We start from the raw sequence: 105,351 nt of genomic DNA, 5'->3' as shown, positions 1-105,351 counted from the left end.
TGATCTTGAATATGTGGCAAATAAATATGAAGTCACATGAGCAAATAAACAATATACAGAACGTGTAAAACTGAAGGAGATAAGATTTCCAAACATATGGGGCCAAATCTCTCATATGTATATGGCTCTTAGGCAAGAATGGATTAGAATTTTATTTTCTTCTCCATGTTCCCCACCTCCTCCCTGCTTGTCGCCCCACCACATACAGTGCTATCTACTGTCATACCCACTTCTCAAATTGTACAATTTTCATGGCCAGAAGCTTAAAAACTACAACAGAAAATGAGAACATGATTATGGGCGCCAGCCATATGTGACAGATATGGATTTAGTACTCTGTATTATGGTTCTAAAGAGACCTCTATTAATGATGCCACTGATCTTGTTTCACTACATGTAAATCCTGGGGTGGGACAGGACTCGAGGCAGCCCCCTGGCCCCATGCACACAATTTTGTCAATGGGTGAAGCAGATACGGACAATGTGAATGGTGTGTGGAGCCAATTTTTCAACGAGAAAAGCCTTTAAGTCTGGAAGTGAATGATGGAAGTAAAAGTAAAATGGAGGAAAGGGGAATGGCGGAATCTGGTGCAAAGGAAGTGTAATTATTTCAACGAAGAAAACCACAAGTTTGGAGCTCCGAGTCTTTCCCTATTCTCTTATTCTGAGGCCAAGTGGGAACCAGTATTGGATAAGATTGTTGATCAGGTGGGGACCGGTCTTCAAGATTGCATTGGCCGGATGTCCACCTGGGAAATCCGTGCCGGTGGATCAGTATTTTGTGCTCCCAAACAACATCTGTTTGGTCTTGGGCTGAACCCTGGCTCTTGATTTGGCTCCAAATTCACCTATCAATATCCACTTGGTCTGTTGGGCCCAAAACTAGAAACTGGGATTCAGGTCCTACAATCCACCTCCTGGACTCAAATTTTTTTTTGTTTTGAAGTTGTAAGGGTTTAGGATTTAGAATCATTCGACTAAACATTCAATTGCAATCAACCATGTACCGTACATAAAGAATCAAGAAAAACTTTGAGAAGTTGTTGTAAGTATTTCATTGATTTTGTGCAGAGATATTTATACAAAATAAAATACAAACCAGAAAAGGAGAGTAAGGAAAAAGAATGAAATGAATTGATTGGTACAATCAAGTAAGGTGATGATTCGCTGCTTGTGGAAGTCCTAATCCAACAAGCTTTAAGTAATATCACTCATTGCAGTGCAGCAAACCCTTTTTTATTGGTTTCTCCTTGATCAATCATGTCATATGATTTTTTTTTTCTTTTTTTATATACATAGTAGGAAATCTTTTTAGTTTTTCTTTTTTAAATCTTTTTATTTCTATTGATTTTAATTCTTTATGGACACATTAAACTTGAATTCTTTTAACCAAATCAATCCAACCACACATGGTGGATAATTGATTTGGAATTGGCTTTTTTTGCAAAGCAAATTGGATAATATTGAGTTGAATAATTAATTTTAGCTTCTAGGCATTTTTATTCTTTCAAATCTCAAGTTTTCTAAATTCTTTAAACTATTTCATGTTCTGGGTTTCAAAAAATTTAAAAATCATCTGATTCAAAAAAAAAAAAAAATTGTCTGTTGATAATTGATATTACTTTTTTTAGCCAAATAAATAGTCAAGTCCTAAAAAAATTTATAACCTTTTAATAAAATTTTGTTTTCTAAATTGTTAGATGTAAGAAAAAGACTTTTGATTATTACTCAAAGAATATATATTTTTAGTATTGATTGATGTATATTTCATATCTTTTGAATAATAATTATGTTTAAATTATTTCATTCACATATTGTCAATCTTGCAATGCTACTAGCAATTCTTTTCATTTGTGGAAGTAATTTTAAGGTATAATTGATGATAATTTGTACAACGAGGGAAATAAGCTTATGAAACAAATGAAAGTCAAGTTGGTGATGGATGAAGATAATGAAGGAAGACCATGAATGGGTTGTTAATGACAATATTTGATTCACCAATTTAAGGTGGATTATGTTGGTCATGATGTAAGAAGACGGCTAAGTGTGGAGTTTAAAAGGATGAGTTGAGAACTGTCTTTGAATGAAGAGGGTTTTTGCCAAGTTCGCATATCCATGCGAATTGGACTAGCAATGGTGCATTTCTGGAGAAGTTTTGGTAGTTCAATTCGTATGCTATATGAAGTTTCGCATAACCATGTCAACAACACAATGAAAGACATACTTAAAGTGAATTTAAAAGACATTTTTCACATGGAAAAGGTCAATTTTGATAGCCATGAAACTTGACCATATTGACATGTTTTACTTGTTTGTTTGCATTATAAAGTTGGCAGAGAGAGGTAAAGTTGGTATGCCCACACGAAAATGGACAACAAGGTGTAAAATGTTGTTGAAACTCCTTTTCAACTTTGCATGCTCATGCAAATTATGAGAAAGCCTATACAAGATTGATCACATTGGCTTTAAACTTTGAGAATTTGAATGTGAATCATAAATGTAGATATTGTTGTTTTGGGTTTAAATGGACTCTTATGACTTAAAAAGTCATCTACAAGGTTAAGAGGGACTCATACTTATATAGTGTTAGAAACTTTCTCTCATATCCGATGTGGGATATTATAAACACCTTTTTATTCCTCATTGTATCCCATGGAATTACAAGATCAAACAGATAAACACCTCCCATGGGGCCAAAGAAACTCTTACATTAGAACTGAAGATCGACTTTGATACTATTTATAACAACTCGTACCTAATTGTGTAGATATTATTCGCTTTAAGCCTAAATGAACTATCACGGTTTTAAAACACGTCTACAAGGTTAAGAGAGGCTTCATACTTATATGGTGTCAATAACTTTTTCCTCTATTTGATGCAAGATATCATAATAAAACTTTTGAATTACTAATTTAACAATTCAAAGGATTCTAAAATAACTCAAGATGATGCCAAATGTCCATTTATATAACTTTTTTATAAATAGGAGTTGGAGATTCTCACTTGGGACTTTTGAAAACTTTTGGAAATCTTTTATCTCTTCTTTTGTTTTTAACTATATTTTAGATCTTTTGTAAGAAATTTTTTGTAATAAAATTTTCTTACACTTTCATTTTCTTACCGGTCAAACATATTGTGTAGAGTAAATCTCACAAACATGAGTGGCTAGATTTCATTTTTTTTTTGGAGGAAGAAGGATCTCAAGTCAAGATCTATGATGGATTAGTTACTTGAAGTTAAGATTGAAAGATAATTTTGATTAAATTGATTAATTAATTGAAATTTAAGAATTTTACTCTTTAAATTGTCTTAAATGATTACTACAATACAAACTAAATAGATTCATTAAATTCTTAAAGTTAGATTTAATAAGATATTTAAGATCTTCAACCCAACTTGATGAAAAGTAGATCTTGATGACTTTTTTACCATAAAAATTGATTTTTAGTGAATTCAGAATCTAACATTTTTTTGGTTAATAGAATTTTCTCTAATTTTGACAAATTCTATATTTTTACTTTCAATCAAATTTTCTCAACTTTTCATCTATAATTTTCACCATCTCATTTTTTTCATTATCATTATCATTTCAATTCTCTTTATTTCTTTCTTAATTGTCAAACACATTTATCATTGCAGTGAACAACACCTGAAACCATTATATTACCATAATTTTTTTTAAAAAAAACCAAATTTGATAAGGCAAAAGTTCCTTAATATAGTTGAATTAGATTATAAATTTTGTTTTGATATAATAAATGACAAAAAATCATTGATCCACCATGAAACAAATAAGAGAGAGCAATATTCATACATGGTTTATTTTCTACTCCTATTATACATCATTACAAGAATGTACAAAATTTAACAAAGCTTAGTTTATTAATAGAATTATTTTATCATATTTCAAAACATTACAACAAGTGGATTTTGAGGGGGGGGGGGGGGGGGGGGGGGGGGAAAGTAACAATTTTAAAAATTATTCTTGAAATATGACAATCAAAAAAATATTTTCAAATTTATTATAATTAGAAAAATTAGTTTGAAAGATGTGTTTTTAAAAAATAACTTAAGTTGAAATTTGAAATTATCTTTTAAAAATACAACTTTAATACTTCAGAGAATAACTTCTAATTCATATTTACCATAGATGTGGAAACGGTGGAAAAGGTTTTCATCACATTTTAATAACTCTTCTTCAGCATAGATGTGGAAATAGTTTTCAAATTGTCACATTATTAAAACAATTCTTTTAAAGAAAACCTTATTTTGTCAAAAATCCCTTACGTAAATGTCCTCAATAATCATGGCGTGGAATTATGTTACAATAGAAGGGATTAATCCATTACACCTGTCAACATTCTCAAATATTAATTATCCGTTTAATAGTAATTATAGAAAATATTTTTAGTCTAAATATATATAATTTAAAAAAAAAAGTAATTGACAAAATATCCAAAATATTTTTAAAAAATTAAAAAAATTATTTATAGTGTTTTTTTTTATAAATACTTGATAAATGATTTCCTTAAAAATACTTTTGAAAAAATCCATTTTCATTAAAAACACGTAGAAAAAAACTGCCAAACGGAGTCTAATTATAAGATACCCATGCCTATGATTTAATTTAAGCCTCAATATTTCTAGATCATTAATTAGAAAGCCAAGTTCTGTTTATTTTTAATACTTGGTTTCCCAGCTCTAGCCGAGACCTCGTACATTAACTATCGAAAATCCTCAAACTCGGTTAAGAATTAAGATAGGCTTGTGCAATATTGCCAATTCCACCCTTCGGAAGGAAGCCTCCAGGCTGGCTCTCATTCCCAGTTCCATACACAATCCTCAGAATCTCCTGCGGTTGCCTCGCATACGACAGTGAATTGGCATCCGCCGACAATATGTTACTGTCGGTCTTGTTCTCCGCCCCAGACTGCGGGTCTACTACGATGACCCCTTCATCTTTCACTCCACTCATGCCCAGCTGGTTCCTTAGATTGGAGATTCCGCGTGTGAACTCCGCCACGGTTATGTTGTAGGGTTGCACAAATTCACTCTCTCTCTTGTACAGCAATGCCCGTATAACTGCATCCTGCCCTGATTCCACGCCTAGCAGCGATGCAACCAGCTGCATGCAATAATATAGTCTAGCTAAGTCACCATGACATATATTAATTATTGGCCTTGAAATAAAAAAAAATTATTTTTGAAACACTGTTCAAACAAAGCTTCCTTAATTTTTTGATATTTTATTTTAGAAAACAAAAAATTAATTTTAAAAACAATTATCAGTAATTCTTACACTGAGCGAAGAAGAGTTGGTGAGGGATGGAATGGTGCCAACATAACCAACGAGTCCAACATAAGGGATTACGTAGCTTGCTAGGAGATAGTTGACTGTGTTCGAGTAAGGGTCCATCGGGGGCTTCAAATCCTGTCCAATTGCCTGCTTAAAAATTTTTTTAAAATTTTGAGGACTAAGATCCAATGGAGGCCTTGGGAGTCCTTCCACTGCAGATGTGATGGCCCTGAAAAAACAATCCAATATGGTTTGCAAAGCATTAACTCTCAAATCTCAGTATGCATGTATATATATATATATATATGACCACTAACCTGAGATGGCCAACTTCCTGATAACCAAACTCCTCTATGATTCGACGCTCAAAGTCATCAAGATTGGCCTTTCTGGCACCAATTGGAGGTGGGCCGCCACGGGCCAACTGCGGAGCAACCTGGTCGAGCCCTTCACCTAGGGCGCCATGCAAGAAAAACTCAGCTTCCAAGAACTCCAAGTTGAGAGCAAATTGAATCCGGTCGACATCATCGGCCACTAGTGGTCCACAGCCGGGAGCACTGCTTGCTATATCCAGTCTCGAATAAAGAAGAAAGGGCAAGATGAAGAAGAAAGATTGAGAAATAGTAGCCATTCTTTTGGGCATACGATAAAAAACAACTACCAGAAGAAGAAGAGTTAGAGGTAGGCTACATGCACCATGGAGCTAATTAAGTAGCCTTTTTATAGGGAAAAGATTTTAAGATTGATGGTACCTCGGACAGAGAAATTGAGATTTGACCCAAAATACCATATTTAAAATAAAAATCCAGAATGTGGAATAATTCTCAGTTCAATGTGATTTCAAAACATAAGCATCTATGTTACGATTAAACAGCAGTGATTACGGTTTTTATTTTTTTTCTTTTTAATAATCAAAATCATAATCCCCAATTACTACTTTATTTTAAATTTAACTTCAAATTTATATATATATACATATGAAATTATGTTATTTTATTTAAAATATTTTTGTTTATTTTTTAAAATGAGTTTAATATAATAAATTCATAATATTAAATTTATTTTAAAATATTTTAAAATATATATATAAATTTTTAGTTCAAAAAACCATCATGTTAAAATCGTAATAAATGATTCTGATTTTGACTATTTTTTGTAAAAAATTCAAAATCATACACCAATTATCATTTTATTATATACCTACTCGGTGAAAACATACTGAATTAAGAATTTTTTACAATAAAGAAAAAGAGTGACAAAGTTAAAAAAAAAGTGTACAAAGTTAAAATTTTATAAAACAACAAATAAAATAATGGAACAAAAATGAAATAAGTAGCAAAGTAAAAAAAGAAATAATAATAATAAATAAAGAAAAGAAAGTGAAAAAAAATACATAAATAGAAAGAAAATAAGAAAAATAAGTAAGTGGCAAAGAGAAAAAAGGTTTATTTAAAAAATTAAGTAAAAATAAATATATACTTAAAAATAAATTTTATTAAAGTTTTTATTTTGATTTATATAAAAAGTTGTCATTATTATGCTTTAAAAATTATGACTTTAATTTTATTTTTTTGCCATCAAAAAATAGAAAATTATCCATAATGGTCCTTTAAAAGAAAAAAATTTATTTTGAATTATAAATGATTCAAAAGAAATAAATTTATCCTTATCTTGAAAAGTATTTAATTTAAATCAAAATAAAAGAGAAATAATAATTGAAAAAAATGTGTGTTTGATAGTGATTTTAAGAATTGTTTTTTTATTTTTAATATTTGATAGATAAAGATTTTAGGTATAAGAAAGTTTAAAAATATTTTTTAAAATTAGAGGAAGTGATTGATTTGATATTTAGAAAAATCAATAAATTCATAATTAAATAGCAATAAATTCATAATTAAATACACATCTGACAATTTATTAGATGTCAGTTTTTTAGAAAAAATAAGTGGAATAAATTCATAGTACAGCCTAGCATTTGCAGTCTTTTAGAATTTATTTTGTAGGTGTCTGTCCTTTCCCTGCTATGCAGGCATGCTCAACTGGCAGAACTAATAAATACTCCTATCTTAATCACGTAGATAATGACTCATAAAAATCATCATATTTTCAAATTCCTATAAAGACCTTTCAAAAATTGACAATTACATCATTCCAATTGTATCTTTTTTTGTTTTTTGCTTTTATTTTTATTTTAATTTGGGAGAATTACCCACAAACATGGATGAAAAAAAATAATGACCATGAAGACTTACTCCGACAATTTTACCCATTAATATGTTTTCTATGTTATTTATAAATAAATTGACATTGTCAATAATGTGGGGCCTATATATGATGATAAGTACATGTTGATAAATGATGTTAGGTCTATACATGATGATAACTACAGGTTGATAGGCAATCAACGGTACATTTCTTAACTTGAAAAAATGAATTTAAGACCAAAATAATCCATTTGTAAAAAAAAAATGGTAAGAATAGTACCCATTTCAAAATATTTGTCAAATTAATCTTTTGTATTCACGTAAGCATCCACGTGGATTTTTTTTTTAAGTGTAAAAAACCACCATTGGTAACTGTGGTTTTAAAAGTTTCAAAAATATGCTTAAAACCACAGTCACAAACTGTGATTTTACAATTTTCCTTAAAATCATAGTTATTAATTGTGGTTTCAAAATTATTTCTAATCCACCTTCATTTTAATGGTAAAATATTTTTTATTATGATAACCATTAAACCACAATTAGTAAGGAATAACCTAAAATCATAATCATTAACATTATTATTTTTATGAAAATATAAAATTTTAAATAATATAAACAATTTGTTTAATTATTTTAAAATTTAAAAATAATATGAAAAAATAATTTTCTTTTATTCATATGTGATAGAATTCATAAAATAAATAAATATTTTATTTACCATAAATATATAAATTTTATATGGGAATGCACATAAGTGAAATTATTTTCTCAAAATTTCAAGGAAAATATGAAAAAAAAAATAAAGATAAAAAAATATATATATAATTTTAAAACAGTCGTAAAGAAAAAATTTATTAAGGATAATTTGTAAAAAAAATAGTTTTAAACTGACAATAGAAAATTGTAAAAAAAATTTTCCACTCTAAAACGAACTTTAAGGAAATTTGGTACATCGTTAAGTACATCCATAATTTATACTAAAATTAAAAATAAAAAAACAAAATTCTAAAATCTCATATTTTTTTAGTTGATGTATGGTTATATGAGTTCCCCTTAAAGATAAGTGTGAAACCACAGTCTATAACTGTGGTTTTTAGGATATTTTTAAAACCAAAATAATTTTGAAACTACAGTTAGTAACTATGGTTTTAAGGAAAATTGTAACATGTAGAGACTATGGTTTTAAGGATATTTTTGAAACTTTTAAAACCACAATTATCAACGGTGATTTTTTACACTTAAAAAAAAAGATCCATGTAGATGCTTACGTGGATACAAAAGATTACTTTGACAAATATTTTGAGATGGGTACTATTCTTACCATTTTTTTTACATGGATTATTTTGATCTTAAACTCTAAAAAAATTGTTGTCACTTTTGAACAATTGACTATTTAAAAATTTACTATTTTTTTTCAAAAAATTTGAGATTTTTTAAAGAACATTGTAAAAAAAATAATTTTTAATATCTCATAAATAAAAACCATATCCTAAAGTTATTATATCATTTTATATATAAATCATACAATTAAAAACTTTGTTATCATAATATAATGAATAATTATTTTTTACGAGCATTCATCAATTGAATAATATATAAATTTTCAATTGACTAACACACACTTATTCAATGGAATAACTCACAATTATTCATTGGATAATATAGTACGTGAAAAAATTAAATAAAAATAAATTAAATTATGTTGTAATATATTGTAATGATAGCGTATTTATATTGTAAGTATAATGTATTTATGTCGTACTTATATTTCATTACAAAAGTAATAATTCTAAAAATATTTATTCATACCATATTAGTATTAACACATTGTATTAATATATTAACAACATTTATTTAGTGTTTTGAAATTATTTAATAATTTTTGTATATACATATATATAAACTACGTGAATTCAAATTAGTATTTCATTTGATTTCAGAAATTATTTATGATATAGGTATGTTGTGAAATATGGTATGATCATACAAAATTATCATTTTTATAAAAAATTTCATAAATTTCTTAATTAGGTTTTATTGTAATGTATTGTAATGTAAGTGTATTTATATTGTAATTATAACATATTTTTGTTGTACCTATATTTTATAACAAAAGTAATAATATTGAGGATCACCTTTTATACCTTATTAATATTCAACATATCAAATATATTAACATCATCCACTCGATGTATTGAGAAAAAAAAAACACTATGCAAAAGAAAAAAATCACATAAATTTTTTAAAATTATTTTATTATAAAAATAAAAAATGATTAAACATTCTCTATCCATTTTCTTATTCTTTTTAGAGAATTTGAATGAAAAATTAAACATTTTATCTTCCTTAAATTTAATACAAAAACATAATTTATCAATTTAAAATTATAATATATATATATATATATGAAAAAATCATCATTTTTATTATATAATTATAAAACTTATTTTTTTTTTCATAAAATTTAAAATTAGAATAAAAATAAAAAAGGTAAAAAAACAATAAATGATATTTTGAAAATATTTTTAAAATTTTTTTTTAAATAGTAAATTTAAATAACAAATTATATATAATTGTAAGGGATAAACCCAAAATTTTGATTTAAAATTTAAATATCAATAATTACAATAAATGTGGGACCCATGTACCATAAATGTATTGACAAATCAAGTGAAGTACTTTAAATGCTTTGAATTTTAAAAGTTTTAGTTAAATGGTAGTTTTGGTATATTAAGCCTATTAAAGTCCTCCCCAATAATTATTAAAAGATACCACCCTTTCTAGTAATTGTTATGCCCAACCTACCCTTTTGTACCATTCTCCCTTTTAATTTTACTGTATTTTTTACACATTATTATTATTAATTATTGTGAAACCAAGGTTTGGTTAATCTTGATTTTGATGATAACAAAACAAGGTTTACAACTAATGATCATATTTCAAGTGTGATTAGGTAAGATGATTTCCAAAGTGGCAATCACAAAGACAATTCAAGCCAAAGAGAAATCATGAAGAAGAAGACCACCTCAAAGAGAAGTGTTTTTCAAAGATCCAAGCTTCATAAGATCTCTTTGTAAGGTTGTTGGTGTACTAGGATTTCCATGCATTATTTTCCTTACTTATGCACCTAAATCATCCAAGGGTTATTTTGTTTTAAATATTTTTAAAATTGGATGATTTCATGTTTTCAACTAAAACCTTGTGTCAAATGTTGTTTCAAACTTGTTTAAAAGGTTTTAAGTTGAAAAAGTTGGTTTTTAAGCCAAAAACGGCTCAATCGGTTAAATCAGGTGAACCAGATGAACAGTAACCGGTCGACCCCTAGTTCAACCGGTTGAGGGTATGAACAGTAACCAGTTGAGGTATGAATAGTGTCGGTTGACCCATGAACAGTACCCAATCGACCGGTACAAAAATTTTCTCTCTCTTCCAGAATGCTTGTTCAACCGGTCAAGGTTGAACCTCAACCGGTTGAGGTCCGATTGAGGCCCAACGGTCACTTTTCCTAACGGTTAGTCAACCGGTTGACCCCTAGCTCGACCGGTCGAACCTCCAACGGTTAGTTTAGCTTTTTTCTTCTATAAAAAGGCTTCAATCTTCATTGTTTCATATGTTTAACCTTTCCAAACATCTCTTGAATATATTTGAGCCTTAGAAGAGTGTTTTTGAGTGCACCATTATTCTAAAACTTGCATATCTTTAGTGCACCATTCAATCCTAGTTTTTCTTGTATCATTTGAGTTTAAAAGTTTTGTGCTAGGATTTTGTGAGATCTTTATTTGTAAACCATTGAGAGAAAGTTTCTCAAGTGTGTGATATCACTTGAAGGGTTGTTCAAGAGTGAGATATCACTTGAGAAGTGTAAAGGGTGCTTGGAGCCAAAAGTCCAAGAGGGTGAATTGGAACCATAATCCAATTATATTGCTTGAAGGCTTGGTTTGGAAGCCTTGAATTAGTGGAACCTCAAGCTTGGGATTGAAGCTAGAGGAGAGTGGATGTAGGCTGGGTTGCACCGAACCACTATAAATCTTGTGTTTGCATTCTCTCTTCTCTACTCTTTTAAATTATATGCAATTGTCATTCTATTGTTTATTATATACTTGCATATAATTGTCTCTTATTTTTGCATAGTTTATATTTGTGAAAAAGAGACCATCACCCTATTCACCCCCCCCTTTAGGGTGATTACTATATGTTGGATTAGCCTAAAATTCCTAACAATTATTAATATTGTTATTTATGATATTAGTATTTTAAATTATTTATATTAATATTAATATCATTCTTATTGATATTATCTATTTTTGTGATTATTATTCATGTTTTTAACATTATATTAAAAATAATATTATTATATTTTTATTACTACTTAAAAAAAACCCTAGAAAATAATTTTTATTTATTTTTAATTCTTAAGGCTTGTAAGCTTCATTAGAAAATTATTATTATTATTATTATTTTGCCCTTTATGCTTTATATGCTACATTAAGACTAATTAAATTATTATTGTTATTATCATTAACATCCCATTAATATTATTATTTATGATACTAGTTTTATATCATTAATTTTATTACTAATATTATTAATAGAATTAATATTATATCCAAGTCATAAGTATGACAAAAATATATTGATTTTACAATATTAATATTTTAAATATATAATACATTAAGACATAACTTAATTTAATTTTTATTTTTTTTAAACAAACACTTGTCAATAGTTGCTTTATACTTCTTAAAATTATTTTTACTATAAATTAACCTTAAAAGACATTTTTTTTAAAAAGTTTATGATTTTCTTTATTAAAAATTATTTCTATTAATAATTATATTACAAAATTAAACATTTCAAGAAATCTATATAAAAAAAAAAATATAATAGCTTTATATTTTTAATTATCAAAATGAAATAATAATTTTTAAAATAATTATATTGTATATTGCTATTATTATTATTATTATTATTATTTTGGATAAGTTATTTTATAATATTTTTAAAATAATAATTACTTAAACAATAATTTATAATTCATTATTATATTATTTATATGTACTAGCATTAATATTATTCTTGTTTGATAGGTTAATAATAATAATAATAATTAGAATAAAAAAAAGGATATAAATCGTAGGTACAAGTCATATGAACACTCATGTATTGAATTTATAATATAAGTATATTAAAAGTACAATATATTAGGACATGCCTTAATTTCTCTTTTTAACAATTATAAAAAAATATTATAATATTTTTTTTAATAATTATATTGTAAAGTTAAACAATTCAAATTTTCTAAAATCTATTTAATAAAAATATAAAAATAACTTTTTTATTGTAATATTTTCTTATGAAATCCACATAATAAAAAGTATAATAAATTTATTATTTTAATTATCATAATAAAATAATAATTTTTAGGATTATATTATTATTGTTGTTGTTATTATTATTATTTTGAATAATTTATTTATAGTATCTTTAAAATAACAATAATTAGAAAAAAAAAAAAAAAAAGATAAGATAAAGAAAAGACAAAGTAGGGATATGTTTGACTTGAGAGCGGAAGATATAACAGTATATTTGAGTTTTTATATTTTAATGCTTTCTAAAATCTTATCAAAGTTGATGACCATTTTGGGTCTCACCCATAGCCTATCTTATATGGTATTTTTTATTTTTTATTTTTTTATAATAACTTAAATATAAAATAATTTGTCTTATGTATTCTTTATAAAAATACTAACATTTATACATAGAATATTTTAAAGTATTATTCATATTTTGTTTTATTTTTTAAATACTCTATAAAAAAAATACTTCAAAACACTTTAAATCTCCTATAAAAACATGTTTTGAGGACAATTTTTTAAGAAATTATTTTTAGTAAAAAATTGTTAAACCTAAGTTTTAACACTTATATAAATACTTTGTTTTATATTCTATAGAACAAAATATTATTTTTAAAAACAGTTTTCAAACCAGCACTAAAATAATTATTTTAGAAGGTGAGTTTTCTTTGAATTCATGGGAAATAAAATCTTTAGTAAGAAATAAAAAGGAAAAAATTATTTTGCATTCATTTAAAATTGCTTCGAAAATAATGGAAAGAATTTTTAATAATAATTTTGGAAAAATGGTTTTTGAGAATTGTTTTTTAAAACTGTTCCCAAATAATTTGTAGAAGGAAAGATCGTGGAACTCGAAATATTTTTAACATATTTTCTATATTTTTAAATATTTTTTTTAACATATTTTCTATATTTTAAAATACTTTTTAAACATAACTTTAATGAGTATTGCTTTATTTTTAATTACTTTTTGTACTAATATAATTATTTTTTAAAAGAGTCATCAAAACTTTTAAGTGCATTGCTTTATTTTAAATTATTTTTTAAAACAATTAAGAAAATAATCAAATATATTTCCAAAAAAACATGTTTTATATTTTTAAGAACAAAAAATTGTTTTCTAATTTTAATAATAAAAAAATACTTTTTATTTTTTAATTATCAAACATATTTTCTTGTTTATTCATTTATAAAAATAAAAAATTCAATTGTGAGAGGTCAGGTTGTTGAATTCCTTGACCACATGATTGATGAAAATGGCCATAGAAAGGTTGCTAGAGTTTTCCTTTTCTTTTTGTTATCATTCTGATAGATAGTGGCACTTACTTGAATCAAGTTGCTGTCATCAATTGAATTTTGTTGATCTAGCCAATTTTCTTGGGTATGGAACAGACTGTGAACTTGTTCAAGATTAATGTTAAGTCTTGTTGTCAAGGTTACGGCAAAAGGATTATATTCAGAACCTGATCCACCTAAAAGATATAAGATGTGATCAATGTTATTAATTTTCTTACCAATACTAGCAAGATATTTTTTTTTTTTTTATAACCATGGATGTCCGGGCCAGCTTCCGTGCATCTCAAATAATCCCACAGGGCCCTGAAGTTAACATTTGGCTAAGTCTCCAATAGCCCTGAGGAGACTCAAATTGGTGACCACTAGAGAGCAAACCACCAATAGTAGCAAGATTATTTGCTATGCCTTCGATTTTTAAGATGTGATCCATCATCTTCTTGCATCCTTTCTTGGTTTTTTGAAGCATGAATCGAAGCTCCATTGTCCCGAGCAGGATTAGTTGTAGTAAACATCCTTTCAAGAGTGTTCCAAAAACTAATTGTGTTGTGGTGATTCCAACAATCTGAGTCATGATGGATTCAGTCAATAAATAATAGAATTATAATCAAATGCTAGTCCGGGAGATTTTAGGATTCCTCTTACTTTCGAATCATGAAAGAGAGGGAGCATCCCTTAAAATGTTCTCATCCAGTAAGAATCCTTTAAATCAAATGAAACAACAAGATAGTTTATGTAAAAGCAAATATGCACATCCACATTATGTCTTAAAGAGCCCCTATTTATGATATATTCTCTAACATAAACTCGATGAAAACCATCCAAAGTATCCTTAGTCTAAACTGGAGGCTTATGGGCTAAGCTAGATGCTTGGATGCTCTTATGCCCAAAGGTCGATACTGTTTGGTCATCCAAAAGTAAAGCTCCGGGTTTTTGCTTGCTCTTATTCCATTCATACAGCTACTGATAGTAGGAGAAAAGCTTAGGGTGTTACTAACAAGCAAAGTAAAATTCAATGTTAAACTGCTTTATTATTATTAGATTATAGTTTCATGTGCTTCCAAATAGCATTACTAGAGGGAAAATTTTATCAATTGCACAGTGGACAAAATGTCCTAATAGGAACTGAACAGAGAAGGTGTTTACTGTTCAATCACGCGCTTTGCACCATCCAATGTATTCTTGAGCAGCATTGCCACGGTCATTGGACCCACACCTCCCGGAACAGGAGTCACCCATCCAGCTACCTTACATGCTTCCTGGAAATCAACATCTCCTACAAGCCTATAACCTGACTTTTTGCTTGGATCATTAACAGCATTTGTCCCCACATCAATAACAGCAGCACCAGGTTTGATCCAGCTGCCCTTAATCTGAAAATTATGTATGTTAAGTGCCCAAGTAAGTCACACTGCTAACCAGTTCAATCAGAGTGAATTCCAGTCAAGAAAGTGATTATAATTAAACAAAAATAGAAAGGAATTACAATAGAAACAGAATCATATTTGTTCAATAAGCAAGTGAGGATTAGACCATCAAATAAAAATTGCAGCTTATTAGAGTGGGTATGAACATGCACCATGTACTAGGAGTATGATCGACAATGTTATATATCATGTATACAGGAAGGTTGCACCACTTCATGTGGCCTAAGACAGCATAACCTGACCAATTATTTGACATCCAAAAACCTACACCAAGTAATGTTTAGATTTGTAAATGCTGTCGGTTGTGAATAATAGGTCGTTTGGCATTTTAGCCATTTGAACATGGTAAGTTGTGGATGCTCAAGAATATGCCAACCATAACATTGGAATTGTGCTATGTTATATTTATAGGATAATCCGTGCCCTGAAGCACATTCTAGATACAGGCAAACTAAAGACTTCAAAAGGAGACAAAAAACAACAACATCAAAGTGTAATATCCTGGAAGGAGATCAAATAAAATACTAGTACTTGAGAGACCAGGTAGCACATGAATTAGCTTTGGAATAAACAAAAGCAAATCAAATGTCTCTTGTTACCATCATTGCTTGTCCTGCTGCAGCAATAACAATGTCTGCATCTCGAATGATACTCTCTGGATCTTGAGTATGTGAATGAACAACAGTAACAGTGGCATCAGCTTTCAGAAGTAGTAGTGCAACCGGCAATCCAACTATATTACTTCGACCCACAACAACTGCCTTCTTACCCTTTACACTTATACCACTCCTGGATAGAAGTTCAAGACAACCCTACATAGAAAATACTGTCCCAGATCAACCAAAAAAAAATAAAATTGCTATCTGCAACATGTAGACCTAGCTAAGAACCATTTATAAGTACTTCAAAAACAATTGCTCGATCAACTTAATAAAAACTTAAAAAAGGTAACCCTTGAGATTAAACGTATGCACTGTCTTTCATGATTGCCACTGTACCTTAGGAGTGCAAGGAAGGAACAGAGGTTCTCTCCCTTTCATGGCAAGCTTGCCAATGTTCAGAGGATGAAAACCATCAACATCCTTCTCAAGGCTAATTTCACTTAATACTTTCTCTTCATTTATATGCTTAGGCAATGGAAGCTGAACCAGTATACCTGTCAATGTAGGAAATCATGCATTTAAACTGTCAATAGCAGATCCATTGCAGAGATATTAACTTATATCAAACATAGAAGGTGTATATATATCAATATACATATAAAGAGTTATCACCGTTGCTCAATAAGAAGCTGTCCGAATCATAACAGCGAGGATTATTAAAGGGCCAGGCCCTCATTCACTTTTAGCAATATTCCATTAAAATCACAATCAAACAATTCGAGAAAGAATGCCCCAAGAAATGGGATTACATTAAAGGCGTGCTTGGACATTTCATACTTCCACAGTCATCACACTATGTTGTACATAAAATTCCAAACGATTCCATTCCGTTTAAATGACATTTGCAGTCAGCATTTTCTTTTTCTGTTCCATATTCAAGTGAAGATCATCTTTCAGATCCCACCTAATGACACCATTCCAATCTGTCTCCGTAATCGAAATGCTGCATTTTATGCACAATATCTTACCAAAGCATGAATTTGAACACTGAAAAATGAGTTTGAAAATAACAACAGAATAATTGGACAACTATGCAAGAGCAAATTCAGTATGGAAAACAGGACAAACTCAGAAATATTCCAGAGGAAAAGGACAAATCATATCTCGGATCAACATGAAGTGTAATATTAAGATATGCAATGAGATTCATAACCGACCAACCGTGTACATCAGGAAGAGCATTTAACTCATGGACCTTGCCGATCAATTCAGACTCCAATACTTGCTCCGGCAGGTCAACATCAAAAGACTTAATACCAACTTCGGCACACGCCTTTCTCTTCATACTCACGTAGCTCTGCGAATCCTTCCTGTTGCCGACGATGACCACCGCCAGCCCCGGAACCTAGGGAAGATGGAGTGAGCAGAGTGTCATAATTTTAAGAAATGTAACAAGAGCTCCATTTAGAAGAAGCTCTGAACTTGATACAAACATCGTACAACTGATATCACTTCACGAAACCCTAGACCGGGAAAGAGAGATTGGACACCTTGCCGTACTTCTCGGAGAGATGACGGACTTCTTCGGCGATTTCCGACCGGATCGCCTGAGCGATGGCTTTGCCGTCGATGATTGAAGCCTTGTGACCGTCCGGCGACGCCATCGGACAGAACAGAGGGTAGATTGGAGATTGGGTGGAACTATGTGGTCTGACTGTAGATTGGGAATCGCAGACAGTCCACTACCACCCACCAGTAGGTAGGACACAACTCCGTGACCAATCAACGTGAGCTTTACACGTGGCTTTTTTAAAATTTTCCTCTAACAATTTTAATTTTCATATGATAAAATAAAAATACCCAATAATTCACAGAAAATTTTAAAATAATAATAATAAAATTAATGAGATCAAATTCTAATTCTGACAGAAAAAAATTAAAAATTTAAATTCTATTTTTAATTAAAAGCTTCCATATATAAGATTTTTATCCCCACTATTATAATAATTATAGACTTCAGAAAAAAAAAATTAAAAAAAATAATTGACATCAATCATAGAAATCTTTCATTTATTAATATATATATACCTTCAGATTCACAGGTACAATCATCTGAACATGAGGAGTAGTACAGAGGATTACAATTTTGATATGAATACTTTAGGATTGAAGATCCAGTGATTTATGATAATATCAAGGAAGTTATTGATCTAGGTATGGTTCCAAGACCCCAAGAACATCATGGTTCTAATGGGGTCGTCGGCAGCTGAGCAGTGTTTTCTTCTCTCAATTTCTTTAGGAATTGGAACACCACCACCCTTCACTGCCCAGTTCCGGGCGACGGCCATGACGGCCGCCTCATAGGCCAGCCGGAGCCTCTCTCCGACCGTTGTCTGAGGACCATCGCCGGGAAGGTGTGTAGGCTTCATCCTCGAGAAATGAAGTGGCGATGAGGATAGGATATTGGAAGGCTGGAGTTGGTGGGTGGGGGGATTTATAGAAGGAAAAGTATAGATTTTTCATTTTTGTGATATGAAGGGGGCAATAAAATAGTCCCACATGTCCTTTTGCGATGGGCTGGATTCGTAATGGTTGTGGATGACAGGTCAGCTCGGTACCTGATTTTGTTCTTCAACTACTGTAAATTATTCCTATTCTTTTCATCCTTTTTAGTAATTGGGGTTAGGCGTGGCAAAGTTTGATTGGTTTTGTCAACACAATAATCAATTCAACATGTTTTCTTATTGTGGGTTTGGATTGGGTATAAATTAAAACAATTTTGGATCAATTTTCATAGCATGAATTTTATTCAAGTTGAATTTTAAATTTATTTTTAAATAAATAGATTAATTGACTCGTAAATATATATATCGTCATTGTGTCTAATGGATTAAGGGATCAAATAAACAAATATCATTTTACGAGATTAAACAAACTCTCACATCGAGATTGAGTATCAATTTTAATATTATTTATAATGATTAATTTTTAATCCTATAAACATTATCTGCTTTGAGTTTAAGAGTTTTTACGATTTTAAAACACACCTATAAGATTAAGAGGATTTATACTTATATAATGTCAGAAACATTTTCTTTCGATGTGGGACATCAATGAAGATAAAACCAAACTCAACCTAATTATTAGGTAACATTTGAAATTGTGTTATTTACACAAGTATTATTCGTATTAGATTAAGTTTTGACATTGACATAATCAGGACCCACCAATACCTATTGTCACCCCAATCAAGTTAGTATGCCAAATTATTTGCATTTTTTCTTCTTCTTATTATTATTGTTATTTTTTTGTCTACTTTCGAGCTTTGATCATCTTCTTATTTTTAACGGTGATGCAACTTTGATCTAATTTCTCGTAGGGTTTTTTTTAATTTTTGTTCTTTGTCCCATGCATGATGATCCACAGAATATTTTTTTAGTGGTCCATGGCATCATACGTCATCCCATTACTTCTAAACAAATTAAAATAGAGATATGGTCTCTCTCGTCATGATATAACCTAAGAAAGCTTAGAATGGCACAAAACCATTATTTTCTTACTAAATATTTTCCTTTTCATTGTAGACAAAACTAAAATTACAAATTTTAAGAACAATATTAATATCATAAATTTTTTTTATTAAATATCAAATAATTCATATAAATAAAAATAAAGTTTTTATAAAAAGTTGACTTTTATAATAATTTTTTTAAAAAAATCATTGACTTTCGAAATATAATTAATCAAATAAGTATAAAGGCTTTTACAAAGTTTGAAAAAAAAAAGTTTTTAATTTTTGAAAGTTTTTTAAGAGAGAAAATTGAAAAAAAAATTAAATATTTTATTATAATGTCTCTTGTGTGATATCCCACATCGAATAAGGGAAAAGTTTCTAACGTTATATAAGTATGGACTCGTTGTATCCATTTAGAAGCGTTTTAAACCGTGAGGGCCCCTTTGGGTCAAAAGCGGACAATATTTACACGGTTAAAAACGGGTCGTTACAAATGATATCAAAACTGATCTCCAATTTTGGTGTGAGGATTTGTTTGGCCTTATAAGGGTGTTCGTTTCTTTGGGCTCATAATTTCGTGGGATACAAGGAAAACATTGTGTCTGCATATATGGTGTTTGTAACATCCTACATCGGATATAGGAGAAAGTTCCTGACGCTATATAAAAAGACGTTGTGTCTGCATGGAGGGTGTTTGTGACATCTCATATAAGATATAGATGAAAGTTTTTAATGCTATATAAGTATGGACTCCTCATAATCATATACACGCGTTTTAAAACCGTGAGTACGATTGGGAGCAAATCGTTACATCTTGAATCTCTAACTACTATAATTTCAAACTTTACAAAAAGAAAAGTAATAGAAATTGTCTTTTTTCCCTTCTAAGTTGAGACCGCCTCCAATGTATATGATACATGTGGGCAGGGAATGGATCGAAAATATCCATCAAGGAGTCCACCAATGGGGAGGGTGGTGGTTGAAGAAGAATGAATATGGGAGTTACTACTTGGGAGACTATGAGGTGTTATAGAGTGCGACTCTTCGGAATCATGAATGGTCATAAAATTCGGTGTCTACTTCAATCACTCTATTTTGTCTTGTCATGTTTACTTCCGTGTTATATCCTTAGCATTTTTTTATTCATATTTTACGTGATTCTTCTCCACTCTCCTGTCTTTTCTCTCACCCACACTTCACCGTCAAGAATAAAGTGCTCAAACATAATAAGACTGTTGAGTATTCTCCGGAATTTCTCAAATGGTTCGAGGGCACTTTGGGAACTTTCTTAAATTTACAAAATAAGAATGTGACGTTAGTGCTGTACTACTATTCGGCAACAACGAGGAAAATGGATAAAATCATAAAATAGATATAGAAAAGTTGCCTTTTACGTGGTACGTCTGTTGGGAGAACTCTTCAGGCAAACAGTGCTTAAGTCCATGCAGGCTTGAGCCCATCAAGTTGCATTGTGTCAGCCCAGGCCCAGCAGAGATCCATATAATTGTTACATTTCCGTTCCCTGAGCCCAGGTCTAATCAACGGCAGCTATTGTTTGAGCTGGACCTAAACCTTACTAACTGTAATACAAGGCCCAAGTTTGTAGCCCCTGTTCCAGTTCAAGTCAGGACTTGAAACTCTAGTTCGTTTACGCCCATTTAGAATAAGTACTTGTTTTTTGCTTGGGTTAAAGTGGGAGTGGAAATCAAATTTATTGAACCAAAGTTTTGTTTAATCTTAGTGTTGATGATAACAAAATTACGTTTGAATTTAATGGATATAGACATTTTAGAAAATATATCCAAAGGAAGGAAAAAAAAAGATATCGTTAAAATTAAGAAAGCAAGATTGGGTAAAGTTAAAGAAGATCAACTATGAATTTACATTGAATTTTGGATAGCTTCTTGTGGAAATTATGAGGCAAGCTATACATGATTTCAAAGTTTACAAAATCAGTAATCCAACACTTTAAACGATTCGCAAATCAGGGTTAAGATAAAGAAGATATAATGGATTGAAGTTGTGCAAATACTTCTCAAGTTAGGTCCTTATGTAGAGAAGTGATTCAACCAAACAGTTGATCGAGTGTTTAGTTTTGTTTTCCCAACAGTTACTTGCAATACATTAAATGCATAATGGCTAACTAAGTGATAGATCAGATAAATGACCAAAGCTTTTGGAAAATCTCCAAAATGGCTAGTTTGCCTCTAATACATATATATAAAATAAAATTCCTCTAACTCTCGTTGTTGTTTTTCCACTAACTTAATATTGATTATCATTTACCAAGAGAGTGTAACACCGTTATTCAAAATCTTACATTTTAATACATCTTAATCCTAATTTTATATGTATTCATTTAGTCAGATTGTAAGACTAAGAATTTGATTCTATAGATTGCTTGTGTTTTTGTGAGGTAAAATCTACGTGTAGGGTTAGGAATGACAATTTCACGGGTTTTTCAGGTCACCTGCTCCTATTAGAATGGGTATGGGAGTATAGAAATCGGGAATGAGACGGGTTCAGGTTTTTTTTATTAAACCCGAATCGGGTTTGGGGTGGGATCAAGTTTAGTAATAATATGTCCCGCCCCGACTTGAATATGAAATTACAAGTTTACCTCCCACCTATAAATATTTGCTTTCTTTGATCCTTTCTGGTCTTTCTTTCTCGTTTTAGGGTTCTCATTCCTCTCTATCGTTAGGGTTGTTGTTCCTCCCACTCAATGCAGAAATCCATCAGATAATCCATCCGAAAATCCATTTAATAATCTCATTTCCTCCATCTCCTCTTGATTCATCCTTGTTTATTTCATATTCACAATTACTAACAGTCTCATCAGCTTACGTTAATGTCATTTTCTTCATAAGAATTGTTTTAGGCATTTTTTTCGAATGTTGATTTGTTTGGTTTGGGGTGTTTCTTTGTCAGTTTCTAGGCAAAAGATGAGAGATTTGTTGGTGATATTTGGGATTGTCCTTCTTATTGGGATCACTGTACTTGTAGCTTAATCAGAAAATTTGGGGAATCTAAACGTATAGTAGATCTGTAATATGGTAGCAACAAGGTGTGGTTTTTTTGCTAATTTATTTTTCTCATTTTAGTATGTTGCTCATGTGGAACTTACTAGCTGTCAAGTCCCAAAAGCCCAATAGTCAAGAAATACATGCATACACAAGGTGCTTAGTTCGAGTGCATGTAAGGTTGTAACTCATTGTTTTCCCCTCTTTTTGGACAACACAAGGTGCATACACATATCCGGGTCGGGACGGGCCGGGGATGGGAGTGCATACCCTCCCCACCCCGGGTTTGGGATGGGATGAGAAATAACCATATATTTTGGGACGGGAATGGGATAGGGGTGACCCATCCCAAACCCACTCTGTTGTCATTCCTATGTAGGGTATAAATGTTGGGTATCGTTAGAATTTTTTTTTTAAGAGTGAGGTATTCTTTAAAAGAAATTACAGGGGTGTCTTTAAGCTATAATCCAAGTGCAAGAGTTTGAAAACTTTGGCTTAAAAAACCTTATCGATTAATGGAACCCTCATCTTGGTTGAAACTTAAAAAGAGCAGACGTAAGTTGGGTTGTACTAAACTACCATTTAAAAATCTTAAGTTCATGTTCTCTCTATCCCGTTCTCTATTTATTTCAAGCTATTATTCTTTTATTGTTTTATGTGATATCGTTATTTAGACTATCTATTGCATTCGTAATTATACAATTTGTAAAAAGAGACCAACACTTAATTTATTCATTCACTTAAATTATTATCTAGGGCTGATTAATTGATACCACAAACATTTAAAGTTATAATTTCAAAATAAGAAAATTGGTATTATAAAATTTTATTAACCATAAAATAAATTTACGTACAAATCAAAATAAGGACTTTACAAGAAACAATATTAGTAGGTCGTTTATATTCAGTTTTCTTTTTTTAGTCATAAGCCCTTTTAACAATATTAATCAAGTACAAAATCTTTTATTAAGTTTCAAAAGAACATATAACTTAATACTTAATATTTAATAATTTAAGACAACTTTAATTTAAATTATATTTTTACTTAATATTTATTATCTAATTCTTACTCTTAAGTATTAAGTATGTCCATCCAAATCAACTTAATTTTTTTTCTAAACTATTAAATTTACATCTTTACATTAATAAATATTAAATAATAAGATTATAATAAAGAAATAAGGATAAAAAGAGAGGTGGACTATTAAGATATATAATGTTTGTAATTCAAAATAATTAAATTATTTTAACTTATTTTGAACTTTTAAGTTATAATATTAAGTTATTTTATCAAATATAGTTACTATTTTTAATGATCTTAATTAAATAACTAAATCTTATTAAGTCATTAAGTTTGTTTTACCAAACATGAGGTAATTAAGTATATTAATTACATTTGATAAAATTATTTAACATTAAAACTTAAAGTTAAAATTATTTTAATAAATCAATTTAATGAGTTAATATAACTTAAATGATTTAAGTATATTTTAATTTAAAAATTATCTAAACAAATAAATATTAAGTTTTATCAAAAACTAAAAAAGCTTAATCAAATTAACATCTTTTTGAGGGGTCTAATGCAAATGATTTAATTGGCCAAGTGGAAGGGAACAATGCCTTGGTAAACTAAATGGTAAAGACCAAAAGTTCCCCCACTAGAGGGACAAGTCTCTTCAAGATGTAATCTTACCAAGAAAAAATTGAAGAATTAGGTGGGCTTTACATGAGCCATGAGCCATGAGCCATGACTTAATACACAAGCTTGGTGGTTAACCCACCAGTCACTATTGTTAGTGTAGTGTCATTATCATCTTTAGTCATCCCACTAAAACCACGGTAATTCTTGCTTTGAAAGACATTCCCCACCAAAACCATGGTAATTCTTGTACTAAAAGACATTCCCACCTAGTGATTTGGTCACCATATTCATCTCATCTTCCATCACAAAAACCAACTTTTGTGACCAAGGACCCACAAAACCCGCAAAAATCAGCCATCCAACAACCTTTGAAATAATAATTAATATATTTAGTAAAAATTAAAGATATTTATGTTGTGTATCATAAGGATTATGATAATGTCATCGACTTCTTTTTTGTCCCATCAATCTAAAAACCTTAAAAGCTAATTACATTCTTTCGTCCTTCCTTTCCCGTGTTTCTCTTGTTCCCCACTTTATTTCTCATTTTCGTTTCCATTTCAAATTCAACAAAACTTATGAAGGAAAATTATTGAGAAAAAACCTGACCACCAACCATAATAGCAACATCGAAACCCTAATTCATTACTCATGAAAGAAATTTCATCCTCCTACATGTGTAAATGAAAAATGGTGTGGGGAAGCCAAAAGTCACTTCATATTTTTCATGACACAAATTCAAATGTGTGTTGTAGTCTTGTAGATGAATGGAGTAAGGTAGGGAATGCATTTACTTTGGGACTTTATAAGATTCTCTTTTTCTAAGATCTTTTCCTTTACTATGAATGGTACAACAATGGCAGTCCCCATTCACTTCACTTTATATCAATGTACTACTGACCATTTTCTTTTGCCTTTTCAGCCCTTTTTTTTCCCCTTTTATACTAATAATTTTCTTGAATAAACTAAGCTTAAATTTCTCTGTTCGATATTTATTCCATTTTGAATGTACCCACTATTTCTTGTTGGATTCAGACCCTTTTCCTTTTGGTACACATTAGAGATCGTCCGTGACCACCTCTCGTCCCTTTTTTGCTGTTTCCCATTTTTAATTTGAAAGCCTTGAAAGGCATGTGTTGTGAAAATACCCCAAAGGTTCTTCAATCGTCGGTGATTTTTGAATTTATATTCTTGGATTTTTTTATGAAAGAGATTTGAATGAGCCGACTTTGGAGGAAGTATTCCTTATCATCTAGTATGGAGAGTCTAGCATCGAGATGTGAACATAAAAGATGATGATACGTAATCTCGTTGGGTCATGATGCATTCATTTTAGAACATTTGTTGTATACACTTCCCTAAACAGAGAGGATGAGGAAATATTCCAAATTCCAATCATTTTCTAGCCGCATGGAAATTTTTTTTGGTTCTTCCACAAGAAAGTGGGACAACAGGGTGATGATTAAAGATGGGCGGCAGAGAAAAGTGATGGGAGTCTTTTACTAGATTCTGTAAATCATTCAAAGAGGAGCCCAGCAGGAGAACACAGAGATAAATAATTCTTCCTCCATCTAGAGAGTTAGATTTTGAAGGGACATTCGGTGGCATTTAATATCCTCCACCAAGTTGAACCCCCTAAAACTTTTGTCAATGATTGTAATTAATTCATCACAATTAGATTATGGTTGAAAACACACTGTTTACATCATTGGATATTGATAATAAATTTAATCATTTACCATAGTCTTCTCTTTTTGGACCCAGATGTGGTCAACTTGAGGGAATCACAGCCCACAAGAGGCACAGAGCTTTCTAGACTTTGGAAACAAGGAAGTGTCTGGAAAAAAGAAAAGGAGGAATAATCCACTCTGAATATGCTTCTCTAGATAAAAGGCATGGTCAAGAGAAGAGGCAAAAAAATGGATTTTCTTTTCGATGTGCATATTCAATTCTCTTTTGAAAAATCTAACCATTTTACAACAACCACCACCACCACCACCACCATGGCTGGGAACTAAATTACTAAAAAAAAGTCCTATTATTATAAAAGATTTCTTACAACTGGGTCCCCAATTCAGTTCACGGGCTACACCCAAAAGAAGGAAAAGCTACAAAAAAACCACACAAGCATGCATTCAATGCTTGAAGGTGGGAGTCCAAAGGAAAATCTTTTAACCAAAGAAACAAATTTTGCTTTTCATAAAAGAAAACTTTAACCAATTCCCAAAACCCGTACCTCCTATGGTCATTTAATTTATCATATATATATATAAGAGTGAGAAATTTTCATAAACAAAAATCTGCTTTACACATCATGGTGCCAAGAAAAAAGAGATTTTCAGGCCCTACAAACAACTAAACATTACAAGGCAAGTGACCTGCTTAAGCAAAACCAAAGTTGTAAGCAAAGCTACATGAAGGGACAAAATACAATAACCACCCTCCAAACCCCAGAAACAAACCCTTTTATTTCACCCAATTTTCCTCGAATCTTCAGTTTCTCTATGCATGCATGCAAACCTTACGTACAAAATACACTAATTATACTAGCGTAGGCAACATATACCTAGTAGCCCACCATGCTCACATGATTGAGCACCCTTTGTTGTCTTCATCATTCAACTCTTCAATCGGATCAATCGGAGTTGCAGGGCGATAGTAGTAAGAGCTTGTGCTAGGAAACGATGCCGTATTGTAGTTAAGTCCATATACTGGAGGAGGGTAATACAGTGCTGGGTAAGGGTATATGGTAGGAAGTGGAGGGTTCGGAGGTGGTGCTGGGCTTGGACTGGAAACAGGGTATTCAGACTCAGCTGGCGGAGCGCCAGAGTTTGGGTTGGGGTTGGTGGGATTATTGTTTTGCCCCTTCTTCTTTTTCTTCTTTTTGCCACCTGTGCTGCTACTGGTTTTATCATCGACCTCCTCACTTTCACCACCTTCATCACCCTGCAGCTCATCAGCAGAGGGAGCAGTTTTAGCTCCAGCACCATCATCATCTTTCTTGGCATCTTTTGCAGAGTTTTCAGGCTTATCTGCTGAATTCTTCTGATCACCCTCACCGTTACCTTTATTGCTGTCTTTGGCATCATTTTGTTTCTTCTTATTCTTTGATTTTCCAGGGCTGTTCTCCTTATTGTCAGGCTTCTCTGGCCAAAGGTCAGCGTGTTTTCCAGTTTTCACCAGCTTCTTGATTAGGGTCTCTGCGTCCACATTTCCAGTGACTGTAACTTTATGTTGCTGAGAATCAATCACTGTTGTATAAACACCTGAACATGAAAGAACATGGTAAAATCGACCCCTCAAAAAAAGAGAAAAAAATGAAGAAAAATACAAGTGAATTGATCAAAAAGAAATGCAACAACTACACATAATAGAACAAATAAGGAAATTGAGAGAAGAAGAAAACACATGCAAGATGGTTGGAATTTGGCGATACCATCGATGCTATGGAGAACTTTCTTCACTTTCTTCTTGCAACCTTCACAGTGGATGGAAACCTTCAAGACCCATGTCTGTGAAACAAAGGAGAAGGATGCAGAAATTGAAGTCACACTTGGAATGAAGAAAAGAAGGGATGGGTGGCAATAGAAAGGTTGGATTTACCTGGTATTTGAGTGGTTGTGGAGGATCTTGAGCTGGTGATGTTGCCATCTTAGCCAAAATGACACTGAAACAGAGAAGCAGAGTCTTTAGAGTGGTATGCAGAAAAAAGGAGAGGGAAGGAGAACTCTGAAAGTGAGTGCAGTGGTTTAAGCTGAAGAAATGGAGTTAAAAAAGTTGAAGAAAAGGCACGAGATAGATAGAGCCAACACTCTGTGGAAACCACTTCAGCTAAACAATGAGAGAGCCAGTGTGTGGATGACACGTCTGACCTCAAACAGGAGTATCGCATGTGCAATGCAGGTGATTTTTCTTCATGGCAAACTCTTATTGGTAACTCAAAATTAGGTATTATGTAGGACCCTCTTCATGTTCATCCATTTTCCCCAGGCCCTTTGATCCAAGTGATCAGTGACCCACTATCAGACTGTTTAAGAATCTTAAAGGACTGATTTGGGAAAGACTGTATTGAATGATGGACCCTTGCCACACACTGATATACTCCTTAAAGCAAAATAAAGAAGTCAGGAAAAAATTGGAGGGGTTAGGTCAGTACAGAAGTATAACTGGGTAAGAAAAGGTAAATTTCTAACAACTTTTTTCTTGGCTTTGGAATTATTTTTGGTAATGTTACCAGGAAAGCATAATTACAAGGAATTTGTAACAGAGACCAAGAAAGTTAAAAAGAACCAACAGCTTTTGACAAGAAAAGACAAGACCCTAACACCAATTTCATTTCCTCTACAAAGCAAAGCTCTCTTTTCTAATGAAACACCATAACTAGCTTTTGTTGAGAGAGACGAAAAATCTGCCCTCCTTGTATAAATATTATAATAAAGGGTGGTGCTACATTTCCCACCTAAACCTATACACCCCATGATTGGTAGCCACACAAACTGTGGTATTAGCAGTTTCCTGGCACTTTGTTGCAGTATTTATCTAATATTCCTGCAAAAGTTTCTTGATAGTCTAAAAGCATAGTATACAACAAGGGAAAACAACCAATATTTATGGTAACATCTTATATCCATTGTAGGCCCTGCAAGCTCCAGTAAATCGATTGAGACATAATGGTAAAAGGTGAGTGACCAACCTGAATCAGGCCAGTTGAATAAAAACCTCTTTCATATTCTGTCAAGAGCTTGGTTTGAACTTTGATCAGCTATGACTCAACCTGTACCAATCCCTGAAGGAAGTGGACAATGGGCAATAAAAGTGGTATTACATGGGAAGATGCTACTTTCATCCTCACAAACCATGTACATGCACAAGAACATCATATTCAAAACAAACCTAAACATGGATCCAGCTGTCAATTGACATCAACTCAATCCCAAGCTGCTTTACTGATATAAGAAAAATTAATCTTGAATACAGTAAATTTGTATTTCAATTCATTTAAGCACTAAAGATGAAAATCAAGAATCATGTCATCTCTTTGAAGCTGTATACCAATGCCTAAATCTCCAGTTGTATAATGATGATATGAACCATATTTTATGTTATCCATGCTACTGGACCCTTTTCCCTTGTGGCATCATTTTCTCTGCATGGAAATTGAGTATTATTATACTTCATCTAATCCTAAAGGTTAACAAAAAGCCTCATCCAATTATTTATAATCAAGTTGAGACATCCCAATCTCCATGTAACCAATAAATGAAAAGAACAAGCACAAGTATAGAAAAATTAAATAGATTTTAAGTTGGTAGGCAGGTGATGCTATATCTTGGCAGCTCTATCTAAAACCAGGCGCATTTCCACTTATAGCCTTGGATTAATGCAAAGCCAGTAGAATAAAGGAACAAATTTTAAATTAAGTAGTATACATTTAGAGCTCTCCAACTACACATAACAAGAAGACATGAAAATCTAAGGACCATTAAGCCACTTAGTCAAAATTTAATTTAAGGCCTCAAATAAAATTCAGAGCAACTGGGCAACAAATTCAGTAATATTTTTGGAAAGCAACTCATTAGTTTCACAACTTTGCTATTACATAACCACAACTTGTAGTTCAAAATTGTGTGAAAGGTAACATCTCACAAGGTGGAAGCATCTGCTGTGCAAGCCAATTCCCTGAATGTTGGGCATGCTCAGCATATAGTATCATACAGAAGCTTATAAGATCAAATGATCAATTTAGACGGAAAAGCCAGATTTTTGGTAAACATTGGCTCATGACTGTATTTCTATCCAATAGGTTAGTCTTGTTAGGGAACCACTAGTAGAGGATCAAGTGTCAAGTAAACATATTGCAAGCTGCTTCTGCACCATGACATTTGATGCTATGCATGGCCATAAACAAGTCTAAAAATATAAGGAACCTAAAAAATAAAAAGAGGTGCTGCAATCTGTACTCTTGCACCTTGTTCAACACCCAAAAAATAAAATAAAATCACAAAAAAAAAAAGAAGGAAGAAGAGGAAGAAGAAGAAGAAGAAGGAACGAAGATATTCAGAACATATTTCTACAATTAAAAAATTTAACAGTCAGATATCAATTCCCATCTTAAGCCAAATGCTAGATAATAGGCAAAAACATAATATACAAAAGATAATAATTAACATTTTGAAGCAAAAGGCTAATATAGGATTATCACTCAATCGAAATTTTACCTCTTATTACTTATGCCATTATTTTAATATTGGAGATCAAAGTTGTGAAACAGGATAAACTACTTAGAATTTTAAAACATAATGCAGTCTTTAATGGATGTTGTCTCACGTATCTCTCCCCTTTAAAAAAGCCAATTATTTTGCTGAACTGTTAGGTCCACGATGACTAATGATTGCACTTAGCACTCAATAGTTCTTGCTTTATGTTCTTTATCAAACAGCCAATAAAAGAAGATGATCATTCTTAGTTACCAGACAAACACTGAACCTAAAAATACAAAATAATAGAACTTGATGCCTACACTGAATTTAATGGGGAGCATAACGTTATTGAAATGGACACAACTCATTTTGGGACTGAAACGCTAATAGATTTTCAGTGGTCAAGGATAAAGGTTTACCTTAGACAATTTGAAGCAAGTTTCATCCTTATTAGGTTCAACCAACTATAGCAGCAATCATTTATAACAGACAAAACCAAATCTCCAAGCATATGGAGACTAGAAGGATCGAGGTCAGTCGAAATTCATATCAAACGGTTTGAAGTAGATTTTGAGCCTGTTTGGTAGTGATTCTATAAAGCGTTTCTAACATATCTAACACTTCAATTTTTTTGTCATTTAAGTGTTATAAAAGTTTAAAACGTTTCCTGTAATCACTATCAAACACACTCTTTATCATTTGAGTGTGACCTTGGTGGGAGATAAGGCCGCAAAAGTTTCAACAATATGATGATTTGAAATTGACATGGACAGCTTTGTTCATGACTTAATAGCAAGTAAACTCAATTGCAGGGGCTGAATGATGTCAACAAGTGAGAAACCATACACATTTTCACAACAATGGCTAAAGATGAGCTCTATCCTACATGCACCATGTCACAATTAAATGGATAAGTGGTTACTAGAAACAGTAACAAGATTGCAAATTCATGATAAAAAGTTAATTAACTAATTAATTATTCAGCCTTACGTAGAACAATAAACGGGAAGCAATAATTACTAGTAGTTATCTTGAACATAAAGGAAATAACAAAAAAGAAGCTTCAATTAAAAAAAAAAAAGCTCATTCTAAATAAACCTTAGCAACAGGTTGGATGGTGCTTAACTCAAAACTCCTAAAACAAACATTTCAACAGATCAATCAAAAATTCAAGAGCATTTAACATGTTTAAAAAATAAATAAATGAATAAAGGGCATTAAAATGAAACAGACATCTTATCCTTCAATTTCTGATGATGTGCTCCACCGAGGTGTCTAGCATATACCCTTCTCAGTCACAACATGGAGGAAACATCAAATAGCATCCGTGGGATGCGATCCTTAATAGTTCACTGTTGGCGGAAGCCAATGTCCCAATAAAAAATTCAAGAGCATTTAATATGTTTAAAAAATAAATAAATGAATAAAGAGCATTAAAATGAAACAGTCATCTTATCCTTCAATTTCTGATGATGTGCTCCACCAAGGTGTCTAGCATATACCCTTCTCACTTACAACATGGAAGAAACATGAAATAGCATCCGTGGGATGCGATCCTTAATAGTTCACTGTTGGCGGAAGCCATTGTCCCAATAAAAAATTCAAGAGCATTTAATATGTTTAAAAAATAAATTAATTAATAAAGAGCATTAAAATGAAACAGTCATCTTATCCTTCAATTTCTGATGATGTGCTCCACCAAGGTGTCTAGCATATACCCTTCCCACTCACAACATGAAGGAAGCATCAAATAGCTCGTTTAGAGTGAAAGTGGAGTTCCTATCAATTACCTAGGTGTCAATTTACTAAACCAGAAACACGATTTAGAGACTTGCACAGGAAGTGTATTACAGAACTTTAATCTGTAAGTTCAAATAGAAGTTGGTCTTTAATGAATCTGTTAAAAAGTGTGTAGTAAAAAATCCACACATTTCAATCAAATTGACAACCTCTCAATCAAGAACTTTCATTTCCAAGAAAGATCAAAGATACAGCCCTTTGAAATGAAACACAAATAGAGTTACATGAAATACACCAGCAATCTCAGATATTAAAAGTCTCAGGTACATATAACAGTTATAAACCATTATTATAAAATTTTCTGCATATGAGAACACCTATAGTAACAGAAAGAAGAACTGAAAAAGCTCCCTGCCTTGAAAGCCCAAATTCAGTCCATGTCAAGGGCCTTTTGACCTGAAATAATACATTCTGGAACTGTTCATTCAGATCCTCCAGTGACCCAGTGTTATCGATCACTATGTCTGCCTTGCTCCTCTTCAAATCCAGTGACATCTGGGCATTTATCCTGTTTCTGGCATCCTCCTCGGATGCTCTATCCCTTGCCAACAGTCGCTGAAGTTGTGTTTCAGGATCAACCCATACAACAATAATGGGTTTTGTCCAGCCGTCCATCTTGGCCTCAAACAACAAAGGGACATCAAGAACAATAACCTTGAACCCCTTCATCCATAGTTTGAAAACTTCCCAAAAAATACCAGATGATATAAAAGGGGCCAGTAGCCTAAAAATGTATATAAAAACAAGAGTAAAAACTCATATAATTGCATCTTCATTACAAGTTAAGGCAATGAATTATAATCAACTGACACTCAAAAAAGATTTATAGTCCTGCAAATTGATCTATGAAAATTCTAAACTCTAAGAGAAAAAATACACTAATTCCACTAGGTTATCCGAGTTGAAGTGTTTCAATAGGTTATAAGACTAATACTTTCCTATCATGCAATTAAGAAAAGATTGGATACACATCTCTATTGCATAGAATTGTAAACATTTATCATTTTTATCTCCAAGCATTCAGAAGTAAACATCATTTCATAAAATTCAAAAGAACTAAGAATATGAATATACCGGTTGAGCAGTTGGCGTTTGCCCGGATCAGAAAATACAATCTGACCCAATTTTGCCCGGTCAACTTCACCATTATCAAGCAAAATTTCATTTCCAAATGCTGCAACAACCTTCCTCCAACCTCCACTGCCTTTCTTCAATACATCCTGCGAAAAATCACCCACTTAATTAGCTTAATTCAATTTTGCATTCGACTAAGAGAGCTGAAAAATTAAATCTCCCTCTAATTATAATCCACTTTTTCGGAAGCCAAACAGGGGATTTAGGGTTAGCGTTAGGTTACACTCACGCGAGCAACGAGATCCGCGTCAACGACGGGGATGCCATGGACCTTGAAGAGATTGGAAACCGTACTCTTCCCTGATGCGATTCCACCTGTCAATCCTACAATCCTCATTTCTTCACCTGGCTCACTGTAACCACCGTACCAAAAATTAAAGGAAAACCCTACCGTACCAAAGAGGAACCGGTTAAGGGAAGATCCAATCTCCCTAGGTTCATTTGATAAGAGCGGAGGAAGGTAAGTTACAGTCGTTTGGACAGTGGCTAAGAATATGGAGATTCAGAGATCGAAGTTTGAGGGTTTATGGTGGTGATTGTAGCCGTTGGGACGATAAAACACCTTCACTATTGTCTTTCATCTTCGGTATTAAGAGCCCATTTCTGCAGTGTTTTTATTAAAAACACTTTTATGAGAATTACAAAAAACGATTTTAATAGTGTTTTTGATAATATGCTTCAAAGTATAAAAACACTTTTTATATTAATAAATTATCAAAAAATATATATAATTTTAATTATAAAAAGAAAATAATATGATAAACAAAAAAAAATTTCATTACAACAAAATATTTAAACATCTATCTTAAAAGAATATATATATATATATATATATATATATATATATATATATATATATATATATTGTTAAAAAAACTAAAAATAATCTTTTTTTTTTATGATTTAAATAAAATTTTAAAAAATATTTTCAAAAAGAATTGGATTAATAAATAAATATCAATCATGATATAATAAATTATTTGATAAAATATATTAGTTTAAAATTAATAATTTTTTTATCACTATAATAAATTTTAAAAAATATTTACAAAAAACATTAATAAAAAAAACATTGAATAAAAGATAATTTTCAAATTAAAATAATATATGATTACCTATTAATTTCTCAAAAAAAAACTTTTTTAATTAAAAATAAATAAGAGGACAAATATTTTCAAAACAAAAATGGAAAGAAAATTATATTATTATATATTAGAGTCATAATCAAACATCAACGAGATATAAGAAGATTTGCATGTGTCATGGTTACTTGTCTTTTCCCACAGCTTCAACCCCATTTTTTTTTCTGACCTTCCTCTTGTTCTTGTACCAAAAATCATCATTTACAAATGTAGTCTTTAGGTTTTGCTGCCATGTGTCATTTCATCCTTTCTATTGTATGATTTTTTTCTGTTTGTGCTCAAAATAAGTGGACCGCTTATCCACAAAAAGGTCATCTTTGTTAGGAAAATTCATGTCTAGTGCCATTTAGAGTGTATATTCAATATTCTGTCAATATTAACAGATTTTCAAACCATCAATAGACTTTTGAGGTCATATGGTTCATAACTAGGAAACAAAGATATATTGTTATATTGATGGTATTATTATTATTTATCATTATTATTCTTATTATTATTATTATATGAAAAAAATTATTTTTGACAAGCCTAATTTCACGGATTGATTAACAAATTTCTCTAGCTTGAAGAAAACGTTGCTCCAATGGCTCAAGGACTAGCAACTTTTGTACTTGTTGAAATCCCTTTCTCACGACAAAAAAATCTACTCAACTTTATCTTGTTTATACCCTAGGTACCACCATGTTTACCCTAAATTTGCCTCCAAATGGAGGTTTCCACAGCAGCAACCCCTGAATATCATACAAACTTCAAATCTGAATCCATTTCTATAAGACTAGTTACCATTAAAAAAACAAGAAAACAAGAAACAAACAAACATGTTGATGTTCAGAAAGGTTTGAAGCATCATGCAAACACAATCACAGTCAAAAGCAAATCAATCATATGGTTTTACTAATTGAAAGCAGGCCCTCCACTAGAAACAGAACATTAAGTAAATGATTATTTGAACACAATCATTCACGTTTATTGCAAGCATGTAAAGGAGTTTCCTGTGCAATGATCAATAACAGCAGGGAATGGCAAGATAAAATGTTTGTACTACAACTAATTAAATAAATCCCAAATATAAACTACTCATTACATGGTGTGTCAGTCTCAAATAACACAAAGCCCCCTCTTTTGTACTCAATCTCAAATATCTAAATAATAGTTACACAATCATTTTTATGTCAAAAATACAAAGCAGGGCCTTTGTTTCCAGCCAGATTTACGATTCATCTAAAAATATCTGCAAGTGAGTAAGCCTTCTTTCTTCCATGTACAAATATCAATAGGACATTGAAAACCAACATTCCAAAAAATGTCACCATTCTAACAAAGAGCAACACAATGTACCCACTTTCAGCTGATAGCTACATTGCTTGCTTCAAAATCGCTAATAACTAAACCCAAAAAGACTAAATTGAAATAACTCTAAGCTTTTGACCTCCTGACCTCAAACCAAATCTCATAATGATTGAAGAGTAAACTATCATGTGTATGCTTTGCAACATACTCAAGTCTTAAACTTGTAAGCCTCTTTGTGCACTCCTCTCTTCCCAAACGCGACCAGAACTTTATATTATTTTTTACAATAGAATTGAGATCTTGTTTCTCTTGGAAATGAGTCTAAGACCTGAGCAGACCCCTGCCGGCAAATAGCAAACCGCTATAAAATAGGCATATAACTCATGGTTAGGCTCAGATAAGACTCTTCACGGTCTAGAACACCAAAGAAAGAGAGCAACTTCCTATAAGGCAATTTATTAAAGTCAAGACTCTTCAAATGCCATAGATATGATTAAAGGTTATACCAGAAAGGTCTGGGACTTCAATTACAACCTATTATCAAATAGCTTAAATTAGATTTGGCTCTCTAATTTGCACAACCCTTGATAAAGTGAAATTATTGAAGCCCTCTTAGGTAAGTTAGGCAAAGTGTACAAGAGAGGGTTCCCCATTTTTTACCATCATCAGGCATGATCAACCCACATGGTTTAGAGCTCAAATTCTCTAGTTCTAGGCTAATACGTTTTCTCAGGATCACACATGCACTATGTTCACTTGGGAACAAGATTGACTTGGCTAATTTCAGGACTCGTCATCTTTAAATTGAAAATTGACCAAGAAATTATTTCAGACCTTATTTTAGCTCAGTGAACTAGTGGCTAGTTTAAGCAAGGTGATGGCAGTAAAGACATGTGGTTGGAGTCAATACAAATAAAACAAGATGAGTTGCAGCCAAAGTTCGTCCATTGTGAAAGAATTAAATTTTCAAAGGAATATATATATATATATATATATATATATATATATATATATATATATATATATATTTCCTTTTCATTTACATGTCTTTCCTCTCTTGTGTACTCCCTTGGCAGATATGATTCAAGTTAAATGAAGGTACAGAGATAGGGAAAAAGCCACTAAGGTCACCAAGTAAAAATATAAATAGAAATGAACAATAGGATTCATGAGCAGGACTGTCATCCCAAAATGAAAATGACAAGCTTGAATTATGGCGGGACCTATTCCTATATTTTCATTTCTAAAATGCTAAATGCAAATAAATAAATAAAAATGCTAGCAGTGAATATTTATCTTGGAGATGATTCTCCAATACCCATATGGAAATTTATTTTTTTTAAATAATAATAATGTGAAGAGTAAAAATCAAAAAATTAAAGACAAACAAATAGCAATGAGACAACAACCATATCAAACGAACTCTAAATAACAAGATATCACCAAACAAATTTTTTCTTCCTTAAAAAAGAAACGGACCTGCAACACTTGAACTCAAAAACCCTAAATAGAGCAATTGCATATGTGAACCAGAATAAAGAATGAGAGTTTTAGATAGAGAAGTACTAGGAAATGAGACTTGACTGCTCTATTGAAAAATAGATCTAAAACTATTAAGGCTTGGAAGTAATTCTTGTAAAAACATTTGAGGATTACAGATTTCATTTTGTCATACTTTCTTCCTAACCAAACAATCCTAAAACCCAAAACCCTAACTAACATTTCAAGACAATCAGACATTCAAAAAAAAAAAAAAAAACAAAAAACAAAAGAATAGAGGGTTACCTTCGATCCAATCAACGATGTTGAATGAAAGTGAAACGTCTTTCCTACTGTGTAGTCTCGTATAAAGAGCGATGGAGAAGGAGAATGAAAGAGAGAGTTGGAGAGGTATGAGTGAAAGGGAAAGGAAGATATCAGGAATCACTTGGGGGTATTTTTGGAATATTTCAAATTTTTTGAAGTGTCTTCTTTTATAATAAAAAAAAAAAAACACTTTGGCAAGTGATTCTCTAAAAATCACTTTTAAGTGTTTTCTTAGATTTTCAAAGTGTTTTTCAAAATTTGCCAAACACCTTATTTTCATCCTGAAAACAATTAAAAGTGTTTTTAAGGGTGTTGCTACTTGGTCAACTGAGGATGAATTCTTCCCTTAGACATGGTAGTGAAAGCTCTCGCTCTGGTGCCAGAATTTGGGGTTTCTTCTTCATACACAAAGATGCCCGGATGGGTTGTCCGAACACACCCTTCGAAGCCCAAGTCAAACGCTAGGGGGAATGGAAACCCTTAGAGAGAGAGAGAGAGATCATAGAACTCATCGTTCCACCATCTGTTCTATTTCAATAGGGTTTTTATAATGTTCAAATGTGGAGTCGGGCTCTGTAGTACTGAGCTGGCCCTTGTAGTGATGATTACGCAATAGTGACAAGGCGATCATCACATCTACAGGCAGCTAGGGGTTGTGTCAGACGACGCATCATGACACAACTTGTCATCCTTTCAACCTTGATGGTGGCTTGAGACTGAGCATGCTTATTTACTAAAGTAGACGTGAGGATGGGAAGAGTCCCATCAGTCAATCTGGTGTCAACTACTCATGGTCTCATATATCAGAGAAGATTTAAGGCTATCATGGATATATGAGCCGCTCATCAGTGCAAATGGTTCGGACAAGACATCTCTAGATGCCTTGGAGGTTGTCCGCGTAGTGATGAAGAATTGACACGTGGCCCAGCTGGGATGATACCATGTGGACTAACGCATGGAAGTACTTGTGGGTGGACACGTGGGATAAGGCCCCCACAATGCCTCCTTTAGCACGTGTGTCTGTGTCTAGGCAGGGGTGGACGAGCTGAAATTGTCCCTTGGAGTCCCCTAGTGTGGGTGAGACACGTGGCAGATGTTTATAGGAGGGCTACTTCCACCGAGGTGTTTTGTCAGGCGGCATGTCACTTCGGGATGTGTCCCATGACGACTGTCTTTTGGGATCCCTAGGGTTTTGGTCCCTTATAAATAGAGGACCCTATACCTTTGGGAATACTTTTTGGACGTTTTAGCCTTCTAAGGTTTTTCTTTCTTTTGCCATTACTTTTCCTGTTCTCTACACCCTGCAACTATAGCCATTGTCCTCTTGTTGTTTCCACCGTTTACCTTTTCCGGTAACATTTGCAATCTATTCTTATTGCAACTCCGATGGTCGTCCATCTTCCCAACACTGTCCCAGTTTTTGTCAATGATGCTCTTGAGGTAAGGCTTCATTCCCTCGTATTTGGCTTCTTTATTTTCACATCCTATCTGGTTGTTATTGGGGATTATTTTGAGTTTATGGTTTATTGGGGTGCAATATGAGTGCTACAACATGTAGAATGTAGGGTCGTTCCAATATTTTTCTAGGTAAGAGAGGACGTCGTAGGTGATAAGCCTGGTGATGTTTGCTCTTTAGGTTTTTGACCCTTGTTTGGTTCAAGACCCATGTGGGGTACGGTTAAAGGGGAGACCCTTGGCTGGGGTCTGCCCTGCAGGTTGAGCTAATGGCTCTGTTCGGGTATGGGCTTTAAGCCAGTGTAAGTTGGTCTCTGCACAACTGAAGTATCATTTACAGACAGGAGGGTGGGGTGACTGCTTTATAACATTCGGTCGTCGTGTCATGTAGGTCTTACTTGGCTCATCACTTCAGCATGTCAGCACGAGGAGGTGTTGTTTCTACCAATGAGGTTGGTAAAGGCAAGAAAAATGCCTGCCAAGAGAAGACGCTGAATGGACGAATGAGGAGAAACTCATCAAACTTCTTATTGTATGGGAGTTTAGAGAGCGTTTCTGCGTGCCAGACGGTATTGCTATTCGTTTAATGGATGGGGGTCTTGTGTCAACCGATGAGAAGTTCTTTAATGCTATCATTTTCAACAAGGAGCAGTTTAATGTCGGGTTCCGTTTTCCTCTCCCTTCCCTCTTCAAGCAATTTCTCCACTCTACGAAGATTTCCTCAGTCTTTCTCTATCCGAACGCGGTGAGGATATTGATGAGGTGTAGCATCCTGAATATGCTATACCACTTGGACCTTTCTTTGCTGGAGGTTCTGTTCGTCTATACAGTCAAAATGAGTCAGAAAGAAGTTTTCAATTTGTCCACTCATATTGCGTCACTTCAATTGGTGACCGGACTTCCAAATTCCACCAAGGACGCAACGAAAGGACACTTTATTGTTTCGGGCCCTTGGGTTGCTTCATATGAGCATCTGACTCATGCTTTTGAACCATGTCGTTCGTTGGGGATTCCGGGTAGAGAAAATTGTTGTTCCCTTGTTCTCTCATTTATAATTATAGGATTGTTGTTGACGTGTCTTATTTGGTGTATTATAGGAAATATGAGGAGAAGTCGGTTAGTAAGTAGGTGGACAAAACTTCTTTTGATCGGTTGAACAAATTATTTGTGATTTCTGCTAGTGAACGGAATCATGAGACCCTGCTGACCGATCAAAATTTGCAAGCAGTGGTCCAGGACTCAGAGTCGTACGTTGTCCCTACCCTTCCTCATTTTGTGCCCAGAGTGTTGGTGTCTAGCGAGCACTACGTGTTGAAGGATCTCTCTTTCAACGCGGAAGCCCGAGCAGTAGACGCGAAGGCAAGGCAAGACTGACTTGAGAAAAGAGAGAAAAAACGTCAAGAGGAAACTCTAAGACAGGCTCCGGGTGCAGGTCGTTCGACCACCAACTCTACTATTCATCCCCTTATTAAGAAGAAGTTTGTTCCTCGACCTATTGAGAAGGCCTTGGACTTATCTCCGTCTCATTCACTCTCTGCAGAGGTTGGCACCGACTCGCCTTCCATGGGAAAGAGCTTGGACCAGGAGCCTAAGTAAGTGGTCCTTTACATCAGCCTTGAGCCCGAAGGAAAAGAATAAGAAAAAGAAGTGGTTTAGCGACTGAAAGTCGACTTCAAGGAGAGGCATCTCAAGCGCCTTTCCGAAGCACTTCCTACTGCCCCCTACCTGCTAAGAAGAGCAGTTCGGAGGCTCCTCGTGAGGAACCGGCTCTGGACACTCCTATAGTGCAGGTGCCTTCTTTTGATGTCATTAGGTCCGGGCGAGAATTAGTTGTGATTCCATCTATTGAGGACGCTTGCCTGATGGAAGATGGGACTTCTCCAGCCACTCTCGGTGGCAACGCTAATGAGAGAGACTCTCTGGTCAATCCTTCAAGCTGGGAGAATATAGCGGCGTTATTAAAGTCGGTACCTTGCTTTACCACGCCCGACTCTCCAGCATCAGGCGTAAATGCTTTCTTTCTTATGACCCGACGTCACTTTGTTGAGTTGTGCGGCAACCTTCACCTTGCTGGCGTGGTTCGCCCCTCCCATGGCACTCCGGAGTCTGTACTTCGATGTACTTATCCAATGCAGAAGTACACTGCCGAGGAGACGACGAAAGTGGTAAGGTTTGCTCCTTCTTTCCCACAGACGGCGCCAATGTTGATACCTGGTCAACTAAAGAATGAATCCTCCCTTAGACATGACGGTGAAAGCTCTCACTCCGGTGCCCGAATCTAGGTCTTCTACTTCTTGCACAAAGATGCCCGGACGGATTGTTCGGTCACATCATTTGAAGCCCAAGTCAGACGCTAGGAGGAATGGAAATCCTTAGAGAGAGAGAGATATCATAAAACTCACCGTCCCTCCCTCCCCCTAGTAGTGTTGAGTTCAAATGTGGAGCCAGGCTCCGTAGTGTTGAGTTGACCCTTGTAGTGATGATTGCGCAATAGTGACAGGCCATACCTACTACCCTTCAACTTTGTTGATGGCCTGAGACTGAGCATACCTATTTACTAAAGCAAACGTGAGAATGAGAAGAGTCTCATCAATCAATCTGGTGTCAACTAGCCATAGTCTCGTATATCAGAGAAGATTTGAGGCTATCAATGATATATGAGCCACTCAGCAGCGCAAATGGTCCGGATAGGACGTCTTCAGATGCCTTGGAGGTTGTCCATGTAGTGATGAAGAACTGACACGTGGCCCAATTGGGATGATGCCACGTGGACTGACGCGTGGAAGTACTTGTGGGTAGACACGTGGGATAAGACCCCCACAAATGGTAGAAACACTTTTGAAAATCACTACCAAACGGGCTCTTCTTCAACTTGAATACTGTAGTATGGAAAAAGATTGATATCTGGGAAATTAAACAAAAGCTTGAGCCTGCAACATATTAGATGGTCAAAGCAAGATGAAAACATTAAGCCTTGTTCATGTCCCACTGTCATGGCAGGATATTTGAGTTATGCTCAATTTCCAAATTTTCTTGTTGTTGTGATCGAAAATCAAGAGGAAACTAGGCGAGAAAATGACTAACGATGGAATTTTTCATCGATATTAAGATGAATAAACAGTGACACTCATGGAGAACAGAGAACAATCTGAATAACGTCAAGAGCCTTCAATATTCACTTGCTTGTCTTTTCTCTCAAATGGAGTTGCGGGAAATGAGGCACCTGGTTTGATCTAAATGGTGTCAGAGAATGAAGGAACCTGTTGCTTTTAGGAGAAGATATCTGAATATCAAAGAGGAAGTGATCTCTGGACACCTAATGAAGAGGATTTTAAGCCAACTTTTATACCGTCAACGTGGCTTACAAAGTCTATACCGCGGGTCCAACAAATCTGAATCTGTAACATCCTTTTGGTAGCTACCCATGGACCACCGCAACTATAAAACCACAAAATGACAATTTGGTGTAGGTGGTGTAACAATCTCTCATGTAAATATGGACCAAAGGGGCCCTCACGGCTTTAAAACGTGTCTATGGGGTTATGAAGAGTCCATACTTATATAACTCTAGGAACTTTTCCCCATATCCAATGTGAGATGTCACAAATACCTTCCATGCAAACACAACATTCTCGTTGTGTCCCATGGGATTGCGGAGCCAAATAGATAAACACCTACAAAACCAAACAAACCCCCATACCAGGTTTAGGAATCGGCTTTGATACCATTTATAACGATTTGTTTCCAATCGTGTAGATATTGTTCGTTTTAGGCACAAAGGAGCTTTCGCGACTTTAAAACGCATCTACAAGGTTAAAAAAAGTTTATACTTATATAGTGTCAGAAACTTTCCTTTCTATCCTCTGTAGGATGTCACAGCTGGAATGGTTATAATTCTACATTATTGTAATAAAAGAAAATTTAACATATTCATGGTTGAAGTTTTGGGGTATGCATGCAGAATCAAGGGTCATCACACAATACGCTGCCCACGATTACACATCAAAGGGGACCCAACTGATATTCCCAGATCCAAAAGAAATGGCTATCTTGTCAGTGTGGATGGAGGTGGAAGCGCACCGGTTCGACCCTCTTGCGTCCAAGCTGTGTGACAAGCTGGCTGTGTAGCCCACCCCCACCTCGACCATTGACAAAGCTGCAGTGGAAGAGCTAGAAACCAAATTGGCTAAGGTTTTGGATGTGTACAAGGGTCGTTTGGCCGACCAAGTTATTCAAGATGTTTTTAATTTTGAAAAAAATCTTATTATATATACATTTTCTTCACATGAAAACAAAATGTGTATGTCCACTATCTCCAAAACTTTATTGGTCTCATGTGGGCCATAAGTCTAAAAATATCTTGGAAAGATTTGGACATCTGCAATACATGTGTGCCTCTCTTTTTTGTCTTTTTCACTTTGTTTTTTGCCCTTGACATTTTCTAATTACAAGCTTAAGTTGGAGAAATACTTAAATGAAATATATTTTTTCTCTAGTGTTTGTTTTTTTCAGCTTTTTGTTGAAAGTAATTTATTTTTAAATTTTAAATTATTAGTTTTTTTATTTTTTCATAACTTATTATAAACTTTTTACTAAATCGAAAAATCAATATATTGATTTTTCTTTAAAAAACAAATAACCTAATACTTAATACTATTAAGTATTAAAATTCTATTTAAAATTAAGTAAAAAAAATAAACATCATTTTAAATTTGTTGGTAATTATTTTAAAAAATATTTTTTAAAAATAATTTTTTAGAATAATTTTTTAAAAAAGAGGTTTTTCTATTTTTTTAATTTTTAAGAATAAAAAATTATTTTTAAAAATAGTTATGAAAAAAACCTTTAGATTTTACTCATTCATCTCTTATCACACTAAATTTTATTACTTCAAAACAAGATAGTTTTTTTGTTTTAGATTACAAAAAATTGTTCTCAAAAACAAATATCAAACATACCTTTAGATTTTACTCATTCTTCCCTTATCTCACTAACTTTTCTCATTTCAAAAAGGAGGGGATAAAGTAATTAAAAAATTTGTTAAATTCATATATAAGCCTAATAAAGTAACTAAACTTTTTGCCAAATTTAAATAAAAGCATAAATATCAACAAAAGTTAAGGATAAAACTTATCCGAAAATACAAAAATAAGGGTTGTTACATTTTATCTAAATAAAAAATATATAGAATGAAATTCTAAAATAAAATAAAATAAAAAATGATCAAAACTCATATAAAATATTAAAAAATCAATAAATAATAAAATAAGTAGTAGTACAAATACTAATGCGGTTTAAAAAAACAATTATTATATAGTAAAAAATTTGTAATATTGAATAATAATATGAATAATTAAAAATATGGTTTTATATATGGTTTTGATAACCAAAATCAATTATTGTACTCATTTAAATGGAAAATATTGAAGTGCTCATACAAGAGAGACATAAAGTACATAGACCCACGATAAAAATGGTACAGAATCAGAATCATAAATACATGTTCTCCTACAAACATTATCATTAAGAAAAAGGCCTAAAAAAAGCACCAATTAAATTTATCTTATATAACAAAATAAAAAAATAAAAAATTATTTTTAAATATTTTTAAAATTAAATAAAATTCTATTTGAGAATTTAAAATATTTAAAATATTTTTTTCTTAAAAAAATTATGTATAATACTTCATTTTTTATATTTATATAATTATTTTTTAGAAAAATCTTAATAAAACATCTCTTTTAAAGAAGATAAGGTTATTTTCTATTTTTATTATTAAACATATTTGACTTTTTTAAAAATAAAAATAAAAAATACTTGAAAAATAACTTTTATTTTTATTATCAAATATATTTGCCTTTTCTTTCTTACAAGATAATTTTAAAAATATCTTCCTGACTTTATGTTTTTTTTAAAGGTACGAAATAGGAAGGATCGAGAATTAATCGCTGTTACATTTGCTTTCTATGACGTGATTGCATACGTCACGTACGATGACCATTGAAATGACAAAAATGCCACTCTAGGGAATGTTTGGCCTCCGTTGGATATGAAATCGGCAAAAGCATTGGATGGCAATGGATGAGAACGTTCTCGAAAAGGGCATATTAAAATGAATATTCAATGTTACACCCTCTTTACAAATAGTGAATACCCAGGCCCCTCAGCCTTCATCCCTACATTCCCAACCCCTGAAAATCTTGCTCTCGTTTCATCTTCTTCCCAATCCAGCAGTCATGGCGGTCTTGAAAGTCCACGGTAGCCCGTTCTCCACGGCAGTGATGCGAGTTGTCGCTGCGCTCTACGAGAAGGAGCTTGAGTTCGAGTTCGTTACGATTGACATGAAGGCCGGCCAGCACAAATCGGAGGCTTTCCTTGCTCTCAATGTAAGTTGAATCGTATTCTCCCGTGATCGGGGGAAACTTTTTGCTAATGTTTTGTTGAAGGTTTTTTTTGTGGATGTTGTGTGGCCAGAGCGAATTCTTCGCGTTTCGTTGACCGATGAGTGAGTGGGTTTTGTGAGATAGAGTCTTCCATGTGATCTTTTGAGATCTGATTAGTAGGGAAGCGACGAGTCACAGTTCGTACAGTTGGCATGAGTTCATTTATCATTGATTAATTTGTTTAACTGTTGCTTTTTAATCCGAAAGGCCCAAATTGCCCTCTCCATATGGCTAACAAACATCTTTTCAACATGGCTAGTTATGACTTTTGTTCACGATTAAAACCCTCAACTAAATTCTTTTTCATTAAGACGTGAAATGATGTAAATGATAAAATTCGATTTGCGGAATGATGCAGCCATTTGGTCAAATTCCAGCCTTTGAAGACGGAGACCTGAAGCTCTTCGGTAAAGTCTCCTCACCAATTACCATTCTTGTTTTCTGAAAAAGAAAATTGTAATCGAAGAAAAATAGTAAAATAAAGAAAAACGAAATATTCCAACGGTTTGACTTTTGGAGTATGCAGAATCAAGGGCCATCACACAATACATCGCCCACGAGTACGCGTCAAACGGGACTCAACTGATATGCCCAGATTCAAAGAAAATGGCTATCATGTCAGTGTGGATAGAGGTGGAGGCCCACCAGTACGACCCCCATGCCGCCAAGCTCTGTTACGAGCTATTTTACAAGCCAATGTTCGGCCAGACCACTGACCCAGCTGCAGTGGAGGACTTAGAGGCCAAACTCGGCAAGGTTTTGGATGTGTACGAGGCTCGGTTGACTCAGTCCAAGTACTTGGGCGGAGACTGCTTGGGGCTGGCCGACCTTCACCACCTCCCCACCCTACACTACTTGCTGGGCAGTTCAGCCAAGAAGCTCTTTGACTCGCGTCCACACGTGTCCGCTTGGGTCGCTGATATCACTGCCAGGCCTGCTTGGGCCAAGGTGATTGCCATGCAGAAGAGTTAAGAGAAAAAAAAGTTGTGTGGCTTTGCCCTTGAGTTTCTATGTGGGTGTATGTTTCTAAAATCACTATCAAATATTAGAATGTATTTCAGAGTGATATAGTGTAGTTCATTGATAATATAAAGCGTTTCTATCATCTGGGACACTTAAATTATAAAAATTAAATTTTCAAATATTAAAAATATTAAAATATTTTTTAAAATCATTACCAAATAAATTTTAAAAATATATTTATTAATGATTTTAAAAGGTGTTTTTAATTTTTTAAAAATAAAAAATTTTAATTATAAGAAAAATTAGAAGTATTTTCTAAAATTACTATAAAACGGAGTTTAAATTATATATATAAAAAAAATGGGTTATTTGATTAATAGGATATTTGAAAACCCAAAATTTGAAATTTAACCTTTTTTTTTTTTTATCTCATTTAAACAAAAATGCTTATATTATTTTTTTGTAAAAATAATCTTTTATTTTAAAACATATATGTAAATACTTATATATAATATGTAAATGATATTTATATATATATAAATAAATTAATTTTTAAAAAAAATATGAAAACGGTTACATTAACAATCTAAGAATTATTTTATTCTTTTTAATTAAATATTTCTAAAAAAATATTATTTTATAAAGAATATTCTCACGAAGTTTATATCTCATAATTATTTTAACACGAAAATTTTGTTTGCTTATATTTTTTTATAGTTTTTATTCTTGCAAGGCTTTTCAAATTTTTGTATATAAATTTATGGCACGTTCAAAAGTATAGACTTATAAGTTAGAAAATATACACAAATTTTAAAAAGTCACGCAAAATAAGCAAAAGTATAGAAAAAATATTTGAATAAAAATTTTGTATAAAAATAATTAAGGGAGCATTCTTGGTGATAATACTATGTTCAACCACTTTGTTCACAATGCCAAAAAAACGATAATAAAGGTATTTTTTTTTTTAAGTTGAAGATTAATTGAGGACTTAAAATGGCTTGTTTTCGAATAAATGCCTCCAATTTTATGTCTTACCTAATAGAGAATGTATTCATCTAATAATTTTTTTTTTCAAAAAATATAGTTATATGTGGAGAATATGTAACGACGCACTCAACCATGTAGATATTGTCCGCTTTGAGCCCAAGGGGGCCCTCACGGCTTTAAAACGCGTCTACTTGGTTAAGAGGAGTCTCTACATATATAGCGCCAGGAACTTGCTCCCCTATCCGATGTGGGACATCACAAATACCCCTCCATGCAGACACAACGTCCTCATTGTGTCCCATGGGATTACGGGGCCAAACAGACAAACACCCCTTACAGAGCCAAACAAACCCCCACACCGGGGTCGGGGATCGGCTCTGATACCATTTGTAACGACCCGCACCCAACCATGTAGATATTGTCCGCTTTTTTGTGATGTCCCACATCGGATAGGGGAGCAAGTTCCTGACGCTATATATGTAGAGACTCCTCTTAATCAAGTAGACGCGTTTTAAAACCGTGAGGGCCCCCTTGGGTCCAAAGCGGACAATATCTACATGGTTGGGTGCGGGTCGTTACAGAATAAATAATAGTATTTTATTATAATGATTAGGTTTATTTTTTATTTTCAAATTATTTTTAAAAATTAACAAAAAAAAAGGCCAAATAATAAGCTAAAAATAAATAAATGCCTCCAATTCCATTCCTTTTTAAGAATTTTCATTTTTGTTTACATAGATAATGAATTTTTGGATAATTTATTGAAGTTTTTATTGTTGTTTTAGTAGTGGATTAAAATAAATATCAATCACATTCATTATCATCTCAAATTAAATTCATTACTTGGACAATCCTACTTTGGTCTACAAAAATTAAAACTATACTTTACACATTAATTATTTTGTTTTAATATATGGTTTTACAAAATCATACATAAAAGACATGCTTAACCTTAATATCTTTATTATTTGATTTATATGTATACTTTTTTTTAACTATCCAAATCTTATATTTGTAAGTCAAAAGGGTAAATTGACCTAATTTGTTTTTATTTCACTAAACCACAATTTGAGAAGTGTAAATAATTCAACCTAGGAGAGAGGAGTGAACTAGGTAATGACCAATTTTAGCAATTTTTTTATCTAAACAAAAGAGTAATGAGCAATTAAATTAACGATAAAGTCAATAGAGAAAATGAAAGAGATCACCAAATATAAAATATATAATGATTCGACTCAATCGTAACTTATGTTCGTTCTTCTCGTACTTTAACAAAGTTTAAGGTTTTACTAGCTTTCAAAGCTTTGATTTAAGTTTTCAATTTCTTACAATTGAATTATTGTTCTAATAAACTTTTTATCATAATTACGGAGAAATTCCTCGTATTTAAATTCTTCTCTCAAGATTGTCAAAAGAAAGAAATGATTAACATAGTCCCAGGGCATTAAGGTATACAAGTTTGAGTATCATTGCACTTAAATAAGTTTGGAAATCTCTTTTGAATTGATGAGCAATAGTTTTAGAAAGCCATCTTAACAATAAATACGAGTTTAAATACTTACATAAAATATGGAAGTTCAAATTAACCGTAAGGTACAAATAGGCTCGATTGCTTGGTTTTTCCGTTGAGCTGTTGAATAGTCATTGAATAGGAGAATGTATAGCAGGTCACAGAACTCAACCGGTAGATTAAGCACCATTCACCCCACATTGATCAAGAACTTAATCAATAAAGTTGTGTACTGTCCAAATTTGATGTTATATAATGGATAGCCACCGCTTTCAATAAGCGCATCTAGTGTAGTGGTATCATAGTACCCTCCCACGGTACTGACCGGGGTTCGATTCCCCGGATGCGCACGAATAAACATATGTTTTCCTTTATCTTTTCTGCTTTGTTTCTTCCCATTGACAACCTCTCAATTTTATGCATATCCTTGGTCCTACCTAAAAAAGTAAAACTCCAAACGCCTCCTGCTTATTGTTCACATCCCTAACCCCATTTTCAATTTTTGTTGCCAATTCATGTAGCTTATGCCATGAGACCCTTTCCACGTCTCAACCCCAGAGTCACCAAATTCCTCAACTTGTTAACCAATTGCTGCTCCCCCTGTCACATTCATCAAATTCAAGCCCAACTCATCGTCCAAAACCTCCACTCAAACACCACCATTGCCCACCACTTCATCACTGCATGCCAGTCTCTAGGCCTCTTGGATTCCGCCCTCCTCCTCTTCACCCATCACTCCAAGCCCCATGTCTTCATCTGCAACTCCCTCATTAGGGCCTTCTCTCACAACCACACCCCCCACACCCCTTTCTCTATTTACACCCACATGCATAGCAACTCCATTCTTCCCAACAACTTCACCTTCCCTTTCCTTCTCAAGTCCCTGGCTGACTTTAAGGGCCTCAGTGAAGGCCAATGCATACATACCCATGTCGTGAAATTGGGTCAGTTTGATGATATTTATGTGCAGAATTCACTGCTCAATGTGTACGCGTCGTGCGGTGATATGGGATTATGTATGCGTGTGTTTGATGAAATGCCCCATAGAGATGTTGTGTCTTGGACTGTGTTGATTACCGGGTACCGCAGTGCTGAAAGATATGATGATGCGTTGATTGCTTTTGAACAGATGCAGTATGCAGGGGTGGTTCCCAATCATGTGACCATGGTGAATGCTTTATCAGCTTGTGCTGATTTTGGGGCGCTTGAAATGGGTGTTTGGATACATGAATTTATAAGGAGAAGTGGTTGGGAATTCGATGTGATTTTGGGGACTTCTTTGATTGATATGTATGGAAAATGTGGGAGAATTGAAGAGGGGTTGGTTGTTTTTAGAAGCATGAAAGAGAAGAATGTGTTTACTTGGAATTCACTCATTAAAGGGCTAGCTCTAGCAAGAAGTGGGGCGGAGGCAGTTTGGTGGTTTTATAGAATGGAGCAAGAGGGGATCAAGGCAGATGAAGTGACCTTGATTGCAGTGCTTTGTGCTTGTAGTCACTCAGGGATGGTGCAAATGGGACGGCAAATTTTTGGTTCACTGATGAATGGGAAGTATGAATTTTTTCCTGGTGTCAAACACTATGCCTGTGTGATTGACCTCTTAGCCCGTGCTGGGATTCTTCAAGAGGCTATGGAAGTGATGACCCGAATGCCTTTTGAGCCTAATAAAGTTATGTGGGGAGCATTTCTGGCTGGCTGTAGAGCTCATGGTGACTTGGAATTGAGTGAATTTGCAGCTAGAAAACTTGTGGAGTTGGAGCCAGGGAATGGTGCTTATTATGTTCTTTTGTCTAACATATATGCAGAGATGGGAAGATGGAGTGATGTTGAGAAAGTGAGGAGGTTGATGAAAGAGGGGGGACTTACTAAGGACTTGGGTTGTAGTTCCATAGAACTTGAACCCCAGGAGCGTGTATATGAATTATTAGCAGAATGAGTCTTTGCATTTTCTTGGACACACATGCTTGAATGGACTGGTTGATTACAGCCTACAGAGGGTCTCTACCATTTGCAAAAATGGTGCAGTTTTTAATTTCTAGAGCCTCTGGTTGATGGGGCGAAGCTTCCATCCAGGACTAATTGTTTCTGCATCAATCCCTCCACGGCCAGCCTGCTCGATGTGTGCGGAAACAGGGCTTCTATAGAGCAAATAAGCCTGGTTCAACACCCAAATATCAGTTTCCTGAGTTTGATCACAGGTTCATCCATCATCCTTTCATGGAAACATACTTCTTTTGTCCTTCTCAAGTAGCTTGCAAATTGTTCATGTGAAGTCTAGGAATCCTACTTAAATACCCTTTAAGGACCAAGATATAATTCATGTCACAACCAGTGGTTGGATCATGTGGCTGAGTCAAGATTATTTATGTCTGAATGGAACAGACAAAATGCAAGTTCTATTAATGCACAATGCATAAGCCAAGTCTCATGAAAGCACAAATTATGTGTATATCATGTCCCAAATAAAATTATTATTGTGTAAACTGACCTGATTGAGATTTAGAGGTTATTTGGCTATGTGATTTAAAATCAGTTTTTTCTTTTTTAAAAAACCATTTTTTAAAATTTAAAGCATTATTTCATTGTTATTTCTATAAAAATACATTTTTTTAAAAGGTGAAATAAAGACTAGTTTTCAAAGAGCAAATATAAATTGTTTTTACTTGTTTTTAAACTCAAAATAAAAACATGGAAAAATAAAAAAAGGATTAAAAAGAAACTATAAAAAGTCCATAAAGTATAACACAATTTCCCTCTTTTATTCTCTCCATCAAGGGTAGATCGCGTGCATGTCCATGGGGCATGCCCCCATGAAATTTTTATAAAAAAATTCTTTTCAAGGGGATTTGAATCCCTTTTCTTAGATAGAAGAGGAATTTTTTTTGTTAACACTAGACTATAAATGTTTTTTTTCCGAACTTTTTCCTCTCTTCAAATAAAGAGTTACATATTACCTCCCTCAAGTCATTTATTGGCTCCCCGACCACTCTCCATCAACTAATACTAAAAATATTTAAATATATATATGATCCCTCTCCAAATTATACTTGTTTTTTGAATTTTTTCTTATAACTTTTTTGAAAATTTTCATTAGATAAATAAATTTCAATTCAAGTGATACTTGTTGCATAAAAGGTTATCCAACCAATATTTGAAAGTTATATAACTCAAAATTGGCCATGTTTGAAGTCATTACCTTAACCACGAGGAGCGGGATGCCAAAGGTAGGGTTAATGACCGGAGAAAGTCCTAACAAGGTAGTTGTTGATTGGATTGCCTCCTTATCAAGGAGAATTAATGCTTGTTAAGGATTTTGGTATGATATTACTTCACACCCAAAAGAAGCAAGTTAGAACTAAATTAAAATCGGAGATTAAAATATTTTTTTTTTGTTTCTTGACACCAATTAATAGTCATGACTAGGATTTATTCTTAATAACTTTGTTAGTTTTTTTTATGCATAACTATTTTTTTTAAAAAAAATTTCATTAAATAAATAAACTTCAAATCAAATAAGGCTTAATATGTTGAATTTATTAATAAATTTAATAATTTTTTTAAAAAAAATTTAAACTCGGATACTAATATAATTAATACAATTTTTTTAAAAATAAAAATTGATGGGAAATGACTCTGTAGTTTCTTTAATTCATATAAAATCATATTTCTCTCTCTTTTTAACCAAATAAGTCAAACAAAACTTAAATCTATTAATTTTAAAAAATAATTTGGAACTCAAAAAACACCACTAAATCACTTTCCATTTGAGAAAAAGTTTCTTGTGAAGGACTTCTTCTTAATATTCCTGGAATTTGTTGAGGAGTGGCTGAAGAAGTGGTTAATGGGCTCTTTTATTGTCTGATAGCAGTCTGAACCAATTTTGAACTCCCATTGCCACAAATGTGAGAAGTTTTGACGTGTGATCTAAAGAAGGAAAATCCTTTCTACTCAAGAGGAGGAGAAATTTTTTGAATGACTCCAAAATAAAGTCACTGTTCTTAAAACTAATAGGGAAGATAGGATTTTTTAAACTTTAAATGAAAATGAAAAACCCAAAAATGATCAAAATTGCTGCAATAAAAACATTGTACGAGATATCCATATAATCATAATAATTATATAAATTTCCGAGAAAATGTTTTTGGAGTAAAAAGATTTTAATTTCAATATTTTGGGATAAAATCATAAAAATTTTGTATTTTGAAAAACCTGCCCTTGTTTTTGTCGGGTCCTTCAATGAATTTAGGTCATGTTTGACCTGAATAAATATAAAACATGATTTTTATAACAACAAATTTGCAACGGATGATTTAGCTTCTGCATTTACTCTTGAAAATGATCATAACTACCATGAATTCAACCATAAAATTCAAAGCCCATTGACGTGATTAGATCAAAGCAATTAATAGTAAAGATTCCAAACATAGACTACCCTTCAGTTTCCTTTTTCAAAGAAGTGGGGGATGATAATGATTTCGTACATCATTCAAGAAATTTAGTAAGATTCTTTGTCGGTGGTGCCCACACCATTCCCCCCAATTTTTTTGGTAGCTCGCCTTTTTCCCCTTTTCATATTCATAGCTTACATAATAATCTAATATCTTTGATTGGTAGCTTTTAGCCTACTCCACAATGTCTTAGCCCTAGGTATGGATCTTATCAAGTTACATTATTTCATTTGATTACTCATACTTTTGAAAGGAAAACTTTTTTGAAAGGAAAACTTGTGTTTTAATGGATCATTTGAAAAATATATGGTTTTCAGAACCCAATTTTATGAAATATGAAAACCAGATTTTAATACGAAAAAAGTAATATTACTTTCATGCACTTTGATCCGACTCCATTTTTGGTGCTAAGATTGCCCTTCCGAGTCTCCATTACCGATCTAAAAAAATAAGTAGAAGTGCAGTGGTGGCGATGATGATGAACTGAGCTGCGGCGGCAATGACCTTGGCACCTATGAATTTTTCTATTTCCTTCAACTGCTATGACTATTGTTAAGATGAAGGTGAATCAGCGGTGAATAGGTGTTGAAGGATTGGAATTTGGTGTAGTGAAGACGGTGATGGTTTTAGAGTTGGAAGTTGTCGGAACTGGAGATGTGAAAAAACTGCAACGGTGATGGTAGGTTTTGGTCGTGATTGAAGGGAAGCTAGTAGTGATAAATGGCGACAGTGGTTGACGCTCACACCCCATGTGGCGATCTCATGGTGGCTCTACTTTAACTCTTTTTTTTTTTTCAGTGAAAAAACCTAAAAAACGAAGAAGATGACGAAGGAAGAGGAGAAATCGAAAAGATGAGCCAAGAAACCTGTTCAAATTTCGATCGGCGTTGACATGGAGGCTTGAATGCTATTGTGGAAGAAAAATCCAGAGGTGCCAAGGCTGCTCCACATCAGTTCATCGTCACCACTGTAGCTAAACCCAACTTCTTATAATAAACTTCTACCTTTTTTTTTTTTCAAGGTCAAAGTTGCAGTCTAAGTCACCTGCACCTAGTGATTGAGAAGTGGGATGGAAGGAAAGAGGAGACCCACCAATGGGTTCAAAGGCCATAACTTTATCAAATCACTTAAGAAAAGACAAGAATAATTTATACTATAATAATATCTCGTCTCCACAAATTTTAAATTATGACAATGACTGTAGCAGCACTCAAAATATGAAAACATCAAATCAAATCATGAGATCTTTCACTACAAATTTTCTCTCACTCTCAGGTATGGATTGAATTCATCCAATCCACGGTAATTATCCACTGCAAATTTTATTAGGAAACATACACGCACACAAAAACTCACAAAAACTCAAGGGCAAAGCCACACAATTTTTTTCTCTTAACTCTTCTGCATGGCAATCACCTTGGCCCAAGCAGGCCTGGCAGTGATATCAGCGACCCAAGCGGACACGTGTGGACGCGAGTCAAAGAGCTTCTTGGCTGAACTGCCCAGCAAGTAGTGTAGGGTGGGGAGGTGGTGAAGGTCGGCCAGCCCCAAGCAGTCTCCGCCCAAGTACTTGGACTGAGTCAACCGAGCCTCGTACACATCCAAAACCTTGCCGAGTTTGGCCTCTAGGTCCTCCACTGCAGCTGGGTCAGTGGTCAGGCCGAGCATTGGCTTGATACATAGCTCGAAACAGAGCTTGGCGGCATGGGGGTCGTACTGATGGGCCTCCACCTCCATCCACACTGACATGATAGCCATTTTCTTTGAATCTGGGCATATCAGTTGAGTCCCGTTTGACGCGTACTCGTGGGCGATGTATTGTGTGATGGCCCTTGATTCTGCATACTCCAATAGTCAAACCGTTGGAATATTTCGTTTTCGTTATTTTACTATTTTACTTCGATTATAATTTTCTTTTTCAGAAAATAAGAATGGTAATTGGTAAGGAGACTTTACCGAAGAGCTTCAGGTCTCCGTCTTCAAAGGCTGGAACTTGACCAAATGGCTGCATCATTCCGCAGATCCAATTTTATCATTCACATCATTTCACGTCTTAATGAAAAAGAATTTAGTTGAGGGTTTTAATCGTGAGCAAAAGTCATTACTAGCCATGTTGAAAAGATGTTTGTTAGCCATATGGAGAGGGCAATTTGGGCCTTTCGGAAAACAAATTAATCAATGATAAATGAACTCATGGCAACTGTACGAACTGTGACTCGTCGCTTCCCTACTAATTAGATCTCAAAACATCACATGGAAGACTCTATCTCACAAAACCCACTCACTCGTCGGTCAACGAAACCACACAACCTCCAACAAAACATTAGCAAAAAGTTTCCCATGATCACGGGAGAATTCGATTCAACTTACATTGAGAGCAAGGAAAGCCTCCGATTTGTGCTGGCCGACCTTCATGTCAATCGAAACGAACTCGAACTGAAGCCCCTTCTCGTAGAGCGCAGAGACAACTCGCATCGTTGCCGTGGAGAACGGGCTACCGTGGACTTTCAAGACCGCCATGACTGCTGGATTGGGAAGAAGAGAAACGAAGAGCGAGATTTTCAGGGTATGGGAATGTAGGAATGAAGGCTGAGGGGCCTGGGTATTTACTGTTTGTAAAGAGGGTGTGACATTTAATATGCCCTTTTCTAGAACGTTCTCATCCAATGCCATCCAATGCTTTTGCCGATTTCATATCCAACGGAGGCCAAACAATATTCCCAAGAGTGGCATTTTTGTCATTTCAGTGGTTAATGTACGTGACGTGTGCAATCACGACATGGAATTTTGATAAAAGGATAGCAGTTTTAAAAAATAATTTCTAAATTAGCGTAGTAGAAAACTAATTCCAAATCTATCGATAATTTTGTCCTGAAATAAATTGAAAAATATAAAAAAATCGTCTTATAAATAAATGAAATGAGAAATCGTCTCTTGAAAAAATAATTTTCAAAAAATAAAAAAAAATAAAAAAAAAGAGAAATTTTCTCTTTAAGAAACGATTTTAAAAAAATAAAACAAAGTGAAAAATCGTCTCTTAAAGAGATAATTTGTACCAAAATATATATGCGAGAAATTGTCTCTTGAAAAGACGATTTCCATAAAAAAAAAAAAATTAAATTTTATTTTTTTGGAAATCCTCTCAAGAGACTATTTCCACAAAAAAAAAAAAAAAAATTAAGCAAGAGACGATTTCCATTGCTTAATTTTTTTATTTTTTATTTTTTTTTGTGGAAAATCGTCTTTCCACCATAAAAATAAATAAAATTAGCCAATGGAAATCGTCTCTTCAAAAAAACGATTTTTTCAAAAAAAAAAAAAAAAAAAAGCAATGGAAATTGTCTCGGAGAGACAATAGCACCACCCAAAAAAAATAAAGTTTAATAATGGAGATGATTAGGCATTTGAATATGGAGAATTTTGCTATAAAAGATTTGGATTGAATGACATATTATTTTTTTATCCTTGACGGAACAAGACTAGGAATTTAAAGTGTCTTGCATAATGGAAAATTTTGCAGACTGAGGATTTATCCTTTCTTTTAACATAATAATATTTTGCATAATGAAAAATTTTTGCAGCTTGGATTTTCTAATTGCTTAATTTTTTTTATTTTTTTATTTGGAAATTGTCTCTTGCTTTTTTTTTTTTTTTTGTTCTTGAGAGGATTTCCAATAATAATAATAATAATAATATTTTTTTATGGAAATCATATTTTCAAAAGACAATTTCTAATTGTTTTGTTCTTTATAGGTCTTGTTTTGGGTGTTCTTGGCCTATCCTAGGATAGGTAGCAGTGTGCCTAGGAGCGCGAGCCCTGCCGGTTGAGCCGTTGTTAGCCGTGGATAGGCGTTTATTAGGTTGTAAGAGGGTTGGGGTGATGTCTCATAAGGTTTGTCAATCTGCTATTAGGCTCTAGTTCAAAAACCCTAAAATGAGTTCAATTTTCAGAACCATGTCTAGGAGATCCAGTGATTCTCATGATACTGTTGTAAACAGTGAAGAGATCAATTATCCTAAGATCCAAAATGATTTAGATGATTGGAAGTTACCCAAGGTGTCTAATCAAGAAATTTATAAGAAAGGAACCTTTAAGTTCTTCACAGATTATACCATTAAGACCTCTGAAATGTCAGTCAGTTTAGAACAAGACAACCAAGTCATAAGACTTCTAGATAACAGATCCGTTGAAAAACATAAGAAAGATGACTATAATTTCATACACTTTGGTATGATTCAAATAGCAGCTAAGCCTTTGACAAGATTAGGTTTACACACCTCTATTGTCATGTGTTTAAGGGATAATAGGCATCTCGAATATCGAGATTCTATTAAAGGCGCAGTCTAAGCTGGACTGAATGATGGCCCAGTTTATTTCCAGTGCTATCCTAACTTCACAGTTAGAATAAGAGATGCAGACATCTTAGATTTCGTTGTCCTGCATATTAAGACCCATGGCTTTAAGATCAAACCAGGAAACAGTCCTGTTTCAATCATAACCAGGTTTGCCTATAAGAGCATGAACACAAGCGTTGGATCTGGGGCTCTTTGCACCAGTCCTAAAGGTGAGACCACTTACTTTCACTCAGATATGTTAGATAAGTCAGATTTCATCATCCCCAAGAAGATCTTGTGGAAAGATGTTGATTTTCCTGAAAATTGGCATTTTGCTAATGCTGTTCCAGCCATAGCACAGCGTTCTGAAAGTATTGAACAAATAGTTCAATATCCTGATGGAGGAGGAGAACTGGTCTTCTCCAAATCTTTCAGACACTCCAGCAGCCCTAGAGTTTCTGTTTATGAACCCTCTAGAGCTTCAAGCTCTAGAGGGTTCATAAACAGAAACTCTAGGGCTGCTGGAGTGTCTAAAAGATTTGGAGAAGACCAGTTCTCCTCCTCCATCAGGATATTGAACTATTTGTTCAATACTTTTAGAACTGTGCTATGACTGGAACAGCATTAGCAAAATGCCAATTTTCAGGAAAATCAACATCTTTCCACAAGATCTTCTTGGGGATGATGAAATCTGACTTATCTAACATATCTGAGTGAAAGTAAGTGGTCTCACCTTTAGGACTGGTGCAAAGAGCCCCAGATCCAACGCTTGTGTTCATGCTCTTATAGGCAAACCTGGTTATGATTGAAACAGGACTGTTTCCTGGTTTGATCTTAAAGCCATGGGTCTTAATATGCAGGACAACGGAATCTAAGATGTCTGCATCTCTTATTCTAACTATGAAGTTAGGATAGCACTGGAAATAAACTGGGTCATCATTCAGTCCAGCTTGGACTGCGCCTATAATAGAATCTCGATATTCGAGATGCCTATTATCCCTTAAACACATGACAATAGAGGTGTTTAAACCTAATCTTGTCAAAGGCTTAGCTGCTACTTGAATCATACCAAAGTGTATGAAATTATAGCCATCTTTCTTATGTTTTTCAACGGATCTGTTATCTAGAAGTCTTATGACTTGGTCGTCTTGTTCTAAACTGACTGACATTTCAGAGGTCTTGATGGTATAATCTGTGAAGAACTTAAAGGTTCATTTCTTATAAATTTCTTGATTAGACACCTTGGGTAACTTCCAATCATCTAAATCATTTTGGATCTTAGGATAATTGATCTCTTCACTGTTTACAACAGTATCTTGAGAATCATTGGATCTCCTAGACATGGTTCTAAAAATTGAACTCATTTTAGGGTTTTTGAACTAGAGCCTAATAGCAGATTGACAAACCTTATGAGACGTCACCCCAACCCTCTTACAGCCTAACAAACGCCTATCCACGGCTAACAACGGCTCAACCGGCAGGGCTCGCGCTCCTAGGCACACTGCTACCTATCCTAGGATAGGCCAAGAACACCCAAAACAAGACCCAACTTCCCTCCCACATGGCTCTGATACCATAGACACCCAGGACAAGGTCATGTGCAATGAAAACAGGAATTATGCCATGATTCAAAACAAAGAAGAGGGTTAGAAAATACAAAAGATATCCAACAATGAAATTTAAAGAGAAGGACCCAAAAACTTGTTAGTTCATAATAAGCTTAAAACCGACCATGTAGGCGGTATAAAATAAAAACATAAACTTAAAAACAAAACTTAATTAAAACCATCATGTAGGAGGTATAAGAACATAAAATAAAATGAAAATAAAACTTAATTAAAAACCATCCATATAGGAGGTAATCAAAACATACTTATATTATACATAAGGAGAAATATCTTATAATGGACAAAGGTAGGAAAGCTTGAAGAAAGCTTTGAAAGCTTGAAAGGGTTACATGATGAGAGAGAAAGAAGAGAGAAGGGAGAGCATAGGAGCCTAAATTGAACGTGCTTACAAATGAGGACCAAGCCTCCTTAAATAGGCAAAAAAAGAATCTTGAATAGTAACCATGAATAGTAGACCCGTGCTTGAATAGTGAATAGTGAATAGTAAGATTCACTTTTATACCGAAATCCCCCGAAAAACCCTCTTTTGGCTGAGAAGACTTCTGGCAGGCTGCTGTGTAGACACATGCTTGCTGTTTTTGGAACAGAAACTGCAAAGCTTGTAAAATATTCTTGATGGAAGACAAAAGGCTGATGATTTACTTAGATCTTCTTATTGGAGGAAGGATTCCTTCACAGTCATCACCATTGTTTGGAAGGTAGCTTGTTGAATCATCATACTCTGCATAAGAATTTTCTTGGGAGAAACTTGAGCTTCCTTCTTCAAGGATTTTCTGGAAATCTTGAGGGGTCTTAGCTGCTGCGAGCATGGCTTGTAACTGTTGCTTTTTAAGGAGAAACTGAGACATATCATCACTGGCTGAGATTTGTGAGGGGTTCTTAAGGAAATACTGCTTGACTGCATCAGTAGATGCATCATTTTTCAATGCATCCCACCATTTAGTTTTAAAAGTCCTTCCCAGAGATGGAAAGGCTGCTGTTTCGTCTGTAATAATAATATAGTCCCACTGGACTATCCAAGCCAGGCCAAAATTGCTGAAAAAGAATAGTAAAGAGGGAAAAGCTGAAAGTTCTCTGGGAATATTAAAAGAACTTCTGAATAGCTCAAAGCCATCCAGAATGGGCTTAGGAAGAATCTTAATAGTTAGACCATAATAAGTCCACCAACTGTAGAACCAAAATGGGAAAGAGGAAAGCTAGTTCTTAGAAGGAAAATAGAACATCCATGAATGATGGAAGTCCCTATTCTGGATCAGAAAAGCATTAAACCATGCTCTCTGATAATCCCAATAATTAAAAAACCTTGGCTTAGATGGTTCAGAAAATTCCCTTGAAAGATTAGGATTTCCACCCTATTGCTTGACTGTAAGGATCTTATAGATATGGCAGGTGGAGAATGCCAAGCCCATATTGCTGAATTTATCAGCGTTATGCTTAATCTTAACAGAACCAGTCTCTATAAGGACTGCTTCATAAAACTCTCTTGTTTTTAAAATATCACCAGAGGGATAATGAAAATTTTCTTGAAATGCTTTTGCAGCAATCTCTCTGGGGTTTTCAGAGAAAAATTCTCTTTCAATAACTAAAAGAGATTGATTTAAATCATTTTGCCAATATCTTGATTTTGTTGAAAGAGGTGTGGGGTTGGCAGCCACCACAATTTGTTTGCTTGAAAAAGAAGAGCTTGTTGCTAATTCCTTTTGAGATGGATTAGCCATAGTAACCTGCTTAAAGGTCTGAGACCCTGAGGTAGCTGGATATTGTGTTGCCTTAACTGGTTTAGAATGATCAGAAGGATCATAGTATAAGGTCAACATTTTGTTAGACATATGGCTGGATTCATGCATAGGTTTAGAAGAATGAAGCTTTGCCAAAAGTTATGCTTCTTCCTCTTCAACTTGTTGACTCCAAAGCATTTTATGGGTAGAAGGAGATTGGTTAGCTTGACTGGATTGGGGTTTTTGAGAGCTAGAAGCTTGGGAATTCTTTTTAGGGGCCATGATCTCATGAACCCTGCAAAATTCACGAGATAGCTGATTAGGGTTGAAATAATCTCCTTTAATAAAGTAACTTTGAAACTTAGATTTTAAAATAATATACCAGTTAATTAACTCATACTTAAAAGTTATATATTTAATTGTTTCAAAATCTTTGAAAATAATTTTTAATAAAAATTCTTGATTCAAAATCCCAATTTGAAATTTTGAAATGCATAAAGAAATGCTTAAAATGTCATTATGCATGAACTGGTTGCCTATTAGCTTACTTGGGACATCTAACCCAACAAGGTTAATTTCTTGGTTAAAAGGAGTGATGCTTACAGTTGGATTAGCAAATTCAAAAAGAATTTCCTTATCAAAAAGCTTAGTTCTTATACCTTGGTTATCTACCCACAAGGAATAAATAGAGCTTAAGAAAGGTATTCCTAGAAGGGCTTTTTCATTAAGATCCTTAACAAGGATAAAGGTTTGCTTAATACAGACGTCATGGTTACGGATATGAACATCTGTTAATTTATACTTAATGACAAGTCTTTTGCCATTGGCTCCAAATAGAGACTGACCAGTCTCTTCGCATAAAGGAATAGGTACAAGACCTTCTTGAAGGCAATTTTCAGCTGCTCCTGAATCAATCAAAGCAATAATATCAAAGACAAATTTATCTTTGACTACTATAGTAAGGGAGACTTCCCACCTCTGGAAGATAACCCTACTCACAGTATTCAAAAAAGTATCTGTCTCATTATCATTAACATGAGAAGATTCTGGAATATCCATATGGATTTCTTGGTTTCCAATTCTATTGATTTGATCTTGGAGATCAGAGAGACCTAGACTTATGAATTGTCTTAACTCCTTAATCTCCTTTTTATGCTGCTTAACTTCTTCATGAAGTTCCTTAATGCTGACATCCTTGGGAGACTACTGGTCAAACCTGTTTAAGATATCGTTAAGGTTATAAGGATTAACAGTCTTCTTGGCTTCTACCTTAACAACAGATTTCTTAAAAACTTCATAAAGATTTTGCTTAGTCTTTTCATCTTCAACTTTTCTTAAAGTATCTAGGATGAATTCCTGATCTTGGCTTATGACATTTATGGTTTTAGGACAGCAATTACAATTACCCTTAATACAAACATCTTGGTCACTAGAAGATTAGCTAGAAACATCGCCACTGCTATCTAGTTGATTAATATCATCTTCATTATCTGAATCAGTCCTTGATTCAGAATCTGAGGAGTTTAACATTACCTTACAAAGCATATTTTTTAGGTCATCTGAGACACTTAAGTTATTAATCTTTTGCTTAACTCTACAATCTTTCTTATAATGGCCAACTTTGCCACATTTAAAACAGATAATTGGCTTGACGTCTAAAGGAGTTTCTATCTTTTTCTGGGTATCTTTGTTGACCCTTCTTTGGACGTGCCTTGACTGCTTAGTATCATTCATCCTATAGTTGTCATAGGTACCTCTCTTACTGTGGTAAAACTTATCTTTGCTAGGCTTTCTGCTTGGTTTTTGCTTAGAGGGAGGCATAGTTTCTTTTTGGCTGAAACCAAACTGGCTACAGAATGATCCAAATTCATTCTTGTAGATTTTTTGTTCATTCTTCATTTGTTGCTTAAGCTTGAAGTCATTGCACAACTTAATCCCTTCAGCTGTGACAATGCTTATAATCTCACCATAGGTTAGCTTATCATAAGGGATTTGACCGTTATACTGTTCCCTTATCTTGATCCTAATTCTCTCAGAGAAAAGCTTGGGTAAACCTGAGATGAATTTTTCTTTCCAAAAAGACTGGTTACAATCTGACCTTAGCATGACTTTGGTTAGGAAGACTTCCTTATACCACCTAAAATCATGAAGCTTGGGACACTTAAGGTTGGTTAAGAGATCTGCAGTTTTATCCTTAATTTTTGCAGGATCTCCAATGAAGTGTTTGGATATTGAGTAGATTAAAGTAGCCACTGCATCCTCAATATCTTGGCCATCTTCGTCTTTAACCACTTCATTACTCTCATTAATCCTATAGGCTTTAAGGATACTATTTCTATCATCAAAAGTGAGATAATTATCCCACCAACCCTTAAGCTGTCCTGTAAACCCAACAACAATGGTTTGAGCTACAGCATGATCTGGCAGTCTATTGTTTAATTTATAGGCTGTACTAACCATGGTCATTTCTTGAAGCTTGGTGAGTATGTTATACTCGGTCATACCGTCTATGTTCCATTCATAGATAATACCACTGGTGTATGAGGCTTGAGTATACTGATTTCTTTCCTCAAATTGCATGTCAGGAAAAGTAGGCCTAGGATAGTAATTCCTAGTCTTAAAGGTTTCCAAGTTGTTAATAATTTGATTATGGGGTTCCTCAAACATCTTAATTAGTTCATCAACTTCTTCTTCTGAACTAATATCACCTTTAACCATATTGATTCTCTTATCAGGCTGAACAGTCAAAGGGGCAACAAGATTATCCTTAATCTTCTGATTAATCCTATCAACAAAGGCTTGGTTGATTTGGGGATTTTCTTGGAATTCCTTAGAAAATTCAAAGGACTCAGTGCTCTTCGTGTTATTAACACGCTTATAAGGATAATCTGGATATTCCTCTTGTTTGAAGAGTTCAAACCAAATCCAAAACTTAATATTTTTCTTTTCTTGTCTTAAGTAGGCATAGAATTCTTCTTGGTAAATGGTTCTAATGACCTTAGGGACAGTGCTAAAGAACCAATCATTTCTTTGCTTATTGACTTCAAAATAGAAGTCCTTTCTTAAGAGATCCTTGTTGATCTCAAAGTCCTCAACACTTAGGCTTATTGTGTTAATCATCTGGGAATAGGTAGAAGACATAACAGGGGACTCATCCTGTTGGGATTCCTGAGTAGACTCATTTTCCTCAGAGTAAAATGGTCTAGCCACGTTGATGTGACTTCTCACACCAGTTAGCTTAATGTTCTTAGGGTTTCCTGAGCTGGATCCTTCTTCTTCTCTAGTGGTTCTAACTGGGATGGAAGAGCTTGAAGCTCTAGAGGGTTCATAAACAGAAACTCTAGGGCTGCTGGAGTGTCTGAAAGATTTGGAGAAGACCAGTTCTCCTCCTCCATCAGGATATTGAACTATTTGTTCAATACTTTCCGAACGTTGTGCTATGGCTGGAACAGCATTAGCAAAATGCCAATTTTCAGGAAAATCAACATCTTTCCACAATATCTTCTTGGGGATGATGAAATCTGACTTATCTAACATATCTGAGTGAAAGTAAGTGGTCTCACCTTTAGGACTGGTGCAAAGAGCCCCAGATCCAACGCTTGTGTTCATGCTCTTATAGGCAAACCTGGTTATGATTGAAACAAGACTGTTTCCTGGTTTGATCTTAAAGCCATGGGTCTTAATATGCAGGACAACGGAATCTAAGATGTCTGCATCTCTTATTCTAACTGTGAAGTTAGGATAGCACTGGAAATAAACTGGGCCATCATTCAGTCCAGCTTGGACTGCGCCTATAATAGAATCTCGATATTCGAGATGCCTATTATCCCTTAAACACATGACAATAGAGGTGTTTAAACCTAATCTTGTCAAAGGCTTAGCTGCTACTTGAATCATACCAAAGTGTATGAAATTATAGCCATCTTTCTTATGTTTTTCAACGGATCTGTTATCTAGAAGTCTTATGACTTGGTCGTCTTGTTCTAAACTGACTGACATTTCAGAGGTCTTGATGGTATAATCTATGAAGAACTTAAAGGTTCATTTCTTATAAATTTCTTGATTAGACACCTTGGGTAACTTCCAATCATCTAAATCATTTTGGATCTTGGAAATCGTCTTTTCAAGAGATGATTTCCCACATACATTTTTTTTGTGCAAATGGTTTCTTTAAGAAACAATTTATCACTTAGTTTTATTTTTTATTTTTTTAAAATTGTCTCTTGAAGAGACGATTTCTCACTTTTTAATTTTTTTATTTTTTGAAAATTGTTTCTTTAAGAGACGATTTCTAATTTCATTTATTTCTACTTTGAAATAGTGTCTTGGAAAGATGATTTTTTTATATATATATTTTTTAAATCGTCTTTTGATTTTTTTTTTTATTTTTTAAATCGTCTTTTGAAGAGATACTTTTTCATTTCCAATTTATTTCCTCTTTCCTACTTGGACAAAAACTGTTGTACATTTGGAATTATTTTTCTTACTACGATAATTTATGAATTATTTTTTAAAACTATTGTACTCTTATAAAAAAATCCTCACGTCATAGAAAACAAATGTAACCACAATTAATTCTCGATCCCACTTCAATATTTTCCATTTAAATGAGTACAATAATTGATTTTGGTTATGGGTAACATCAAAACCATATATAAAAGGGATAACCGATTAAAAAGGACAAAAATCCCTCAATATTGTAAAACTAACCCCCCACTTATTTAAGTCTCAAAAATGACCCAACTCGGACAAAAATACCCTCTCAACTATCTTTTCAGCCCATTTTCCCTCCAACTCCAATTTTCCCCTATGCTGTGTCTCTTCCTTACCCTGCAAACTCATTTGTTTCATCTGTTAACCTGCAAGAAAGAAATCACGAAGGACTTTTCCGTTTATTGCAAGATAACAAAAAAGCAACACAACACAAGGAAAAAACAAAGAGTAAGTTTCATTGTTTCATTCTTTGATTTCAGTTTTTTGAACTATACATATGAATCTTCATCCATGAAATGAGAAGAAACCCTAAGTGTCTTATTTTGGTTCCTTTTATTTTTTTTAAATCAAACCCTATTTTTCATCTTTCTGATATTATGTGTTGATTCAGTTCATGAAAATGGAGGAAGAAAAAAATTCGGTGATGAAAAATACGAAACAAAAGAGGTATAAAATTTTGGGAAAAAAGAGAAATGAAAGAAATGAAGGTTTTGAAACCTCGTTATCGTCATAAAAAAATGAGAAGAAATCAACTGATTCAGTAAGCATTAATTTTCTACTTGAAATTTTGATTTTTAATTTTTTTTTAAAAATTTATCCCTTTTAATCGATTATCCTTTTTTTTATGAATTTATTTTTCATGAATTGATAATCTAGTTGTTGAAAATTTTCTCAGTGAGGTTATAGTTCAAGGTTTAAAGCAATATTTGAATGATTAGAAAAAACTAAACTTAACTACTATCAAGTTTACCATCAAAAGGTTTTGAAATTTTGTGTAATGAAGTTATTTGTTATGAATTTATAATGTATTTGAATATAATTTTTATGAAATTATTTTATCAAAATATTTAGAATTTTGATTTAAATATATATGTTAAGAAAAAACTGAACTTAACTGTTATCAAGTTCATTGTCAACAGGTTGCAATTTCAAAATGGTTTGGTTTTGTTTCAAATTTCAATAAACACTAGAATAAACAGGTTGTAATTGTTAGCACATTGATGTTGCCTTCTTCTTTTTCCGGAAGTGGCAAATAGAAAATCCTCATCTTTTTTCCCAAAAGTTTACCACAGTGGATACTATGTTTTGGGTATGTGTAGTTTGAATTTTAGTTATCATTTTTAATTTTTTGTAATAATGAATTTTATGATCTTGGTTATTTATTTATGTATGTTAACTTTATTCTATGTAGCAAAATGCTCAAGCAAGATGGATTAAGCATGGCAAGAAATGGAACCAATTCAAATTACCAGAGAATGACATTCTTATTGATTATGCCAATGGTTTGCAACCTTTTTATTATGTCAAATGGCATGATGTTGACATTGTGTATGTCCCCATCAATGTTCGAGCTAGTCATTGGGTATTAGGAGTTGTCCACCTTCATCGAAGGATTATATATGTATATGACTCATTGATGGGCATCAATAATAATGCAAGATTGCAAGTTGCCATTAAACCATTAGCCAAATTGTTGTCGCATATATTAAATGCAATAGCATATTATGGGTTTCATGGTAACACAAAAGTTAACTACCAAGAATGGGAAATTGAACGACTGCAAGATATTCCTCAATAGGAAAATGAGTAAGTGATCTTAAATTTACTTTCATATCTTATACACTTAATCTTTAATAATAGTCCTAACATTGATTATCTGTGTACCATGCAGTGGTGATTGTGGCATGTTTGTTATCAAATATGTTGAATACTTAATGCACAACCATCCATTGAAGTCATTAACAAGTGCTCGAATGGACTGGTTTTCGGAAAAGATGGCAGCAGAGTTATTTTATATGAAATACTTGCCTATGTAATGAATTCATGTTGATATTTCACATTTTAATAATGTAGTTGGATGGTTTGTTATATGTAATTGGATAGCGTCATATATGTAGTTAGACATTTTGATAAATGTAGTTGGACAACTTGATATATATACTTGGATATTTTGATGAATGTTGTTCAATAGTTATGTATACAATTGACCTTTTAAACTAAACTTGATTGTTGTCAAGTTGTTATGTGTGCAAACTTGAAGGTAGTTAAGTCCACAGTCTTTAGGCAAAACTTGAACTTAACTATTGTCAAGTTGTTTTATGTACAAACTTGAAGGTAGTTAAGTTCACAGTCTTTAAACAAAACCTGAACTTAATTATTGTCAAGTTATTTTATATATAAACTTGAAGGTATTTAAGTCCATAGTCTTTAGACAAAACCTGAACTTAACTACTGTTAAGTTGTTTTATGTATCAACTTGAAGGCAATTAAGTCAATAGTCTTTAGACAAAACCTGAACTTAACCATTGTCAAATTGTTTTATGTACAAACTTGAAGGTAGTTAAGTCTACAGTCCTCAAACAAAACCTGAACTTAATTATTGTCAAGTTCCTTATCAATAAACGTGAGAACAGTTGAGTCCATAGTTTGAGAATAAACATGCAATTTTCATTCATACTTTATACATAACTCATCATAACATATATGTACAAAAGTAACAAATATCTCCATTTCTATGGGTATGCAAAAAAAAAGGATCATTATTACAATATTCATCTATGTGCTTATCCTATCACCTTATACAAAAAAAGTAACTTACATTTCCGTTCACATGGGTACCAAAAAAACAAAAAAACTCACTATTACAATTTTCATTCCATGTAAGTTCATAGAGTGCCAAAGCTATCATGATATCAAGGGATTGGTCGTTTGCATGTTTTCCGATTATGCCCATATTGACCACATTGACTACAACGAGATGTGCGTTTGCCCTCTCCACCAAAAGGCATTCTTACTTTCCTTGGTCTTCCTATTGGGTGTCTCATTTTAGGTGGTAACACAACTTTGTCATGAATATGATTAGGTACCACCCAATCTATTTCATTTCCAGTTGGATAAATACACTCTGAATATGAAGATAACAATGTTTTAGTAGTAAAATACTTGGAGCACAAAGGGTAACATGAAATGTTGTAAAATCTACAAGCAGTAATAACATGTGCACATGGAATATGATTAAGATCAAATTGTCGACATGTGCATGAACAAGTGTCTAAATTCACTTGAGCACTAATGCCGACATAGTTAACATTACACTTCTTGGAGTTGATAGCTTCCACTAGATATGTTGCTGACATATTATACCTCGAATGAAGTTCTCCATCAGCCCACATGGTAAGTTCAGTTGATATTGACATTGCTTGTTGTTGATGAGTCACAAACCATTTTTGAAGTAAGTTTCTCAATTCTTCAACCAATTACAAAACCAGAAGATCTCTAGCATTTTTCAACACAGTATTAAGGCTTTGAACGATCCCTGTCGTCATGATATTATATCTTTTTCCGGTAGAATATGAACATGCCCATTGATCAACTCCTATATCCATCAAATATCTTACTGCTCTTGGGTCAATCATCTCTAGTTGCCCAAATATAAAATTAAACTCTGAAACACGATAAGCATGGGCAGCATCATGGAACAACTTATGTACTCTCACCAATCAACCAACTACTTGCATGTCGATTGTCACGAGACATCATATCTAACCGACAAGTGTGTGTTGAATAGAATTTCATTATTTGAAACATATTGGAAACCCCTAACTTGGTAACACGAACTCGCCACTTGCATTCTTTATCAAAACATTCAACAAGCAACAACTTAGTAGTGGATTTAGTTGTTTTGAACTCAAACTTCCTTTTCAGAGCCATCATATACAACTTCCTTTGTAATTCTTTCTTACTTGAGTATATTTGGTGCTCTTCTAGATGGTCATCACTAATTCCACTAACTATAGGTTGTTGCATCATGTTTTGTCTTTCATTTGCTACATCTTCGATTATAGTGGGATTGTCATGTATGAAACCATCATTTGTATCAATCATGGTCAAGATTTCTGCACTCTGAGCTGAAACAGTTCTGAATGAGCCAATTTGGGTCACTTGCTTATCATTAGTAGGGTTAGTATTCATCCTATAATCCTCCTCATTAATTGTAGTCTCGTTCATGTTCCAATCATGAACTTTATACCCTTCAAGTGACTCATTTTGAAATCTTGGTCCATTTTCACCATCAACAGTAAGAGTTTCAACTAAATCACAATGAATGTGTCTACTTTTATGCATCAACATTGAGTCCCCATTCAATTCTTTATCAATCTCAGAAGACATATGACATTCGAAATAAGAATTGCAAATTGATTTCTGATTGTGATTATCAATTCTCTTTTCAACTGTGATGCACAATGGAACAGGCAGCTTACCATTTGTACAATTTAAACTAATAAAGAATTTCACATCCCCATCATCAGTTAGTTGTATAGGACTTGTGGGTATGTTGGCATTGAATACACACTTCATTGAAAGAAAACAATTTGTTGGATCTAGCTTCAGAATATGATGAACAACCTCTAATAACTCTTTATATGATATAGTTTTCGGGATCTCAATGCCTTTACCTTGACTTCCTTCGAAATAGAAACATTTCCATCTCATACCCATTCTCCTTCATATAAAAGCATTATTCCTACTTCAACAACCACTAAAATAACAAAATAATTCAATTAGTGGCATCAACAAACAATATTAGAATATTTTTTAGTTACCTCATAGCATTAGCACCAATAAGTAGGTATTAATTTTAAAAAACTCATTCATTATTAAATACATATTATTTCATTACACATATTTATTTTTTTAATAAACAACAAATAAATAACATTATTAATCATCTTTATTACTTCAAATAATACCAATAATGCTATAGAAATACAATGTATATAGTTATTAAATAAATTCAGACATTGTAACTCTAAACTATTTTAAACAATAAAAATATATTTATTACTAAAAGATTGGTTATGTTGTAATTCATTTAATGTCAAGGGTAATTTGCAAATGATTCAACTCAAATTGAGTATAATTAAATAAAATAACAATAATATAATATTACTATAAAATAACTATATACAATCTTAACTTACGTCAAGTTCAACTTAATATCCGTAAGGTTTTGATATATAACTAAAAAAGATAATTTTATATATTATATCAAAACCCTATTAACACATATATTTACATCTATATAAAGAACAAATATGCAAACAATACCAAAACCATCATAAAATTCCATAAGTTTTATTACTTACCATCATTTGATTTTTCCATATGGACAATGTTTCTCCACACTACACTTTTTAAGCTAATTGCTTCCTTATTTTAATCCATTTTTTCATGGTTGTAAATGATATTAAAAAAATTATAACAATTTTAAACTTATTTAAATATTTACTACATCTCATTAAATGTTTGAAAATATTCAATAAATAAAACATGAAAGAAAAAAATATAGAAAAATAAAAATAAGCGTACATTGTTTATCCAACCACAACTTAAAGCGCTTTAAGTTGAAGAAATCTGAAGAGAAACTGTGTGAGACTTGAAGAAATGCATTAAAAAAAAGGAAACGGAATAACAGGAGAAAATGAAAAAAAAGGAGAAAATGGAAGAAAGAATAAAAAAGAGGTGAATGAAGGGAAATAAAATTAGAATGGGAGGGAAAAAGGAGTTCATGTAGCTAAGGGGCATTTTTATTCGAATTGGGTCATTTTGGAGGCTATTAAAAGTGGGGGGTTAGTTTTACAATATTAAGGGATTTTTGTCCCTTTTGATCAGTTATCCCTATATAAAAACATGTTTTTAATTATTCATATTATTATTCAATATTACAAATTTTTTACTATATAAATATTGTTTTTTAAAACCGCATTAGTGTATGTACTACTACTTAATTTATTATTTATTGAATTTTTTTCAACATTTTATATGAGTTTTGATAAATTTCTTTTTTTTTTTTTTAGAATTTCATTCTATATATATTTTTTATTTAGATAAAATGTAACAACCAATATTTTTGTATTTTCGGATAAGTTGTATCCTTAACTTTTGTTGATATTTATGCTTTTATTTGAATTTAGCAAAAATTTTAGTTACTTTACAAGGCTTATATATGAATTTAACAAAAATTCTAATTAATTTATCCCTTCCTTTTTGTAATGAGAAAATTTAGTGAGATAAGGGAAGAATTAGTAAAATCTAAGGGTATGTTTGGTATTTGATTTTGAGAACAATTTTTTGTCCTCTAAAACAAAAAAAACTATCTTTTTTGAAGTAATAAAATTTAGTAAAATAAGATATGAATGAGTAAAATCTAAAGGCCTTTTTCATAATTGTTTTTAAAAATAATTTTTTATTCTTCAAAAAAAAAAATAGAAAAGCATGTTTTTTAAAACTATTCTAAAAAATTATTTTCTAAAACAGTTACTAATTAAGTTTAAAATGATGTTTGTTTTTTTATTTAATTCTAAATAAAATTTTAATTTTTAATAATATTAAATATTAAGTTGTTTGTTTTTTAAATATTTTATTTCTATTAAGTATTAAAAAGTAAAAAATAAATCAATATGTTGCTTTTTTTATTTAATAAAAAGTTTATAATAAATTATGAAAAAGTAGAAAAATAAATAATTTAAAGTTTGAAAGCAAATTGTTTTAAATGAAAAGCAAAAAAAAACCAAACACCTTTAAATCATGGAGTAAAAAAATATTTCATTTAAGTATTTCTCCAACTAGGCTTGTAATTAGAAGATGTGAAGGGCAAAAAACAAAGCGGAAAAGACAAAAAAAGAGAGGGACACATGTATTGCAAATGTCCAAATCTTTCCCAGAGATTTTTAGACTTATGCCCCACATGATACCAATAAAGTTGTGGAGACGGTGGACTTACACATTTTGTTTTAATAAGAAAATGTATATATAATAAGATTTTTTTTCAAAATTAAAAACATCTTGAATAACCTGGTCGGCCAAACGACCCTTGTACACATCCAAAACCTTGGCCAATTTGGTTTCTAGCTCCTCCACTGCAGCTTTGTCAATGGTCGAGGTGTGGGTGGGCTACACAGCCAGCTCGTCATGCAGCTTGGACGCAAGAGGGTCGAACTGGTGCGCCTCCACCTCCATCCATACTGACATGATAGCCATTTCTGTTGGATATGGGAATATCAGTTGGGTCCCCTTTGACGCGTACTCGTGGGCAGTGTATTGTGTGATGGCCCTTGATTTTGCATGCATACCCCAAAACTTCAACCATGAATATGTTAATTTTTCTTTTATTATAATAATGTAGAATTAGAATCATTCTAGTTGTGACATCCTATCAAGGATAAGAAAAAAAGTTTCTGACATTATATAAATATAAACTCCTTTTAATTTTATAGACGTATTTTAAAGCCGCAAGATTTCTTTGGATTTAAAAAGGACAATATCTACACGATTAGAAGTTGATCGTTATAAATGGTATCAAAATCGATTCCTAAATTCGGTATGAGAATTTGTTTGATCTAGTAGTGGGTGTTCGTTTGTTTGGTCCCGTAATTCCATGAGACACAACGATAATATTGTGTTTGCATGAGGCGTATTTGTGATATCCCATATAGGGGAAAGTTCTCGACGTTATATAAGTATGAACTCCTTTTAACCCCATAAACATGTTTTAAAGCCGTGAGAGCCCCTTTGGATCCATATCTGCACGGTTGGGAATCTGCAGTAGTTTCTAGGAGATGCACACTAAAATTCCATGGTTGAGACACACCATTAATTAATCCTCTGTGGACCATGGGGAGACTCACTCTTGAGTCAAGTCCATGGCAGATGATCATGCAGGGAAGTAAAAGTTGAAGCAGCCTGCAACTTTCCAGGAAATGTGAAAGAAATTTTCTTTCTCAAAAACTTTCATGGAAAATTCATCATTCATGGTATCATTTACAGCTTGACAGATTTATCTTTCAGTTCAATCTCTGCAATTCAAGTTAGTCCTCAGCTAGTTTTGCTCAGGATGGCAGATGAACTGCTTGTTGCCCTCTATGCTATTTGTTTCTGTCAGCCTCTTTTGCTACTTCTAGAAGAAGGAAGTCCCTCTCTCAAATGGGAGGTATGGTCTTAGTTATGAAAGAAGAGCTACGATTAAAGTGAGGAAGGATAATTCTACTTTGCAACCCATAGATGAAGGTTTGAAGGGGCAAAACATGATATCTATCTTTGTATAAATGTTTACAAGTGGTTTAGAATTAATTAAAATAATTCACAAATGGTAATTTTGTACACATTTGTACAATTAGTATAATTCCCTTGTATAGTTAGTGTAATATCCTTGTATAATGACACAAATTTCATATCTCTCTTAAGTTATGTGTCCATGTAGGAGTATTTAACCATATTTCTAATGGTTTAATTAAGAAAATGGTGGATGACTTATGGTCAAAAAAATTTTCCTCAAATATCATTATTGGATAAAGTATTGAAATTTTCATAATAAAATGTATGACATATATGCATAATTCGTGAGTGATAAGAAAAATAAATGAATGACTCATAATCTATAATATTTCATAAATAATATTAATTTTTCAATTATTTATAAAAGAGTTTAAAAAAATAATGAAAAATCTAAAATTTATTAAATAAGAAAGAATAATGATAAATAATATAATAAAAATAAAAATGAGTCAAGTTGGTATTTTTATCAATTACTGTCTCGTATCTTTATCATAGTATGGTTGGATTTGGTTACCTTAATTATCAAATTGAAAAGCATAATTGTACCTTTAAATTAAATGGACTTATAAAGCAGAAAAGTTCAGTACTGTCCCTGGAGCACAATAATACAAACAATCATACCAGTCCAAAAGCTGGGAGAATCCGATGAGAATGGATCAAGCAATGCTAGAAGAAGAAGAAGAATCTCAGGTAATTGTTTCAAAAGCTCCCTAAGCTCGAACTTTCTCAACCATCTCCACCATCTTTTCCCAGCCTGGCCTGGACATGACGCCCCTGTACCAAGCCCTCACACGAGGCCGCTCCTCGAACAGCCGCTTCACCGGAGTCTTCATCAACAAGTACAAGGATGGGATGTGAGTCAGATCAGCTGAAGTGAACTTATCTCCTCCCAAGAAGACGGAATTGCTGAGCCTCTCTTCGTACACATCCAACACCTTCACTAGCTTCGCCTCTTCTTCTTCCACCACACCTTCATCCGTCGGCAGACCCTTCTGGGGCTTGAAAACCAGCTCCCATATCAGCTTTGAAGCTGGAGGATCGAACTGGTGGTCCTCAACATCTATCCATGCCGCCGCTATTCCTTGCAGCTTCGGTATCTCGTAAACCTGCTCTTCCCCACGCTTCCCATACTCATGCGATATGTACCTCATGATCGTCCTCGACTCTGAAAGAAAACACAGTCCTGTTGTCAAGATTTTCACTCTTTGTTCCAGGCAACCATGCCGGAGAGGATAATGTGTAAAAAGCATTACCGAAAAGAGTCAAGTCCCCCTCTTGAAAGACCGGAAGCTCGCCAAAGGGCTGTTGCCGATCAAGGAAAGGAGCATAAAACAATTGTTAGAAAGAGAGAATTGTGATTCCAATTTGATGCTTGGTCAGAAAGAAGAAAGTGATGAGGAGTTAGGGGAGTTTATACACTTACGGAGAGGGAAGGCATCTTTTTGAGCTCTCCGGCCTGGAAGTCGACGGGAATGAGCTCAAACTCGACGTCGTGCTCGAAAAGAGAAGCCAGGGCTCGCATGGTGGAAGGGGAATCAAGGGCTCCATACAGTTTCCGAACAGCCATGACTGCCTCGCATCAGACAGGATGAGTTGGAAAATGACCTTTCTTATAGACGTTCAATGGGTTCCACAGCAAATAAAATTAACCATAAGCTCCATCATAATTTATTAATTTTTAAAATGTTATTAAAAAAAACCTTTACTGGTGATCAAAGTCAAAACCATAAAAAGAACACAAAGGGATATCTACAGCTGAAGATGGATCAAACTTTACCATAAGGCTTCTCCATTATTGTCTTTTACTGGCCAGTTCTCTATACTATTTGTTATGGGGAGTTTGGCAATTCTATATATGAATATAAAACAGGCATATGGACTGGTAGTAATCTTAGGGTTGCAGCTAACCGTCCTCTCTTTGCATAGATATGCCCTGATGGCATGGGGTAGCTAGTTTGAAGGGCAGGCAACCTGAACAAATACATCTGTTCTCCTTCTTCTTGCTCAGTTAAATATATAATATTCTGTATTTATATCCAAAAATCAAGACCACGAGGGTCGAGGGTTGTCATTTTCCAATGTGGGTGGCATCCCCCACATTTTATATTTATGATTCACAAAATCCAAGCACCTGTTTTGATAGTCACAAAATCCCAGCCACTGAGGCAGACACTTACTTTTATATTGTTATCTGCATGTGACTTTCAGAAATCATGCTATGGATTCTGCTCTATCCCTAGGGCTCCGCCCATTCGTGATTGCAGACTGCTACCTTACCACTTTATATGACATAAATGGAAGACTAGTGTGACAGTTTTGTTATTGAAATATGGTCGAGAAGCTAGAGCTCCAAGTTGAGGAGGGACAATGAAGAGTTTATCTTTTTATTTTTTAATAAAATGGATGTAAAAATAAATAAATAAATAAATGATGGATGTGTTTAACATTTCTTAACGTCTCTTTCCTCAAAAATATTACATAAAACCAGTTATATACAAAAGTTTCTTAGCTTTTTTAAGAATTTTTTTTTTGAATATTTTGATTAAAAAATATTGAAATTATTTCGATTTTTAATAAAATTTTATTGATTTTTCTTTTTTACAAGAAATCTTTTTGTTTAATTTTTAGGATCCCCATTGTGATTATGGTTACCACCCTTGGAACAGAAGCCTCATCAGACCATCCCAAAAAAATAAAAATAAAATGCAACAGGAAAATTTTAATAAAGTCCATTTATTATGAGAGACCCCCAAAAAAAAAAAAAAAAAAAAAAAAACATAGCGGCTAAGCATGAGCCTTGAGCTTCATCTCCACCACCTTGGCCCAAGCAGGTCGAGCCAAGATATCGGAGCACCACGCGCTGACACGAGCGCGTGATTCTATAAGCTTCTTCGCCGGAGTTTCCATGAGGGCCTGCAAGTTGGGAAGGTGAAGTACATCGGCAATGGTGTAGTTGTCAGCCGCCAAGTACTTGAACTCAGCCAGCCGAGCCTCGTACACGTCCAGGACTTTAGCTAGCTGGGCTTCAGCTTTGGCCACCACTGCTAAGTCAGGAGCCAAGCCATTCCCGGGCTTGGTTAGCAGCTCGGAAATGAGCTCCAGCGCCGGCGGCTCGAACTTGTGGTCCTCGACGTCAATCCAGTTGGACACAACGGCTTGCTTCTGAGAATTCCAAAAGACGAGCTCTTCTCCTTTCTTCCCATATTGATGCCCCATTGATCTTACAATTGCCCTTGATTCTGCGCTCACATTTCCCTTTTTTCTGTTAATATCACCATAAATTTTCTGCTTAGAAATGCAAATTCAACGCGGCTTACCGAATTGTGTATAGCCTCCGTCTTCAAACACGGGAACTTGACCAAAGGGCTATTCAACACAAAGCACAAAATTTAATTCTCAAGAAATGAAAGGAAAAGAAAACGCAAATCCAGTGATTTTTACTGTAAAAACTAAAAAGCCATGAAGCTTTACACTCATGTTGAGAAAGGGTTTCTTTCTGTTGTCACTGGCGCTGATATCGACGGGGACGAACTCGAAGTCCAGGTGGTGCTCGAAGAGACATGCAAGGACCTTCAAGGTGGCCGGAGAGTCTAGGCTTCCGTACACTTTCCGGACTGCCATCACTGTAGAAGTGTAAAACAAAGGCTTGAGAAATGAGGAGGGTAGTAGGATCCTAGTCAGTCGGCCACTCAAAAAAAGTATGATATTTACTTCCATGTTTAAATTAAAGTGTGACAGTAAAGAATTAGGTGTACGAGTAGAAGGACGATGAGAGTGGAAAGTTTATTGAAGGGTAAAGCGTGACTCAAAATTAGTAAATTACAGTAAAAGTTGGTGAATGATTGAGGTGGGGTTGGTTCATATGCCTCGGATTTCGCCAGATTCGGAGGATATCATAAACAAACACAACCCTCCAAATCATAAAAGATGGTAAATATCATGATGTTCCTTGAAATTGAATGCAATTGCATATCCCAAGAAAGTGCTAAACTAGAATATTTTTTATAAGAGTGAAACAATATCTAAATGAATGAATAAGGGCATGGCAAAAACCATCCGGACAAGGGTGGTCAAAATTTTAAAGGGATAGTCATCCATTATGGCTACTAACGACAAATAAAAAAGATACGAAAGATGTATAATTAGGTCCAAAAATGAAATATGTTTGTATATACCTATGTTTTCAAGGAGTAACATATCATATGCTTTACATTAATTATACATCTTTGGCATCCTTTGGACCAATAACATTTTTTTAAAAACCCTAAAGCATAATTGTCCAATTTTAGGTATAGGACAATGAATCCTTGTCTCTGATTTAATGATGATGAAGAAGATGGAGATGGAGATGATGATTATGATGATGATTATTATTATATAATTTTATATATATTTTTAAAATATAAATATATATAATTATTTGTTTTATATCATTGAATGCATTAAATAGATTATAGTTTTAATATTAAATACATTTTTTAGTTGGATATATTATTATTAAATATCATAATATTGTTGTTGACTAATATTTAATATAACTTAATAATAAATATACATTTACAAATTTCATATTTCTTGTTGGCGCACATGATATTATTGTTAGATATGATAAATTATATTATAAATATATCAATTTCTTTAACAAAACAATTTCAAAATATATGTTATTACTTTTATCATTTCTTAGAGTTTTTCTCATATATGTTTATGAGTTTTGATCAATTTTCATCTTCTCAATATTTTTTTCAAAATATTCACTAATATTTCCTGATATATTCCAATATATCCATAAAATCTAAAGACTGATATATTCATATGTAGACATCAAAACTTTTTAGCGAATTAAATTATAACTAAATTGATTTCAAAATTATGGCTCCCCAATTCAACAAAATTTGAGGCTAACAACACACATTTGACATATGACATATATTTAAAAAGTGATACTGGATGAAATTTGAAAGATTACAAAATTTAGTCTTGTAAATAAAATCAAAATTTTCAATTGCATGCATATTCTATTGTTGATAAATTTCTAAAAGAAACAAATCTTCCATTGAAGTAAAAGGAAATTTAAAATAAATATTATCTTGCTCGCAAATTTTCTTAATGAATGAGACAAATTACCAAATCAAATAATCGACTTCAAATCAATTGACAAAACGAGTGGAAAGAAGATTCATAAAAAAGAAAATATTTCATAAAATCTTCCCGTAAGTTCAATTAATAGCAAAAGAATTACACACGTGCTTTTTGCCTTTTTACAAAATCATTTTAGAATAAACAATTTTAGGTCATTGATTGATTTTCAAAATCAAGAAAACACTTTCGTCGTCTGCTTTCAGATTGTTTTAATCAAAGTGATTTACAAATAAGTCATTCTAGGTCCTCAATTGACTTAAAGCTTCACAAAATTTTCCTACAAGTTTGAGAAATCACAAAAGAATAACACGTGTTATTTATCTTTCGACAAAGTCATTTATAAATAAATCACTTTAAGTCTTTAATTGACTCTCAAAATCAAGGAAACACTTTCATTGTTTGTTTTTGATATCTTATCAAAATGAAATAATCAAATAGAAAATATTATTTTGTAAAAAATATTAACATTGACATTGTATCCCACAATTAGTTCATTTTTATTTTGTATATTTTTCTATTGTTGTGCTTACGTTGCACTTAATGAAATTTGTGCTTATAACATGATAACTAATATTATCGTACTTGGACTAAAAATGCATCCAACCCTTCAAAAATTGGTTGAAAGCATATTAATTACCACGATGAGAAACCCCAGATAATTCCACATTTCTGATTAATTCAGGGCAAATCATAACACATAATCAGTAATTATTACGTGGTCTCACGCTTAAATAAACGTAATTAAGAGGCAGCAACCACTACAATTAATATTACCCCAAAACATAGAGCCACACTGCTCAGAAACCGATCACTTCTCACCAAAAGTCATGCCCTCAGCCACTTTCTTGAAAGCTGGCCTTGAGGAAATGTCGTCCCACCATGCCTTCACATTGGGACGGCTGTTTATGAGGGAAGCCCATGGCGTCTTCATGAAGTAGTAAGTGTAAGAAAGGTGGTGAAGATCAGCCAAGCTGTAGAAATCTCCTGCTAGGCACTTTGTGGTGCCCAGCCTGGCCTCATACACATCCAGAACCTTACCCAACTTCTCCAGATTTACATCAATAATGGCCTGATCGGCCGTCTTGCCTTGTAGAGGCAACGCGAAGAACTGGTACACAATCTGGTATATTGCAGGATAGTAGTGTTGGGATTCAACCTCCAACCATACCTTCACCAATGCAGCTTCTTTGAGGTCATTGTGCCTCAAGAGATCACACCCCGTTTCCTTGTATTTCTCGGCCAAATATGCTGTTATTGCTCTAGATTCTGGTACATAAACATAATTTTTCAATAACCCAACTAAATCAACCGGGGATTTACAGTAAACCTGGACTAACATGACTAACATGAAAGCGAAATAAAAAAACTACGAAAATTATCCAGAAAAATGATTGGTCTAAAATTGATCAAAATAATAATATATGAGCTCGATATGATGTACTACATAGCATGATTTTGTTAGAAAAACTCTTTAAATTTTTGAAAGAAAATTTTTGTTGAAAAGCAACCAGGTGATAAAACTCAGGAACTGTCGGTCCTGATGGTAGTACAGTACAAAAAATTTCAAGCTCTTATGAGGAAAGTGATTAAAACCGTGAACTTACCAAAAAGAGTGAAATCGCCATCTTCCAGAACTGGAATCTGTCCAAAGGGCTGCATATATGTATAACAAAACCAAGACCAAAATCAAATCGACGAGACTGTACATTAAAAACAATGTACCCAAACCAAGGAAAATCATAATTTATACAACCCCAAAGAAAGCAAAATCTACAGAGAGAAGAAAGAGAGATGATTAGAAAGAAAGAAGAAAGTGAGACTCACATTCTTGGCAAGAAAAGGAGGCTGCTTATGTTCACCTGCAAAGAGATTAACAGGGACAAGCTCAAAATCCAAGCCTTTCTCATGGAGACAGGTGAGGACACGAGTGGTGCAAGTGGACATGGGAATTCCATGGAGCTTGAGCGCCATTGAAAGACTGAGAAACTGAGAGAGTGAGAGAGAGAGAGAGAGAGAGAAAGAGGTGGGTGAAAATGGGCGATATGAATGGAGGATGGTGAGGTGGTACTGAAAATGAAGAGGGTATGGTGGGCGTTATATACTAGTTTGTTGGCTTCTTATGCAGTGTTGTTTAGGGTAGTTGCAGGCCACCTCGATTCGCTTGTTTCAATCGACTTGCCCGGCTCCTTTAGAACAAGGGACTTCTCTACCGTTCATATTGTATTGATGAAGAATAGAAGGCAGAAGTAAATCCAATTCTTGCTTACTATAAGTTTTGGAAAACGATAAGGTGAGGTAATGTAACATTGCAAATATACGTACTTTCTCTTTTCCTTCTCCTATTTATTATTTGTTATTTATTTAAGATGATTTTTTTATAAATTAAAATATTTATTCAATCTATTTGATTTCTAACAGTAATTTCTTAAATTTATTCAAAAGAACATCACAAGAAATGGGCCATGGTGAAGGTACGAAATGGCCCATATTTAATTCAGGCTTTGTTAGTCCAATGAGTACAGGGTTTTTTTGGACAAGCAGGAACTTGCTTTTGCCATCTGTTTGGTTCTCAGGAAAAAGATCACATGCTTTGAGAAAGAAAACGTTCTTTATGCCGTAAATGCTGTAGGCATGTGAAGAATTTTCCCTTTCCCGCATTCTCTTTCTTTTCCTAGAATCCTCCAACATTGTCTTATGTGAAAATATCAGAACCCATTTTCTAGACTCGTGATGGGTAATTTTATTTCCCAGTACTTGTGCATCGATTCTGTTTCATCTCACTCTGCATTATGAAACCAGGGATGCACACGGTGTCAACTTAATTTAACGTTGGAGATTTTATTTTTCATTTGATTTAATGGCTATTACGTAGTGGGGAAATGTTGTGTGTCAAGCTTGTGTACGGTTGAGTAATTTTTAGTGAATATTCATGACAAAATGGAGTACATCGGTTTACCTTGGACCCATTTGTTTTTTTTTTTTCATGATTTTCTAATTCTATATTTTTTTCAATTAATGTATTTGGATAGACTTAGTAAGATTTTCTCCTTATATTGAAAAAACAACATGCTCTCGAAAATAATTGTCGTTATTCTCATGTGTGTTTCCAATATTCCTGAAAACTTAACTTTAATTAAAGGATAAATTATGATGGTTGATTGTATTATCTCAAATTGCTAAGGAGTTTACTAAGGAGCATATATTGCATTGCAAACGTGAAAACAAATGGATGTGTTGATTGGTGTAAGATTATTAGGGGAAGATAACATATGGTTAAGGTAAAACCGTGTATTAATTCTTTTTAAATTAGTGGATTTGCTTTATGATACATTGATTCATGATTTTAGAAAATTGAAAAGCAAATTAGTTGAGTTCACTTGAGGAAGACACCCAAGAGGGGAGGAGAATTCGGTGTTAGTTCTTTTGCAAAATTTAGAAAATTAAAAAGCAAATTATAAAAATTAATATAGTGCAAGTAAATTAATAGAGATAGGGATAGAGTGATGCAATAAAGTACTTATAATGGTTCTATAACTCCTATATCCACTCTCTCTTTCATCAATCTAAGCTTGAGGTCCATTCACTAGTGCTAAGATTTTGCTTTTAATTTTTTTACACTTATATTTAAGCTTCCAATATGCCTTTGCAATGCCCTCAAGTGATCCCTTACATTTCAGTATACTCTTTCATGAATACAAGAGTGAATTTCTTAAAGTAAGCTTTCTAGTTTGCAAAATTCAGGATCAAATATATAAATAAACTAAGATTAAGGTAGACTAAATGAGACTTGCGAGTTTGGGAATAAGAGTATTCTAGAGAACCATTCAATAAATTGCTACAATGATTGCTCAAGGTTGGAAAGTTTTAAATAAGAGTTCTAGAGTGAAACTAGCCCTTAGGCACATTTTTAGCTGAATTAGTGGATTAGGCGATGGACTAAGAAACATGCTATTAAATAAAAGTACACTTGGAGGTAATCATTAAGGTGCAAGAACCTTAATCGATTAACATCTGATCAACAAGTCCTCAACCAATTAAGACTAAGTCTAAACCACCATGCATCAATTAGTCATTATGAAATATATCGCACACGACAACTCAATTGATCAAAGGTTCGATCACTATGTCAAAACCTAGTGAGTGGCCTAGAAAGTTAGAAGTACCACTAATACGTTTCCATTACTTTTACAAATGGAACAACCCATTTTTAATTAGTTAATTAGATCAAAGTTAGTATGCATGATACCACAAACGTGGTTTAATTATTCTTTTTAAATATTTAAGAATATTTTTAATAGCACTAAAATAAGATTCTTTGTAAGATTGAAAACAAACATTATAAGTACCACTAATACATTTCCATTACTTTTACAAACGGAAAATCCACTTTTAATTAGTTAATTAGATCAAAGTTAGTATGCATGATATCACAAACATAGTTTAATTATTCTTTTTAAATATTTAAGAATTTTTTTAATAGCACTAGAATAAGATTCTTTGCAAGTTGAAAACAAACATATATTGTTTAATGATAAAGAGTCAATTATTCCTCTATAAAGAGTTCAACCAATGGATTTATCTTCTTCATATAAAGTTTGATGGATGACGTCATTATGGTAAGATACCATTTTTATATCCCCATCTTGAATTAATCTTGGGAGTGGATCTCTTCCTTAATGGCTTCATTTAAAGTCTAATGAAAAAGTTCAATTTCTCTATCATTCTCATTTCAAACTCACTACACATACATTTTCAATCGCTTAACTCTTATTTGAGATCAAATCATAATGGTTGATTATATGTTATCAAGTAGTTGAGGAGTTTCCTAAAGGGTATAAGGTGTTGCATCTCAAACATGAAAACAAGTGTAAATATGTGCCAACATAAGACCCTTGGGAGAAGATAGTATCAAATTTTGATAAAAATTGTGTACTTATTCTTTTAGATTTAGTAATTACTTTGTTTTGCAAACCCATGATTGTTGATGGTTTTCCACATACATCAAGTGTCTTATGAAACTAGCTATTATTTTGATATTTGAATCTCGCATTGGATTAAGAAAATTTATAATTGAGAAAAAAAATCAATTTTTGGAGTTAAAAATTAGGACTATCTATTTATCTCATCTAGATAATTTTACAAATTAATTAAGATAAGAAATTTTATTATATCATATTAAACTATTAATTACTATAAGAAAAACTTAAATTATTAAATAATAAGCACAATCATGTCTATCAAGCTTATTCAGACTAGAGTCTAAGAAATTTGGGTTGTACAAGACTATAGAATCAAGAATCTAGAGAGAAGGGCCTACATATATTTTGAGACTGTGATGCATGATTTAGAATACATTTTGAGAGTTAGATGGAATTAGGTCAAAACTAAAAAATAAAAATAAAAAGGAAAGAAAGGTGGTAGATGTGGTTGAAAGTTAGTTGGAGGGTGAGGGTCACATGGCTGAAGGTTCTATGAGAACAAAATGAGTGAATAATTGAAGTGGGTTCCAGCCTCAGATTTTAGTAGAGACCCGTAGCATAACAAAAGATCTCCTTTGCTGGATCCATAATTATTGAAGCGTATATAGAACATTATCCAGTTTCTGCTTGACTGATAGTAGATACATATGATACTACAAAAACTCTTTGCAAGGGCTTAGAGTTAGAAAATTGGAAGATTAATTTGACCTAATATATATATATATATAACAATAAAAATAGGTTCAAAGAGTGAAGCTGCTTTGGACAAGCAAGGATGATGAAAATAACCAGAGCTGCAGTACAGTACGTGTTTACCTCGTTTGGGAAGTAAAAATGGGAATAAATAGGAAGTACTGCAGTAAAACTCTTCAGAGGAAAACTGTCACAGTGGATGACACGGCATGATATACATTCTGTTTGTTTCTCAGGAAAAAGACTGATTGAAAGGGAAAACCCTTACTACATGCCTTGTGAAGAAATTTGCCCTTTCATTCTCTTTCATGAAAATACCAAAACCCATTTTCTACAAGTCTTGAAAACTTTGATCTGAGTATGCAATGACTCAAAAATGGAAGCATTATGCCTTAGAGACACCAACATAACCCTAGCTAAAGCAAAGTATGGAGTAAAAATGCATCAAACCCTTTCAAAAACTGGTTGCAAGCAGATTAATTACCACAATGAGAAACCCCAGATAATTCCACATTTCTGATTAATTTAGGGCAAATCATAACACATAATCAGTAATTATTACGTGGTCTCACACTTAAATACACGTAATTAAGAGGCAGCAACCACTACAATTAATATTACCCCAAAACATAGAGCCACACTGCTCAGAAACCGATCACTTCTCACCAAAAGTCATGCCTTCAGCCACTTTCTTGAAAGCTGGCCTTGAGGAAATGTCCTCCCACCATGCCTTCACATTGGGACGGCTGTTTATGAGGGAAGCCCATGGCGTCTTCATGAAATAGTAAGTGTAAGAAAGGTGGTGAAGATCAGCCAAGCTGTAGAAATCTCCTGCTAGGCACTTTGTGGTGCCCAGCCTGGCCTCATACACATCCAGAACCTTACCCAACTTCTCCAGATTTACATCAATAATGGCCTGATCGGCCGTCTTGCCTTGTAGAGGCAACACGAAGAACTGGTACACAATCTGGTATATTGCCGGATGATATTGTTGGGATTCAACCTCCAACCACACCTTCACCAATGCAGCTTCTTTGAGGTCATTGTGCCTCAAGAGATCACACCCCGTTTCCTTGTATTTCTCGGCCAAATATGCTGTTATTGCCCTAGATTCTGGTACATATACATAATTTCAGTAACCCAACTTCATCGACTAGGGATTTTCAGTAAGGCTGGGGCAATAGTATACTTAATAGTATCATAGACCCAGCTCGTATGTTGTACTAAATAGCATGATTTTGTAAGAAAAACTCCTTTAATTTTTTAAAGCAAAATTTTGTTCAAAAGCAAGCAGCTAATAAATCTCAGGAACTGTCAATCCTGATGGTAGTACAGTACAACAAATTTCAAGCTTTTATGAGGAAAGTGATTAAAACCGAGGACTTACCAAAAAGAGTGAGATCGCCATCTTCCAGAACTGGAATCTGTCCAAAGGGCTGCATATATGTATAACAAAACCAAGACCAAAATCAAATCGACAAGACTGCACACTAAAAACAATGTACCCAAACCAAGGAAAATCATAATTTATACAACCCCAAAGAAAAGTAAAATCTTCAAAGAGAATAAAGAGGGATGATTAGAAAGAAAGAGGGAAGTGAGACTCACATTCTTGGCAAGAAAAGGAGGCTGCTTATGTTCACCTGCAAAGAGATTAACAGGGACAAGCTCAAAATCCAAGCCTTTCTCATGGAGACAGGTGAGGACACGAGTGGTGCATGTGGACATGGGAATTCCATGGAGCTTGAGCGCCATTGAAAGACTGAGAAACTGAGAGGCAGAGAGAAAGAGAAGGAGGGTAGGTGAGAAAAAATAGAAAAAGAGAGAGAAAGAGGTGGGTGAAAATGGGCAATATGAATGGAGGATGGTGAGGTGGTACTGCAAATGAAGAGGGTATGGTGGGCTTTATATACTAGTTTGTTGGCTTCTTATGCAGTGGTGTTTCGTGTAGTTGCTGTCCACCTCGATTCTCTTGTTTCAATCAACTTGCCCCGCTCCTTTAGAAAGGACTTCTCTACTGTTCACATTGAATTCATGAAGAAGAAAAGGCACAGGTAAATACTATTCTTGCTTGCAATAATTTTTGGACAATGAAAAGGTAATGTAGCTTAATATTGAACAAAAAAATATGGACTTAGATTAAATAAGAATACATAAAAATATATATTTGACACCATTTAATTCATACTATTTTTTCAATAGAAATCGAGAAAGCATTTTTCAATGTTGTAATCACATCTTTTATTTTTTTTAGAAGTTGGAAACAAAGTTTAAATATTTTAGTATTTTTAAAATTTTATTGAATATAAAATAATTTTCTACACAAATTCATTAAGAACATTCCTTGTTTTTCTTCTTCTTTTTTATTTTTTCTATTTTTCAAATTATATGCTCTTGTGAGCTTTGCGAAAAAGAAAGAAGAATCAACTTTCAAAAATAATTATAATTAAAGTCTTAATTAATTTAAAATATAGATTATGAAAAATAAAAATAGTTTTGATATTTGGAAAAAAAAAATTGTTTCTTAAATTGCATCAAAGTAAAAAAAAAATATAGATTATATTTGAATGTGTATACACTACCAACTTTAGAATTTTTTTTTTTTAAATCAAGGCTTAGATCATGGGTTTATTTAGTGGTATACGAAATGATTTATTCATAACTATAATGGAAATGAATTGGTAAATTACCAATTCAATTTGTAATTTAAAAAAATAATTTCATACACTCAAATTATTTTTCTTTTAAAAAAAAATAATTTAGAGTTGATGGATTTTAATTATTCGAGTTGATATAATAAAACTTTTTGATAAAATGAGAGTTGTTTATTCATTGGAGATGTAAATTAATGGCAGAAGATTAGTTTTAAATCCCCAATTAGTGGTCAGATATTGACCCACCATTGGTATCATGAAATTTCAGAGGAACATTATGAATGGGGCCATTTTCATTTCTATATATGCCATGTGAATCTGGATTGTTAATTATTTTATACATTTGGTCAGGTAAATATGACTCAGTATCACATGGTCTATGTAAGAGGCCCAATGCTACACTCCACCCATGTACTTTTTTTTTTTTTTTTTTTCTTTCTCTCTGAAACATTGGAGCTGTATGGCTGATTGTGAGTCTGTGACATACAATTAAATTCTTTGACTATTCATAGGGGTAAAAAGGGAAAAAAAAGTTGTATTACTTGGGAGGGGTGTGTGGTCCAAGGTAGAGTGATGAATCTGATGATTGTGGGATATCAGGGAAGGAAAAGAAGCTATGATTGCGTGATGAAAATGGTGTATAGAGGGGGGGTGTGTGGGGTGTGACGATGGAGGTAGGCATGTGGGTGGGTGGGTGGATGGGGGCAAAGCTGCTGCAGAAAGAAAAGTCAGAGGTGAGTCAGTCAAAATCACAGTTTTCAGTGCACCAAATTTGGAGACCTTAGATTTCATCTTGAGATGCGTTCTCATTTCTTGTCCCCAACACTCTTTGTATTCCAAAGCTTTTTTGGGGTTTATCATCAAACAAGCTTTCAGGCTTTCAGACCCTTCTTCTTGCATAATTGCATTGTTGGGTGGTATTTGCAGGTTGGTCACCACCTCTTTCTGACCCCTAAACCATTGAATTAAGCTAACCAAGCAAGATTGAAGTTCCAAGGGCAAAAAATGAGGGATTTTTTTTATAAAAAAAAAAAAAGAAAAAAAAATGCAAAAAAGAAGAAATTCACTAACTTAAAAAAAATTTTTTTTTTGAAATGAGATCTCTGATAAACAATTTCAAAATCTATAATATTTTTTTGACACATGGCATCTAGTTTATTTAGTTAGTAAATTTATATTTTACTAGTTCCTTCTGTCACATTGTGTTACTACGATAAGTCATCTTTCTTATCTTCCTCATTTAATATTTGATTTTTTGGGGGCTATATTTCCAATATACAAAGGGAAATAAAAGGCATGGGGAAGCACAGAGGACTTGAAGTCTGAGCCTTGTCACTAGCTATTTTAGGACTCTGCCATTGGTATTCCCTCACTTAAACATTTTTTTCTTTAAAAAAAAAAATGTACAACCGAACCCTGAATGATACATTAAACAATTATTTTATTAAATTAAAAATAAATCAAAACTGAAGAAGAAGAGAAGATAAGGTGAAGTTGAAGAAGAGTGTGCTAGGCTGGAATGAAACTTTACACGCTGTTATCTCACATGCCACTACTCAGATCTCACAGAAAAGAAGAAATTAAACTATGAATAGGATGAAGACAGTTGCTACACAAGTTTGCTTTAATTTGTTTTCATATTGACTATAATCAGTATATATAGATTGTGACCCATCTACACTGAGATACTTACAATAGATTTGTGTAGCCATCCATAGGTAAGGGTAAAATGCAAGATAAAAACCATAAAGGGAATGTTATATACATAGCCCAGAAATAGAACGTACAAGTAACCCAAGCCCCTATTACATAGTATTTTCAGGTTTAAGGAAGTTGTGGTACTCCAGCTGAATCATCTCTCCACCGCTCACTGCATCGAACTGACATCGATAGAAGCTGCATTCAATCATTCAAATTCAAGTGAATATCAACAATTTTATTTCCAGTTTCTTTTCTAACAGAAAACGTTATGATGAATGTGAAACAAAAAAGAAAAAGAAACATGGGCTGATGGAGGGAAGAGAGAGAGGCAAAAACATGGGTTGCAGGCAAAGAAGAATCAGGGAAATAAAAATATAGTGGTCAAAGAAAATGTCTCATGCAACCTTCCAGATGCAATGTTTTAACCTATGCTAGAAAGAAGGAGATGTTTCTACAATGAATAGCTTACTAAGACTGATGACTGCATGTGATGTATGGTCTGCAGCTCTCTCCTGATCAACAAGCAACTTGAAAAACGCTTGTTGTTCAGTAGAAGCCACTCTTCCCTCCAACCACAGCCCAGATGATAGTCTGGTGAATATATGTGTATACTTTCTAAAAAGTCAAAATTGAGCATGCCAATAGGAAAATTTCAAAGTAACAAGCAGTTATATTGGATTACATAAAGTTTGTCCTCTTTGAGCTTGGTGCTCACTTACCTTCCATCCATTCCAAGAATTACCACAGTATTCTTCTGGTGACCAAAAGCAACAATGTATTGAGAACCTTCAGGCAAGCGAAACTGAGCCACTGACCACTCTGAGCTAAAATACTTGGGCAATACTCCTGTAAGTAAGAATTCAAGTAAGTTCTAAGCCAAAGACACAATTTATTATTAGCCTTCAACAGTCAATACATTGACATTGTCTAATGCATCTTGTTCTTGGGGTCTTGCTCATCAACTCTCCATCATTACTTCCTAGTAAGCAACAAGTAATGACAGATGCAGGGGAAGCAAAGAAAAACAATTGCATAAAAAAAGCGTAAAAAACAAGGGACAGAAAATCACAAATCAAAAGTATTGAGGGACAAAAAAGTGAGAGTTTCATTTCACAAGATCACTAATTTGGTAAGAACTTGCATATCACTGAGACAACTATACACTGAAGAAAAGGTGCCTTACCCTTGATGAAAGAGAGTGATGAGGTGGATGATGCTACTGCCAGATTGGAATTAGATGCACCACGTGACTTGTCATTCCCAGGGGATGCTAAATTAACCTTAAGGCTGAAAACATGGACAGTGCCCTTGTCACTTGAGACTACCAGCCACTGTGCAGTTGAAGAGAATGCCATACTATAGATCTCTGCTCTGTCAGCACCCCTTCGTAACTGCATTAGATATCCAGTTATTTGCAATATATCTACAATGCTATGAACTCAAAAGCATAAACAAACATGAATACAAGTAGTTCAGGATAAAATAATTGTAAATTTGGATTCCCAGCAGAAACAAGAAAAGTTCCCCACTTGGCAAGACCAGAAGGAGCATGTAGAGACATTCTTATCTTTAAAACCCCAAAAAAAAACCAAAAAGAAAAATCTTACATTTCCTAATGCAGGAATTGATTTATGTAGATTCCCCAAATTAATTAAGCAACAGATTATGTAGATCAATTGTCTCAAGAATACTGGACAAGCCCAGTTGATTCATTACATGGATGACATGTGATAAAACCATGATCAGATACAGTGCATTAGAGGTAATGGTTCGAAATGGAGACTAACATCTTGCTTTAGAAATCCACATTTTCATGATATTCCACATAGAACAAAAAATGTCATCAAAGTTTAATGAACATAGAACAAAACAAACCTCCTATGGTCAATGACACAGGCAGTATAGTGATAACCTCTCCTCGATTCTCTGTTTCCTTTTCCATGAATTGTTCTGCATGAGTTTAGTGATTGTAAATTGGCCTGAAGACACAAAAACTCAGCCCAAATCTTCAGACCATAACTCTACCTGCATCTTTGTATGGGCATGCCTCAGCACAATGTGCAGCCTGAGACCAGATAATGCCTACTTCATATTGTAGGTGTAAGGAATTGAAATGACGATAAAAAAAAATCCAACCTGTTTAGTTGCCACTGAGCTAAGGCTACTTATACTTAAAGATCACATTTGTTCTACTTTATTTCTTTCTTTAGACAAGCCCAAAGTGCAGCAAGCCTGCATCCAGGGCTTCACGCAAGTCCATCCTGGCCCTGCTTTGAAAAGCAATCTGACCCAATAGTACAGCAGGGACAATGCAACAGCATAAAGGTTTGGGGTGGGGTTGTGGGAGGTTCCAAGTTCAAGTCCCACACTGGGGACCAAAGAAGGGGAAAGTACCTATAAAAAAAATTAGTCAACAAATGAGTAGAGGAACTAACAAATAGTTCATATTTTCTCTCCCAAACATGGTAACTTGGCACCTCAGAAGTAAATTCACTGTAACCCACTTAGGTTTCCCGGTTCAGCTTAGGCCAGATTCAGCTGACATATTTGGCTTGACAGCTTCAAAGGACTGAGCCTAACGTTTCTTAATTGCGCAGCAGATTGAATTGCAATGTAAAATTTCCCAATCTTTCCAGAGGATCTATGAGCAATTACAGCATGCTGGGTTATGCATGTGAAGACATATTTGCTCAATTAAGAGTGATGATAATTTTGTCACACCTCAAAATGTAGGCACCAATGTCAATTCAAAATAATATGAAATGAAAATAATTCTGAAGACTAAAATTTCAACCATATCAATCCCCAGTTCTAGAATCTCATTTAGGCTTTGAGGGCATGCTAAGAGAGGCATACACGGGGCATCCACAATTATGCAATTAAGAAATTTCCAAACCACCAAGTTCCACACACAAAATCAACCAAATTTCATAAATCCATAGCTATATTCAACAAGAGATTGCATTTCAACGAGAAATTTGATGCTCTATTTCATATGATCCACTAAAAGTTCAGAATTTCCACTGAATGAGAAAAACTATTACGTACCTCTTGGAGCAATACCCCATCCATTGTGTTGTAAATCCTGACCAGAGTCCCCTTAGAGCTTGCAGTCGCAAGCAACTGCCCGTCCATTGAGAGCGCAAAACTCGCAATTCTGGATTCATGGGCCGCGATGAACTTGGTCCTTTTAGACGCGTAGTGTTCAACCCTAACCTGCCCCTTCTGCAACCCGGGACACACCAGCACAATAGACCCAGCCACCTGCGAAACCGCGCAAAGCCCCTTCGGATTCGCAATCGTCTCCATCTGATGCAAAAGCTTCAAGTCCGCGAAATTGTACACGAAAATCTTCTGCTCCAACACCACCACAATCCGGTCCAACTGGAGACGAACTGCTCGAACCTCCGACCGAAACGAGAGCTCGCCAATGCACCGACTCTCATAATCGTCCCAGATCATGACCTTGTTGAGCGGGTACTGAGGGTCGGAGCCCCCGCCCACCAAGGCCATCAAATTAGACACTAACCGCATTTCAACAACCCCAATCCCCCCGCCGCGGTCCAAATCTCGCCGGAATATCTCACGGAAGGGGTCACACGTATAGACGCGAAACCCCCTATCTGTACCCGTCGCGAAGCATCCGTAGTCTTGGTTGAACGAGATGTGGAGAAGAGACGGAACCGACGATGGAGACAGACGACCATCCTGGATGTTAGGGTTAAAGTTTTGAGTAGGACGAGAATTCGGCGGCGAATCGACATCCTCCAGTTCGGTTCTCTGCGACCGCTCCTCATGATCAGGCAAGTCTGACTTAGCGTTAGGGTTAGGGTCAGAGCTAGGGTTAGGATTTGGCCATGGAGGAGAAGGAGTAGAGAAGGCAGAGAGAGTGGCCATTGGTGGAGGAAGCAGGAATTTGAGAGGAATTTAGGTGCGACTCTGCAACAGCAAAGTGCGTAATAATAGTATGTTTGTTGGGGCCTTCGTGATATTTGGCAGTTATTCAGAGAAGTTAAGAAGTTTTTTCCACGCCACTGGGACAGCTCGTCTTTGCCTTGTATTTTTCTATTCCTGCCTATTTCTCAATTTATTTTCAGGTCCAACCAATTTAAGATAATTAAATCGGAGTCAAAATATTTTTAGGGTTTTATCAAAACCCTAAAAATATAAATATATGATGAATCCAAATCCAAATACAAATCCACGAGTTGTTTACACTCATAATTATCTCTTACTCCACAAATTTTTGCAAAATTATCATCCAATCGTAGCTCTAAATCATAATTTTGTAATATCATTTTTCAAAAATTGGAGTTTAAATTTATATTTATTTTATGTGATAATAATGAATTTTAGGACTTCTAGAATACATCCTTTTCATGTTATTAATCAATTATTATAAATATGATTTTAATATCAAATATTAAAATGAGAGACAACATATATGACATGTTTTGTATTTCTTAATAGGATTATGATAAATGTGTACTTTGAAATTTGTATTTAAAATTGTAATTGTCCAATGGTAGTTAAAAGAAAAAAAGAAAAGAAAATTTGGAAGAATATATAATTAATTGCTTAGAAAAAAATTAAGTATTGTAATGGAGCAAGGACTTTGATATATTATTATAATATTAGATTTTTCTTATATACAATAAAGAAATTGTTAAGAATATCATTATAAATATTTTAGATTAGAAGAGGAAAAAATTATCAAATAGAAATAAATATATAAAAACTATATAAAGTGGATAAAGATATACCAAGACATGTTTTGTATTTCTTAACAAGATTATGATAAACATATACTTTGAAATTTGTATTTAAAAATGTAATTGCTCAATGCTAGTTAAAAGCAAAAAAAAAATCGGAAGAATGGAGAATTAATTGCTTAGAAAAAAATTAAGTATTGTAATGGAGCGACGGTTGATATATTATTATAATATTAAAATTTTCTTATATACAATAAAGAAATTGTTAAGAATATCATTATAAATATTTTAGATTAGGAGGGGAAAAAATTACCAAATAGAGATAAATATATAAAAACTATTTAAATTGGATAAAGAACATGTTTTGTATTTTTTAACAAGATTATGATAAACCGTATACTTTGAAATTTGTATTTAAAAACGTAATTCTCCAATGGTAGTTAAAAGCAAAAAAAATTGGAAGAATAGAGAATTAATTGCTTAGAAAACAATTAAGTATTGTAATGGAGCGAGTACAGTTGATATATTATTATAATATTAATTTTTTCTTATATACAATAAAGAAATTGTTAAGAATATCATTATAAATATTTTAAATTAGGAGAGGAAAAAATTACCAGATAGAGATAAATATATAAAACTATTTAAATTGGATAAAGATATATCTTTATATTTCTTAACAGGATTATGATAAACGTGTACTTTGAAATTCGTATTTAAAAATGTAATTGTCCAATGGTAGTTAAAAGCAAAAAAAAAATTGGAAGGAAGCGAGGACTCTTAATATATTATTGTAATATTAGATTTTTTTATATATAATAAAAAAATTTGTTAAGAATATCATTATAAATATTTTAGGTTAGGGGAGGAAAAAGTTATTGGATAAAGATAAATATATAAAAACTATTTAAATTGGATAAAGATATAATTATGATAAATGTGTACTTTGAAATTTGTATTTAAAAATGTAATTGCCCAATGGTAGTTAAAAGCAAAAAAAAATCGGAAGAATAGAGAATTAATTGCTTAGAAAAAAAACAAGTATTGTAATTGAGTTGAGGACTTTTAATATATTATTGTAATATTATATTTTTTTATATATAATAAAAAAAATGTTAAGAATATCATTATAAATATTTTAGGTTAGGGGAGGAAAAAGTTATCGGATAAAGATAAATATATAAAAACTATTTAAATTGGATAAAGATATAATTATGATAAACGTGTACTTTGAAAATTGTATTTAAAAATGTAATTGCCCAATGGTAGTTAAAAGCAAAAAAAAATCAGAGGAATAGAGAATTAATTGCTTAGAAAAAAATTAAGTATTGTAATTGAGCGAGGACTCTTAATATATTATTGTAATATTAGACTTTTTTATATATAATAAAAAAATTATTAAGAATATCATTATAAATATTTTGGGTTAGGGGAGGAAAAAGTTATTGGATAAAGATAAATATATAAAAACTATTTAAATTGGATAAAGATATACGAAGACATGTGTAGACCCCCTTTTAGGTCATTCCTACCTTGCAGCTCAATTTTACCATGTGGAAGAGCCTTGGTCAGCCACGTGTCAACACCTGAGAAGCCATGAGAGAATCATAATAGTGGTTTGGGAAGCCAATCAAAAGGGGACACGTTGCATGGGAATCTGGAAGCCGTGAATGGAGGAGCGTCTCTGGCAGCTGGAGTAGGGAGTGCTTTTCAGAGTCCGTTAGAGATATTTTGAGGAGGAGGGAAGGCTTAGAGGAGTTTAGCTAGAGAGAGAGAGTCAGAGAGGAGGGGGAGAGTGAAGAGAGGCTGGTCTGGAGTGAGTTTGGAGTTGAGAGGAGAGTTCTCAGCTCAGGGAGTAGAACGAGAAGGTGGGATTTCAGTCACAGAGAGAAAAGGAGTCATCCAAATTTTGGTTGTCTTCGACTTCAGGTTTTTCCTTTTCACAACCATATTTGACTCCTTTCCTAATATTTGAAATGTTCATTTTGACTGTTTAAGATCTTAAGCATGTTTTCATCCCTGCTTGCTTGATTTTTGTTTATTCCTGTGTGAGTCACATGGTGTCGATGTTGTTTGTTTATGTGTTAAAACCATTCACTTAACCCACCAGATTGTTTTAAGCTCTCCGATCTTCATGAAGTAAAGTTTGGTTTAATGGTATTATCATCTCTTGCACGCACTCTGTTTTCTTCACTTTCTTCTCTGTTTTTTTGGTGTTCTTTTGGAGTATTGGACATCTTGTTTTGAATTTGGCCGTTTGGATTGGGGTGCTTTTGAGAAAGAGAGTTCGCTGTTGTAGAATGAAGAAATGAGGAAGGTCACTCTGTGAGCTTCCAGTAATCGGAAAAAGGAAGCTCCAGAGCTTGCCTATGTCTCCAAGTCTCAGGTTGAGTAGCTTAGAGGAAGAACTGGTCGGACCTATGATGGGCAGGTTTTTCGATTAGTCACTGGATCTTTTTTTCAATAAGCTGCAGGATTATGAGCCTCCAGCTACACTGAGGTTATAGTTGAGGCAACAAGTTTTTCTGATCTGTTGTGCTGAAGGTATCCGAATCAATAGACATCGACAAAGAAATCTGGTTATTATAGCTTGACTCATCAGAAGACAATAAGTGGACGCTTAATCTGGACGTTGTCAAGCTAGAACAGATTGAATAATCAGATAAGATGGATGCAAATCTGAACCATGAAATTCATAAATAGCCTCAACTGGTACATGTGGGGGCCATCAAAAGTTGAGGAGACTTTTGCTGTAGAAAGTGTTGAAGGCTCAAAAAAAGGACGGAGAAGGATAATTCCCCTGGGGCAGTGGCTCCCGAAGATCACCGTCGATGCCTGCGTGGCCCCCAACGTCGTTCTTTCCGACGCAGGTCAAACTGGACAGCAGCGTGAGATTCAGCTGCGTTGGAGTTGAGGACGAGGTGGCGCTGATTCGGGTCACTGGATGTATGGACGACATGTGGAAAGCACCGCGGCGGAAGTAGCTTCAGGACGAAGCTTGTTGGAGGGTTATGTAGACCGGTTGTCTTCGACGGTGTCGTTGTCAATCTCCTCACACGCACTGTCGTTTTAGAGCTCCGGAGGGTGCGGCAGTGGCAGCAGCGAGAGCAACATGCTCTTGTTCTACACCGATGACGATCCGGGCTTGAAGATTACTCCAACGGTGGTTCTCGTGTTGAACCTTTGCTTTATCGGCTTTGTCACCGTTCTTCATGTCTTCGGAAAGATCTATCGCCATAAATCTGGTGAAGTGGCTTGATCAAAGATCTCTCCAGCATCTTCTCTAACTCTGGGGCACGTCTTAGTGTTTTGGGCCTATTTCCTACCGAGCACTTGGAGGCATTGACTATGGGCTTGGTGACTATGGTGGGTATAGTGGCAATGGCAGTAAATCGGAAGCCACGTGTTATCACCCACTTCCTGTTCCTATGATTTCCAAATTAATTTTCCTGAACATCATTTTATTAATAATCCCTCCAATTGTTTTTTTTTTATAATGTCAAATTTCCAAATCCTTCAAACAATTTTTGCTTTTCGAATTTTCATCTTTAGATTTATTTTTAAGTCCTAAAACTCCCATTTTCCACATAATTTCCCGATTTCTAGTTTCTTTGTTAATTTTCCAAACTCCATTTTTATCAAATAATTTATTTATTTATTTATTTTTAATTTTCACCTTTAGGTTTTTTTTTAGAATCACTTGAAATCTCTTTTTAATAAAATTTGCTTCCACTTTCTATTCGGCAAGCAATTTTTTTAAATCTTTCATGATCTTTTAAAATGTTTTAAAAATAAGCATAGATTCAATTCTGTAACTCCGAATAATGGAAATTATGGAATTAATTCATGCAAAAATAAACGGGCTTTGGTGGGGGCCCCACATATGTGAATTGACGATTGATTGATTGTTTGATTGATTTACTTATCGTGCGTGTTTGATTTATTTTGTTCCATGTTATGCGCTTAATTATATTTTGTTCATTGCTCACTAACCCTGTTTTATGATAGCGCATTGATCGTTCACGGTCCAGGTACACATCCACTCGCATCCTAGTCATTTTATTTGCATGTTTTAATTCTCGTATGTGCATGATTCGTCCTAGGTATTCATTGACTTTCTCATTGGTTGCCATGTCAGCTTCATTTTATTAGTAGAGACCCGACTTTAGGGACTTAGAGGGGTGCTACGGTCTTTACCATACCTTCCCGAGAAGTAACCTGACCCCCGAACCCGATCCGGTTTTTCACAGACCGCCTTTTCCAAAATAAGGAGTCACACTTAGGGTTTTTCTTTCTTATTTTGTTTACCCTTTAATAATAAAACAAAAATAAGTGGCGACTCCAAGTCATTTTCTTAATCGATAAAAATCATTTTTTCTAATAAAATAAAAATCGAGCTCGCCATTGAGTGGGAAACGCATTGAGATAGATCGAAACGCGGGGTCCACAAAATGGCGACTCCACTGGGGATTTTTTTTAGAGGGTCAAGCTTGAACTTAGAATGAAGCAAACGTGGCATTCGATTGGACGATCAATGGGTACCCATTTCTTGATTGCACATTGAGGATATTTGATGTATACTCGGATTTTATATCTGTTCGAGACTTTTGACATGTTGATTATGATGATTGATTTTATCCTGATTGAGGCTTCTGAGGCCGTGATTTTTCGTGCTTCACTGATTATATATGTTTGCTACATCGACATTGCTGATTTATATTGATTGATCATATTGCATTGCTTAGCACATTTACTCTGATTTTGCCATGATTGTTCTAATCACTTCACATGCATACACTCACCACTGTATATCATTCGACTCGACATGCTGATCCACTTGTTGGTATATTATTTTGATCATCTTTAAGCGTGTTGTCTTTGTATCATTATTCATCTGATCGTCGTATTCTCGCTTATTTTGTGTGTGTACATTGATGATATATCTGAGATTTGTTTGATTGCGTGTCGCATGACTGCCCTCCTTTTGCATGATTGTGTGCCGTTTGTTTATGTGGGTCGCATATCTATCTCCTTGTCTCCCACCCTCTAGTCTCGGTCACTTCCTTCATTACGGTTCTCACTTTTGCAAGTGTGAGGCCTTGTGTGTGCTTGTACTCTGACCGAGATAGAGGTTAGGAGTAGGGTCCAGCGACGGGCTATACTGATGTTTGGGAGCATTCTGGAGGCGAGCGGCGCATTGTTGTCGATTAGAGTCCGATCATTGAAGACCTGTATAGCCCCGAGCTAGGTTTCATGGATATTTATGCGACCAGTGTGTCTCATCTTCTGCTTTATCTTCTTAGGGTTTCGGATGCACCCACACCGATTACTGTGCACTCTAGTTGACTATTGAGCGTTGAGAGTTTGAGAGAATTCACCATAGGAAACCCCTTGGGATGTCGAGGTAGTGCATGTGTGGATGCGATGTCCACCTTGCATGGAAGCGCCCCGTCTTTTCTGAGGTGTGCAGAGGGTTGCGTACCGCTGGAGGGTATGATCGCTTCTGCTCGGGATTTTTTTAAAGTCCACCCATATCCATTTAGAGCCACCTGACCTCGTAGGTTGAGCCGTAGATCCTTCGAGTAGGACTTCCTTCCTCACACGTGGGTGCATCTGAGGGCCTTCGGAGCCTCTTTAGTTACAGTTCGGATCCAGTATTCCCTCTTTTTAGTCTCCAGTTGAGAGTACTCGGAGATCGTTATTTGTTTGAGTATCGGTTGGATCACCTTTCGCCTTGTCACCTTAGATTATGTTTTTTTACTCAAGGAGTTTAGCATGTTTTCTCCCTAGGGATTTCGTTCTCATTTCTTGGCTCGACACACCCCTTCACTTTGTTGTCACTCACTTGATACTTTGGGATATGTTCATTGATCATCTTGTTTTTGCATTGTACACCTATCACGGGCTGAGTACTTCATTTCTTCGTTGGATACTTGATTCAATTTTCAACCCGATGCTCATATTTTCATTACGGAAAGGTGAAAGGCGCATTTTCACATCCACACTTTTTTCGAGAGATTCGCCTTGATCACCCTATCATTTTTTCTCTTATGGAGCTTGGGTTGGAAGTTGAGTTAAAGGTATATGTTTATTGATGGAGTACCGATCTCGTGATAGTGTGTTTTTCACACCTCTTTCATCTTGGATTATTGATAGGAATTCTCTAGTCACATTTGTAGCCATCTCACAGTGGACACCTTTATGACTCCAGAGTTCTCGTCATATATCCAGATTTCTGATTGCTACCTCTGGACCATGTGCTTGTATGTTGTACTGTCGTCTTTTAGAGTTTCATCTCATGTCCTTCATCCATCTTGTTTGCATTGTAGGAAGTCAGTTTAGGAGTCGGTTGAGTCTGGAGTCACATTCTTGGAGGAGAGTTGGAGGACGATTGATCAGATCAGATTCATATTTGAGTTCAGACAGTTCAGTTGAGATGTCAGACGAGCTAGCTTCCACACTCGCTTCCATTCAGGAGTTCATGGCCGGAGTCAGTAAGCGCTTGGATCAGATAGAGAGTTCTCGCCAGGATCCCCAGCCGGTTGGCATGGTCATTGATGAGACAGTTCCTCATGCATCTCAGACAGCACAGACTCGTCCACCTAGGGTTTCACTTGGTACTCCGTTCCATCTGGCAGATCATTATGAGACCATTCCACCACCTACTGTCACAGTGCCGCCTCCCATGGTTCCTACTATTGAGGATACTCGATTGGCCGAGCAGGAGGCCAAGGTTGAGAGGCTTGAGTCCATGATGAGACAGATCAGATTGCAGGACGGAGGTTTGACTTGGGATGACAGGGATGGCATACCGGCGGCTAGCTTGCCCGCCAAGTTTCGCATGCCAGACATTGAGCGTTACAGTGGGATTGGTTGTCCCAAGATCCACTTGAGGCTATACAGCACGGTCATGAGAGCACATGGTATAGATGATGCGCAGTTGGTGGCCCTCTTCCCGATGTCACTTAGTGGAGCAGCTCAGAGATGGTTTGCTTCAGTTGAGCCTTCGAGACTCCGCACCTGGGAAGACGTGGCTCGTGAGTTCCTGACTCAGTTCGCTTTCAGTGCCGATATTGATGTATCCAGACGAGAGTTGGAGGCCACTAGACAGAGGCCAGAGGAGTCTATTTCTTCATTTGTCACTCGTTGGAGGGCAAAGGTGGCTGGTATGGTAGACCGGCCTAAGGAGCAGGATCAGATTGATATGGTTCTTCGGAACCTACAGCCGAGGTTCGCGAGACGTCTTGTGGGCATCCCATTTCAGGATCTCAGGAGTTTGGTTCAGGCAGCTTTCAGTGTTGAGGAGGCCATTGCTCGAGGATTATGGACAGATACTACTTCTTCCCCTGACAGTAAGGGGAAGAAGCTGATTGGACCATTGGGTAGATCTGGAGAGGTTGGTGTTATTAGCTATCAGCACCGGAGGCCCGCGCTTCACTCAGCTTATAGGCCTCCTACAGTCAGAGCTCCTTTCTCTCTTCCACAGTATCAGTATCAGTTGGATTATGCTCAGGAGCCTTACATTGCTCAGACTAGCGTGCAGCCGCGACCACCACATCCGAGAGCCACTACTCACCCGCTACCTAGGCCATATGCACAGAGGCCCGCGAGACAGTTTACTCCGTTGGGTATGACTTTGACTAGAGCTTTTGAGAAGCTCAGAGACGCTGGAGTGATTGTTCCTTTGGCACCGAGGCCTTTGCCCCATCCTATTCCTCCTCATTTCCGTTTACATGAGCATTGCTTGTATCATCAGATTCCGGGGCACGATACTGAGCGTTGTTCAGCACTCCATCATGCGATACAGGATTTGATCGATTCAGGGGTGGTTGACTTGGCTAGGCCAAGTGTGACCACCAATCCCCTGCCTACACATTCTACACATGCAGTTCCTCCTCCTCCTGGTCTTCAGTAGACCGATTTGGATGTTGATGGTACTGTTGGCATATGGCGCTCTGGGATCTTCCAGGATGAGGACTTAGGTCAGTCGACATGGGTACATCACTTGGTAGCAGTTCAGTTCAGAGCATTTCTCATTTTGATTATGGTCATCATCAGACTCATTTCCATTTTGTTGAGTCCAGTTTTCAGTTCATCAGAGTTGTTTTTGTTTTGTTGAGTCCTGTTTTCGGTTTAGGGTCATTGTTTTTAGTTTCATGTTGAGAGTCCAGTTGTTTGTAGTCCTTTACCATTTCACACATGATGTACTCGTTGGTTCATTTAGTGATATGATATTTTATCTTGAGTATTGTGGCATTTTTCTCGGGAGTGTGTTTTACATATCTTGCGTTGATGCGTGTTATGCTTTCGATATGATACATCTTTCACTTACATCACGATCACTTGGGTCTGACCTATCATGGAGGATATTGAGTCTATTGACCTAGGATCAGGAGATCGACCTAGGGAGTTTGAGGCTGTGACCCATTTCACCTTCTGATTAGAGTGGTACCATACCCACATCCATACCTTAGCCTTTTCAGACTTGATGACCTACCCATTTTGAGCCTGACATGACACCACCCTTTGGTATTACTGTACGACTTTACCATCCCTGTTCGCCTTATCAGGCTACAGTACCATTGCCTATCCTTTCCATCATTTCATGGATCTGACCAGGTAGAGTCCGAGATGGTTAGACCCGAGGTGAGCTTTACACGATGATAGATGGATCATGATGAGAGAGTGGCTTGATTGTTTGACGATGTTGTTGAGGTAGAGGAGACGTCATGGAGCATCCAGATTTGAGTCATTGCACATGACTTCAGAGAGTCGGGATGATTAGAGATGGTGATTTTATGAGACGATGGTGAGTGGATTATGATGATAGAGTGAGGTGATTATCCGAGGATATTGACGGTTATCACAGAGCATCAGTGAGGGCTTTTACGCGATTTCAGATGAGTCGCCATGACTATGTTGGATGGATGCCAGTCTTTAGTATTGACCATGTGAGATCTCAAAAGCACGATGTTCGAGGTTGTGGTTAAAGGATGGGTGGCCATCATTTCATGAGCCTATTTACTTTATCACCCTCACATATAGAGTTATCCATTGCTAGCCCTTTGAGCTTCACACGAGCACATAGCCTTTTCTTTCATCACCTCATTTACCTATTACACCGGGTTAGGGACCCTGTAGCGCTTGCATGCTATGATTGGATACGTCATGAGTTCCAAACCTGACATACATATTCAGGCATCATTCTTCACTTTTCACTGTGATATTTTCCACTTGGACATCATTTCATCACTATTTTTCTTATATCATATATCACCACTTGTGATATTCGTTCTCTGTCTTTTCTTTCATCATCGCTTACTCGACATTATCCGTGTTTCACCTTGAGTGGTGGTTTTTCACACGTCACTGCATGGAGGATTGTCACGTTCCTCCCCCGTTCGCCTTATGGGCAATGGTCCAGGGATCTTATTTGAGAGGTTGTCTTGTTAGTGAGGATTCATGTTACATCAGTACATGGAGAGAGTTTATTCATTTGGGTATGTATTTTCATGGGAGTTCATTCACTATTGATCAGCGTACGCGCAAAAAAATAAAAAAAAATAAAAAATAAAAAAAATAAAAAAATAAAAAAAAAATAAAAATAAAAAAAATAAAAAAATAAAAAAAAAATAAAAAATAAAAAAATAATAAAATAAAAAAATAAAAAAATTGATTGATGATAGCGCATTATTCATTGTATCATTCTTCATCAGGCATGTGTATGGACGTGCCAAGTTGTTTCATTGAGTTCATATGATAGAGAGAGCTCGTATGAAAGCTTATTTTTTAGATTCATCTTGATGTATATTTTGGGTGAGAGTATGATTCGCCCATTCGTTTTTTGTGAGAGATGCGAGCGACTTTTCTTCTGTATCTCTGGATCCTTGCTCTATCCATCATTCCGTCTATTTCGGATGTGACTACTTTCCATGCTTTGATGCAGGTTGACCATCACTCATTTTTCTATCTCTTCGCCTTCTTTCATCTTTATTTTATCCCTCCGTTTCACTCCATTTCATCTTATCTCATTCTATTCTCATTCTGTTTGATGTTTGACATGGGTTCAGCATCCACACTTTATTCTTGCTTATTCGATGTATCCATTCATTTATCATCACTTTTCGTGTGGGGACCCCTAGGTCCGGGACTCATGACATTTTCTGCGCATTGCATATCATGCACGAGGGGTATGGGGATTGTATCATTGGGATTTTTTAGCCTAGTTTCCTTTCGTTTCTTTCACCCTATTACCTTGCCCTACGTTACGTCCCATGTCTGAAGACCACCCTGAGGCCATTACTTCACATTGTGTTTGACGGCTCACACATGGGCAATACTCGAGCTTGGTCGGTGATTATCTCTCAGAGCATTATGGATGTGGAGTTGAGATGATGATTTACACTGGGGCATACCCCTCTTATCGGTGATGGACTTTCAGAGGCGACGTTATCTACACTGGGGCATACCCCGCTCATTGATGACATTTTCTTTCTGGATGGTGCCTTGCACTGAGGCATAGTCAGTTCGCTTCTTCACTTGGATTACGATGGATCAGGAGTTGTGGGATGACCCTATACTGGGGCATAGCCATTTCAGAGGGCGTTTTTATTGGAGATACGGTCGCTCTACTCGATACTCTGCATTGGGACACACTCTACTCATCGATGGTTGGTTTTTGAGATGACGATTTTATTTGAGGCGTAGCCCTCTCATTGGTGATGGACTTTGATTGGTCATTGGAGCATAGTCACTTCAGTTGGTTTATACTGGGGCATAGCCACCGCATTCACATTCATGGAGCCCGGGGATTCTGATTCATATGGATTATGTTGAGATGTTTCCGTTTTGGCACCGGGAGTAGAGGTTGATTGATTTGCTGACTCGGATACACTACTTTACACTGGGGCATAGCCGGGACGGAGAGCATTTTTCATTGGAGCATAGCCACCCTATTTGGATCCTTTACATTGGGGCATGTCCATCTTTTGGAGGGAGATCATATTGGTTCTTGACATTGGAGCACCTGACGAGTGATAGGGAGATCATTGGATTATTTCATGTTGTCCTCATTGCATACTGGGGCATAGCCACCTTGTTGGAGGTTTTGACATTGAGGCTTGACTTCCTGTTTGTGATTGCTACTTACGATGGGTTATGGAGTTATCGACACCTTGGGTTTAGTCTTCTCGGCATACTTGGATGATCTCGGATATCTCCCTACCTTTCATTTCATACTCAGACGTTTCACCATGGATACTTTCATACCTTCTCTCATACCGGAGCCTGACCATCACCTTCTTTTATCCTTCACATCTTACCATGGCACATGACCTCACCCCTTTCTCGATTATGAGGAGATGTAGATCAGTCCTCGATCACCTTGGTTGTGCTTTCATATATCTTTTGGACTTTAGGTTCAACATCT

The 105,351-nt window shown here is 34.3% G+C and overlaps 12 protein-coding genes and 1 non-coding gene across 17 annotated transcripts; 4 read left to right on the top strand and 9 right to left on the bottom strand.

Annotated features, from left to right (window-relative positions):
* Positions 1-4,651: 4,651 nt before the first annotated feature.
* LOC100241824 (ferritin-like catalase Nec2) lies at positions 4,652-5,985 on the bottom strand. Its single transcript, XM_002267015.4, has 3 exons — positions 5,614-5,985; positions 5,300-5,525; positions 4,652-5,125 (listed from the first exon to the last, which is right to left on the bottom strand). Exons 1-3 carry the CDS (start codon positions 5,937-5,939, stop codon positions 4,748-4,750), a joined length of 930 nt encoding a protein of 309 aa, XP_002267051.2. The 5' UTR covers positions 5,940-5,985; the 3' UTR covers positions 4,652-4,747.
* Positions 5,986-15,153: 9,168 nt separating this feature from the next.
* Positions 15,154-18,923, bottom strand: LOC100255621 (bifunctional protein FolD 2). Its single transcript, XM_010653863.3, has 5 exons — positions 17,727-18,923; positions 17,398-17,581; positions 16,573-16,730; positions 16,174-16,386; positions 15,154-15,520 (listed from the first exon to the last, which is right to left on the bottom strand). Exons 1-5 carry the CDS (start codon positions 17,838-17,840, stop codon positions 15,290-15,292), a joined length of 900 nt encoding a protein of 299 aa, XP_010652165.1. The 5' UTR covers positions 17,841-18,923; the 3' UTR covers positions 15,154-15,289.
* Positions 18,924-26,621: 7,698 nt separating this feature from the next.
* On the bottom strand, positions 26,622-34,126 carry LOC100252094 (dephospho-CoA kinase). Its single transcript, XM_059737873.1, has 5 exons — positions 33,719-34,126; positions 33,430-33,575; positions 27,959-28,022; positions 27,792-27,867; positions 26,622-27,621 (listed from the first exon to the last, which is right to left on the bottom strand). Exons 1-5 carry the CDS (start codon positions 33,824-33,826, stop codon positions 26,939-26,941), a joined length of 1,077 nt encoding a protein of 358 aa, XP_059593856.1. The 5' UTR covers positions 33,827-34,126; the 3' UTR covers positions 26,622-26,938.
* An 11,121-nt stretch (positions 34,127-45,247) lies between these two features.
* LOC100265903 (glutathione S-transferase) lies at positions 45,248-46,730 on the top strand. Its single transcript, XM_002262806.5, has 3 exons — positions 45,248-45,568; positions 45,984-46,032; positions 46,152-46,730. The coding sequence occupies exons 1-3, from the start codon at positions 45,419-45,421 to the stop codon at positions 46,595-46,597; spliced, it is 645 nt and encodes a 214-aa protein (XP_002262842.1). The 5' UTR covers positions 45,248-45,418; the 3' UTR covers positions 46,598-46,730.
* A 2,634-nt stretch (positions 46,731-49,364) lies between these two features.
* TRNAG-CCC (transfer RNA glycine (anticodon CCC)) lies at positions 49,365-49,435 on the top strand. Its single transcript has one exon. It is a non-coding gene; the product is annotated as a tRNA-Gly (tRNA).
* A 53-nt stretch (positions 49,436-49,488) lies between these two features.
* On the top strand, positions 49,489-51,568 carry LOC100262320 (pentatricopeptide repeat-containing protein At5g66520). The gene has a single exon (XM_002266835.4). The coding sequence runs from the start codon at positions 49,615-49,617 to the stop codon at positions 51,019-51,021; it is 1,407 nt and encodes a 468-aa protein (XP_002266871.1). The 5' UTR covers positions 49,489-49,614; the 3' UTR covers positions 51,022-51,568.
* Positions 51,569-54,660: 3,092 nt separating this feature from the next.
* On the bottom strand, positions 54,661-56,242 carry LOC100243577 (glutathione S-transferase). Its single transcript, XM_002262568.5, has 3 exons — positions 55,904-56,242; positions 55,490-55,538; positions 54,661-55,371 (listed from the first exon to the last, which is right to left on the bottom strand). Exons 1-3 carry the CDS (start codon positions 56,204-56,206, stop codon positions 54,926-54,928), a joined length of 798 nt encoding a protein of 265 aa, XP_002262604.2. The 5' UTR covers positions 56,207-56,242; the 3' UTR covers positions 54,661-54,925.
* An 18,327-nt stretch (positions 56,243-74,569) lies between these two features.
* Positions 74,570-75,664, bottom strand: LOC100252749 (glutathione S-transferase). Its single transcript, XM_002263426.5, has 3 exons — positions 75,466-75,664; positions 75,296-75,344; positions 74,570-75,207 (listed from the first exon to the last, which is right to left on the bottom strand). The coding sequence occupies exons 1-3, from the start codon at positions 75,607-75,609 to the stop codon at positions 74,753-74,755; spliced, it is 648 nt and encodes a 215-aa protein (XP_002263462.2). The 5' UTR covers positions 75,610-75,664; the 3' UTR covers positions 74,570-74,752.
* Positions 75,665-76,746: 1,082 nt separating this feature from the next.
* LOC100249365 (glutathione S-transferase PARB) lies at positions 76,747-77,804 on the bottom strand. Its single transcript, XM_002268110.4, has 3 exons — positions 77,514-77,804; positions 77,360-77,408; positions 76,747-77,281 (listed from the first exon to the last, which is right to left on the bottom strand). The coding sequence occupies exons 1-3, from the start codon at positions 77,757-77,759 to the stop codon at positions 76,827-76,829; spliced, it is 750 nt and encodes a 249-aa protein (XP_002268146.2). The 5' UTR covers positions 77,760-77,804; the 3' UTR covers positions 76,747-76,826.
* A 2,013-nt stretch (positions 77,805-79,817) lies between these two features.
* Positions 79,818-81,410, bottom strand: LOC100247639 (glutathione S-transferase F13). Its single transcript, XM_002263388.5, has 3 exons — positions 81,009-81,410; positions 80,789-80,837; positions 79,818-80,450 (listed from the first exon to the last, which is right to left on the bottom strand). The coding sequence occupies exons 1-3, from the start codon at positions 81,153-81,155 to the stop codon at positions 79,993-79,995; spliced, it is 654 nt and encodes a 217-aa protein (XP_002263424.1). The 5' UTR covers positions 81,156-81,410; the 3' UTR covers positions 79,818-79,992.
* Positions 81,411-85,336: 3,926 nt separating this feature from the next.
* Positions 85,337-86,824, bottom strand: LOC100242506 (glutathione S-transferase F13). The gene is made up of 3 exons (XM_002263350.5): positions 86,465-86,824; positions 86,244-86,292; positions 85,337-85,969 (listed from the first exon to the last, which is right to left on the bottom strand). The coding sequence occupies exons 1-3, from the start codon at positions 86,609-86,611 to the stop codon at positions 85,512-85,514; spliced, it is 654 nt and encodes a 217-aa protein (XP_002263386.1). The 5' UTR covers positions 86,612-86,824; the 3' UTR covers positions 85,337-85,511.
* A 2,304-nt stretch (positions 86,825-89,128) lies between these two features.
* Positions 89,129-93,283, bottom strand: LOC100264797 (autophagy-related protein 18a). 5 transcript variants are annotated; one of them, XM_002263633.5, is made up of 4 exons: positions 92,260-93,283; positions 90,395-90,602; positions 89,931-90,057; positions 89,129-89,406 (listed from the first exon to the last, which is right to left on the bottom strand). In XM_002263633.5, the coding sequence occupies exons 1-4, from the start codon at positions 93,106-93,108 to the stop codon at positions 89,316-89,318; spliced, it is 1,275 nt and encodes a 424-aa protein (XP_002263669.1). In that variant the 5' UTR covers positions 93,109-93,283; the 3' UTR covers positions 89,129-89,315. The 5 variants fall into 5 exon arrangements, 1 of the variants encoding a protein (XP_002263669.1); XR_002030526.2 differs by lacking the exons at positions 89,129-89,406; positions 89,931-90,057 and adding exons at positions 91,087-91,161; positions 91,237-91,605 and having other exon boundaries at positions 90,490-90,602; positions 92,260-93,234; XR_009466003.1 differs by lacking the exons at positions 89,129-89,406; positions 89,931-90,057 and adding exons at positions 91,087-91,276; positions 91,348-91,605 and having other exon boundaries at positions 90,490-90,602; positions 92,260-93,234.
* Positions 93,284-100,359: 7,076 nt separating this feature from the next.
* Positions 100,360-101,838, top strand: LOC104879782 (uncharacterized). The gene has a single exon (XM_010653853.1). The coding sequence runs from the start codon at positions 100,360-100,362 to the stop codon at positions 101,836-101,838; it is 1,479 nt and encodes a 492-aa protein (XP_010652155.1).
* Positions 101,839-105,351: the final 3,513 nt, after the last annotated feature.

Source organism: Vitis vinifera, chromosome 7 (genome assembly GCF_030704535.1).
Source record: "Vitis vinifera cultivar Pinot Noir 40024 chromosome 7, ASM3070453v1".
In the NCBI taxonomy this organism is placed as follows: Eukaryota; Viridiplantae; Streptophyta; class Magnoliopsida; order Vitales; family Vitaceae; genus Vitis; species Vitis vinifera.
The sequence above is the reverse complement of the archived record's forward strand: the minus strand, read 5'-3'. Positions and strand labels throughout refer to the sequence as shown.

Excerpts from the sequence above, each read along its gene's own strand:
- LOC100241824 (XM_002267015.4), bottom strand. The coding sequence starts at position 5,939 with ATGCCCAAAAGAATGGCTACTATTTCTCAATCTTTCTTCTTCATCTTG. Across the intron at positions 5,526-5,613 it reads CAGGAAGTTGGCCATCTCAG|GGCCATCACATCTGCAGTGG; the intron begins GTTAGTGGTCAT and ends TTGTTTTTTCAG. Across the intron at positions 5,126-5,299 it reads CCAACTCTTCTTCGCTCAGT|CTGGTTGCATCGCTGCTAGG; the intron begins GTAAGAATTACT and ends TATTGCATGCAG.
- LOC100255621 (XM_010653863.3), bottom strand. The coding sequence starts at position 17,840 with ATGGCGTCGCCGGACGGTCACAAGGCTTCAATCATCGACGGCAAAGCC. Across the intron at positions 16,731-17,397 it reads TGCTCTTCCTGATGTACACG|GTATACTGGTTCAGCTTCCA; the intron begins GTTGGTCGGTTA and ends CTACATTGACAG. Across the intron at positions 15,521-16,173 it reads CAGCAGGACAAGCAATGATG|ATTAAGGGCAGCTGGATCAA; the intron begins GTAACAAGAGAC and ends CATAATTTTCAG.
- LOC100252094 (XM_059737873.1), bottom strand. The coding sequence starts at position 33,826 with ATGAGGATTGTAGGATTGACAGGTGGAATCGCATCAGGGAAGAGTACG. Across the intron at positions 33,576-33,718 it reads ACGCGGATCTCGTTGCTCGC|GATGTATTGAAGAAAGGCAG; the intron begins GTGAGTGTAACC and ends GATTTTTCGCAG. Across the intron at positions 27,622-27,791 it reads AGTTCTCCATAGCATCGATG|GTGTTTATACAACAGTGATT; the intron begins GTATCGCCAAAT and ends TTTCATGTTCAG.
- LOC100265903 (XM_002262806.5), top strand. The coding sequence starts at position 45,419 with ATGGCGGTCTTGAAAGTCCACGGTAGCCCGTTCTCCACGGCAGTGATG. Across the intron at positions 45,569-45,983 it reads AGGCTTTCCTTGCTCTCAAT|CCATTTGGTCAAATTCCAGC; the intron begins GTAAGTTGAATC and ends GGAATGATGCAG. Across the intron at positions 46,033-46,151 it reads CGGAGACCTGAAGCTCTTCG|AATCAAGGGCCATCACACAA; the intron begins GTAAAGTCTCCT and ends TGGAGTATGCAG.
- LOC100262320 (XM_002266835.4), top strand. The coding sequence starts at position 49,615 with ATGAGACCCTTTCCACGTCTCAACCCCAGAGTCACCAAATTCCTCAAC.
- LOC100243577 (XM_002262568.5), bottom strand. The coding sequence starts at position 56,206 with ATGGCATTGGATGAGAACGTTCTAGAAAAGGGCATATTAAATGTCACA. Across the intron at positions 55,539-55,903 it reads AGGCTTTCCTTGCTCTCAAT|CCATTTGGTCAAGTTCCAGC; the intron begins GTAAGTTGAATC and ends GGAATGATGCAG. Across the intron at positions 55,372-55,489 it reads CGGAGACCTGAAGCTCTTCG|AATCAAGGGCCATCACACAA; the intron begins GTAAAGTCTCCT and ends TGGAGTATGCAG.
- LOC100252749 (XM_002263426.5), bottom strand. The coding sequence starts at position 75,609 with ATGGCTGTTCGGAAACTGTATGGAGCCCTTGATTCCCCTTCCACCATG. Across the intron at positions 75,345-75,465 it reads AAAAGATGCCTTCCCTCTCC|CCCTTTGGCGAGCTTCCGGT; the intron begins GTAAGTGTATAA and ends GATCGGCAACAG. Across the intron at positions 75,208-75,295 it reads GGGGGACTTGACTCTTTTCG|AGTCGAGGACGATCATGAGG; the intron begins GTAATGCTTTTT and ends GTTTTCTTTCAG.
- LOC100249365 (XM_002268110.4), bottom strand. The coding sequence starts at position 77,759 with ATGGAAGTAAATATCATACTTTTTTTGAGTGGCCGACTGACTAGGATC. Across the intron at positions 77,409-77,513 it reads AACCCTTTCTCAACATGAGT|CCCTTTGGTCAAGTTCCCGT; the intron begins GTAAAGCTTCAT and ends TGTGTTGAATAG. Across the intron at positions 77,282-77,359 it reads CGGAGGCTATACACAATTCG|AATCAAGGGCAATTGTAAGA; the intron begins GTAAGCCGCGTT and ends ATGTGAGCGCAG.
- LOC100247639 (XM_002263388.5), bottom strand. The coding sequence starts at position 81,155 with ATGGCGCTCAAGCTCCATGGAATTCCCATGTCCACTTGCACCACTCGT. Across the intron at positions 80,838-81,008 it reads CTCCTTTTCTTGCCAAGAAT|CCCTTTGGACAGATTCCAGT; the intron begins GTGAGTCTCACT and ends ACATATATGCAG. Across the intron at positions 80,451-80,788 it reads TGGCGATTTCACTCTTTTTG|AATCTAGAGCAATAACAGCA; the intron begins GTAAGTTCACGG and ends TTTATGTACCAG.
- LOC100242506 (XM_002263350.5), bottom strand. The coding sequence starts at position 86,611 with ATGGCGCTCAAGCTCCATGGAATTCCCATGTCCACATGCACCACTCGT. Across the intron at positions 86,293-86,464 it reads CTCCTTTTCTTGCCAAGAAT|CCCTTTGGACAGATTCCAGT; the intron begins GTGAGTCTCACT and ends ACATATATGCAG. Across the intron at positions 85,970-86,243 it reads TGGCGATCTCACTCTTTTTG|AATCTAGGGCAATAACAGCA; the intron begins GTAAGTCCTCGG and ends TATATGTACCAG.
- LOC100264797 (XM_002263633.5), bottom strand. The coding sequence starts at position 93,108 with ATGGCCACTCTCTCTGCCTTCTCTACTCCTTCTCCTCCATGGCCAAAT. Across the intron at positions 90,058-90,394 it reads ATCACTCTCTTTCATCAAGG|GAGTATTGCCCAAGTATTTT; the intron begins GTAAGGCACCTT and ends TCTTACTTACAG. Across the intron at positions 89,407-89,930 it reads ATTCTTGGAATGGATGGAAG|CTTCTATCGATGTCAGTTCG; the intron begins GTAAGTGAGCAC and ends GATTGAATGCAG.
- LOC104879782 (XM_010653853.1), top strand. The coding sequence starts at position 100,360 with ATGTCAGACGAGCTAGCTTCCACACTCGCTTCCATTCAGGAGTTCATG.